Here is a 144,179-nt window from a genome sequence, read left to right on the forward strand (position 1 = left end):
ATAAAAACAAACAAGAGAAACACAGTATGGGTATGAATGTTGTCAAATTCGGTAAAGCATCAGATAGAACTATGCCACAAACTCAACACCCTGAAAAAAATTGAATAGAGGAAAACAGTGCCGACAATTTATCCATGCGTTTGGCCAATGATGCTACTTTTGTGAGAGCTGCTTTCAGTAACCGGCTTTCCATACTTATACAGGACATTGCCGCAGTTATTGTTGCTTTTCTCATTGGTGTTTCGCTGCACTGGAGAATAGCTCTCGTGGCTTTGGCAACACTTCCGATTCTCTGTGTTTCTGCTATTGCCCAGAAATTGTGGCTTACTGGTTTTTCAAGGGGCATACAGGAAATGCACCGAAAAGCATCTTTGGTTCTTGAAGTTGCAGTCCCTAGAACACATACTGTAGTGGAATTCCATAATGAAGAATTTGAGACTAGTTCTGTCACCAAGCTCACCAATTTCACTGCAGTAAAAAAGTAGAGTAATTAGTCAAAGCAGTAAAAATTCAAGAAATATCCCAAATTGGCATGAAGTCAAAACAGAGCAAGAAAGTACGAAGGTTCAGATTACCATTTTCGAACCTAGCATCAAAGAGGTCAATCCAATTTCTGAACATCCAAAGTGCTTTGCAGAGTTACTCTTCTGGAATACCAAAGACACCAATTGAAACCCTAATTTGTAAAGCATAAATAGAAAACGAATCAGTAGAGGGAGAGAGAGAATTAACAACGAGAAAAAAATTGAGCGGCGAAAAAACTTCAAAAAAAAGCGAAAACCCTAATTCCCAAATCAGAGAAACAACCGATTGAAAGGAGTGAAGGAGGGAGGTTCATTACCTGAGCTGTCGTCACCGTCGAAGGTCCGAAGGTGAGCCCCCTGTTTTTGCTTCAGCCACTGATTTTTCGTATGTGAGAGAGGTTTTTGGTGAAGAGGAACTTGAGGTTGAGTGCGAGAACGATTGAGAGAGGTGCTGAGGGTAAGCGACGAGAGCGGTTGAGAGAGATGCTGAGGGTAAGCGACGAGAGCGATTGAGAGAGATTTCTTCGAGTTTGGGAGCGAATTCGTGAGAGGAGAGAGCGAGCTTGCCGAGAGCGTGAGATGGGGAGAGAACGAGTCTGTATCTTTTCCAATTTATTTTTTTTCTTTTCTTTAATTCATTTTAAATAGAATAGGTTTTTGAAAATATTAAAGGTTTTGCTTAGAATTCCTAGGTTTAGTTAATAATTATTTTTATGTTTTCAACTTATCCCCCATTGAAAAACCCAACAGCCAAGCGGCTGGGATTTATTAGGATAGTCCAACAGGTTCTTTTTTTATTAGTTTCTTTATTTTAATTCCTTTTTTAATTTATCTTAGTTTATATATTTAAAGTAACATCAAAATAATAAATAACCATGAGTGGTCTGGTGGAGAAGGGTAGTATCATAGTCTTGAGTGGGGTGGGTTCAATACTCATATGTAGCATTTTCTTTTAGTATTTTATTTCTTTTAACATTTTTTTTTGTTATGTTTATGCTTTACTATTTTCATAGTTTCATTATCATAACCTAGATTTGTTGTCTTTTAATTTCATCATTCATTCAAAACCATTTTTAAACTATAAAAAATCATATTTTTCTCGATTTAATATCGAGCCCATTTTCCACACCTTTGTAAGTCGATTGCTTTTTAAGCATCGCCATCAACCTCACATAGCTTACTCTTGGGCTTTCTTACAATGAGCCGGTTCTCTTGCACTTACACTCATATTTCGCATCATTTGTTGTTTGGGTCTGATCTGATTATTTCATGATTTTTGAATCCCCATTTGACAAAATGTACCCCACTTCCCCAATGTGTATATAATTTTGTATTGTTTTACTTCTCTATTTCGTTTTAGATACTAACACAAGAGTAAAATCCACCATTTCTAGAAAAATACAAAAAAATATGACTCGATCCAACGTCGAGTATTTTCTCAATAAACAAATCAATTCATTTCGCCCTCCTATTCTATTCCTTTTCTTTCAAACTTTCATCAAATGCTTGATTCAACGTCAAGCCATTTTCTCTAATAAAAACTCAAAAAATATTAATTCATAAGTCAAGACTTTTTCAATAAAGATGGAAGTGGAACGTGGTGTATACCACGCACTCCTGAGACTAGGATTCGAGATGTATATCTCGCCAATCCTAGCTCTCGCCATCATCCAATTTACCCACTTTGCTCTATCAAACACTCATTCAAATCTTTCTCAAACGTCCATCAATACTTGATCTAGGTCAAGTCATTTTCACAACAAAAACTCAAAATACCTAATTCTTATTTAACACTTTTTCAATAAAGGTGGAAATGGAACATGGTGTATACCATGCACTCCTGAGGTTAAGATTCGAGACGTATGCCTCGCCAATCTTAACTCTCGCCATCGCCTAAAATTATCAATGCGGTTTCTCCAAACCCTTTCTCAATCAAATTCAAAACACTTAATTCTCTATTAAACACTTTTGCAAATAAAGATGGAAATGGAACATGGTGTATACCATGCACTCCTGAGGCTAGGATTCAAGATGTATATCTCGCCAATCCTGGTTCTCGCCATCACTCAAAGCACATCCAACCAATCAAACTCTTTTTCTCGCCGCTGTGCGACCAATAAAAAACCTTTTAAAATGAAAGATGTATTGTCATAAGAGATACAAAACAATGTTTCAGATACGTTTGTTGAGTAGAGATAGATGACGCTTTTCCGAATGTAGATTTGTAAATCCTAACACCTAAGTACATATTGCATGACAACTCTAGGGCAGAGCTTCCGCATTTCTTTTAGACCTTCCGTGCGTCTCCGATCTTGTGGCATGTAGTCCGTTCTATTGCAAAGAGGTAACTGCCTAAGACTCGATTCAGCGAGCTGCGACACCTGCTGCTAGGACGTGAACACATTGCCCACTCTCCTTTGACACAACTGGTGTCCTCCTTTGTAAGTCCATGTTCAGATGGCAATCCCTATGTAGCCGAACTACGGCTAACTCTGATTCTCATGTTCAGATGAGATACGTAGGCACAAGATGCGATGTCTTGCCGAGTTTGACTAACGACTAACAACTAATCCTTGTTTGCTTTCGCCCTCGTTGCGATCCTTTCTCTCGCCCTCGTTGCGATCGAGACTTTCCTTTTTCTCTTGCCCTAGTTGCAATCGAGACCCTTGTACCCGTAGTTAGCTGAACTACGTTTTGCTCTGATTCTCATTCCCGATGAGATACGTAGGCATAAGACGCGACGTCTTAGCGAGCACACATCTCTTTCACCCATAGGTAGCCGAGCTACGAAGACTCTGATTCTCATTCCAGATGAGATACGTATGCAATGGATGCGACATCCGTGCGAGTCATTTTCTTTGACCCTTTCTTTTAGTAAATAGTACATTAGATAAACACACACCCTTTAGACAAGAACAACAAGAGTGGATCCCGTAGAGTACTACGGATGCGAAGGGGTGCTAATACCTTCCCTTCGCATAATCGACTCCCGAACCCAAGATTTGGTTGCGAACCTTGTCTTTTTTCTTTCCTCTCTTTAGGTTTACTTCGAGCATTTCCTTTCCCTCCTTTGGGATAAATAACGCACGGTGGCGACTCTTCTGTCATTTCTTCTTCGCCGGTTGTTTTTTCGCATCTGTATTTTTCGGGTTAATGCAGACATGTTAATGCAGGAAGTGCATGAAGGATCTTTTGGTACCCATGCTGGTGGTCATGCAATGTCTAAGAAATTGTTGAGAGCCGGTTATTACTGGATGACTATGGAATCCGATTGTTTTAAATACGCTCAGAAGTGCCATAAATGCCAAATCTATGCTGATAAGGTGCATGTACCACCAAGCCCTCTGAATGTCATGAATTCAACTTGGCCGTTTGCCATGTGGGGCATTGATATGATTGGGAAGATCGAGCCTACTGCTTCTAATGGACATCGCTTCATCCTGGTTGCGATTGATTACTTCACCAAGTGGTTGGAAGCAGCTTCCTATGCTAATGTTACCAAACAAGTGGTTGCCCGGTTTATCAAGAAGGAAATCATTTGTCGTTATGGGGTTCCTGAGAGAATCATCACTAACAATGGTTCGAATCTCAATAACAAGATGATGAAAGAGCTTTGCAGAGATTTCAAGATTGAACATCACAATTCTTCTCCTTACAGGCCGAAGATGAATGGTGCTGTAGAGGCATCAAACAAGAATATCAAGAAGATTGTGCAGAAGATGGTCAAGACGTACAAGGATTGGCATGAGATGCTGCCTTTCGCTTTGCATGGGTACCGTACCTCAGTACGTACGTCGACCAGGGCAACCCCTTACTCCCTTGTGTATGGTATGGAAGCTGTCTTGCCTGTTGAAGTGGAGATCCCTTCTCTGAGAGTCTTGCTGGATGTCAAGCTAGACGAAGCTGAGTGGATTCGAACAAGGTTTAACGAGTTGAGCCTTATCGAAGAGAGACGGTTAGCAGTTGTGTGCCATGGGCAGTTGTATCAGAAAAGGATGAAGAGAGCCTTTGATCAGAAAGTGCATCCTCGAAGCTATCAAATCGGTGATCTAGTTTTGAAGAGGATCCTTCCTCCCGATACAGATAACAGGGGCAAATGGACTCCTAATTATGAAGGTCCATATGTTGTGAAGAAGGTCTTCTCCGGTGGAGCCTTGGTGCTTACAACTATGGATGGCGAAGATTTTCCGTCCCCTGTTAACTCAGATGTAGTCAAAAAATACTTCGCATAAATTGACCCGCTGGACCAAAAGAATAAAAGAGTCCAGGCAAAAAAGAGCATCCCGGCGAACCAAAAAAAAAGAGAAAAAAGGTTCGAGCAAAAGTTAGGGATAAAAAATTGAAAAGAATTTGTACACCCGGTAAGTCGAAAACCCGCAAGGGCGGCTTAGGCAAAAATGGGTATCCCGGTGGATTGAAAACCCGAAAGGGCGATCCAGGCAAAAGAGGGATTAAAGCGAAGACTACAGTCTGAGTTATCTGTACTTCATCGCGCTTCGTCGTCTACCATCTCGAAGGATGTGATCGGTCCAATCATTCTTCTTAGAAAGCAAGGAACTTGGGAGGAAAACTGATGATCTGTGAGTTATAACAAAATTGGGAAATAGTGGATGCCGTGTTCACATTGCCATTAGGATAGGTTTTTCCTTTTGTGCGCAATTACCTCTTTCTAGGAATTGCTTCCCGATGTATTCGCCTTTTCAGGCCCATTTTCAATCAATAAAAGTCGTTATTCAGATAAATTGCTCTCTTGTTTTTATTTTTGCTGTTTTGTTTGCAAAAACGTCCGAATTTTTGATAAGCATTGCATATGAAAACATGAAGGTTAAACAATAACGTGCAGGAAGATAAAACATTTGAAAATCATTTTGAATGTTGAGGACACTTGAGCGTATCTTGTCCATGCAAACCCCTGGGGCATGTCTGTCGTGCTGTTTTGCAGGTTGTTACCTTTTGATTCTTGGCCGAAGCAGATAAGCCACGGTTGTTTCCTCAGCAGTGTGAGAGAATGGGGATGTTCCCCAGCAGATGGAGCAAGTTCGAGACTTGTCTCTCCAACATATATTCAAGATTAGGAATTCCTCAGCCGGATTGAGGATGATTCCCCAAGCAAGTCTGAAAGTTATCAGAACTGTTCTTATCCCCTGCAGAGACGTCTGTGGATAGGCTATCCTGTCCCCAGCTAGTCTGGAAGTGAGGAGGTATCCCCAGCTAGTCTGAAAGCTAGCAGTTCCCCACTGAGTCTGAAGATTGTTAATCCCCATCGAGTTGGAGGGTTGTTGTGTCCCCAGCGGAGGTGTCAGTGGAGTACTTTATTCCCTAGCAGTCTGGTTTGAAGCACTGCTATCCCCAGCATGGCCTGGTATATTATTTCCTCAGCAGAGTGGTGTAGGCCTCTCCCCAACAAAGTTATGCATTTCCCCATCCGGGTGTGGAGTGTTTTCCCCTAGTGGATCTCCGTAGCAGAGGGTTCGTGTTGATGGTTTTCCCCAGTAGGTTCCCCGAGTGGGTCAGGTTCGGCAAAAATATTTCCAGCAGAGTTCATTCTACCTGTGGATGGGTCGTCCCCAGTAAAGTTGCATTGGTTGTGTCCCTAGCAGAGTCCCCGAGTGGATTGGGATCCTTTCCCCATCAGCAATGTTATTCTCCAGCATGAGTGAGAAGTTGGTGCTACTCCCCGCAGAGTATTCCTCAGACAGAGTCTCCCCACATAGTTGGAGAAAGTTGCTCCCCAGCAGGAGTTTTCATCATTTTGCATCTTGCATGTAGTGATCATTGCATCCTCAAATCGCGTAGCATTTCCATTCAATATGGAGCATTACGCCATAGAAAAATTCAAACATATGCATTCATGTGTTGGAACCTAATTAGACCTTATCCCCGGCGGAGGCGGATCATTTGTTCAACACCTGTACGGCACGTTTGCTACAGTTGCTCCTGACAGCATTCAGGATTGATATTCCCCAGAGAGGTTTATTTCCTCACCCGTCTGTGAAAGAAAAGATTGATTCTCCCCAGTGAGATCCCCAGCAAGTGTTTAGCCTTGCCCTGACATATGTAGATGTCGTCCCTGTGATACCGGTAGGTGTCATGTTTGCACCCGTGTGTGTCCTTTTTTGGTGTCGGTAAACACCATTCTTTCGGTGTCGGTAAACATCGAGTCCCATTCCAGTCATCGGTAAATATCTGGTCGTCCCTTTATTGATGTCGGTAAACATCATCTTTCGATGTGCGTAACATCTATCCTTTCCCCAGGTCATCCGTTGATGTCTGGTCACCTCTCCGTTGGTGTCGATAAATGTTGAGTTTTTTCCTATTCGTCCGTTGACGCATAGTTGTACCCTTCCCCAGTGGTCACCTCTCCGTTGGTGTCGATAAACGTTGAGTTTTTTCCTATTCGTCCGTTGACGTCTAGTTGTATCTCCCCCACAGGTCATCCGTTGATGTCTATTCACCTCTCCGTTGGTGTCGATAAACGTTGAGTTTTTCCCATTCGTTCGTTGACGTCTGGTTGTATATCTTGTTTCCTAGTCATCGGTAAATGTCTGGTCGTCTTTTTGTTTGATGTCGGTAAACATCATCTTTCGATGTCGGTAAACGTCGAGTATTTTCCCCAGTCATCGGTAAATGTCTGGTTGTTCCCCAGCCCGAAATCCCCAGTAGAGTCGTCGGTAAACGTCCTGTCTGGTTTCCAGTTGCAAATACCCTTTCCCTTCCCCAGTGAAGTGGTCACCTCTCCGTTGGTGTCGATAAATGTCGAGTCTTCCCATTCATTCGTTAATGTCTGGCCACCTCTCCGTTGGTGTCGATAAACGTCGAGCTTCTCCCGTTCGTCCGTTGGCGTCTGGTCGAGTCCCTTCCCATTCATCCGTTGATGTCTGGCCACCTCTCCGTTGGTGTCGATAAACGATGAGTTTTTCCCATTCGTCCGTTGACGTTTGGTTGTACCTTTCCTTTGGTAAAAATCAAAATCCCCAGTAGAGTCGTCGGTAAACGTCTTGTCTGGTCACTGTTGCAAGTATCCTGTATCATATCCCGCGGAGTGCAAATTTCTACGGTTCTTTGGTATTCAATCCCTGTTTACCCTGAAGGTCTGACAGCCGTTGCTCTCATCCGTTCGGGTTCCCAGTTGATTGAATAGGGGCAGCTGTAGCACCTCAAATTTGCACCTCCCATTTGTATATACATTTTCATTTTAGGTCATTAACATTGCATTGTTCATTGCATAGTCCATCAAGTCATCAGGCAAGACTGGTCAGGAGATTCAACTGTGCAAGGCAACAAGTGTATTTTCTATGGAATCAAAGCCCTGGGGTTGGTACAATGAGTTCATGTGACCCAAGGATCATTTTGAAGTGATATGGCCAAGTGTTGAAGGCTCAAGGCTCATCAGTCCATGTGCAAATCATCTGAAACCCTAAAAAGTCAACAAAAGTCAACTATCAGTTCAACTATGGATTTGGAGGTGGGAGATGGTTAGAGATGCCTCATTCATGTGTAAACAAGTCTCATTGGACATTTCAAACATCAACATTGAAGAATTTGAAGTCAGATCAAGACTTTCCCAAAATAGCAGGTGACCTATAATTTGAATTTTCCAAAAATGGAAAGGTTTTGGACCAACTTCAACTCAATATTACATCATCAATAAAGCTTCAAATGAAATTTTGTCCAACATGAAAGTTGAATATCTTTCTCTCCCATTTCCAAAAAGTCCAAGATCATGGATTTCTCATGTGTGGTTGAGGAGATATGGTTCAAACATGGCAAAGTGTGGTTTAGACTTCAAATGAGCATAACTTTCAAACCAAAAGTCCAATTTGAGTGGTTCTTTTTGCACATTGATCCTTGTAACATGTATTTTCCAAGCATACAATCATTTGTCATGAAATCTCATTTGCATGGCATTGGTTCAATCATGAAGATTTTTGTGAAAAATTGCATAAACTCATTTTGGTGTAACATGAGCATACCAAATCATTTCCAAAGTGTGCATGGGAAGTTTTTAAGTGGATTATGGGTCAGAACATGCACTGTTCACGTGCATGAGGGTGCATGGAGCATGAAATTGATTTTTTGCATTCACACCATAAAGTCCCTAATCTCATTTGCATTTGCTTAAACCATTGCCTAAACATGATTAGCATGGACTATATAGCCTAAACCCTAATTGTTTCAGCATTAACAACAACTCATTTTTCAGATCTAGAAAATTTCATCAAATTTTCTCTCAAAAATTTCTTCAAATTTTTTCAAACAATATCCATTTCTCTTGCTTGATTCATCATCCTGAAGTATCATTGAGCAAGATTGGACGTGGAATGGAGTGAAATCGTGCCTGTTTGTTCATAATGGAAGCTTGGAAGCATTAATGGTGAATTCGAATTCTGGTGAAATCAAGAGCAATTGAACCTCAATCTTCCTTCCAATCACCTCAATAATCATTGTAGAGAAGCTGTAAAGCATTGCCAAGGCCTATAGCTCGTGATTTCCAGATCTGCACTTCAAGAGGTACCTAAGTTGCTTTGAGTTCTTTGAACTTTCTTTGCTAGCTTGTGGGTTGCTTAACCTAGGTATAACTCTCTGACTTCATGTAGTCTGGAAGACCTGTCCTGTTATGTGGGCAGGCACCTGTCTAAAGCCCTCCTTAAGAGGCAATGCTTGTGTTTGTTTACTTTTGTGCCAAGCAGGTAAAGACCTCTTTAGAGGCAATTGGCAGATAAAAGAGATGTGCAATCCATCTCCTGCTATTCAGTTGTGTCATTCACCTTGCTCACACACCATGTGTTGATGCATTGTGGATATTAACCCAAGATCTTTGTTGTGTCAGTCATATGTGGAGAAGAGTTCCTACTTTCTGAACTCCCACACTTTCATTTGTCTGAAGCTCTCCCAGGCCAGGGATAAGAGCTGTGAGGTCTTACCCTCACTTCCCATTTCATCTGTTTCACCCTAACTCTCAATGTTAGGGTTAAGAGCTAACTACACCCGATTCCAGTGGGCTTGTGTTTCACAGCCTAACCTTGTATGAGCCCAATTGTTTGCATATAGTGTGTGTGCTTGCTTTTTGTGCTTGTATGTCTTTGCCTGTGCTGTTTAGGATAGCTTGCTTCCTGTGCAAGTTAGATAGCAACCTTAACTTAGGGATCGTATGCATGACAACTTCTAGGCTCGAGTCGTAGTATCCCTAGTAGCTTGTGTCTCCCTTTGTATCTGGTTAGGCTAGTCCTTTTTCCCTGTTAAGGGGAACTACGTCGCCCTGATCCTCATACCAGATGAGGTACGTAGGCAGGAGATGAGCTGATCTCTCCGGGCGCCCTTTTTCTTTTTCAACCCCTTTGGGTGTGTTCGGAGTCTGACGTAAGTCCAGCGATTGGCAGTTGGTTTCCTGTGTCTTGTTTGTGTGTTGAAGTCTGACGTAAGTCCAGCGATTGGCAGTTGGTTTCCAATGTGTGTTTGTCTTGTGCTGGAGTTTGACGTAAGTCCAGCGATTGGCAGTCGGTTTCCTGTGTGGTTTTGTTTGGCGTGCGTTAGCCGAGCTACGAATGCTCTGATTCTTCTCCGGTCAGAGAAGATACGTATGCATAGGATGCGACATCCTAGCGAGCACGTTTCCCCTCGTCCCAAACTACGTCGACTCTGATGTCTGTGCCTGACAGACTACGTAGGCCCAGGATGCGATATCCTGCCGAGTTAGTTTCTGTTGTCTTTCTGTGTCTCCTTCCAGCCTTGTATGGTGTTTGAGCAGTTTTTAGCAACCTTATCCTTTCTTTTGTGCGTGGATCCCGTCGAGTACGACGGATGCGTAGGGGTGCTAATACCTTCCCTTCGCATAACCGACTCCCGATCCCATCTTGTGAGAGAATTCTTTACTTGAATTAATTTTGAATGATAGCAAATTGTGTGATCATCATACAAATGTTGGTTGTGCATTACATCACTTGATACACTTGTGTTTTTATTGTGTTTCTATCCCATTCTATTGTTGCATAACTTTACATAAAAGACCTACATTGACACATCTCTTAAAATAACACATAAAATCCATTTTATGTCAGTATGCATCAACACATAAGCCTTTGCATCGATACATACTGCATGTGGTATATCACAAAACTTCTTTTGTTCAGTATGCATCGATGCATACGAGTCATGCATCAATACATGAAAGGCAAAAGGCTCCATGTATCGATCCATACGATCCCTGCATCGATACATGATCAATTGAAACAGACTGTGTATCAATGCATACGCATTAGGCATCGATACATGACAAATTGAAATAGCCTGTGTATCAATACATACGCATTAGGCATCGATACATGCTAGTGAAAAAGGAGCATGCATCAATACATACGAATTGTGCATCGATACATGATTAATTCATTTCACCAAATACTCACTTATATTACAGTATGCATCGATGCATACTCTTACGTATCAATGCATAAAGCTGTTTTTGTTTTATAACAGTTCCTGTGGTTGCATATATAAGACAGGTTATGACAGCAGCAAAAGGTACGAATTCATTGAGGAAAAACAAATGAACACAAGATCAAAAAGCAGTGTTGGAGCAATTGTTTGAGAGCACATAGAAACCTGAAAGAGACTTCATTTTCTTCATCTTCTCAATCACTTTTCTTCAAGAACATTTACACATAACCATTCTTGTTCTTTGGATAAAAAGAAGCATCGAGATAACGTTCAGTGGTACGATCAAGGATCTAGCTGTGGTTTTCAGTGGAACGATCAAGGATCTAGCTGAGTTGAAGATTGAAGGGGGTTTCTAGGAAAAACCTACTGGTTTGTCCTTCAAGAACTGGAGTGTTCTTGAGGGTTTGGGAGTCACGTTTGCAGAACATATTCAGCCGCAGCGTTGCGTTTGGAGATCGGGGGATTTCGCAAGCAGGTCGTGGAACCGGTAAATTGTTTGCAATTTCGTGCAGGAAAATCTTGATCGTGCTCAGATCAAGTGAAGGTTCATACAAGAAGAGGTTCTTAGAGTTTAGAATTCTGTCTTTGTATCATAACCTTGTATCAACGGATTCGGCAATAATTGATAATCAAAGTTCTCAATTTCATTTGAAATTGAGAGGGAGACGTACCCACACGCGAGGACGACGTGGGGAACTTCCTTACCAAATCTCTGTGTATCGTATTCTTACCTTACTCCTCTTTACGTTTTAAAAACTGTTTTAGCAATTCCAGTTAGTGTGTTGTGATTGTTCCTTTTGCAAGACAGCAGTGGCAAGAAAACTTTTAAGCAAACTTCATTGCTGTCTATCATTGATCACACACACACCAACTGTTTGACAAAACGGTTAACTAGATTTTATTCATTGGAAATAGACTTTAATGAAAAGTGCATTCAATTAGTTAAAATTCTGGTGTGGATTGTCTCTGTCATTCTCATTAAAATCCAGCATTAAACTTGTGTGTCCGGTTTTCTAGTAGCGGTTCAGAATAGACGGAAGTCGATTCGGGACTGATTTTTCCGCCAACTTTGAAAACTCTGATAAAACTTTAAATCCGTTAAATTTAAAAGAGGTGATCTATTCACCCCCCCTCTCGATCACTAGCCACACCGTCTAACAAGTGGTATCAGAGCCTGGTTCGCTGGTGCTCTGTGGCTGCCTGTAACAGTATGGATTCTGAACCAAAGGGGGCGTATAATAGAGCGCCTATTTTCAACGGTGAAAATTACGGCTACTGGAAAGACTGCATGCGAGTTCATATAAATTCTGTGGATAGGCTAGTATGGGCTGCCATTGAAAATGGTCTGTTTCAAATTACTATGACAAATGCGGCTGGCGCCATAGTACCTAAACCAGAAGATGATTGGAATGAGAAAGATGAGAAAAAGTGGTCGTGTGATTGGAGAGCTCGAAACATGTTAATTTCAGCACTTGGTGTTGATGAGTATTATCGAGTGTCCCATTGCACGACAGCTAAAGAAATGTGGGATGCTTTAGAAGTTGCCCATGAGGGTACTACTGAAGTAAAACAGTCCCGCATTAACACACTCAATCAAGAGTTTGAGCTCTTTCGCATGAAACAAGGAGAATCCATCTCCGACATGCAAAAGAGATTCACTCATCTAACTAACCGATTGAATGCTCTTGGAAAACCTATTTCCAATGAAATTGCTACTAATAAAATTCTCAGGTGTCTTAGCAGGGAGTGGCAACCTAAAGTAACAGCAATTAAGGAAGCCAACGATCTTACAAGACTTACGATTACAACTCTGTTTGGAAAGCTGGAAGAACATCAGCAAGCATTGGAAAGTCTTGAAAAATATGAGAATAAAAGTAAGAAGGAAAAGGAAAAGAAAAGAGACAAAGAGGGAGAGAAGAAGCCAATAGCTCTTGTGGCCTCCAGCTCTAAGTCCTCACGAAAAGAGCAAAGCGACAATGATTCAAGTAGTGACAAAGACTCGGATGATGAGGAAATGGGACTGTTTGTAAGGAGATATAATAGATTCATTCGAAAGAATGGAGTCAAGCATTCCGACAAAAATCTCATGAAGTTTCGAAGACAATCTATAAATTCGAAACAAGAAGAGAACAAGAAGAGTAGAGGAAGAGGATCCTGTTTTAACTGTGGTAAATCTGGACATTATAAAACGGACTGCCCTATGAAGTATAAGGATCAAAGAAAAGATTCACCAAAAGGGTACAACAAACAAAGAAGAGCATATATTGCATGGGAAAGTGATAGTGATTCATCAAGCACACAAAGCTCAAGTGATGGTGATGAAGCTGCAAATCTGTGCCTTATGGCTCACACAAAAAATCTGTCCTACCACAAGAAGAAAAACAATGACAAAAAGGTAAAACAAGACTATTATAATAATTTCTCCTCTATGTCTTTTTCGGAACTAAAAATAGCCTTTAAAAAACTGCATAAACCGAAGCTGTAGATGCTTTTAAAAGACTATCTTCCGACAAACATATTTTCTCATTTTTGGAAGGTAAAGTAAACAAAGCTGAAATTGATTTAGAAGCCTTGAAAGCTAGTATTGCAGAAAATTCAAAAACTATTGACATTGATGGATGTAGTAGAGTTAGGTATTGTGACGCTTGTTATATTTGGCAAAAAGAGGTAAACACTCTTAAGGTCAAATTGAAGAAGGCGCTACAACCTAAAGTCATTTATGCCGTTGACTCTAGGTTGTTTAAGAAGTCATTAAATCCTCCATATGCAAAATACTCTTTTATTCTAAAGGATTCAATGAATAAGAAACAACAAACACATCATCATGGTTTATGTCATTATTGTTGTCTTGCTGGCCATACCATTGAGAAATGCAAGTTTAGGAGATTTCTTGTCCCTAAAGGCATTTATCAATGGAAGCCAAAAGGCAACCATGTTAGCACTTACCCACTTGGACCCAATGAAAATTGGGTACCAACTTCTCTCTTTTGATGTTGTAGGATGAGTGCCTTGCCTCCGCAGACAGAAGATGGTTTCTTGACAGCGGCTGCTCGAGGCACATGACCGGTGACATATCGCTCTTTATAGACTTCAAGGCAAAGAAGAAGGGATATGTCACTTATGGAGACAACAACAAAGGAGCTATACTCGGCAAAGGTAGTGTAGGTAATCCCTCCACCACTACTATTTTAAATGTCCATCTAGTAGAGGGACTTAAACACAATTTGTTAAGTATAAGTCAACTATGCGACATGGGCTATAAAGTTTCGTTTACAAAAACTTGCTGCATAATTGAACATGCTGAACAAAACATTGTGTTTAAGGGTGTAAGAGTAAACAATATCTATATGCTTGACCTGTTTGATGTACCTCTAACAAGTACTAAATGTCTAGTCACCTTGAATGATGATTCTTGGCTTTGGCATAGACGTTTAGCGCATGTTAACTTCGATTTGCTAAATAAGGTTGTATCTAAGGATCTAGTAGTCGGTCTACCAAAAATAAAATTTTCAAAAGACCACCTATGTGACGCGTGCCAAATGGGAAAGCAAACGAGGGTGTCTTTTAAATCTAAAAATGTAATTTCAACTTCACGACCCCTTGAGCTTCTCCATATGGACCTCTTTGGACCTTCTAGGACAAAGAGCCTAGGTGGAAATTACTATGGCTTTGTAATAGTTTATGACTACTCTAGATTCACTTGGACTATATTCCTTCATAGCAAAGATGAAACTTTTTCTGCTTTTAAAATTTTTGCAAATCTATCCCAAAACAAAATGAATTCCAAAATAGTTACAATTCGTAGCGATCATGGTGGTGAGTTTCAAAATTATCACTTTGAGAAGTTTTGTGACAAGTATGGTATTGAGCATAACTTTTCAGCCCCTCGCACTCCACAACAAAATGGCGTTGTGGAGCGTAAAAATCGTGTTTTAGAGGAGTTGGCAAGAACAATGCTTAATGAGGGTGGATTACCAAAATACTTTTGGGCTGATGCTGTCAGCACAGCCTGTTATGTTCTAAACAGAATCTTAATTCGCCCTATTTTAAATAAAACTCCTTATGAACTTTTGAAAGGAAGAAAACCAAACTTGTCACATCTTCACGTATTCGGTTGTAAATGTTTTGTTTTGAATAACGGTAAGGAAAACATTGGGAAGTTTGATGCAAAAGCGGATGAAGGTATCTTTCTTGGCTACTCACTGTCAAGTAAAGCATATAGAGTGTATAATAAGCGTTTACTTACTGTTGAAGAATCTGTTCATGTTTCTTTTGATGAGTCTTATCCGAAAAATGTCGAAAAAGGTATTTCTTTTGATGACGCAGGTGTATCTACAGAAGACATACTCAAGGAAGCTGTTGAGGAAACTGATCAGTCCAAAACAGCTGCCCATGAGAAGGAGGAAGATACTAGTCATGAAGAAATTGAGGAAGAAAAGACAGCTGAAGTGAATGATCTTCCAACAGCTTGGAGATCCTCAAAAGACCATCCCATTGACAACATCTTGGGAGACATTTCAAAGGGAGTAATGACTCGTTCTAAGATAAGTAATTTTTGTTCTCACTTCGCGTTTGTTTCACAAGTAGAACCTAAGAACGCCAAAGAGGCCTTGATTGATGAATTTTGGCTAATGGCCATGCAAGAAGAGCTTAATCAATTTAAAAGAAATGACGTTTGGGAACTTGTCCCTCGTCCGCGAGTTCATCATATCATAGGCACTAAGTGGGTTTTTAGAAACAAGCTTGATGAAAACGGAGTGATTACTAGGAACAAGGCATGTTTAGTAGCACAAGGGTATAACCAAGAGGAGGGCATAGACTATGAGGAAACTTATGCTCCAGTTGCTCGCCTTGAAGCTATACGTCTTTTGCTTGCCTATGCGTGTTCTAAGGATTTTAAGCTTTACCAAATGGACGTAAAGAGTGCCTTTCTTAATGGTGTCATAAATGAAGAAGTATATGTTTCACAACCTCCTGGTTTTGAAAATGCTGAAAATCCAGATCATGTTTACAAATTAAAACGAGCTTTGTATGGTCTTAAACAAGCCCCTCGGGTTTGGTATGAAAGGCTTAGCAAATTCCTAATTGATCATGGATATTCAAGAGGTAAAGTGGACAATACTCTCTTTATTAAACACAAAGGGAAGCACATTCTTTTAGTTCAAGTTTATGTCGACGATATCATATTTGGTTCAACTAACATACACTTGGTCGAAGAATTTTCTAAGGTTATGCAGGGTGAATTTGAGATGAGTCTAATGGGGGAGCTGAACTACTTCTTAGGACTGCAAATAAAGCAACTTGATGAGGGTACAGCAGTATGTCAAACAAAATACTGCAGAGAACTACTCAAGCGCTTTGGAATGAATGACTCAAAATCAATCGACACCCCAATGCCTACCAACGGAAATCTAGATAAGGATGAGCACGGTAAGTGTGTAGATGTCAAAAGGTTCAGGGGTATGATTGGATCTCTCTTGTATCTTTCTGCTTCTAGACCTGACATCATGTTTAGTGTTTGTATGTGTGCACGCTATCAATCAAATCCTAAGGAATCGCACCTAAAAGCGGTGAAGCGCATATTTAGATATCTTCACGGAACACCTAAATATGGGCTTTGGTATTCCAAAGGAAGTGATTGTAGCTTAGTAGGGTACTCCGATTCTGATTTTGCTGGCTGCAAATCAGATAGGAAAAGCACAAGTGGTACATGTCACCTATTTTCAAACTCCTTGGTCAGTTGGCATAGCAAAAAGCAAGTTTCTGTGGCTTTGTCAACTGCAGAGGCAGAATACGTTGCAGCCGGTAGTTGTTGCGCTCAGATTTTATGGCTGAAGCAGCAACTACAAGACTTCAACATTCAACTCAAACGTATTCCTATCAAATGTGACAACACTAGTGCCATAAACCTTACTAAAAACCCTGTTTTACACTCACGCACTAAACACATAGAGATTAGACATCATTTCCTTCGTGATCATGTTGAAAAAGAAGACGTTGTCTTTGAGCACGTTGATTCCAAAAATCAGCTTGCTGATATTTTCACTAAACCGTTGGCAACGGAACCTTTCTTCAACATTCGTCGCGAATTAGGGATCTTAGATCTTTCTCAATTGATGTCATAAGCATGTTACCTCTTAATTATATTATGCCTCACCATTGTTGATAAGAGCTGTTTTAGATGTCAATTATCCATCACAAGATTTCTCCAACAGAGGTAATATCAATCCTTTCTACAATTTTCTTATTGCTAAGTGATTGTGTATGTTAGAACAAATGTTCTTACTCTAGTTGATATAAAATTTGATTGCATATATTCCTTGTCTATATTGTGTGCACATTAACAATCTGACTTCTGAATCTTTCTTGAGCATAATCATCATGACATAGTGCATAATGCATATTCATACTGCATCAAAAGTCATCAAAATCTGCTTTGGCATCAGTATGCATCGACACAAAACATGTATGCATCGATACATATATTCAGAATTCAATTTTTTTCAAAAATGGTTCAGGATGCATCGATGCATCCATCGCACGTATCGATACACAGGCCAAATGTGAATAATAGGCATCGATGCATGACCATTTGCATCGACACATACTGATGCTATTTGAATTAAATGCATTTTTTTTCTCTCTCTTGCATCGACACATCAGCCAATCCTATCTCAAGACTTCATATCATCTGTTCTCAAAAACCCCAAAACCAGTGGCTAACCCTAATCTTTCTCATCTTCACTCTCTCTCTAAAACCCTAAATCTCACATCACCATGCCTCCACGCACTATTCCAGCCAGAGCAAAAGGAAAAGGAAAGGGAAAGGAAACAGCCGGTACTTCTCATCAACCACCAGATGTTCCTTCAAATGCCTTAGACCTACTTCATCCTGCTATTGCTGCTGAATTTGAGGAATCCTTCAAGACCAGGTTAGTCATGAAACCCCATATCTTTGATAAAACAGATGCTATTCACCTGCACCTAAATGAGGTGGTTGAACTCCTACATGCACAAAGACTTGGGTCATTTCTGTCCACAAAAGATGACTATCATGAGGATTTCATCCGGGCCTTTTATGTCGGCTTACAAACTGGTAGAGGCTATATGTTCCGGTGTTCTATCGGTGTCAGAACATATACCTTTGAAGCCTCTGATTGGGAAACGGTATTTCAAATTCCGCATCCGTCGATGACTGTCAAGTCCTGGCATGACCTGCATTTTGATCCTGAATTTGACATGAAGGACTTTACTCCATCTATCCTAAAGATAGATAGACCGTTGAGTGAGGATGAACACGTCACGTCAGGTATGATCAAGCAAACTCCGCGTATTCTTCACTGGATTATAACACATATTCTGCGTCCAACCAACAGTGGACATTCTCGGTTGGATAGGCCTAGCATACATCTTCTCCACATTCTGCAAAATAAGGTTCTCTTAAATTGGGCGAACTACTTTGTAAAACGTCTATTTTTTGTGCGAGACAGCTCCAAAAATGTGGCTCTAGGGTAAGCTTCTCAAATTATGAAAATTCTTAAGTTTTGGAAAGTTGCAATTCCTATTGTTCCTCTCCTATCTCCATCTGTTGCTCAAGAGTTTGACTCTTCCACTCTATCGCATATGGGATATCGGTGGGACAAAGACCGCAAATGCTTCTACTTTTTTGAAAGAAAATCCAAAACCAGAATCTACAACTTTGACGTGCATTCGGAACGAATCCATGTTGCTGAAGAACAGCCTGATGAAGAAATGCAGGATGCGCCTGAAACAGATGTGCCTCAAGCTGAGGCCAATGCTGGTTGGGGAGATTGGGTACCACGAAGGTGGTCTCCTACCAACTACGTACCTGAACCTACAGCCCCTCCATTCTCAGGTGGTACTTCATCCTCAATACCTACTGCGGACATCACGCACATGCTTCAACAGATGGAAATTGCTAACAAAGAACGCCATGAAGAAGCACAGTATTGGAATGTACAACAATCTGAGTGGCACAAGGAGCATCGTGACTGGCATGATGAGCATACGCGGATGTATCACAATCAACACGCTTGGCACCAAGACTTGGTTAAATGGCATCAAGTTTTCTACAACGAAATGTCTGGCTTTATGGACGACTGCCGTGAAAATCCTGGTATCATGGACAGCTTTAGAAGCATTGAAGTTCAGAACCGATTTAGGCAATACTCCTTCATGGGCCAAAATCCAGACACAATGCCTCCTCCTTCGCCTCCGCCAAGCTACAGAGATCTCGACAGAGATGAGGAATCGTGTGGTGGCCACAATCCAAATTAACCCACCTGCATTTCATATCACTGCATTTCATTTCATATTGCTCAAGTTTTATTTTGTTGCACAATATATGGTTTAGCTTATGTAACTCTTAAACTCGTTCGTATCTTTAAAATGCTTTTCTATTGCTGTTTATCTCTACTGTTTCTACCCTTATTCGTCATTCTTTGTGAATGATTCTTTACCTTGAAGCTTCCTTCTTTGTGAATGATAGCTTTTTATCAATTTCTTGCCATGACCTGCTTCACCATGCTACCATGATAAACCTGTTTCTCTCTCTTTTTGATGTTGACAAAGGGGGAGAAAATGCAGATATGCACAAACTCAGGGGGAGTATCACACATCCTGCCAAGAATTTGCCATCATCAAAAAGGGGGAGTTTGTGAGAGAATTCTTTACTTGAATTAATTTTGAATGATAGCAAATTGTGTGATCATCATACAAATGGTAGTTGTGCATTACATCACTTGATACACTTGTGTTTTTATTGTGTTTCTATCCCATTCTATTGTTGCATAACTTTACATAAAAGACCTACATTGACACATCTCTTAAAATAACACATAAAATCCATTTTATGTCAGTATGCATCAACACATAAGCCTTTGCGTCGATACATACTGCATGTGGTATATCACAAAACTTCTTTTGTTCAGTATGCATCGATGCATACGAGTCATGCATCAATACATGAAAGGCAAAAGGCTCCATGTATCGATCCATACGATCCCTGCATCGATACATGATCAATTGAAACAGACTGTGTATCAATGCATACGCATTAGGCATCGATACATGACAAATTGAAACAGCCTGTGTATCAATACATACGCATTAGGCATCGATACATGCTAGTGAAAAAGGAGCATGCATCAATACATACGAATTGTGCATCGATACATGATTAATTCATTTCACCAAATACTCACTTATATTACAGTATGCATCGATGCATACTCTTACGTATCAATGCATAAAGCTGTTTTTGTTTTATAACAGTTCCTGTGGTTGCATATATAAGACAGGTTATGACAGCAGCAAAAGGTACGAATTCATTGAGGAAAAACAATTGAACACAAGATCAAAAAGCAGTGTTGGAGCAATTGTTTGAGAGCACATAGAAACCTGAAAGAGACTTCATCTTCTTCATCTTCTCAATCACTTTTCTTCAAGAACATTTACACATAACCATTCTTGTTCTTTGGATAAAAAGAAGCATCGAGATAACGTTCAGTGGTACGATCAAGGATCTAGCTGTGGTTTTCAGTGGAACGATCAAGGATCTAGCTGAGTTGAAGATTGAAGGGGGTTTCTAGGAAAAACCTACTGGTTTGTCCTTCAAGAACTGGAGTGTTCTTGAGGGTTTGGGAGTCACGTTTGCAGAACATATTCAGCCGCAGCGTTGCGTTTGGAGATCGGGGGATTTCGCAAGCAGGTCGTGGAACCGGTAAATTGTTTGCAATTTCGTGCAGGAAAATCTTGATCGTGCTCAGATCAAGTGAAGGTTCATACAAGAAGAGGTTCTTAGAGTTTAGAATTCTGTCTTTGTATCATAACCTTGTATCAACGGATTCGACAATAATTGATAATCAAAGTTCTCAATTTCATTTGAAATTGAGAGGGAGACGTACCCACACGCGAGGACGACGTGGGGAACTTCGTTACCAAAGCTCTGCGTATCGTATTCTTACCTTACTCCTCTTTACGTTTTAAAAACTATTTTAGCAATTCCAGTTAGTGTGTTGTGATTGTTCCTTTTGCAAGACAGCAGTGGCAAGAAAACTTTTAAGCAAACTTCATTGTTGTCTATCATTGATCACACACACACCAACTGTTTGACAAAACGGTTAGCTAGATTTTATTCATTGGAAATAGACTTTAATGAAAAGTGCATTCAATTAGTTAAAATTCTGGTGTGGATTGTCTCTGTCATTCTCATTAAAATCCAGCATTAAACTTGTGTGTCCGGTTTTCTAGTAGCGGTTCAGAATAGACGGAAGTCGATTCGGGACTGATTTTTCCGCCAACTTTGAAAACTCTGATAAAACTTTAAATCCGTTAAATTTAAAAGAGGTGATATATTCACCCCCCCTCTCGATCACTAGCCACACCGTCTAACACATCTCTCTCTGGTCGCGAGACCATGTCTTTTCCAGGTTTACTTCGAGCGTTTCCTTTCCCTCTTTTGGGATGAATAACGCACGGTGGCGACTCTGTTGTTTCATTTTCCCGCCGGTTTTTCGCGTAATGCGACAAATGCGTCTTCCAACTCTTCTACATCTTGGTTAGGGAGAGTTAATGGCTCAACCACAACCATATACATAGGTCTTTCACAAGTATAAGTCATCTTCAACTCCAAAGCTCTCTTCTTCACCCAAAGAGTGTAGGCTTCTAAAGCTACACAATTGCGCAAGCCAAGCTCAGATCTTACTTTCCTATGCACATTTTGCCAAGCGTGCACAATCTTATGCTTCAAATGCTGGGGATCTTTACCCTCTTGATAGAAAATACCTTCTAACAAACTCTTATTAGGTTTGTCTCTCAAGGGGAACCCAAGCTGATGACGAGCCAAAGCAGGGTTGTAGTTAATTCCTCCTTGTGTACCAATGAGAGGCACATTAGAGAATTCACCACTATAATCAATAATATCCAAACTGCTCAAAGAAGGATTATACCAAACTATATCATCATTAGTGAGAGACATAAGTCTCTGAGACCACCGTAGACATTGTTTGTTCTCCAGAAAAGCAGATGTCTGAGGCAAGTGCAAAATAAACCACTTGTACAGAAGAGGAATGCAACAGACAATCATTCCACCACCTTTAGAATTCTTTAGATGCAGAGAGAAATACATATCACCCGACAAAGTAGGCACGAGATTCCCAATCAAGAAAATTCTAATGGCGTTAACATCAACAAAATCGTCAATGTTACGAACAAAGTTAATACATAAATGAGCAACAAAAAGATAGCTTCAAAAGCGTCCACACTACCAGCTTTGAGCAAAAACAGTAGCTTCCTTGATGAGGAAATCAGATGGCAACCCAAATAATCCTCCTTTCTTTACCGAATGAGCCTCTATCTCAAACTTCTTCAAGTGAAGAGCTTCAGCAATAAGATTAGATCGGGGAATCTCCTCCAACCACTAAAAGGCAATCTACTAGAAACAGGTATTCCCAAGAGATGAGAATACTCCTACAATGTAGGCATAAGCTGATAATCTGGGAAAGTGAAACAACGGTAGAGAGGATCATAGAACTGCACGAGTACACTCAAGAGTCCTTCAACCACATCAGCAGACAAAATGGACAAAAGCTTTCCATGACGTTGTTTGAAGTCCAAGGGATCTAATACAAAAGATGCTAGCTTCCTTAACTCTTTCAAGTCGGCACATCTGAAACTGTACTTCTTAGTGTTCCTTCGTCCATAATCCATGGTCTGAAACTATTCGCAAATAATACCTCAGTTCCTTGAAATTTTTGTGTGATGAATGCTATGATGCGCATGAATGCAACAATCATAAATAAGGGATCACACACAAGGCCAGCAAACAAAGGTCAAGGGATAAACCAAGTCATTGTCAAGATCAATCATCTATTTTGGTGGATTATAGTTTACACCTTATCAACACCCAAGTTCCATTGATATTGACAAGACTTGATTGGATCAACCAATATTCAAGGGTTTGTTGTAAGTCACGAGCATGGATTCTGGGTAAGAACCATCCCAAAGGAGTGAACTAAGGATAAAAACCTGTAGATCATGTTCTAAAAAGTTCCCAGAGTCTTAATTCCATCTATCGGATATTACAGGTTAAGATGACTGACTCATCGACCCATAATATTCTAAAGAGAAACTCGTCTGAGTGTAGTATCGCGTAACAACTGTTATCGAGTCTACACTTGACCAGTCTCCGCACTACGTCCTAAATAGGCCAAGAGGGGGTAAATATCCTACGGTCCTCAGCTTCTCGGACCCAAATTAGAGATAGTAATGCCTAACCATAAATACTTGTGTGACATTTCCAAATCCAAAAGAGTCTCCACTGAGCAGATGGATCTCAAGCCAACTTGTTAAGGAATACTCCACACAAGTTTAACATGACTATACCATCCTCCTATCTTAATTGCACTCAAGTTCGGGTTAGAACTTATCTCACCACTCAGAGATTACCAAGCACAACAAGCAGATTATATCACACAAACACATATACATACATCAAATATATAATTATATACACAAAAAAAAGTAGGCTAAACCTACTGGAGACTAATCCCTAGCAGAGTCGCCACTTAATTTCTGTAGCGGTAAATTCATGATCATCAAGCTATAGATAAGCAAGACATCAATAAAACCAGAGTCGCCACCGCGCTTTTATTATTTCCAAGGGAAAAGGTAAAAGTAGGAACAAAACCCAAAAGTAAGAAGCTTTCAAATCAAAACTAATAAAATGTCAGAGATTACAGGTAAGGGGGTTGGTTACACAGAGGGAAGGTGTTAGCACCCAAAGTGTCCTAGGTACTCATAGGGAGCCCTTTTTTGTGTGTATATGTATTTTATACAAAGTGATGTATACAACCAAATAGAGTGGGGGGATGAGAAAAGAATTCATTAATTATATTTTTGTGTTTGACAAGACCTTCAGACTTGTGCCTACGTACCAACATAAAAATGAGGGATCAAAACCTCGTAGTTCATGGTATAAATTTCAAAGTGTATGCATTGCTTTTAACAAAATTTTAAGTTTGAAAGGCACAAAGGCCTAAAATGGTTTGAATGAGTTTGTTATTTTTGGCCTTTTGAAAGTTTAAGTCAAGTATAATTAAGTCTATTTACAAGTTTGATTAAGAAAATAAGTTTATAAATGCAATGACATGAGGCCAAAGTTTCTAGTTTGCAAAATGGTCAAAGTTTAGGACAAGATTAGTTCAAATAAAGAAGATATTTTTAAAAAGGGGGAGAGATTTTGAAATTAAAAAAATGGGGAGGAGATGAAGAGAATAATCCTAAGCACAAAATTAAAAGTTAAGAGTTGAAAAGATCTGACCAATGTGTAGCGAACCAATAAACAAGAATGTCATATAAAAACCCAAATTCCCTTGGACATTTAGAATCAAGCAACGCATAATGCACAATCATACCAATCTTGAGGAGCAAGGCATCAACTAAAGATAGCCACATCCAAGCTTAACCACTCTATGATCTTTTTCAAAATAGCCCATGTAGTAGATGAAATCCACAAGTCACAGGTTCAAAATAACAGCTTCACAAGGATCATGTTGCAGATGAACTCAAAGGGGTCTTCAAAGATGTATCAGATGAAATTTCAAATTGCAAGCACTTGGTTTTCACAAAAGTTGGCATTGGCCAAGTCCTTTAGCATATGGATGTTGCCTAAATTCTAAGTCCAATTGTCCAAGATCAAGTCAACAATCCACACAAAAGTTTTTTAGGGTTTTTGTTGTTATTAAGTACATTAATGGTCAAAGACCACACAAGCAAACAAAATATACACAAGCAAGATATATCACACAATATGGTCCAAATGGACAAAGTGAAAATGGCATTAACATAAACAATTAGAATGATATGAACAATGGCAAATAAATAAACGCAAGAATTAGATGACATTAAAGTAAATGGCTTGAAATTAAATGTTAGTTGTTAATGATTTAGGAGTTAATATTGTTTTGCTTTTTGCTTTTCATTTTAAGTCATTCTTTGGAGAACACTCAACCCACTTATCACAAGCATGGATTCTTGAACCAAGATATCTTCCAAAGGAAGGAAAAAGGGCCAAGTTTCCATACAATACCATGAAAGAGGGGAGACTTACAATCTCACTAACTAGAATGTTATGCCTTTTGTGTTAAAATTTAGCGCTATGTTAAGCAATCGTAATTGGACTTATGTAGAAGTCACAACTATTTAAGGTCGGGCAATAGAATTTTGGTGTTAATGCATGTTAGAGACATAGTATAATGGACTATGCTCATGAAACATACCACAGACAAAAAGGAGATGCAAAAGAGGTGGCCTAATCTCATTCATACTTATATTGATTTTACAATTAACTAGCCTTAGGATTTAGAGACATCATAGGCCAAATGAGATGAATGCATAAAGAAGGGGAAGTAGATGAAGAGGGAGGGGAATGTATCAAAACTCAAATTGGTCAAAGGAGGACTTTTACCAAATTAATATCATTCATTCATTTTGGGAGATGGAATGTACATTCCATCAATCCCCTAAATCCAATGATATTAACTTAACAAAGTCAAATCAACCTTGACCAAGACCCAACAACACAAGTCAAACATACACAAATCATCACAAGAGGTCAACACAATTATTTGGCATTTATTCAAATTAAAAAAAATACTAAAATAAGGCATTTAAATTAAATATGGTTTGTCAAATTCCTAAAACCTCATCAAAACACCAAAGAAATGGCCATGAGATTTATCATAGGTCAAACAAGGTCAAAAGACCTTGGAGAAAAAGTTTCAGAATTTTTAAAGACTTAAAAGTATTTTTAAACAATTATAAATATTCACAAAATCAATTAAATCATGAAAAATATTAACAGTGATCCAAAAAATAATTTTAATTCAAAATATGAAAGAGGAATTTATTTAAAAAACATTGGCGAAACTCTCATATTTTTTGGTTCAATATTAAAATTAATATGAATTAATGAAAATCAAATGAAATAAAACAAAAATCAAAAAAACGTGAGCCACTTGTTCTCCCTCATTAATTGAGGCGGCAGATCAAGTGGCTAAGCGCGCACAATCCACCATGCGCTTGAGTCAACTAATCACACGCGTGGTAATCAGCATGTACACTCAAGATTAAAATGTTTTAAATGGATCTTGTGGCTGGGAGACGTGCCAACACACTGTCGGACCTAGAGCTCCGGTCTTCTTCTCCGGGGGACCTCACCAGACTGGTCCACCCTCAACCATCACCAAAATAAAAAAGGAGGACACGATCTGAAAGAAAAAATGGCGTAGAACACGAATCTGACCTCAATTTTAAGTAATTCCAAATATATAAAAAGATATGAGGAATTGAATTTTGACGTGTGTCAACTGAGTTGCTTCGATTTGACCTCTAAGCAACTCAATCTTCTTGCCTACATTGGGTGGACTTCAGACAACCAAAGATTCAAGAGAATTGAGTAGAATGGAGTGACAATCGAAGAGATGAAGTTTTCTGAAATTTACCTTCAATGCTGTGCAAAAGTTGATATTGCTTGCTTCAAACTTGATCTGATCACACTTGAGAAACTTGCAGGATAGGTTTGGCAATGGTACAAAGCTTTGGATTCTGGAGTTCTTGAATCTCCAAACAGTGAGATTCAAACTCAATTTTCAAGTTGAAAATTATCAGGTTTTCCTTTGAAATGTGAGGGTTTGAATTGGGGGGCAAAGCTGGCGCGCAATGTCTGTTTGAATTGAGCTCCAAGGGCCTGTATTTATAGCAATTGGGACTGATATTTGCACACTTGAAAAATTGCTAATTTTGGACATTTCATGCACAAGCTTGCATGGGCGTGTATAGGCCCATGAAGCAATCCAATTTGGTCCACTTGCATCTGTTCTGAAGTTCAAATCATGCTTGGATGTCAAGACAATGTGAAATGTGATTTTTGGTAATTGATTTCATCCAATCATGCAGCTCTGTTAAAGCCATGCACAAACCTAGCAAACCTTGTCCAAAATGCATGAAATTGGGTAATTTGGAAAGCTTAGATCAAGGGGAACAAGTTTGATGTTGACCACTTTTTCATTTGGGACTTGGATCATGGTGAATTTGGAGGTGGAAGTTTGGAAATTTCAACATGTTGAAATTTTTTCTAAGTGTCAAGTCATATATCTCAATATTCCACCTGGCTTAACTTTTTATGTGAGCTTCAAATGAGAAAAGTGTCTTCATAAAAGTTGTAGATATTTCAAAGACCTTAAAAATGGTCACCAATTTAATGTCATTTGGATTTAGAATGATAGAGTTACGCATTTTTGAAGTTTGGAAAAATCACTTGTTCAATGGTATAGGTAAAAAATGACCTATAATGTATCCTCATATCACATGCTCATAAAAGTTGAATTAGCTCTCACTCCAAACATAAAAATTTAAGTATACATCTTGAATTTGATCGACCAACTTGCAAATCTTTCATATCATAAAAGTTGAGCAAGTTATGGCCTTGGGAAGTTGACTTTCAATTTAGGGTTTAGACAAAATGACCTATAATGTTTCAACATAGAAAATGATTTTCCAAGCAAAACTAGCTCTAGGTATCAACACCAAAGTTGTTTTTAATGTCATTTATAGTAATGTTTCTCTTAGAATCATTTTCATATGGTGAAAATTGTAGGAGATAGGGTCTAGGGAGACCCAGTTTTGATCAGATGAACTCATCTGGCATACCACCACCGACAAACTTGCTAACCTTCAATTATTTTGACTTACGTGGATCATGGTATATCATATATGCATAAGATGATGTATTTTGAAGTTTCCGTTGATAAATTCGATCAATTGTGAGATAGCTTGTTGGAGAAGTTACTCAAGATACCCAGTCAAACTAGGGTTTCCATGGCAAATCACCTCCAAACTCTTGAAGAATACTTGATCAATAAAACATGTTAGAATTATTGGGACTCATATATATAACATGTTTGAATTATTGGGACTCATATATGATGCTTATAATCATTTGTGGATCAATCCATGGTTGTGCTTTTAGCCATGAGGGTCTCAAACCATAGGTATGAACTTGATAGATGAATGGGATCATGCCCTACCTACAAAAGAGTTAGGAAAATGCAAAGACATATTTTTGGTATTTTTCTTAGTGAAATGATAATATACAAGTATGATAGAATCACATGGTGCTTGGTGATCTCTCCCAAAACAAACCCAATGAAAGAGGGGTAAGGAGGATGCCAAGGTATGATCCCAATGCTAATGCATATGATGAAATTGCATGAGGGATCTTAGGGTCAAAATTGGGGTCTTACAGTACACCTTATAATTTTTCAATAAATTAAAATTAAAATGAAATAAATATTTGCAAATGATAAAAAAACAAAAGTAATAAACAAAATGCAAAGTCTTGTAGGCCGTACAAAAGTTTTCTTATTTGATTTGTTACCGATTGTTAAGAATCTATAATTTGAACCACATTTGAAATCAATTAAGATCATCAACAACAACAACAACATTAAATCTTTAGTAAAAAAATATAAGTTATATCAAACATTTACTTACTAGTGTCCTAATATCCTCTCTTGATGATCACAACAAATAACATACACATCATCATCAGAATCATTTTCTTTTGATGAGATATGTACATGTGTTGCAAAAGAGGGGGTATCAAAATTAAAATATTGATTTTCATCACTATCGGGAACATATCTTCCTTGAAGAACAATTTGTAAGAACAAAATTACTAAAACAATAGAATTCCAGGATTTTGATGATAACAAAGGATGAAAGCAAAAATGGCACCCTAACAAAATTTTTCCAAGTGTGCAGGACTCTGAACAGCAACAAAGGACTCTGAGCATTTTATCAGATACAAACATTGATCAGATACAAAGTGCTAGAAGATCAGACGCATCTGAGGAAGAAGTGCGCCCAAGAAGTTCTGAATCTGAGCAAAGCAAGACAGTAAAAAGAACCAGAAGCTCTAAACATCCACTGGTCTTAGTTCTGATGATCTAGAAGACTAGTACTCTGAGAAGCTCTGATGTAACTTCAACATAATCTCCTTCTGACGCATGACTCCAAGATAACAAAAGACTCTGATGAAGATTCACCAAATCCAGAAAGAGTAACGGAAAGAATCTCTCAATATGGAAATGAAGTATTTTAAGAAAGAAGTTATTCAGGGAGACAAAATGGTTATGGCAAGAAACACAGAAGTAATGACATTGAATGCTCATCAAAGACCAATATTCTGTCATCACTCCAACGGTCTTTCTCACTACTATATAAAGGACAACCTACCTCATTGAGAAAAATAACAACAACGCACAGAAAAGTCATTCATATTCTCTCTCAATTTTTCACGAGCTGCTTCTCATACGTGAAAACTCTTGCTCAATTATTCTGCTATAATACTTGCTTACTCTTAGAAGCACCTTCTATTACAAATCTATTTTGCTAAAATTATTTTTGTTCCTCAAGTGACTCTGCGTAGTCTGTATACTTGAGAGGACTAAGAGATCATTCTCTTAGACGTTTGGTTGTATAATCTTTCAAGATTAGTGGATTAAGTCCTTTTTAAAGGCGAAATCACCTTGGCCGGGTGGATTGGAGTAGCTTTGTTTTCTAAGCGAACCAGTATAAAAATTCTCTGTGTTCTTATTTTTGAAAAAGCTTTTATTTTCTAAAACAATTCAAACCCCCCTTTCTTGTTTTTCTCACCTTCAGTTGGTATCAGAGCTTCGGCTCTGTTATTGATTTTCTAATCAAACACTTAACAGTGTAGAGAGATCAAGAACGAGAAAAACCATGGCCAACACCAATGAAAGAGATAGTTACAACGCTAAGCCTCCAGTCTTTGATGGAGAGAAATTCGATTATTGGAAAGATAGAATTTAAAGTTTCTTTCTGGGCTACGACGCTAATCTTTGGGACATTGTCACAGTTGGATACATACCACCTGTAACAGATGCTGGAGTTGCCATTCCCAGAAGCAAAATGACAGATGATCAGAAGCGCGAATTCAAGAATCATCACAAAGCCAGAACGATACTTCTCAATGCCATATCCTACAATGAGTATAAAAAAATCACCAACAGGGAAACAACTAAAGAAATACTCGACTCCCTGAGGATGACTCATGAAGGAAACTCTCAGGTCAAAGAAACAAAGGCTCTGGCTCTAATCTAGAAATATGAAGCCTTCAAAATGGAGGATGATGAAGCTGTAGAGGTAATGTTTTCTAGATTTCAAACTCTAATTGTAGGTCTCAAGGTGCTAGATAAAGGATACACAACTGCGGACCATGTCAAAAAGATAGTCAGAAGCTTACCAAAGAAGTGGAGACCCGTGGTCACAACCTTAAAGCTATCAAAGGATCTGAACAACATCAGCCTTGAAGAACTTGTCAGTTCACTCAGAAGTCATGAGATAGAACTGAAGGAAGATGAGCCTCAGAAGAAGATCAAGTCTGTAGCACTAAAGTCCAGATCTGAAAGGCGCAAGTCTGACAGAAACAAAGCCTTCCAGGCCGAAGAAGAAGACGTTGATGACTCTGAAAAGGAAGATTCTGACGACGAGGAAGAATTATCCCTTCTGACCAGAAGAGTAAAACAACTCTGGAGAAAAAGGAATAATAACTTCAGAAAACCAAGATCCAAAGGAGATCGATCAGAATCAACCTCAAAAGGTAAATCTAACAAAGATGTTACGTGTTATGAATGTAAGGAAATAGGTCATTACAGAAACGAATGTCCCAAGTTGAAGAAAGACAGTTCCAGAAAAGAGAACTTCAAGAAAAATTCCTTCAGAACCAAAAAGGGACTGATGGCTACCTGGGACGACAGTGAATCTGACTCATCAGAATCAGACTCTGATGAACAGGCAAATGTGGCACTCATGGCTACCACATCCAAGAATACTTCAGATGAAGAATCTGAATCTGAAGAGGTATTTTCTGAACTTTCTCGATCTAACCTAGAATCATGCCTATCTGAAACTCTAAACTCATATCAGAAACTCAAACAAAAATTTAAAGCTATAAAAGGTGTGCTTGAAGAAACACTAGAAGAATGTGGCAAACTTGAGATAATAATTTTAGAACTTAAAGATGAAAACAGAACCTTGATATTAGAAAGAGATTCAACAAAGAAAAATTGCTCTAAACTTGAAGAAGCGTTATCTCAAGCTCCACAAACTTCAAACACAATAATTTATGAATATGAAAAATCTTTTCAAAAGTTTCTGAAAAATGGGATAGAGAGGAGTTGAATGGCATCCATGATTTATGGGGTCAGTCAGAACAATAGAAGAGGAATTGGGTATGATCCTAGTGAAGATAAAACTTCTACTAATGACCAACCTAAATCTCCATTTTCCTATCACTATACACATACACAAGCACAACAATTTAATAATGCTAGAAAACCCAAAGTGTTAAGAAACTCTGGGAAAACTAATCACAAAGGACCCAAAAGATTCTGGGTACCAAAGGATAAGATTTTTTATGTTGCAGATATCTTATGCAACAGAGTTAAAACACCAGTCATGGTACCTGGACTCTGGATGCTCACGACACATGACGGGAAGAAAATATATGTTCCAAAACCTGGAACTTAAAGATGCTGGATTCGTAGGCTTCGGAGGAGATCAGATAGGAAGGATCAGAGGCTCCGGAACTATTGGTAATGGTACTCTTCCCTCTATATCTGATGTTCTCTATGTAGAAGGATTAATGCATAATATGTTATCAATAAGTCAATTAAGTGATAACGGGTACGATGTAATCTTTAATCAAAAAACATGTAAAGCCATAAATCAAAACAATGGATCTGTCCTATTCACTGGCAAGAGGAAAGAAATATTTATAAAATAAATCTTTCGGATTTAAAAGAATAAAATGTAAAATGTTTGATGTTTGTTCACGAAGAGCAATAGGTATGGCATAGACGCTTGGGCCACATTAGCATGAGAAAGTTATCTTAGCTAAAAAAACTCGAGTTAGTCAGAGGTCTACCTAAGCTGAAGTTTTCTTCAGATGCTCTATGTGAAGCATGTCAGAAAGGAAAATTTTCAAAATCATCTTTTAAAAATAAAAATATTGTTTCTACCTCTAAGCCTCTAGAACTTCTTCACATTGATTTATTTGGTCCTGTGAAAACAGCATCAGTCAATGGAAAGAAATATGGACTAGTCATTGTTGATGATTTTAGTCGCTGGACATGGGTAAAATTCTTAAAGCACAAGAGTGAGTCTCACTCTGTATTCACTAGCTTCTGTTCCAAAGTGAAAAATGAATTTGACTCTAAAATCATCAGAGTCAGAAGTGATCATGGTGGGGAATTTGAAAATAAATTTTTTGAGAAATTATTTGACTCTAATGGAATATCCCATGATTTCTCCTGCCCTAGAACTCCACAACAAAATGGAGTTGTAGAGAGGGAGAATAGGACACTCCAAGAGATGGCCAGAACCATGATCAATGAAACAAATGTGGCTAAGCACTTTTGGGCTGAAGTTCTAAATACAGTGTGTTATATTCATAATAGAATCTCCATAAGACCTATTCTGGAGAAGACTCCCTATGAACTGTGTAAAGGAAGAAAATCCAACATTTCTTATTTTCATCCTTTTGGATGTTCTTGCTTTATTCTAAATACTAAAGAACATCTAAACAAGTTTGATTCTAAAGCACAAAAAGGTATTATGTTAGGATACTCAGAACGCTCTAAAGACTACAAAGTATACAATACAGAAACCAAAATTGTGGAAGAATCAATTCACGTCAGATTTGATGATAAGCTTGACCCTGAAAAGTCAAAGCTAGTTGAGAAACTTGCAGATCTGGAGATTACTCTTGCAGGTTCTGACGAAAAGATCAAAGCACCTGAAGCAGCTGCCACTCAAACTTCAGAAGGAACTAAATTCCCAACAATCCCAAAGAAAGCTAAAAGTCACCTCAACATATCTGAAGAGCTGATTCTGGGAAACAAGGATGAACCTATCCGAACTAGGTCAACCTTTAAGGCACCTGAAGAAACTCCTCTAGGACTAGTATCTCTGATCGAGCCTACTTCCTGTGATGAGGCACTTCAAGATAGCGATTGGGTTCTAGCCAAGCAAGAAGAGCTAGATCAATTCACAAAGAATGACGTTTGGGATCTTGTTCCTAAACCTAAAGGCACTCACATTATCGGAACCAGATGGGTGTTCAGAAACAAACTGAATGAGAAAGGAGAAGTTGTCAGAAACAAAGCTCGGCTGGTGGCTCAAGGTTACAGTCAACAAGAAGGAATTGACTACAATGAAACCTTTGCCCCAGTCACCAGGTTAGAATCTATTCGCTTACTTGTTTCATTTGCTGTAAATCATTCTATCAAACTATATTAAATGGATGTCAAGAGTGCATTTCTTAATGGGTATATAACAAAAGAAGTGTATGTCAATCAACCTCCAGATTTTGAAAATTCTAATTGTCCAGAACATGTTTTTAAACTTAAAAAAACTTTATATGGACTAAAACAAGCTCCCAGAGCTTGATATGAAAGATTAAGTAATTTTCTTCTGGAACATGATTTTATCAGAGGGAAAGTTGACTCTACACTCTTATGTAAAAACATTAGTAATGATCTCATGATATGCCAGATATACGTTGATGATATCATTTTTGGTTCAGCTAACGCCTTTGTATGTCAAGAATTCTCTGAGCTAATGCAGGCAGAATTCGAAATGAGCTTAATGCAAGAACTAAAGCTCTTTCTGGGAATTCAGATTAATCAAGCTTCAGAAGTCACCTACGTTCATCAAAGTAAATACATAAAAGACATTCTGAAGAAATTTGAAATGGCTGAATGCAAACCTGCTAAGACACCCATGCATCCAACTTGCATTCTTGAAAAAGAAGAAGTTAGTCAAAAGGTTTGTCAGAAGCTCTATCATGGTATGATAGGCTCTCTTCTCTATCTGACTGCTACACGTCCTGATATTCTATTTAGTGTTTGTCTCTGTGCCAGATTCCAATCAGGTCCTAGAGAATCTCATTTAACAGCAGTTAAGAGAATTCTCAGATATCTGAAAGGAACTCCTAACCTGGGCCTGATGTATGAGAAAACATCAGAGTATAGACTATCTGGTTTTTGTGATGCAGATTACGCAGGAGGCAGAATGGAACGAAAAAGTACATCTGGAAATTGTAAGCTCTTGGGAAAGAATCTGATATGCTGGGCCAGCAAAAGACAATCAACCATAGCCTTGTCTACTGCAGATGGTGATCACTGAGAAGTCCATTGCTGCTCTTCTGGGCATGGAGAAAGCTGGAGGAAGAAGAATTACAACATTAATCCTAGGGCAAAGTATCTGTCCCATGAGATTAATCCAACAATCTTCCAACAGAACACTGAAGGCAAACACTCCAAGAACAAGGAACTACATCAGAACCTCCGGGTATGGCTGAAGATCATCTTGGGCACCATATATCATCGCCCAACCTCCAACTCCTTAGATTACATCAACACAGACCAGAAGTGCATCATGTACTGCATCCACAAGGGTCTGAAGCTCTGCCTTCCGGCACTCCTCTTCAAGCATCTCAGAGACTCTGTAAAAGATTCAAGAAACAACATGAAGCCAAGAAACTACATCCCTTTGGGGAGGCAGATCTCTGACGTTTTGATTGAAAGAGGTCTCATGGACCACCTGATAAAGTTCAGACTCATGGAAGACGTGATGATAGATACTAGAAGAGCTCTGAACGCACGCAATCTAAAGAGCATGGGGATTCTGGATCAAGTAAGGGTCAAACCTACTCTGGACACCTCCTGGGAAGCTCTTAAAGATCAGAGAAAGATCCCAAATGGACTCTATCTGTTCTCAAAGATCGACCCTCCAGAGGTAATCTTGTATTACTTAGATGATCTGCGAAAACAAGGAGTAGAGTTCTCAGATTTCAACTTAAGCCAGCTTCCAGACCATCCTCCCAACTTCATGAAGCGACCACGAGGACCATCTGAGAAGGTAAAGCAAGCGAAGAAAGCAAAGCTGGGAGAATCCTCCGGATCAAGACCTCCAGTACCTCTGACTGGATCTTCTGGTAAGTCTGTTTCTCTCGCTCCTTCTCTACAAATTAAGCCTATTGCTTCCTCTATCCCTCAACCAACACCCATATATACCAACTCAGATACTCCTCCCTCAACCACCAGACCATCTAACCAACCTTCTCAAAAATTTAACCTAGCCACCACCTCTCTACCACTTTCGGAAGCAAAAATTCTAAACGAAATAACCTCACCCTCTTCTTCTTCTTCTCCAAAATCACCACCCTACTATAACATTTCCACAAATACTGAACCATCTGATCCTCACTCTCCAACTCTGGCTCAACTCAAAACACATGCTCTGGCCGCACAACAACCAACATAATCCATACCTGAACCAGAAGTCACCTCATCACCCACAGAAGAACCAAACACGACCACATCTAACCCTCCACCATCTGAAACAATTCACGCTGAAACACAACCACCTAACTCTGATATACCCCCACAAAATACATCCGTTGAACCACAAACTCCCACACTCAACCTAAGCCCTCCCACTTCTTCACCCCTAGCCTCTGAACCTGAAAACACCCTTCCAACCCTTGAGGAAGCAATAATGGTGTTTGCAAAAGCTTCAGTTGACAAGGTCAAGTCTCTGACCATCAACTCTGGCATCAGTGATGATCCTTCCGCTGTAAGGACACACTGGAACAGAGCGATTATTTGGATGACCTCTGAAGCCTTTAAGCTGAAGGGCCTCTCTGAACAAGTCCGCAACGACTTCATCAGAGACGCTGAGATCAGACTACAGGAGCGCCTAGCCAGAGAAGTTGAGGAGAGAGCATGCAAAGAAGTAGAAGAGAAAGCCAAGCAAGAAGAACTGCAGAGGATCAAGGAAGCTGAAGCCAAAGCTCTAGCTGATGCTGCTGCTACCACTGAAGCTGAAGCATAAGCCAAAGCTGTCGTTGAAGCAGAAGCACGCCTAGATGAATAGTCTGCCACAGGATGCTCTGACTCAGGGGGAGTCCTCCACTTTTGTCCCCCTGGTTCTAAAGACTCTTGAAGATCTTCAGAAAGAACAAAAGGAAGTCCGAGCCAGATTGGATCAATAGGACACAGTAAATGTCAACATTCAGAATCTACTGACCCAACTTCTCCAGAGGATGCCTCCACCTCCAAACCCTTAGGCACCTAGGACTTGTTTATGTGTTCTTTTGCTTGTTGCTCTGATTTGCTTGTTGCTTTCTGTTTTGCTTGTTTGTTGCCTGTGTTTCTAGCATCTGTACCTGCTATGTGAATATATCTATATATCTTTTTGCTCCTTCATTTCACTAAGTCTTTTTGATTTTGACAAAAAGGGGGAGAACTAAAATCAACTCTGATGAAAACATATCTAACTCCTATCAGAACTCTGCAAACATTGTTTCTAATCTTTTTAACTTAGAAATTTGCAGGAGAGTATCTAGAAACACCATATCATGGAAGGTCCGGTAAGAACTTCTGAACTCCCAGACTTATCTCAGGGGGAGCTCACTTCCATCTGATCTAAAACTCTTATCTAAATAGTTTCATCTCTGAATTAAGACTGTTTTGTCATCATCAAAAAGGGGGAGATTGTAAGAACAAAATTAGTTCTACAATAGAATTTCAGGATTTTGATGATAACAAAGGATGAAACCAAAAATGGCACCCTAACGAAATTTTTCTAAGTGTACAGGACTCTGAACAACAACAAAGGACTCTGAGCATTTTATCAGATACAAACATTGATCAGATACAAAGTGCTAGAAGATCAGGCGCATCTGAGGAAGAAGTGCGCCTAAGAAGTTCTGAATCTGAGCAAAGCAAGACAGTAAAAAGAACCAGAAGTTCTAAACATCCACAGGTCTTAGTTCTGATGATCTAGAAGACTAGTACTCTGAGAAGCTCTGATGTAACTTCAATATAATCTCCTTCTGACGCATGACTCCGAGATAACAAAAGACTTTGCTGAAAATTCACCAAATCCAGAAAGAGTAACGGAAAGAATCTCTCAATATGGAAATGAAGTATTTTAAGAAAGAAGTTATTCAGGGATACAAAATGGTTATGGCAAGAAACAAAGAAGTAATGACATTGAATGCTCATCAAAGACCAATATTTTGTCATCACTCCAACGGTCCTTCTCACTACTATATAAAGGACAACCTACCTCATTGAGAAAAACAACAACAACAACGCGCAGAAAAGTCATTCATATTCTATCTCAATTTTTCATGAGCTGCTGCTCATACGTGAAAACTCTTGCTCAATTATTTTGCTGTAATACTTGCTTACTCTTAGAAGCACCTTCTATTACAAATCTATTTTGCTAAAATTGTTTTTGTTCCTCAAGTGAATCTGCGTAGTCTGTATACTTGAGAGGACTAAGAGACCATTCTCTTAGACGTTTGGTTGTATAATCTTTCAAGATTAGTGGATTAAGTCCTTTTTAAAGGCAAAATCACCTTGGCCGGGTGGACTGGAGTAGCTTTGTTTTCTAAGCGAACCAGTATAAAATTCTGTGTGTTCTTATTTTTGAAAAAGCTTTTATTTTCTAAAACAATTCAAACCACCCCTTTCTTGTTTTTCACACCTTCACAATTGACCATGTTGTGTTAGAAGGATCAACATACAAAACATGTTTTTCCTGGGATTGAATGATGAATGGTTCATTCATATAAGTCTCCTTTCAAAGATTAACCCACGTGAATCCTAATTCATCTATTTATTCACCAATGTTATTGATAATCCACTTGCACTTAAATAAAAGGAATTTAAAAGTAACATTATCAATCTCCATAATATCCTCAATAACCCCGAAGTACGCTCTATATTCCTGTACAGGATTCTTATCTTTCGAACTAGATAAGTACATGGATTCAACTTCAAACATAACCCCACTATTTCGCACGATACTACGATCATCCTTTGCTTTTGTATAGAATGAATATTTAGTAATTTCATATGCACTATAAGTTATTACTTTAAACCTAGGAATATGTGATACCCATTTAATTGTCTCTAATGCACTACTCTCTTTATAAATCATTTCATTAAACAAAGTTATGAAAGATTTATTATGCTCTATCAACAACATTTTGTCACTCATCTGGGAGAATTTTCCTTGATAAGACTTTTATGAATGGTTAAGTAAGGATGAACTTCACTAAGGTTATTTAATATACATAAATGTGCTTGAAGAACTGCATCTTGTTCAAATGTCTTAATATTTAAACCTTGAATATCTCTACCATCATATTTTCCATCTTTATGAGACTCGGGAATTCCCATAGAGTTTTCTTGTAACAAATAGTTTGTAAAAAATTCAATAGCTTTTTTTGTGAAGTACCGTTCAACAACTGAAGCTTCAGGATAGTGATAATTCTTTGTATACCCTTTAAAGATCTTCAGATATCGCTCTACCGGATACATCCACCGTAAATAAACTAGACTGCAAATTCTAAATCTCCCTTAGTAGAGGAATGATTAAGTGAACCATAATATCAAAAGTTGAATGACAGAAAAACATTTCTAATTGACACTATATAATTGAAGCCTCGTGTTCCAACTCATCTAAATTTCTAGGTTCAATGAATTTACTACATATAACATTGAAGAATAAGCACAATCTGGTTATAGTTACCCTTACATTTTTTGGTAGAATGCAACGAATAACCATTAGTAGAAGTCGTTGTATCAAGACATGACAATCATGAGATTTTAAGCCAACTAGTTTGAGATCATTAATTGACACAAGTTTCTTCACATTTGATGAGTACCCTTGGGGAACTTTGATACCCTGCAAACAATCACAAAAACATTTTTTTATTTCTTAGATAGAGTATGACATGCAGGGGGAAAATACGTTATATTTCCTATATCTTTCAGGGCTTACTCTTATCGTATACCCATCAACACCATATCTTCACGGTATTTCTTAGTATCTTTTGTCTTTCCTTTAATATTTAGAAGGCTTTCAATCAAGCTATTATATACTTTTTTCTCCAGATGCATGACATTAAGACAATGTCTTACAATGAGGCTAGACCATTATAGAAGACTATAGAACACCTACCTTTTTTGGTAAATATTTTTCTTCACGAGCCTTTTTATTTATTTCGAAATACAACATTAATGTGTTATTTCCTTTTATAAACATCCTTCCCAGTTAAGGGCTTTGGGGCCATACTATAGCGGTAAATTCATGATCATCAAGCTATGGATAAGCTAAAGATCAAATAACAAGAGTCGTCACTGCGCTTTTACTGTTTCCAAGGGAAAAGGGGAAAAAGTACGAACAAAACCCAAAAGTAAGAAGTTTTCAAATCAAAACTAATAAAATGTCAGAGATTACAGGTAAGGGGGTTGGTTACACAGAGGGAAGGTGTTAGCACCCAACGTGTCCTAGGTACTCATAGGGAGCCCTTTTTGTGTGAATATGTATTTGGTACAAAATAATATTTACAAACAAATAGAATGGGCGGATGAGGAAAGAATTCATTAATTATTTTTGTGTAAGGCAAGAGCTTCGGTCTTGTGCCTACGTACCAACAAAAAATGAGGGATCAAAACCTCGTAGTTCGTGATACAAATTTCAAAGTGGATGCATTGCTTTTAACAAAAATTAAGTTTGAAAGGCACAAAGGCCCAAAAATGGTTTGAATGAGTTAGTTCTTTTTTGGATTTTTGAAAGTTTAAGTCAAGTATAGTTAAGTTTATTTACAACTTTGATTTAAGAAAAGAAGTTTGAAAATGCAATGGCATAAGGCCAAAGTTTCTATCTTTTTGCAGAGTGGTCAAGGTTTGGAACAAAATAAGTTCAATCAAAGAAGATTTTGAAAAAAGGGAGGGAGAGATTTTGAAATTAAAGAAATGGGGAGAAGATGAAGGGACTAATCCTATGCACAAAATTAAAAGTTAAGAGTTGAAAAGATCTGACCAAATGGGTAGCAATTCAATAGACAAGAATGTCAATAGAAAACCCAGAATTCCCTTGGACATTTAGAATAAAGCAACACCCAAATGCATAATTATATTATCTTAAAATGCAAAGGCATCAAATAAAGATAGCCACGTCCAAGCTTTAGCCATTCCATGTTCCTCTTCAGATTATCCCATGTAATAGATGGGTTCAACAAGTCACAGGTTCAAAATAACAGCTTCACAATGATCACATTGTAGATGAACTCAGAGGGATCTTGAATGATGCATCAAATGAAGTTTCAAATTGCAAGCACTTGGTTTCTTAATAAGTTGGCATTGTCCAAGTCCTTTAGCATAGGAATGTTGCCTAAGTTCTAAGTCCATTTGTCCAAGATCAAGCCAACAGTCCACTCAAAAGTTTTTTTTAGGGTTTTTGTTGTTATTATGTACATTAATGGTCAAAGACCATACAAACAAACAAAGTCTACACAAACAAAATATATCACACACTATGGTCCAAGTGGACAAAGGGAAATATGCATTAACATAAACAATTAGAATGATATGAACAATGGAAAATAAATAAACGCAAGAATTAGATGACATTAAAGTAAATGGCTTAAAAATAAAGTTAGTTGTTAATGAGTGTAGCGGGGTTTTCGTTACCTTTAGGTTTATTGACTAAACCAAAAGTAAACATACAATTCGAGTCGCCACCGCACTTTTATTTGTCCAAAGGAAAGGCTAAAAAGCGAACAAAAGCCAAGGTAAGAAGTTTTTCAAATCAAAAACTAATAAAAAAGTCAGAGATCTGGGTAAGGGGGTTGGTTATGAAATGGGAAGGTTTTACGCACCCAAAGCATCCTTAGTACTATAAGGGAACCCTTTTTGCAAATATGTGTTGTAGGTTGGTATTTGTGAAAAGATTTCTGCAAAAGATTGGAGGGATGAGAAAAGAATAGATTATATTTAAAAATTTTGTTGTTTGAATGAATGAACCCATTGCCTACGTACCATCACAAAGGTAGGATCAAAACCTCGTAGTTTGGGGTAAAAATCTCAAAGATTGGTGAATTGATTTGATCAAAAGCCTTAATGTCTTTTGTTACCAAAGGGAGAAAACTCAACCTAAACCACTAATCCACCATGTGAGGAAGGCTTCAACGTACTAGTGAGGGGTTAACCCTATAATAAGTATGGAAGACTTATAATCCAATCACTAAGGATGAGGTGAGATTTACATCAACCACTATATAACTCAAACCTATGACTAATGTTTTTGAAAAGTATTAACAAGGTGGTCATTGGAACCATAAAAACAACTTGAAGTGAGTTATATTTACAAGTTAGATTTATTTACAAAATGAAGTCAAAGTTGGATTAAAATTCATTCACAATGAGTATTTATTAAAATGGTTTTGAAAAGTCAAAGGCCTAAGGCCTAGGTTTCTAATTTGAAATAAAGTTAAAGTTTTGAAAATGATTTTTGGCTTGGTTAGAGTGAGGAGAAGAAGAGAAGGGCTTGTCCTAAAGAATACAAAGATAAGAGGGGAAAGATAAATCCTTGGAGTTCCTTTTCTTGAAGTCATAGAGATGACTCAAGATGCTCCTTTCCATTGGACTTAACACACAAGAAAGCAATCACACAATTGAATTCAAGCTGCTAGGATCTCCATTTGGCTTGTCTCTCTTAATTTGGATACTCATGACAATGGTCCTCTTTTCACTATCTCAAGATGGAATCCCTATCACACAAGAACAAACATCAAAGAGTTCACAACACAATAAGAGGAATGGACCAAGAATGAGTTTAGATGAGAAGTCCTTTAAGATCAACTTTGAGATTTAGCATTCTAAAGGCACGAGGCCTAGTTGCTCTTCAACAAGTTTAGCATTCTAAAGGCATGAGGCCTAGTTTCTCTTGAACTCCTTTAAGCATAAGTATGTCCTAATTTTAAGTTCTTTCTCCTTTTTGCATTAGGTTCACAAAAAACAAAGACAAAGCAAACACAAGACAACAAATATATTTATATACAATAATGGGCTCAAATGAGCAAAATAAAAATGACATAAACATAAAATATGTGCTCAAGTGAGCAAAATGAAAAGCAATGTGAATAAATGAGCAAGAAATAAACTGCATTAAAGTAAAGGACAAGAAATTAAATGCTCAAATTAAAGTCAGTAATTAGTATGGTTATGTTAGTTTGTCATAAGACAATGTAGCGCTATGTTAAGCAATCGTAAGTGGACTCATGTAGTAGTCACACCTATCTGAGGCCGGTCAATAAAACTATAGGCAAATAAACACAAGTTAGAGATCATGACTAGTAAGCCAAGCTCCACAAACTTGCCATGCCAAAACCAAAGAGAAAGGGCCTTGTATGGACTTTAGGTTTTTTGATTGACCAAGAAGCAACCTATCTTGGACACAAAACAACTCACTTGATCTTGGATCAAGTTGAGTTTGGTTTGGATCAAAGAAGGTTAAACCTCTCATTTGTCAAGATCAACTATAAGACATTAACTCATTGGCCAAATGATGAAAAGAATGGGATGAAGATGAAATGGAGGAAAAGAGAATTCAAGTATGAAGTTCAATTGATCAAATGTGAACCAAGTCATCATTAATCAATGCCAAACAGAAAAGAAATGAAGATCACAAGTCAACAAGTCAACCATATCTTTTTGGTAGATATTGGATTAAAAATAAATGCAAAATAAAGTAAACAAAATATGGTCAAACCTCAAATTTAATTCAAATCAACTTCAACAAGTCCAATTAAATTCTCATAGGTCTAACATGGTCAAACAAACTTTGACAAATTTTTTCAACAATTTTAGAAACCAGAAACTATTTTAAAAACAATTAAAAACAAGGGAAAATAACACAATAGGAACTGAAATCTCAAATAAATCTCAAATCAAATAAGAAATTGATGAGACTATTTTTCATTGACTTATCATGATCCATAAGTGTTAGGAAAATATTTTTGGATTTTTGAAAAGTCAAAAAGTATTTTAAAATAAATTAAAACTATTAAAAACCAAATAATTCACAAAAAATATTAAATGAAGTTACAAAAATAATTAAAAATCAAAATATGAAACTAGATTTTTCAAGAATTTTTTTGGAATTGGTCTCATATTTTTGTGACTTCAAATAAAATTTCTACGAATTTTTTAAAATAAATGGAATTAACTGAAATTAAAAGAAAATAGGATAAATAGAAAAAAAAGTACAGCCACCAGATCAAATTCATTAATTGACGTGGCATGGATCAATCACTCAAAGGCGCGGATGCAAGGTTGACCTAAGTCAAGCGCGCAACATAATGCATTAAAACAAGTAATCACATTGGATGGTCAAGATTATAACATTGAGACACGATCCAAAGGCTGGGAAGCAAACACGTGGGGATGATGGTGGAAACCACCATCTTCTCCGGTGAGATACCAGATTCCGGCCACCACGCGCAGGGAAAAAATTTGTAATGAAAATAAAAAATAAGAACATAAAAATGAAGCTCAGGTGATGTACATCACCACTGTATCCATGGATCATCCTTACTCTTCCTATTTAGAGAGAAATGTGAGATGGAAGATCATGGTATGTCAACTGGGAATGCACGAAATGAACAATTAAGACCACCATTGGCCTGCATCAAGTGAGAGGAATTCAGAAAACCACATAAACCAAAGAAAATCACATTGAATTGCAAGATCTAGATCCAAAAAGTTTAAGGTTCTACCTCTGAAATGAAGCTTCTAATGCCACGAATTCTTCAAGATCTTGATCTGCTTTTGCTCTGGAAGTGTGATGGAGATGATAGGTTAAGGAATTGAGCTTTGAAAATCAACTAATGATGTTGAATTTCAAGCTGGAAAAAGAGAGAAAAATCTGAAAATTCCTTTGGTAAGGGTTGGGATTTCAATTCTGCAGCACTTCAGGTCTCCACTTGGTTGTCAAATGAATGAGATTGAGCATCTATTTATAGTTGAAATGTGGCTGATAACAGGTCTTTTCCTCCGTTTGACGATTGGCTCAGCAAGAGAGTGGAGTTCACTCGTCTACCATTTCCTGTGGGTGATCCTTGGTATCCGTTGATTGAGGAATCTCATTCTTCTGTCAGCATGGAAGAGTTCCTAGAGATGAAGAGGGAGAGAGATCAGCTGCATGCAGAGAAGACCGAATTGGATATGAGTGTTGCTAGAATCCAAATGGCTAATCAGGACATCAAAGGGAAAATGGAAGACCAGGATAAGAGACATGCTCTTGTGGTGAAGCGCTTTGAGATAGACACCGCTTATTATGGCAAGGTCAGCCAAGCTTTAGAGTCATCCACGAGGGAGCACGACATCACCAAGGAGAGGTTGGCTAGAGCTTCGAAGGTCATTGAAGATGAGAAGAGGAGACGAAAGAGTCAGAACCCTTATCGCTGAGTGGGAGGCGAAGCTGAAGATTAAGGAAGCAGAGAACGTGAAGATCATTGCTGAGAAAGATCATTATATTGCCAAGAGAGATCATTATCTTGCTGAGAGGGATCATTACTTCCGACAGATGAAGATTCACCAGAAGGAGGTAGGGAGATTGCAGCAGGAGAACATTGGGCTCAGGTTCGCCGCGAAGTTTACCGGGATGGTTGATGATGTAGGGCCTTCTGTGGGACCTTCGTTAGTTTAGACCTTTCTTATTTGTGTTGGATTACCGTCAAACATGTTGACGGAATTCACTTGCTTATATTTCCTTTCTATTTTTGGAGAATTGTAATTTGATTTGTGTCAGACTTGATGTATGACTCTCGCATATATTATGCACTTTTGATATACAGTGGTTATTTTCATTCAGTGATCGATCTTCAAGCTTTATTTGCTTTGTCATGCTTCACTCACACAGCACACACATGGTTGGGTGATATCTTTGCTAAATCATATATCTCTGCTCTGTATGGCAAAATCAAATGATGAATGTCAGAATATTGATGCCGAATTATTATTTGTTTCGATGAAATCAGGATCGAAAGACAGAGTGTTCCTCATATGGATAGACATTGCATTCATGCATAATCATAATAACTTGTCTTCTATTTTGCAGGTGTCAGTTGCTAACGTGCTTGATTGTTTCAGGAATCATTGCTCGCGCACGTAGAATCATTCCTTTGCACGCAGCACGTCCGCACAGATATCCTACTAGACGCAACACATCCAGGCTGATGAATCTACCCAACGCAGATTTTCTCGAGCTGAAGGAGAAAATGAACGAACTGATCAATGTCATGCAAGGGTTCGCCGTGGGGAAAAAAGCACTTGCTGATAAAGTGGAGAAGCTCGAGCGGGCTTCGGATGCCAACAGTGGTATTAATTTAGAGGGTGTCTCCAACCATGGCCTTGGTGGTTCTAGGGATGGAGAAGATCCCAGAAAGAAGACAACTGTTGGCGTGGTGATCAACAATGGGGGTGGTTTTGGTGTTGCCACAGGCGGTAGACCAGGTCCGATGGGCAATAACCTGAAGGACAGTCTGTTTCCTCCTTTCTTCGGGGCCGAGGAGGATAGAGAGGAAGACAGAGAAGCAGATCAATTATCCATGTTGAATGAATAGTTCGGTCAATACGGTGTTCAACCGCCAAATAAAGAGATTCAGGTGCTTGCGGAGAAAATCAGGGCTCTTGAAAGCTATGCTACTCCGGGGGTTGTCAATATGTCGAATATGGGGCTGGTTGAGGGGATTGTGATCCCACAAAAGTTCAAAGCGCCTGCGTTTGACAAATACAATGGGAGTTCTTGCCCGAAAACTCATCTCCAAGCTTTTGTCCGTAAGATTTCTGCTTATACCATGGACCAGAAGCTTTGGATGTACTTCTTCCAAGACAGTCTGTCTGGGGGGTCTTTGGAATGGTACACCAAGTTGAAGTCTTCTGACATCAAGAGCTGGCAGGATCTTGGTGATGCATTCTTTAAACAGTATCAATTTAATGTTGATATGGCTCCTAGCCGTACCCAATTGCAGGGTATGTCTCAGAAGCTTAATGAGGGGTTTAAAGAGTATGCGCAGAGATGGAGGGAGCTGGCTGCCCGAGTCCAACCTCCGTTGGTAGACCGAGAAATGTCAGATCTGTTCATGGGTACCCTTCAGGGGACATTTGCAGAGAGAATGGTTGGATGCCCGGTTACCAACTTCGTTGATATAGTGGTGGCTGGGGAAAGAATTGAGAGTTGGTTAAAGCTGGGAAAGATACAGGGTAACGCTTCGTCATCTGGATCGAAGAAGCCCTTTGGGAATGGTCAGAGGAAGAAGGAGGGTGATACCAGTGCTGTATATGCTCAGAGGGGGCAGAGTAGGGATCGTTACTACCAGCACACTGCTGCTGTAACCATTCCTGCTGATAATCAACAACAGCAACAGCAACAACTGCAACCACAACGATAACCATTTCAACAGAGACCGCAGAGGGCCGGGTATCAAGTGAGAGGGAGAATGGTTGATCGTCAATTTGATAGGCCACCTGTAACCTACTCATTCTTGCTGAAGAAGTTGAAAGACTTGGGGTTGGTCCAGCTGAGGACGTTGGCTCCGTTGAGACCTGACCAGAGGCCGGCCAGTTTTGATGAGAATGCCAAGTGCGAATTCCACTCTGGTGCACCTGGACACAATGTGGAAAATTGTAAAGCTTTTAAGCATGTGGTCCAGGACTTGGTGGATTCTAAAGCTATCAATTTTGCTCCATCACCAAATGTTAATGCTAATCCCATGCCCGCTCATGGTCAAATGGGGGTGAATGCAATTTCTCAGGATGAGGGCCGAATCTGGGTGACGGATGTGAGCCAGTTGAAGACTCCATTGGCTGAGGTCAAAAGACAACTGTTGAAGAATGGGGTCTTTCCGGGCTGCGATGACTGTTGTGCTGCGTGCACTATTGTTCCCAATGGGTGTATATTGTTGAGGGAGGCTGTCCAGAGGCTGATGGATGAGGGAAGCCTCAGATTTGAAAAGATTGATTCGGAGAAGGAGGATGTCTCCACCATAACCATTTACTTCGACCTGGTTGATTTGTCAACGCTGGCAGATGCGGCTCCATATACTATCACGGTACCTGGGCCAATTCCTTATGACAAAGATGACGCCGTGCCGTGGCATTATGATCAGACTGCAGGTGAAACCACCGTTTCAAAGGTGGATAATGCCGGACCCAGTGGTTTCACTCGCAGTGGAAGGTTATTTTCACCTGACGCTTTGAGGAGTGGAGAGGGAGAAAAAGAAAAGAAAGATAAGGCCGAGGCTTTAGCCAGGGCAAGAGGGAAGCATGTGGTAAATGAGGGTACTCCTGTGGTGACACCGGCGCCTGGTGGGTCGGAAAGAGAACTTGATGATGAAGCTGAAGAATTTTTGAGAATCATCAAGAAGTCTGAGTACAAGCTTGTTAACCATCTGCAACAGACTCCATCCAAGATCTCAATCTTGTCCTTATTGCTGAGCTCCGAGGGGCATAGGGAGGCTTTGCTGAAAATCCTGAAGAGAGCTTATGTTCCCCAAGAGATAACAATTAATCAGTTGGAGACGGTGGTGTCAAACGTCAATGCCAGTCATGGGTTGGGGTTCACTGATATGGATCTGACGGTGGATGGGCGTAATCATAATAGGGAATTACACATTGCCATGGAATGTAAAGGAGCCGTGCTCTCGCACGTATTGGTTGATACCGGCTCATCTTTAAATGTGTTGCCAAAGAAAGCCCTGGCAAAGCTGGACTGTGAAGGGTTGATCTTGACGCCCACGGATCTGATAGTTAGAGCTTTTGATGGCTCAAAGCGGGCTGTGTTTGGAGAAGTGGAGCTCCCCGTGAAGATCGGGCCCGAGGTGTTCAAGTCGGTGTTCTATGTCATGGATATTCAACCGGCGTACAGTTGCTTGTTGGGTAGGCCGTGGATTCATGCTGCAGGGGCAGTGACTTCGACTTTGCACCAGAAACTAAAGTACATCTGGGACGGGCAGGTCGTCACCGTTTGTGGGGAGGAAGATATCTTCGTCAGCCACCTATCATCGTTCAAGTATGTTGAAATGGACGGTGAGATATGGGAAACGCCGAGTCAAGCATTCGAAACCGTTAAGGTGGAGAATGCCACTTTTGTCAAAGAAGAGGAGAAGCCGTCCATTTCTTCATACAAGCAGGCTGCTGAGGTGGTGAAGAGTGGAGAAGCTCCAGGTTGGGGGAAGATGATGGACATCGCCGCCAAGAAAGACCGATTTGGGGTTGGTTATCAGCCGGGCCGAGGCTCGTCTGGACAGGGCAGAGGACGTCGTACGTCATTCACGTTCACCAGTGCTGGAATGCTGGATCCAGATCACATCTATATGGTGAGTGAAGAAGTTGGCAGTGACTGTGAGCTGGATCAATGGATAAAGCCGTGCGTACCAGGGATGGAAGTCCAGAACTGGAAGGCCGAAAAGATCATCACTGTCACTCTACGTGAAGAGTAATATTTCCCGTTTTTCAATTTTATTTGCATGGAAGCCATACGTTTTGCCCAAAACGTAATGGTTCATTGTAAGGGCCACCTCATGTTTCATTTTGCAATTTTTGCATCATAAATAAAAGGATGTTTTTCAATTAAAAGCGGTGTTCCCTGTTTTTCATTTATTTTTGCAGTTTAATAAAAACAAAAATAAAAATGGCAATGTTTTCATTCTTCTTTTAATTTGTCTCGCTCCGGTTCTAAAGCAATGCATGAATCAACATTCATGCAGATGCGATCTTTCTCCGGATCTCATTGATAACAATCCTGTTACACCCTCATATGACTTTGACAATCCGATCTATCATGCCGAAGAAGAAGGCGAAGAAGATTGTGAACTGCCGGAGGAATTAGCCAGATTGTTGAAACAAGAGGAGAAGGTGATTCAGCCGCACGAGGAGCAAGTTGAGGTTGTGAATCTGGGCACCGACGAGGTCAGAAAGGAAGTGAAAGTGGGGGCTGCTTTGGAGGCGAGTGTCAAGAGCAGAATGGTGGCCTTGTTGAAAGAATATGTTGATATCTTCGCCTGGTCTTATCAAGATATGCCAGGGTTGGATACCGATATCGTGGTGCACAAGCTACCGTTGAGAGCGGATTATCCTCCAGTGAAGCAGAAATTGCGCAGAACTCGACCTGAGATGGCCATGAAAATTAAAGAAGAGGTGCAGAAGCAGTTGGATGTTGGGTTCCTCGCTGTCACTAATTATTTGCCTTGGGTCGCGAATATTATGCCGGTGCCGAAGAAGGATGGAAAGGTGAGAATGTGTGTGGACTACCGGGATCTGAATAGAGCTAGTCCGAAGGATGATTTCCCATTACCTCACATTGACGTGTTGGTAGACAATACAACTCAATTCTCGGTGTTTTCCTTCATGGATGGTTTTTCTGGCTATAATCAAATCAAAATGTCGCCAGATGATATGGAGAAAACAATGTTCATTACACTGTGGGGCACTTTTTGTTATAAGGTGATGCCATTTGGTCTCAAGAACGCCGGTGCTACTTATCAGAGGGCCATGGTGACTTTGTTTCATGATATGATTCATCATGAAATCGAATGCTATGTTGATGACATGATAGCAAAGTCCCAAACAGAAGAGGGGCATTTGGTGGATCTGGCCAAGTTGTTTGACCGGTTGAGACAGTTCAGACTGAGGTTGAATCCGAATAAGTGCACTTTCGGAGTGTGGTCCGGTAAGTTGCTGGGGTTCATTGTAAGTGAAAGAGGAATCGAGGTTGATCCTGCTAAAGTAAAAGCAATACAAGAAATGCCTGAACCGAGAACAGAGAAAGAAGTTCGTGGTTTCTTAGGTAGATTGAACTACATTTCACGGCTCATATCTCATCTAACAACCACGTGTGAACCTATATTCAAGTTGTTAAGAAAAGATCAAACGGTCAGGTGGAATAATGATTGCCAAGCGGCATTTGAAAAGATAAAAGAGTATTTGCAGGAGCCTCCGATTCTGATGCCTCCTGTGGAGGGACGACCGTTAATCCTGTACTTGACAGTCCTCGAGGGGTCTATGGGGTGTGTATTGGGGCAGCATGACGAGTCTGGTCGAAAAGAGCATGCCATATACTACCTTAGCAAAAAGTTTACCGACTGTGAAACAAGATATTCACTGCTCGAGAAAACTTGTTGTGCTTTGGTCTGGGCTGCTCACCGACTGAGACAGTATATGCTGGTTCATACCACTTTGTTGATTTCCAAGATGGATCCAATCAAGTATATTTTTTAGAAGCCAGCATTGACCGGACGGGTTGCGAGGTGGCAGATGATTTTGACTGAATATGATATCCAATATACCTCTCAAAAGGCGATCAAGGGGAGCGTATTGTCTGATTACCTCGCCCAGCAACCCATTGAGGATTATCAACCAATGAAGTTTGAATTCCCTGATGAGGACATCATGTTTCTCAAATCGAAAGATTGTGAGGAACCAATCCCGGAGGAGGGGCCTGACCCTAAATCCGAATGGATTCTGATGTTTGATGGGGCCGTTAACGTGAATGGTAGCGGTGTTGGTGCTGTTTTGGTTACGCCGAAAGGATCCCACATTCCTTTTGCTGCCGGCTAACATTTGAGTGCACCAACAACGTGGCTGAATACGAAGCTTGTATCTTGGGGATTGAAGAGGCGATTGATTTGAGGATCAAGAACCTTGTCATATATGGAGATTCAACTTTGGTTGTGAACCAGGTTAACGAAAAATGGTATACGCACCAATCTCATTTAATTCCATACCGGGATTATACGAGAAGATTGTTGACGTTTTTCACCAAGGTGAAAATGCATCATGTGCCTAGAGAAAAGAATCCTTTAGCAGATGCTTTGGCTACTCTGGCCGCCTTGATTAAGGTGAAGTGGTGGATTCAGTTCCCAAGTGTTGAGGTGGGACGTCTGGATAGACCAGCTTATGTGTTTGCTGTTGACACAGCACCTGATAATGAGAAGCCGTGGTATCACGATATCAAGCGCTATCTGGAAACCCAAGAATATCCTGAGGGAGCATCCGAGAAGGACCGAAAGACAATGAGGAGGTTGGCCATGGTGTTCTATTTGAACAAGGATGGGGTTTTGTACAAGAGGAATTTTGATTGGGTTTTGCTCAGATGCGTTGATGATAGAGAAGCAAGCCAGTTGATGAAAGAAGTGCACGAGGGATCGTTCGGTACCCATGCCAGTGGGAATGCAATGGTGAAGAAGCTGTTGAGGGCAGGTTATTATTGGATGACGATGGAGGCCCAATGTTTCAATTTCGTGCGGAAGTGTCATAAATGCCAGATTTATGCTGACAAGGTGCACGTGCCTCCAAATCCATTGAGTTTAATGTCGTCTCCATGGCCGTTTGCTATGTGGGGCATTGATATGATCGGGAAGATTGAGCCTACGGCTTCGAATGGGCATCGGTTCATATTGGTGGCTATTGATTACTTCACCAAGTGGGTGGAAGCAACCTCTTATGCAAACGTGACAAAGCAGGTCGTCACCAGATTCCTGAAGAGAGACATCATTTGCAATGGGGTTCCCGAGAGAATCATTACTGATAATGGTTCTAATCTGAATAATAAGATGATGGCAGAACTGTGCCGGGAATTCAAGATAGAGCATCACAATTCTTCTCCTTATCGTCCGAAGATGAATGGGGCGGTCGAGGCAGCCAATAAGAATATCAAGAAGATTGTGCAGAAAATGGTCGTGACCTATAAAGATTGGCACGAGATGTTGCCGTTTTCATTGCATGGGTACCGAACCTCGGTGCGCACGTCTACTGGGGCCACGCCTTTCTCGCTTGTGTATGGAATGGAAGCCGTGCTACCAGTTGAGGTCCAGATTTCGTCGTTGAGAGTCCTGATGGACGTGAAATTGCAAGAGGCTGAATGGGTAAGGACTCGGTACGAAGAGTTGAGCCTGATTGAGGAAAAGAGGCTGGCGGCCATTTGTCATGGGCAGTTGTACCAGCAGCGGATGAAGCGTGCTTTTGACCGGAAGGTGTTGAAAAGGATCCTTCCTCCTCAAAACGATCGAAGGGGCAAATGGACACCCAATTACGAAGGTCCGTTCGTGGTCAAGAAGGTTTTCTCTGGTGGAGCCTTGTTGTTGACGACCATGGATGGCGAGGACTTTCCATCCCTTGTGAATGCGGACGCAGTTAAAAAATACTTCGTATAAGAGACCCGATGGACGAAAAGAATAAAATAGTCCCGGCAAAAATGGGCATCCCGGCGAACCAAGAGAAAAAATGAAAAGGTTCGGGCAAAAATTAGGGATAAAAAGAAAAAAAACTGTACACCCAGCAAGTCGAAAACCCCACAAGGGCGGCTTGGGCAAGAAAGGGTATCCCGGTGGACTGAAAACCCGAAAGGGCGGTCCAGGCAAAAGAGGGATTGAAACGAACAACTGCGTCTAGCATGATCGTTTACCTTGGTTAAGACACCATGGATAATCCCCGGTAGGGATCAGTCGGAAGCGTCTTGGTCAGAAGGCAAAAAGCACGGAGAGTCTTGAGGACATATGGGGTGTAACCGAGTTGGAACTCGATGAGATCGCGGTTTTACATTGCCATTAGGATAGATTTTCCTTTTGTGCGCGATTACCTCTTTTCAGGAATTGCTTCCTTTGTATTGCTCAGTTTGAGCCACACTTTTTCAATCAATAAAATGCATATTCAGTCAAATAATTTTGTTTTTGTTTTCATTACCGCTTTGATTGCAAAAACATCCAATTGTTTGTGATAAAGAATCTTTGCATTTTAAGACATACAAGTCCCTTCCTATGCATGCTTATAAGATTGAAAACTTGAAATCTTATTCGGAAGGTTGAGTGACCTAGGTGTTGAAACTTTGACACGCCTAGGGCACGTTTTTGTCTAACGATCTCTTTTGCAGGTGTTGTTAGATATTTTCACTCACTTGCAGGTTGTGATGAGAAGCTTTTGACAAAAGATTCTCGTGGAGTCCAATCAGGGACGAAGAATTGAACGGAGAATGGTGAAGAGACGACGAGAGAACGTACGACGATCCTTGAGTGTTAATCAAGAAGACTCTTCAAAGTCTGAGGACTGGAAAGTTTGTATGAATCCAGGGAGTGCGATCTCTGTGGAGTACGGAGAAGTCGAGAATACTAGGTGATGAATCAGAAAAGTCCAGACGAGTCTGGGAGCTCTCAAAAGTGGAAAGCTGACAATGTGGTTAGATAGTGAATACCAGGGATCAACGAGTCGACGGGCGTCCTGTGCCAGACTTTCTTTGTTTCCCCAAGCAGAGTTGGGATTGTTACCTCCCTAGAAGATTCAAGGTCCGTGTCTTCCCTAGCGGAGTCGGGATTTTTACATCCCCAGCAGCAGTTTCGAGATTGATATTTCCTCAGCAACCAGGCCGGAAGGTTGCTATTTCCCCTAGAAGGGTTGGAGATTACTATTTCCCCAGCGGAGGTGTCCGTTGCTAGTTTTTCCCCCCAGCAAGTCAAAGGTTTCCGTTTTCCCCGCAGAGCGCGTTGGTGGTTTTTTCCCCAGCGAAGTCCCCAAGTGGATCGGGTGCAGAGGAGGTTATCCCTAGTGAGAGTTGCATATTCCCCAGCGGCAATGCTATTCCTCAGTAGGGTGGAGATTGGAGTCTTGTCGAGCTCTTCAGCAGAGTGCCTCGAGCTCCCCAGAAGAGTCCCTTGAGGGGGATACTTTTTATGCATTCATCATTTAGACAAGCATAGCATATTACATAGCTAATTGCGTAGCATTTCCATGATTATGGAGCATTACGCTAAAAATCATCATGCATAAGCATTGCAAGCATAAGCTAGTCTCAAGCCGTGGCTACTGTTTGAGAGGTGGTTTCGCCAGAAGGTGAAGGTGTTACTCTGAGGAGTTCGGCGTCGTGATTTTGAATCAATAGTACTCCCCAGTAGTGCGATGTTGGAGGAAGAGTTTTTGTCGAGCGGAGATGGAAATAATAAAAAAATCAAGAGAAGTTTCGGGGTCCAAAAAGTAAAGTAAAGAGAGAATAATCCCCAGCTAAGCGCAAATTGTTCGGTTGCTAGGGTTGGATAGAGGATGGTATGCTCATGGCTTGTTATCCCCAGCATGGGTCGTTGGCACGCGTGCCGCCTCATTTATCACTGTCCCTTATTTCTGCCGATGCTGACAGGCATGACAAGTTTTTCGGGCATTCAGGCCAGGTTTCCGGTGTTTAGGCCGAGGTGGGTATTCAGACCAGTTTCCGATTTTCAGATCGAAGAAGCTTCCGAAGTTCAGATCGATGCAGCTTGCGGCATTCAGGCCAAGTTTCCGGTGTTCAGGCCGAGGTGGGTATTCAGACCAGTTTCCGATTTTCAGATCGAAGAAGCTTCTGAAGTTCAGATCGATGCAGCTTGCGGCATTCAGGCCAAGTTTCCGGTGTTCAGGCCGAGGTGGGTATTCAGACCAGTTTCCGATTTCCAGATCGAAGAAGTTTCCGACGATCAGGTCGACGCACTTGTGGCACTCATGCCAGTTTCCGATTTTCAGATCGAAGAAGCTTCCGAAGTTCAGATCGATGCAGCTTGCGGCATTCAGGCCAGTTTTCCGGTATTCAGACCGAAGCGGTATTCAGACCGAAGTGGCGTTCAGGCCAGTTTTTCGGGCATGCAGGCCAATCTCTCGGTGTTCAGACCGACATTAATACTCTCATATTCCGATATTCAGTATTTAGACTGACGAGCGGCGTTCAGGCCATGGTAGTTCCTGTGTTACCATTTATTTTGGTATCCAGGTCAACATTCTTTTCGGTATTCAGGCCAACTTTCTCCGTACCCGACGAATTTTTCTTTAAAGATCACTTCTTTGCCGATTCTGACAGGCATTGTTAATTATTTCCCATCAGAGCGTAAATTGTTCATCTGTTCTTGGTATTCAATCACTCTTCACCCTGATCAATCTGAAAGCTGAGGCTATTCATATCGACAGATTCACAGTGGATTGAATAGGGGCAGCTGTAACACCTCAAAATTTGCCCTCCTCTCTTGGGACTAGCTTAGCATATTGCATTTTATTTTTTAGGGCATTAGGCATTTGCATATTTCATATCATGTGAGAATAAACAAGTCATCCTCTAAAGGTCTTTCTCAGAAGATAGAGAGGTTAAGAGATGCAAGCCTGAGGGTCTCATAAATTGATCATTAGCCATCTGAGGGTGTGTGCTTCAATTAGGGTTTTATTGGTTCTTCAAGAAGTTTGAGCATTATCTTATTGGAAATGGTACATCATCATCATCATGGTTATGTCATCCTTAAGGGCTCATTGTTTATGCTCAGATTCTTTGGGATTAGGGTTTTGACCTCTGGTCAACCCTAATCAGTTGCATTCTGCCAGTCAGGGATTTTCAAGGAGATGAGGTCTTTCTTGAGAAGGAGATCATCATATTGATTTTATTGAGCTTGTATAAGCTAGGGTTTCATTTTGGAGCCATTTCATCAAGTGGTTGAGGCTCAAAGTCATCTGAGCATGTTCAAGTCATCTGCTAACCAGAAAGTCAACAGAAAGTCAACTGAGGGCTAAGAGGTGGAGAAATGAGTTTCAACATCTCATTCATGTTCAAAAGAGGCTTATTAATCATGTCAAATGCCTATCTCGAAGAATTTGAGGCCAGATCAAAAGTTTCCAAAAATAGAAAGTGACCTATAATTGAAAGTTTCCAAAAATGGGAAGTTTTTTGTTCAAATTCAACTTGATCTTGCATCATCAAAGAAGCTTCAAATGAAATTTTGTCCAACATGAAAGTTGAATATCTCTCTCTCCCATTTCCAAAAAGTCCAAGATCATGAGCATCTGATGAATGGTTGAGGAGATATGGTCAAATCATTGCCAAGTGAACATGGAAATTCAAAAGGGCATAACTTTTGATTCATAACTCCAAATTTGGTGGTTCTTTTTGCATTATGCTTGTCGTGACATGAAGTTTCCAAAACATCCATCACATTGCATGAATTTCCATCATATGATCATTTGTGCATTCAAGTCAATTTTGGAGGGAAAATTCAAAATTCAAAATTGGTGCATTGTATGGACAAAATACCATTGCCAATGTGTTTAAAAAATGATTTTGAGTGACTTTGATCAAGCACATGACACTGTTCACGTGGGTTTACTACATGCAGCATGCAAAATTTCAATTTTTGTCACCACACCTTATCTTGCTTAACTTCAACTAAACCTTGATTAATTTTAATTAAAATAGGATTAACACATGGTATATATACTAAATCATAACAGAATTTCAAGAGGTTAATCACAATTCACCATTTCTAGATCTAGTTTTCATTTCCCTCCAAAATTTTCTCCCAATCTTAATTCAAATTTTTCTCACATAAGCCTTGAATCTTCTTCCATATTCTGGTTCTCTAGTGTTGATTTAGCATAGATCAAGCCTTGGATCATGAAGTTTGGACCAAAATTGTGCATGTGAAGCTCAAGAACTCAAAAATGGCAAATGCGAATTGAGCTAGATCTACTTGTTTCCAAGCCTCAATTTCATCATCAAACTTCATAACAAGTGATTTGGAGTGGATTTGCATGCTTGCCTGGCCTGAAATCTGCAGAATTCAAGAACTGATCTTCAAGAGGTCACATTTTTGATCACCTTAATTCTCTGTTTTATGTGTATAATATTGTAGAACATTTGATGCTGATCAATCTGATATAAATTTCATTCGATTTGGATAAGAATTGAGAGAGATATGCTTGATTGAAGTTTTGAATGTCAAACTTTATTTGCTTCGATTTGCATGAATCATGTTGAATTAGGATGAATTGATGCTTGATCTATAATCTCCATTGCATGAGCTTCGTTTTGGTATATTTTTTTGTAAAATCTGAGAAATTCTGGAAAATTCTTGATGAACTTCATACTGTTCATCATCATCTTCGTGAAGAAGATGAAGATCTTCATCGTAGCGTCCGCTTTGCGTCGGTTGATTTCCGTCGCTAGTAGGTGCGCTAGGGTTTTTGCCAAAACGGCAGCGTATTGGCCTGGTGCGCGCTTCTTTCAAATTCGGACCAAGCTCGATTCCTGGCGAAAGCAATATTTCAAATGCTTTCTCATTTTAGCCTTTTCCCTCCAATTTCCATGTTATGTTCATTTTCATTTCAAATTTTTTATGCTAACTTCTAAAAATCATAACAAATTGAAAAATGATCCAAAAAATGCCTGGTTTTTTGCTACTTGATCCTTAGGATGTCTAGAATTTAATGATATTAAGTTTTGAAGTTGTGCATGGCTGGATTTTAAATTGTGTTATAATATGTGATCTTATGTGCATTTGTGACCTTGCTCCATTCATCTTACTGTGAAATGCTTGATTTTAATCCAATGGACATGAAATTTTACATGATGATTCTAGACACATTGCTGGATGTTTTAGGCTTGGTTTGGTATTTTTCCCATTTACCATTTCTGTTTTATGCACATGTTTGCATTGGTGTGACAATTTGTGTCACACATTGAATGATCAACTTGTGCAATTTTATTTCTATATCAAATGACTTCTGTTGATTCTGATTTTTTGTATGGTGATCATGTTGGATGTGTTGAATGCTCATGAATATTTCCAGAATTGTTTGAATCATTTCTGTTTTGATTTGGATTTTTCATTCTCAGTGTCCATTTGAATGCTTTGAAATTGTCTTTGACTTCCCTTGCACATGATTTTGCTTGATGATTTTGATGTGGCACTTTTTGTAACATGTTCATGATTGATTGAGGTTGCATTGTGTTGAATATTAGACCCTGTTTTGAATTTTTTTCTTCACCTTTGACCCTAGGCTTTTACCTAGGGGTTTGGACTTACATGTGAGATTTGAATTTCAGGACCAAGCACCTAATCTCCATGGTTGATATTGCTTCATCATTTGAATGTTGATGTTTGCTCTTGATTGCTAACATTTGGTTGTTTTGTAGGTTGATGATAATTCACTTGAGTTTTCCTTATGGCTTATGTGTTGTACATTGGGATTGCCTGTTTGTTGTTGACTATTGTCTGTTTGTCTGAATACTATACTGACTTGTTTAGTTGTTTACACAGGTACCTAAGTTGCTTTAAGTTCATTTGAACTTTGCTTTGCTTTGCTTGTGGTTGGCATACCACTTAGGTATAATTCCTTGAACTTCATGTAGTCTGGAAGACCTGTCATGTTATATTGGCAGGCACCTGTCTGAAGCCCTCCTTAAGAGGCAATGTTTGTGGTTGTTTATCTTTGTGCCTTGTACATTCAAAGACCTCCTAAGTGAAGAGGCATTGGCAGATAAAAGGGATGTGCAATCCATCCCCTGCTATTCAGTTGTGTCATTCATCCTGCTCACACCATGTGTTGATGCACTTTGAATAAGAACCCAAGATCTTGTTGTGTCAGTCATGTGGAGTAGAGTTCCTGATTCTGAACTCCCACACTTTCATTGATTGAAGCTCTCCCAGGCCAGGGATAAGAGCTATGAGGTCTTACCCTCACTTCCCATTTCATCTGCTTCACCCTAACTCTCAATGTTAGGATTAAGAGCTCAAAACACCCCTTTCCAGTTGGCTTGTTTGTCGAGGTTGATTTGACCCCTTGACTAAAGCCCAGACATGTTGTGTGAGCCTTCTTGTTTGCATATAGTGCGTGATACCTGTTCACCCGTTTACTTACTTGCTGTGTTGTTGACTTGCTGCCTGTGCGAGTTAGGATCTGTTAGAAACCTCAACCTATGACTACTGTGGATTGCATGACAACTATTAGGCTCGAGTCAGTCTCCCTTTTAGTTTGTTATTTCCCGGTCTCTGGTTAGGATAAAGTTTCTCCCCTGTTAAGGGGAACTACGTTGCCCTGATCCTCATACCAGATGAGGTACGTAGGCAGGAGATCGTGCGAGATCTCTCCAGGCACCCTTTTCCTTTTTTGTGTGTGTTTGCTTGACAGTTATTAGGCTCGAGTTCCAGACTCCCTTTTAGCTTGTCTGTTTGTTAATCTCTTGTGTGTGGGTGTGGAGTCTGACGTAAGTCCTACGATTGGCAGTCGGTTTCCTGTGGGTGTTTGTGTGCTTGGAGTCTGATGTAAGTCCAGCGATTGGCATTTGGTTTCCTTGTTTGTGTTTGTGTGCTTGGAGTCTGATGTAAGTCCAACGATTGGCATTCGGTTTCCTTGTTTGTGTTTGTGTGGGTTTGGAGTCCGATGTAAGTCCAGCGATCGGCATTCGGTTTCCTTGTTTGTGTTTCTTTTGTTTGGAGTCGGACGTAAGACCAGCCATTGGTAGTCTGTTTCCATTTGTGTGTTTGTTTTGACGTCTCAACGTCTGTGCGTGTGTTTTGTTTCGGCGTGCGTGAGCCGAACTACGGTAGCTCTGATTCTCATTCCAGATGAGATACGTAGGCATAGGATGCGATATCCTAGCGAGCCCGTTTCCCGTTTTCCCCGAACTACGTTGACTCTGATGTTTGTTTCTGACAAACTACGTAGGCCCAGGATGCGATATCCTACCGAGTCCTCTTCCTCCATCCTCCTCCGCCTGTTTATTCCAGTGTGTGTGCATTCTTTGAGCAGTTTCCTTCAGCAACCTTATTCTTTTCTTCTGAGTGTGGATCCCGTCGAGTACGACGGACGTGAGGGGTGCTAATACCTTCCCCTTGCGTAACCGGCTCCCGATCCTTGTAATCTCCGGTCGTAAGACCATTTCCTTTCCAGGTTTACTTCGAGCGTTTCCTTTCCCTCTTTTGGGATAAATAACGCACGGTGGCGGCTCTGTTTGTTTGTTTTTCCCACCGGTTGTTTTTCGTGGATGCGACAATACCGTTTACTGGGCATATAATAGGTGACCAACCAGGCGTGAATTGAGAACATATCCAAGACACTCATCACCCGAAAGGAGGGCTAAAAAAAGCAAACTCGGCTTATAGGATGGACATTCGATTCCCTAAGGAAATACGAATCTCACTCAACTGGGGAAGAAAAAGACTTCGACTTAAGAGCGCATGAGATATATTATCTATTACTGTCATAACGTAGATAACATACTCACATGGAAGATTATCCACAACCGGTTACTGGGTAAATGAAGGATAACTCAACCGAAAAGAAATGACATCAGGATACCGGTTACTGAGTATAAAATGATGACCAATCAGAAGGAGAAACAATCATTACCAAACAAGCGTAAATGAAAGATGTCTCGCAAGGGATAAATTGCTTGGAAAAAACAATTATCCAAGATATGTCACCGGTTACTGGGTGATATATCCAAAAACGAAGGAATATCAATACCGGTTACTGGGTAAAGATAACCAACCAAAGAGGGGTTACATCTACCGATTACTGGGTAGAAATCACAGAAATAGGACTTATAACTATCGGCTAGTGGGTAGAAGGCCACGAGATCCACTGGGGAAAAGGATGAACAATTACTGGTTATTGAGCAATTGGACAACTGAACCATAGGGAACTGCAAGGGATAACAAAAAGGAAAGTCAATCCAGGAACAAACTAGAAAGACACAATCAAACAAGACTCAACCCAATGAGGATATAACTCAGGGGAGTAATTCCATCCCGATACGCAACTGGGAAGGGAACTGAAACAATAATCATCCACGAGGACATAACTCAGTGGGGAATAAAAAGGAAAGATAGACACTTTCTACCTATGGGGGCCGACTCTATATGGAGAGATCAGACACGAGCATCCGCTTGGGGGAGGAAAATCTCACCAATAACAGGAAGTAACAAACAAAGATATATGGCAAAGAATGCTATCATGAATATCTGAATGCTATGATTATGCATGTATATGCGTGGTTTGTGTATGATTAATGCTGACAAACAGACATATCTAACACAAACAGGTTCAAGAGTCACGAACGGACATCTGGCGCAACATCTCAAAAAGAAGGGCGAGGCCTACAGGAGAAATCAACTCTGGTGAGGATGCATCAAATATGGGAAGACATTGATCACCGTTGGGGATAGGCAAGGTCACAACTTCCAACTGCCAATACTTCTCATCGATTCTCGGTAACGGGTGGCTGAATATTAATAAGATCCGTCGTGGAAGAAACTCTACTGGGGAACTTATCAAGGAATGATGTGAAGTTCCGCGGGTGGAACAACACCAAACAGGTACCCATCAATCAAAACACTCCCTTCCAATTGCTGGAGAGACATCTCTGCTAAGGGGAGAAAGAACAATTTTCTCCGCTGGGGAAGGAAACAACACACCTTCCTCATCATTTCTCAATACTTAGCAAAAATCTTCAGTCATGGAGAGGATACAAATTGTCAAACCCGGGTCAGGCAACCTTGTTGGGGATAAACTGTAGGCAATTCTCAAAGGAAACCGTCTTGGCCGAGGGAATCGGAAATGAATGCTTTGTCAACACGTGACATTATGAGGATGGAAAGAGAAACAGAACCTCCATCGACTGCTCTATACCACTTCCTGCTGAGGAGACAACATGAAAGCTGATGAAAAGGATATAAACATGCCATATGAACAAATGACTTCCCTTTCGGAAATCGTACTATCCTTGGGAAAGCACTGAGGACATTCCATCTATCCTTTTAGTCATTGTGAATGTTCATTCTGTTTAAAACAATTTATAAAACTTTATTTGTTTAAAACAATGATATTTATCAATTAAAACATGCAAACATCTGTTAACAGAAACAAGTAAGAGTGCCAAGAATTGGATAAAGGCTCAAATTTATTTAATGGGATGGTAGCCCACAAATGGCGAGACTCCATGGATCTTTACAAGTTTGAAATTGGTGATATACATGGAAAAGGGCTACATTGAACATAATGACCGTTTCTCCACCAACCCTGAATTCACTGTATTTGACGCTTCGGTTGATGACGATTGAGCGAGAATCCCTAACAAATGACAGTTGTAGAGCAAAGTCTTGTCAGGATGCAGTTACTTGCCAAATCCCTAATTTTTGCCTAGATTGCCCCAGGGTGAGGTACTCAATCTAACGGGACATATATATTCATTTTTTTTCATGTATCTAACTTTTGCTTGGCCACCCTTTCGGATTTTCAATGCACCGAGACGCTCATTTTTGCCTAACCTGCCCTTTCGGGTTTTCAACTTAGCGAGTTATTCTATTTTTATTTTTAGGCGAAGTATTTCTTGACTGTATCTGAATTCACAGGACGAGTGAAATCCTCCCCATCCATAGTTGTAAGCAACAAAGCACCACCTGAAAAGACCCTCTTAACAACGTATGAACCTTCATAGTTTGGAGTCCACTTGACCCTAGAATCGGGCAGGAAAGACAACACTTTCTTGAGCACGGGGTCACCTTCTCGGAATACACGAGGCTTGACCTTCTTATCAAAGTCTTTCTTCATCCTTTGCTGATACAACTGACCATGGAACATGGCAGTTAATCTCTTTTCTTCACTAAAATTCAGTTGGTCATAGCGATTCTGAACCCATTCAGCCTTAGTCAACTTGGCTTCCATCAAGACTCTCATTGATGGGATCTCGACCTCTACGGGGAGCACAACCTTCATGCCATATACAAGAGAGAAAGGGGTTGCCCTTGTTGAAGTGCAGACGGATGTACGATAACCATGCAAAGCAAATGGCAGCATCTCATGCCAATCCTTGTATGTAACAACCATCTTCTAAATAATCTTCTTGATGTTCTTGTTAGCAGCTTCAACGGCCCCATTCATCTTGGGTCTATAGGGAGAAGAATTATGATGTGCAATCTTGAACTCGCTACACAGCTCCTTCATCATCTTGTTGTTCAAGTTAGATCCATTATCAATAATGATCTTGTCTGGCACACCATATCGGCATATGAGTTGATTCTTGATAAACTTCACAACCACCTGCCTGGTCACATTTACATACGACGCCGCTTCAACCCACTTGGTAAAGTAATCAATAGCTACGAGAATAAAACAGTGATCGTTCGACGCCTTAGGTTCAATCATGCCAATCATGTCAATTCCCCACATGGAAAAAGGCCATGGTGAGGAAATAACATTCAGAAGTGTCATGGGAATATGAATCTTATCCGTATAAATCTGACACTTGTGGCATTTCTTCACATATTTGCAGCAGTCACACTCCATTGTCAGCCAATAGTAATATGCTCTTAACATCTTCTTATCCATAGCATGTCCATTAGAATGAGTACCAAACAAACCCTCATGGATTTCAGTCATTAACAGGTCTGCTTCGTGTCTATCCACGCATCTGAGCAGAACCATGTCAAAATTCCTTTTATAAAGCACATCACCATTAAGGTAGAAACTGCCAGATAGTCTCCTCAAAGTCTTCTTATCTTTAACAGATGCCTCAAGAGGGTAAATCTGACTTTGGAGAAAGCACTTGATATCATAATACCATGGCTTATCATCTTTTACATCCTCAACTACAAACACATGAGCCGGTCTATCCAAGCGCATCATAGTAATATTGGGGACTTCATTACAATACTTCACTACAATCATTGAAGCAAGTGTAGCAAGAGCATCCATCTTTCGATTCTCATTTCACGGAATATGATGGAAGTTAATCTTAGTAAAGAAAGTTGAAATCCTCCTCGCATAATCTCTGTATGGGATGAGGCCAGGCTGATTCGTCTCCCATTTACCCTTAATCTGATTAACAACAAGGGCCGAATCACCATAAACATCAAGATGTTTGATCCTAAGATCAATACACTCTTCCAAACCCATAATACAGGCCTCATACTATGCCATATTATTCGTGCATTTGAAAGTTAGTGTTGCTATAAAAGGAAAATGTGTTCCTTGAGGAGTAATATTCACTGCCCCAATACCATTGATTAACAGCGCCATCGAACACCACACCCCATCGGGAACCAGGCTTTGGTCCTTCATCGAGCGTAGGTTCATCAAAATATTTCATCTTCAAATACAAAATCTCCTCATCAGGGAAATCGTACTGCACAGACTGATAATCTTCAATTGGTTGATGCGCCAGATGGTCAGCCAAGATACTATCTTTAATAGCTTTCTGAGCTCGATACTCAATATCATACTCAGACAACAACATCTGCCAACGGGAAATTCTCCCAGTTAAAGCTGGTTTCTCAAAGATATACTTGATTGGGTCCATTTTGGATATCAACCAAGTCGTATGATTCAACATATACTGGCGTAAACGCTTAGCAGCCCAAGCCAAAGCACATCATATCTTCTCAAGCATTAAGTACCGAGACTCACAATCAGTAAACTTCTTACTCAAGTAGTATATTGCATATTCTTTCTTTCCTGATTCATCTTGCTGACCAAGGACACAACCCATGCAATCATCAAGCACGGTCAAGTACATAATCAACGGTCTCCCTTCAACAGGCGGAGACAAAATCGAAGGCTTAGACAGATACTCTTTGATACTGTCAAAGGCTTTTTGGCAGCCCTCGGTCCAATCATGACACTGATCTTTCTGGAGGAGCTTGAATATAGGCGCACATGTGGCAGTCATGTGGGATATAAACCTCGAAATGTAATTCAAGCGGCCAAGAAAACCTCGGACTTGCTTCTCAGTTTTGGGAGCAGGCATCTCTTGTATTGCTTTGACCTTGGCAGGATCAACTTCAATACCTCTCTCGCTGACAATAAAGCCCAATAACTTGCCGGAATGGACTCCAAATGTACACTTGTTCGGATTCAGGCGGAGCTTATACTTCCTCAAACGCTGGAAAAGCTTCAACAAGTGTTCTACATGTTCAACTTCCGTTTTCGACTTTGCAATCATATCATCAACATACACCTCAATCTCTTAGTGCATCATGTCATGAAACAAAGTAGTCATAGCTCGTTGATACGTGGCTCAGACGTTCTTCAAATCGAAGGGCATCACTCGATAACAAAATGTTCCCCAAGGTGGGATGAATGTTGTCTTCTCCATATCCTCGGGTGTCATTTTAATCTGATTATAACCGAAAAATACGTCCATAAATGAAAAGACGTTGAATTTAGCTGTATTGTCTACCAACATATCAATGTGTGGTAGAGGAAAATCATCTTTCGGACTAGCTTTATTCAAGTCATGGTAATCCACACACATTCAGACCTTTCCATATTTCTTAGGCACAAGCACAATATTGGCCACCCATTGAGGATATGTAGAAGTCACTAGAAACCCCTCATCAATTTGCTTCTGAAATTTTTCTTTAATCTTCATTGCCATATCAGGATGAGTTCTTCCGAGCTTTTGCTTCAAAGGCACACACTCAGGTTTTAATGGCAAGAAATGTTGCACGATATCAGTATCTTGACCAGGCATGTCTTCATATGATCAGGCAAAGACGTCGACATATTCTCGTAGTAATTCGATCAACCCCTTCTTAACAGATTCTTCAAGGAGTGCCCCAATCTTCACTTCACGAATGCAGTCTTCAGACTCCAAGTTGACTGTTTCCAGATTCTCAAGATGTGGCTGAATGATCTTCTCTTCGTGCTCAAGTAGACGGGTAATCTCATCAGGAATCTCTTCAACATCCTCTTCTTCTGCCTCAAATACAGGGAACTCAAAGTTGGGAGATAGTGTTGGATCATTATGTTCAATGGGTTTGATTAACCTACATAATGATTTCGAGTATAAAAGAGATTTCAGAATTCAAACAAGGCAAATCATTATGTAGATGAAAAGACTGATTTTATTTTCTTTTTAGGGTTTTATGGTGATCACCAGTTTCATGCAAAAAGCAAAAAGGAAAAATAATTTTGGAAAACAAACATTTAACATGTGATTATTGAATGAATATCATTGTATTAATCAATTATGCCAACAATGTCTTCACTTCTCCTTTTGGCATATGAGAAGGGTTTTTTGAACAAAATGAACATATTACGTTGACTTATGGATAACTGTTGGAACATCAACAACGACCCAATTATTGCAGATTCCTCCAGGTATAACAAAGTTGCCAAGGTCTTCCTCTTCATCTTCTTCGACAACGGCAACAGTTTCCTGATCTTCAACGGTGTGGATAAAACCTCCACTCCGGAACAACCCACTATCATTGGAAACACCAGAAGAATACCCTATGCCAGCTCGGGACTTGTTATCCTCCAACTTGATCATTTTCCCCAAACCAATAGTTGCACCATGCTAAATGGCCAACTTTGCATCATTATAGGAGACAAATGAAGAAAGTCCTTTCCTTGAAGGCTCAGTAATAGATAAGGCTTGGAACAGGGTCCCAACCTCGTCCTCAGCATCAATATAGGAGAAGGAAGATAAATGACTGACCAAGAGAGCCTTCTCTCCCCTTATCACCACCAACTTCTTGTTCTTCACGAACTTCAACTTTTGGTGTAGGGTGGATGTCACGGCGCCTGCCTCGTGAATCCATGGTCTGCCGAGTAAACAACTATAAGACGGATGAATGTCCATGACCTGGAAAGTGATATGAAAATCACTAGGTCCAATCTTGATCGGGAGTTCCAATTCGCCGATCACAGTTTTACGTGAGCCATCAAACGCCTTCACAACCACTCCACTCTGCCTCATGGGAGGCCTCTGATATGAAAGTTTAGCAAGAGTGGACTTTGGCAACACATTAAGGGATGACCCTGTGTCCACCAACACATTGGACAAGGCATCGTCTTTACAGTTCATAGATATTTGTAAAGCCAAATTGTGGTCTTTTCCCTCCTCGGGAAGATCAGCATCACAGATGCTCAAGTTGTTGCAAGCGGTTATATTCGCAACAATGCTATCAAACTGCTCAATTGTGACATTGTGGTCCACGTATGCCACGTCTAACACCCTCTGCAAAGCTTCACGGTGTGGCTTGGAATTCATCAACAACGATAAGACAGATATCTTTGATGGAGTTTGAAGCAGTTGATCAAGAACATTACATTCACTCCTTTTGATGAGCCTCAGCATCTCATCACTATCCTCTTTCAAAATGCTAGACTGGCCAACCAGAATAGGAGTATTATTATTCATAAAAGCAATAGGGTCAACACCCTTAACAACAGGAACAAAATTATTTGGAGAAGAAGTCCCCATGGGACCGACATGATTAACAACAGTTCTCTTCATGACATCTTCATGGGATTTCGGTTGAGCCGAGAAAACACGACCACTACGGGTCACACCACCGACATCTGAAATGCTCACCACAGAAGTTGAGGGCAACATAACCTCCTTTCCATCCTCCAGCATGGTAGTGTTATATCGGTAGGGAACAAATTTGTCTGATTAATTCGGGACAGAGCCCGCTGGCTTTATCACAAGAGCTGACGATACCTTCTTCTTGCTGCCATCATACTTGATAAAAACAAGCTCAGGAATTTTAAACACGGGGGTGATAACATCGACTTCATCCTCATTACGATTTTGAAGTATCTCAATCATCCCTTGATCTGTCATCTCTTGGATGTCCCTTCTTACCTGACGACATCCTCTCTCATTGATAGTGCACACTTGGCACCTATCATGGTTATTCTCGTAGTGGTTGTGTTCACACAATAACTTATGCATCTCAACCAAGGACTGCCTTATGTCATTCACATACAGGACTTTGTATTTGCCAGGGCATCCCTGGACCATGTTAACAGCTGCTTTCCCATGCTCGGGGAATGGGTTCTTCTTTACATTTGGACCTACGTCCTTAAAAAACAATATCCCACTTCTCACAAGGTCTTGCACCTTGGTCTTCAATGGGTAACAGTTCTCCACGTCATGTCTGAGAGCACCGGAATGATATACACAATGAAGTTCGGGCTTATACCACCACTGAGGATTGGTCGGTACAGCGGGAGGATCTCGTGGAGTTATCAGCTTCCTATCAATCAAGGAAGGATAAAGCTCCGCATATGTCATCGGAATCGGGTCAAAAGTTACCCTCTTCCTCTCGTAGTTGTTGGTGCTGGTGCTATTATTGTTGTGAGGCTGGTAGACCCGTTGTTGACGATGTTGTTGTTGTTGTTGTTGATGAACTTCTCGGAAAGCAGGTGCTATATGAGCCACCTGGTGTTGGTTGATGGCTGGACGGACATCCTTCCTCCTTACAGAGGGCCTTCTTTTAACATCGGAGGATATAACATGAGTCTCTCCCTCCTTCTTCCTAGCAAAGCCTCCATACTTCTTTGCCGAGGAACCGTCATCTCGAGATAAACGCCCTTCACGGACCCCCTCTTCTAATCTCATCCCCATATTCACCATTTCGGTGAAGTCTGAGGGAGCACTAGCGATCATTTTCTCATAATAGAAAGAGCTCAAAGTCTTCAGGAAGATCTTTGTCATCTTCTTCTCTTCCAGGGATGGTACTATCTGAGCTTCCAGTTCTCGCAATCTCTGGGCGTATTCCTTGAAGTTCTCCTTATCCTTCTGGGACATTTCCCTCAATTGGTCCCTGTCTGGAGCCATATCCACATTATATTTGTACTGCTTAACAAATGCCTCGCCTAGATCGTTGAAAGTGTGGATGCTTGCACTTACCATCCCCATATACCACCGGAGCGCAACACCTATCAAGCTATCCTGAAAGTAGTGAATCAGCAGTTGGTCGTTGTCAGTCTGTGTTGACATCTTGCGAGCATACATCACAAGATGGCTGAGCGGGCATGTGTTTCCTTTGTATTTCTCAAAGTCGGGCACTTTGAATTTAATAGGGATCTTAACTTTGGGTACTAGGCACAACTCAGCAGCACTTTTCCCAAAGAGGTTCTTACCCCTCAAAGTTTTCAGTTCCTTGCGTAGCTCAAGGAATTGATCTTTCATTTCATCCATTTTTTCATATACATCCGGGTCCTCCGATGGCTCGGAATGATAAATGGTGTCTTCAACACGGGGAAGGGTGTGCACAACGGGAGGTGGCACGGACAGGACCAGGCTAGATGCCGGCATAGAAGTGAGAGTAGGAGCAAAACCTTCTGGTATGAAATTAGGAGGCATTCCCCAAGGGAAACCGGCTGGCATAGTCGAAGCAAAGTGGATTGTTGCAGCAGACACATTTGAAGTTGCTATCTCAGATATGACCGTCCTCGCGGGAGGAGTTGCAGGAGTTGGTGAAGCTTGGCTTTATGCGGCCGGGACTGACTCCATCATGGAAGTCAGTCTAGCAATCTCTTCCTTCAATTCCCTGTTCTCTTGCTCGAGATGTTCCATTATCTTCGGATGATTGGCTCTAGTACTATACCGACGCGTCAGCTTGTCTTCAAAATAAATGAAGAGCAAAGAGTTAGACCACTGATCAAGAGCTTGGAACAAAACCTGCTTATGCATATGATGCATGCAATGTTTGTGCATATGGTTTGTTTCTTATTAGAGGAACTTTATAGAGATCTATTTGCAAATATTTGAAAATATTTAACTTTTTTAAGACATATATGGAATACTCATAATGATAATATTTGGAAACTTTTTACACCAAAGAAGTAATACAATTTTGGTAACCAAATAAAATACAAGAGAAAAGGAGAATGGACATCCTATAGAGCCCTAGAAACAATCGTCCAAAGCCTTCGAGATTGGAAGATAAGCTACACGAAGCCTCTTCACCTCTCTCTCATAAGCTGCCTCCGTATCGGCCTTCCCTTGGCAAGCTGATCATACTTCCTCTTCTAAAACCTAGATGAATGAGGAAGAAGAGAAGTAACTACATCATCAAGCTCATCAATAACCTAATGCTCTAGAAATTCTATCACTGCATCCTTATCTTTGAGCTGTTGAAGAAGTTCTTCACGCTCACGAACCCATGCACGCGAACAATCTTCATCTCTCAACTCCTCTACTCCTTGGTTATGGAGGGTTGAAGGCCCAACCATAACCATAGGGATAGGTCTTGGATATTCTTATGGCATGCGTTACTCAAGAGCTTTCTTCCTCGCCCAAGCGGTGTAAGGTTCCAAAGCAATACAATTCTTCGGACCAAGCTCATTCCTCCCTTTCCTATGAACTTTGCGCCAGGCGTGGACCATCCTATCCTTCAAGTTTTGGGGATCTTTACCCTCTTGAAAGAACAAGCCTTCCAACAAAATGTTGTTAGGTTTATCCTTTACGGGGAACCCAAGCTGACGACGAGCCAAAGCGGGATTGTAGTTAATTCCACCATATGTACCAAGAAGAGGCCCATTGGAGAACTCACCACAAGAATCAATAATCTGAACGCCATCAAAGACACGATTATACCAAGAGATATCATCATTAGTGAGAGACATAAGTCACGTGGACCACCGTAGACATCCCTTGTTCTCCTTGAAGACAATCGTCTGAGGCAAGTGAGAAATAAACCACTTGTACAACAGAGGCAGACAACATACAATGGAACCACCACCCTTTGCATTCCTCATATGCAAAGAGAAATAAGTGTCACCCAACAGAGTCGGAACGGGATTAAGAGAAGAGAAAATCCTAATAGAGTTCACATCCACAAAGTTGTCGATGTTGGGGAATAACACTAGCCCATAGATGAGGAGTACAAATATGGCTTCAAAAGCTTCCTTACTCATGGCCTTCCTGTAGCGGGGTATTCGTTACCATTAGAGATATTGACTAAATCCAAGGTAAATCATACAAATCGAGTCGCCACCGCACTTCTATTTATCCAAAGGAATGGTTAGAAAGCGAACAAAAACCTAATAGTTTTAACAAAAACTAGTAAAAGAAACAGAGATCTGGGTAAGGGGGTTGGTTATGCAATGGGAAGGTGTTAGGCACCCAAAACATCCTAGGTACTCCTAGGGAGCCCTTTTCATACTTGTTGGGAAGGTTGTTTGTTTTGTGAAAAAATTTGTTTGTGCAAACATGATTGAAGAGATGAGAAGAGAATATACAAGTTATTTACATTTTGTATTTGGATGGATAAACCCGTTGCCTACATACCATCTTATAAAAGATTAGGATCAAAACCTCGTAGTTGGGGGTAAAAATTTCAAAAGAATAGGTGAATTGATTGGTCCCAAAAGCCTTAAGGTCTTTTGTTATCAAAGGGAGAAAACTCAACCAAACCACAAATCCACCATGTGAGGATAGCTTCAACATGCTAATGAAGGGTTAACCCTATAATAAGCATGGAAGACTCATTGTCCATCACTAAGGATATAAGTGAGTATTACATCTACCACCAAGATAACTCAAACCTGATAGCTAAAGGTTATGAAAAGATTTTTGATTAAGAAGTGGCCATTGGAACTGATGGGAAAATAGAAAGTGTATTATTTTTCTCACTGTAGTAATAAAAGGGAAATTCCCCGTTTGTCGATCTCAAGGACTGCTTGACGATACAGAGTTTATAGATTGTTTCAATTAGACAAAAAGCCTTTGGTTTTTGTGTTGTGAGTAATTATACTATCAATTGCAAATAAATAAAACAAATAAAATGGTTGAACGGGAGACAAATTAGAGTAGATTGCTAGGGTTCGGTGAATGAAACTTTCTGTAACAGATATAATTTATGAAGGCTTGGACAATAATCTTGTCCAATTGATTCCGGTCCTCAAGGGTATCTATTCCTAATTCCTTAGTGAAAAGACATTTGATTATGTAACCTAATTACTATGTCCATAAATAATTAAGTTCATACTCAAGCATTCGAATATCAAGAATTACCGGTCAGATAGAATATCCCTAGTCCTAGGTGATTTTTACTATCCAAAGTTCTTATACAGATCAATAAATAATTGTTGTCCAGCTTAAACTATTCATATTAATCATCATTCGTTGGTCCGACGAATAAAGCATAAAGAATGGTAATATGAATAAATCAATTGAGAGGAAGAAATAGTCAATGCATTCATAAACATAAAATCTGTCACATTCAGAATCAGGGTCACCCCCCTAGCAATGGGGGGTTTAGCTACTCATAATAGAAATAAAAACAAAGATAGAAATTGTTGTCATTACAGAATTTCTTGAGAAATCAATCTTCAATAGTCAAAAAACTCTTGAACATATGAATCCTCCGATAATCCTTGAGTCTCCAGCTCTCAAAACGCTTCTTTTTTTCTCCCAAAATTGTCCAACCCTCGTAAAATCGCGTTCTCCCGTACAAATAGCTATGCAGCTGGGCTTTTCCGGATTCTGGGCTTCATACGCGTATTGCGCTGTCCCATACGCGTATTGCACGTAAGACAACATTTGTTATGCGTATTGCGTTGTTTCATACGCGTATTGCACGTAAGATAGCATCTGTTACGCTTATTGCTAACTCCCGTATGCGTATCACCAGAAGCTTGTCATTTTGCTTCCTCTGGTCCTTTGCGTATGCTACGCGTAATGGTAAGGTCCATACGCGTATCATGTAAGGCAGTACGCGTATGGACAGCAGGTTCTCCAAGAATTGATTTTTTCTTCCGTTTTCTTGCTCTGGCTCAATTTCGCATCTGACGTTTGATTCCTTGAGCTTCCAAACTAGTTTTTGACCTGCTAACATACCCAAAAGTGTAAAATATCCTCAAGAAACTCATAAGTAACAACACACTCTATATTATAGAATTGAGCTTATATCTAACTAAAAATGCTTAAGTTTACGCAGTTTACCTGATTTATTTACGGTTAAATAGTGAAATACCTAGCATAAATGGCGACTGATCACAACCCCAAACTTAGCTTGTTGCTTGTCCTCAAGTAACATTCTATCACCATCATAGATCATGTCACCCCAAACTTACTGAAAAACAGTTCTTGCCACAATACTGCTGAAATCTTTCGCACTGGACCTCTTGATGTTTTCTCAGGTTTTCTGATTTTTGCACATAACCAACGAGCCAGAAACTCTTTCCCTCAGAGATATCACTTTACCTGTCAGCTCATATCACACTCTCACCAAGTCTCTCTGGGTTAAAGTGTTATCATGCTCAAATCACAGTATGCAATATCAAATCAGAAGTTTGAATAAATTCTCTCATCCTATCAACATGTACAATCACACACACTTTTTGAGGTCTTTTGGGTTGTAACGGGGCTTTGGATTAGGTAGGGTATGAAATTTGAACAAAGGTTTTTGGTTCAGAGTACATGAAATTATTCTCTCACTACGTTTCTTTCCTATTATTCCTGTTGGGTTTTGCATTCCTCTTTTTCTTTTATCTATAGTGAATGTAGCATTTTTCAAAAGCTGCTCTTTTATTGTTTTTCGCTTTTCTCTTCTTTTTTTTTCGGATCACAAGCTTTTGCTTCCTTTTTTTTATTTTTTATTTTTTTTATTTTTTTATTATTTTTTTACTACATTCACTTACTGCAAAGCTACCCCAAACTTAAAGGTTGTTATTCCAACAGCAACCCCAAATTTAGATAGAAACGTAGAGCAGAAATTAATCCTCACATACTCTGAACAGGGTAGGATAGTTACAAGGTCATGGATTGAGAAGAACGGGTATATCAGAAACAAATGAATAACAGGCTCAACAGGGTTAAACAATGGATAATAATAATAGATGGGATGGCTAGAAAGGCTCTAGGTGATAAACAAAAACATGCCTCAGTGTGTGTATTCATACAGCTAATAATAAAAAGAACATACGCAAACCATGATTGATAAAGACATACCTGATATCTCTCATATGATGATAAGTGTTTGGCTTTTTCTGACCTCACCATGACGGGTTAAGCTGACTTGTTCTATCATACCTCTGAGTTCAAAGCTCATGTGCTCTTGGTTCTGATGTTAATCTTAACCAGTGCGTCTAATCATAAACAACAGCATCTACAGTCAAGGGGACTGAATGAGAGGACAACCAAGTATTTGGTGTAAGTAATCAGGACAACCACTAGCCATACGCAGTCACATATCTAACGAAATAAACAGGAAAATGTATGTAAACAAAATCAAATTCATTAGATTAAGACAACCCATAATAGGTGATTACATCAAGGCAAAAGAAAATAAAAAACTGAATAAACCAAAAAGAAAAATACACAAAGAAAAACCAAAAGTACAAAAACATAACATAATCAAAGTCAATCACCCAGTCCACCGTCCTGCATATGAGTATCAAAGTCAATCTCCTCTGCAGGATCCAACTGAGTGTGCCCCCGTGCGAAGGCAGAGATAGGCGTCAATATCTTCGTGTGGCCTGAAGGAGTATGTTGCTGCTGAGGTGGTGTCTGGTGTGGTGGCTGCTGCGGCTGCTGCGGAATCTCTCCCCCTATCTGAACTGGCTGGTTCCACCAAGGAAAGGTGAACTGTCCAAAGTGAGGTGCTGGAGGAGGTCCAGAGAATCTCTCTCTAAAGCGCTGTGCCTCCTCCCAAAGATCTGTCTGATGGGTAAGAACTCTCCCTGACAGTCCATACTGAAAACAGAACTCCTGCATAACACAAAATTGTGACATCTGCATCCGGTACTCCCTAGAGTTCTCATCAATCGGAGGAGGCTGAGGGGGCTGTGTCTCTGTAACAGCCGGCTGAGCATCCTGGCGCGGAGCACTGGTGCTGGCCTCCCTGTCATGTGGTCGCCGCAGAGGTCGGGGCGGATCATCTGTGGTCGTCCTCTCCTTCATCCAATGGGAGTTCAGCGGTGCAGCAGGTCGCAACATATCTGAATCTTGAAAATCCGGAACACCAACTTTTTTGCACAGCAAATAAATCACAGTCGCATGGCCTAATGATTTTTTTGGCGACTGGGCAATCTCATCCATATCAGCAGCAATTATCCGTCCAATATTCACCTATTTCTTCTGCAGGATCTGATAAAGAAGTAGGGCACGCTCCGATATCAATTCAGAACCGCCCCGATTAGTGCTTAAATTGGGATGAATAAAGTATGCCATGGCCTTAGGGATCGGAGCTAAATCAACAACCATAATCTTTGCCGGAGAGATTTTCGAAGTAGGTGCCCAATCACGACCCGGCCTAACCAGTGAATCTTTTATTTCATTGTATGGCCAGATGCTTTTGTCAGAATGTTTTGCTTCAACAAAAGGACAAACAGAATCATAGAATTTACACTTCAACACACTGTTAATAGTTTTCCAATCATATTTTATAACCTTGCCTCTTACCCATGAAACGAATGCTTCATTCTCTGTTGGGTCTTCTTCATCAGAGGTAACCCGTTGTGCATTAGCATAGAATTCCCATATCAGATCCAGCGAAACAATTTGGATTTTGTCATTGAAATGGATTAACTTCTGCTTTTTAAGAAGATTAATAACCTCTGGAAACGTTTCATTCTGATACACCCAGTGTTTCTCTTCGACCATATTTCGAGTTTTGATTTGGTAATATCTGGCTTCATGGTATGTGGTGCGGAATATTCTGACCTCTTCTTGAGATTGAGACATTGTACGGACCTGTAAACTGAGTGAAAGAGAAGAAACAAAGAGAAATCACAGCAATACGCAAAAACACGTAACGAGAGCAATGATAGAATGAAGCCCGTACGGAAAAAATTATATAAACAGACCCACAAACTGATACGCGTACGTTACACAGGCCATACGCGTATCTTGCTCCCTTACGCGTATCATACGCGTATTTAGCTCCCTTACGCGTATCATACGCTGCTTAAACCAGTGAAAAGTTTGATTCGCGTAACAGATCACGTATCGGAGCCTGATACGCGTATTACATGGAGCCTTACGCGTATCATACGCGTTTCACCAGAGGAGTGCTATTTTGCAATCCAATACGCGTATCATGAAGTCCATACGCGTATTGGCAATCCAGTGTGATTTTTTTTTCTTTCAAATCCACCTTTTAGCGAATGACTAACCACGATGATACCTGACTCAAATGACATGAACAAATGCTAAATAAAACTAAAATTCAAACCTCTGACCATTAACCTTGAAGGTGTCGCCATTCTTCTCATTTTTAAGCTCTATTGCTCCATGAGGAAGTACTTTGTTAATGACGAACGGTCCGGACCATCTTGACCTCAATTTACCTTGGAACAGCTTCAACCTGGAATTAAACAACAGTACGAGCTGTCCCTCCCAAAATTCCCTCTTCTGGATCTTTTGATCATGCCATTTTTTTGTTTGTTCCTTGTAAATTTTGGCATTTTCATAAGCTTGATTCCTGAACTCTTCCAACTCATGAAGTTGAAGAATTCGGGACTCACCAGCTTTGAAAAGATCACAGTTAAGGAATTTGGAGGCCCAAAAGGCTTTGTGCTCGAGTTCGAGTGGTAAATAACAAGCCTTACCGTAAACTAGTTGATAGGGGGACATACCTATAGGTGTTTTAAATGCAGTCTTGTATGCCCACAATGCATCATACAACTTTACAACCTCTTTCCTTACCACTTCTTTCATCGCTGGATTTAACCTCCTTTGTGGTTGTACTACTGGTTTCTGATTATCCTCCATCAGTATCTTATGCATGCATACTGTGGGGTTAATCCCTTTTAATTCCTCAATAGTCCAACCAATAACACTTTTATGTTTCTTCAGTACCTTTTCATCTTCTAATTCTGGTGAAGCTCTCAGATCCTCCCACCTGCGTGGTTTGGATTTCATCCAAGGGGGTTGTGTATCCAGCATAGCAAGCACTTCTTTTTCTTTTTCATCATCATTCTCCTCAATCTCTCTGACCGACAGACTAAGAACTCTTTCCAACGGTAATTCAGGAACCTTTCTTTGAATTGTGCTAGTTACAATTTGATCAATTACTTCCACAGAGTGGTTTGTACACATATCCTCTTTATGTTTCATAGTATCTCGGACATCAATTCTGAGCTCTTCATCATATACCTTTAGGCTCATGGTACCTCCCTCCATGTCTATCATGCATCTACCTGTTTCTAAGAAAGGTCTGCCCAGAATCAGAGGCATCTCTTCATCTTCTGGCATTTCCAAAATTACAAAATCAACAGGAAAAACAAATTTATCAACTTTGACCAGAACATCCTCAACTACCCCAAAAGGTCTCTTCACTGAGTGGTCAGCAAATTGAAGTGTCATTCTGGTATCTTGAACATTTCCAATTCCTAGCTTCCTGTAAATAGACAAAGGCATAAGGCTAACACTAGCCCCTAAATCAATTAGCGCCCTTTTAAAGGACCTATCTCCAATGGTACACGGGATGGTCACAGAACCTCTATCTGGCTTCTTCACTGGAATTTTCATACCCTGCAAAATAGCACTACAAGTTTCAGTTAGTATAACTGGGTCAGTGTCAGTGGTGCGCTTCTTGGAGATGATGTCTTTCATGAATTTTGCATAGATAGGCATCTGCTCGAGTGCCTCAGAGAATGGAATATTGATTTCTAATTTCTTGAACAACTCCATGAATTTCTGAAAAATTTTCTCATCTTGCTTCTTCTTTTTGTTTCTTTGTGGGAATGGAAGCTTAATGATGGGTTTTGGTTCAATGAGCTTTTCTCGTACCACCAGCGGTATTACAATTTCTTCCTCAGGTGGTGTCTTGTTTTCTAAGATTTCCAGGTCCACTTCTAGAAATTGATCTTCTTCTTCATCCTTATTCTTAAGATCTTCAACAGATCTTCCACTTCTTGTTGTTACCGCACTCACATTATTGTGCTCCCTCGGATTTGTCACTGTTGCACTAGGTAATGCGCCCGGTGTTTGAGAATTTGTTATCTGTTGTGCTATCTGACCCAATTGAATCTCTAGTTTTTTAATGGATGCATTGGTGCTCTTCTGATTATTCCTGGTTTCTTCCTGAAATTGCATATTCTGAGTCGCCATCTTCTCTATAGCAATCTCCCAATCTGCTTTCTTTGGTACTTGTTGCTGATAAGGTTGCTGTTGCGACTGATATTGTGGTTGGTAAGGTGGTTGTTGTTGTGGAGGTCCTTGCTTCTGAATATTACCTTGCTGATCTTTCCAAGAGAAATTAGGATGATTTTTCCACCCCGGATTATACGTATTTGAGTAGGGATTATTCTGCCTCAGGTAATTTATAGCTTGCACTTGTTCTGCGGTTGCAACACAATGCATGGCAAAGTGTGGTCCACTACAAATCTCACAAATCATAGTCTGAACCAGTTGAACTTGAGCAACAATCTGGGTACCTAAATCCATCGCTTTCAGTCTTCTTTCAACCTCAGCTGCAATCTGTCTTCCATTTTCACTACCTGATTTGCTAGTTTCAAGTCAGATTTTCCCTCCGGCTGACTCACAGTACGGTCATATAATTCCAAATGTTCATTCGCTGCAATAGCTTCGATGATCTTTTTGATACCGGTAGCTGTTGAAAAATTAGACGAGCCACCAGCAGCAGTATCAATGAGTTGCTTCGTTCTCATCTTCAGCCCGTTTACAAAATTATGCATTTGTTCAGTTGCATCCAGATTATGTGTAGGACATGCAACTAAACATCTCTTCAATTTTTTGTATGCATCTCCAAGTGTCTCTCCGTCTTTCTGTTTAAAATTCACAATGTCATACCTCTTACGGATATACACAGAAGCAGGAAAATACTCGTTCAAGAATGTTGTTTCCATTTGTTGCCACGTAGTAATGCTTCCTGCGGGTAAGGAATAGAACCATTCCTCAGCATCCTCAGATAACGTGAATGGGAACATGACCAATCTCTTTGCGTCTTCAGAATGCCCATCAATTTTTAATGATGTAGTCATAGTCAGAAACCTCTACAGATGCTTGTTTGCATCCTCATTGATCTTTCCTGAAAAATGTTTGCTTTCTAACTGACGGATAGTTGAGGGATGTAACTGGAAGTGAGCAACATTAACAGGTTGGTTAACAATGGTCAACCGCACGGCTGGATTGTTCTCTCTGCCATCGTCACCTAAAAGTCTTTCCGCTGGAGGCGGGTCTGCAGCCATGTCAACAGTGTCTGGATGTGAATCTGTGTCTGACTCAGATTTTTCGAAGTGAACAGAGACTGGTTCTTCGATGTCAGAGTTTGCCAGTTTTTTTCTTCTAGCTTCTCTGAGCTTTGCGTGCAATGTTCTCTCTGGTTCTGCGTCAAAATGAAAATCAACTGAGGCCTTACCTCGCATACACAGCTTAGACAGAAATTAGTTACAATAACAATGAAAATAAAATTAAACAGTAAATAAAATTTTGGATACAGAGCAACAAAATTCTAATTGAAAATAAATTAATAACTCTATTATCTTTGGCAGTCCCCGGCAACGGCGCCAAAAACTTGATGGGAAAATAGCAAGTGTACTATTTTTCTCACTGTAGTAATAAAAGGGAAATTCCCCGTTTGTCGATCTCAAGGACTGCTTGACGATACAGAGTTTATAGATTGTTTCAATTAGACAAAAAGCCTTTGGTTTTTGTGTTGTGAGTAATTATACTATCAATTGCAAATAAATAAAACAAATAAAATGGTTGAACGGAGACAAATTAGAGTAGATTGCTAGGGTTCGGTGAATGAAACTTTCTGTAACAAATATAATTTATGAAGGCTTGGACAATAATCTTGTCCAATTGATTCCGGTCCTCAAGGGTATCTATTCCTAATTCCTTAGTGAAAAGACATTTGATTATGTAACCTAATTACTATGTCCATAAATAATTAAGTTCATACTCAAGCATTCAAATATCAAGAATTACCGGTCAGATAGAATATCCCTAGCCCTAGGTGATTTTTACTATCCAAAGTTCTTATACAGATCAATAAATAATTGCTGTCCAGCTTAAACTATTCATATTAATCATCATTCGTTGGTCCGACGAATAAAGCATAAAGAACGGTAATATGAACAAATCAATTGAGAGGAAGAAATAATCAATGCATTCATAAACATAAAATCTGTCACATTCAGAATCAGGGTCACCCCCCTAGCAATGGGGGGTTTAACTACTCATAATAGAAATAAAAACAAAGATAGAAATTGTTATCATTACAGAATTTCTTGAGAAATCAATCTTCAATAGTCAAAAAACTCTTGAACATATGAATCCTCCGATAATCCTTGAGTCTCCAGCTCTCAAAACGCTTCTTTTTTTCTCCCAAAATTGTCCAACCCTCGTAAAATCGCGTTCTCCCGTACAAATAGCTATGCAGCTGGGCTTTTCCGGATTCTGGGCTTCATACGCGTATTGCGCTGTCCCATACGCGTATTGCACGTAAGACAACATTTGTTATGCGTATTGCATTGTTTCATACGCGTATTGCACGTAAGATAGCATCTGTTACGCTTATTGCTAACTCCCGTACGCGTATCACCAGAAGCTTGTCATTTTGCTTCCTCTGGTAATTTGCGTATGCTACGCGTAATGGTAAGGTCCATACGCGTATCATGTAAGGCAGTACGCGTATGGACAGCAGGTTCTCCAAGAATTGATTTTTTCTTCCGTTTTCTTGCTCTAGCTCAATTTCGCATCTGACGTTTGATTCCCTGAGCTTCCAAACTAGTTTTTGACCTGCTAACATACCCAAAAGTGTAAAATATCCTCAAGAAACTCATAAGTAACAACACACTCTATATTATAGAATTGAGCTTATATCTAACTAAAAATGCTTAAGTTTATGCAGTTTACCTGACTTATTTACGGTTAAATAGTGAAATACCTAGCATAAATGGCGACTGATCAGGAACCACAAAAAGAAATTTGAATGGGTTATATTTACCAATTGGAAGTATATATAAAAGTGGTCAAGGTTGACTTAAAGATTCAATTCAAAATAAGTGTTATGAAAAGAAAGTTTGAAAATCAAAAGCATAAGGCTTAGGTTTTTTAATGTTTGAAAACAATAGTTAAATGTTTGCACAAAAGGGTTTTGGCTTGGGTTAGATTGGAGAGATGAAGAAGAAGGGGCTAAGTCCTACGTAAAGCAAAAAGAGAAGGGATGAAGAATCAAAACCACACAAGGAGTTCCTCTCTTGAGATCATATGGATGATCCAAGTAGCTCCCATCCTTTGGAATAAGCAACCACAAAGCATAAGCAATCAAACAAGTCTCATAAGAGATCCTAAATGTATCTTGTATCTTCCACTTGGATGAACATGGCAATGGTCCTCCAATTAAGCTCATAGAGTCCCTAATCACAAAAGCACACACATCAAAAGTTCCATGAAGTAAAACAAGAATGGACAAGAGTGAGTTTAGAGATTTGGTCCTTTCTAATCCATCTTCATCATTAAGATCCTTTTACTCCAATTTTGCATAAGGAAGGTCCTAGAATCTAAGTCCAATTCTCCATTTCTTTGCATAGGGAAAGTCCTAGAAACTAAGTCCATTTCTTTGCATTTGGTCCACAACAATCAAAACAAAAAAACACAAGCACAATAATATATACATAATTATGTGCTCAAGTGAGCAAAAGGCAAATGGCATTAACATAAACATGTGCTCAAGTGAGCAAAGGGAAAAACAAATGGATAATATGTGCAAGAATAGTAAATGGCATAAAGTAAATTGCATAAAATAAATGTTAATAGTCAATAGTTAGTGTTAGTAGTTAGTGAGCCATAAGGCAAATTTAGCACTATGTTAAGCAATCGTAATTGGACTTATGTAGAAGTCACAACTATCTGAGGCCGGTCAATAATAATGTAGGCAACAAACACAAGTTAAGAGTCTTGATTAGTGAACCAAGTCCCAACAACTTGCCATGCCAAAAAAAGAAAATGAGAAATGATCTTGTATTGGTTTAAGTCTTTTGCATGATTTAGAAGACAACCTATCCTTAATGCAAAGCCATTCACTTGATCAATTGATCAAGATGAATTAGATTTGAATCAAGGAAGGTTAAGTCTCCTTAATCAATGCCAACTTATCAACCTTCAACTCATTGATCAAAAATAAAAGAAGTAGAAAAAGAAGAAGGAGAAGATGAATAAGAGAAATGGAGATGGCAAAATTAAAGTACATTAAATGAAATACAATGTACCAATCCTCATATGTTGACCAATAACATTGGAAGTCAAGGTCAAACAATCAAAAACAGAAGTGAGATGAAGATTGGAAGTCAAGAAAAGAATAAAATATTTTTGGCATTTTTAATATTAAAAATAAACTTGAATTAAAGTATTAAAGAAAGGTCAAACTTCAAAATCACTTCAAATCAACCTTGAAAGGTCCAAGTGATTTATCCTAAGTTCAACAAGGTCAAACAAAGTTTGACAAAAAATTTCAGCATTTTTAAAAGTCAGAAACTATTTTTAATCAATTAAAAATGAATAAAAATAACCTAATTGAACTAAAATCTCAAATAAATCTCAAATCAATTCAAAAATTAATGAGAATATTTTTCATAGATCCATCATCATTCAAATAGGTTAGGAAAATATTTTTGTATTTTTTGAATATCAAAAAACTATTTAAAATGAATTAAAAATAACCAGAAAAGAGAAAATTCACAAAAAATATCAAATGACAAAATAAAAGATATTAAAAATCAGAAATAGAAACTAGAAATTATTTGGGAAATAATGCAATTGGTCCCATAATTTTTGGATAAAAAATGAAAGAGATATTGATTTTTGAAATAAAAGGAATTTAAGAAAATAAAAACAGAAATTATAAAATGCAAAAAAATGAGGAGCGTTGAATCTGAGCTCATTAATTGAACTGGCAGATCACACGCTCCTAAGGCGCGCACATATGGTGATCCACAGTCAATGCGTGCACATGTGAAACAATAGAAAGTCATAACAAGCAATGGCTAAGATTCAATCTGGGAAATAGATCCAATGGTCAGGATTCAAACTGGAGATGATGAAGCCACCGGAGCCACCGTCTTCTCCGGTGAGCTTCAGGATTCCGGCCCAAATGCAGAAACTCGAAAGGCAACCAAAACGTGCAATCTATACATCATTAGAAAGCTGGGATGATGTACATCATCCCTATACCATCCACTTTCCTTCTAGATCTCTATAGTGTGAGAAATCAGAGATGGAAAAATATGGTGTTCATCAAGAACTCAATGAATTTCAAAAATTAAAAGCATAAACATGATGCCTCCAATGAGAGGACTTCAGCCAACACAAAATCTAAGCCAATAGGTCAATGGATTAAAAGAATCGAAGAAAATACCAGTTGGAATGTAAGCTTGAGTTCTGGTGATTTCAACATGATACCTTGCTTGCTTTATCAAAACAGAAGTTCAATGAAGTGTATAATGAAGGTCTATAAGAATTAGATCTAAGAATACAACCAGATGAAGCTGAATTCGAGATCTGAAAATTTTTGAGAAAAATGCAATTGCTTCTTTAGTGATGGTTAGGGAGAGAATTCTGCAGCATTTCAGGTTGAATTAGGCATGTGAAATGGAGGGAATGAGGCCTCTATTTATAGAGAAAGTGGCAAGGAGAGTGTGAGCAATCCGTGTGCATGGCATGTGAAGCTTCATTGCTGGGCTTGCATGATCATGCACAAGGCCCAAAAACAATGCCAAATGAACTCTGAGCATCAGCCAAATGGAATTGGGCGTGTGAATTGCAAGGCAATTGCTTATGCACCAAGATTTCAAGTGAATCCCTTCTTTGTACCTAAAAATTCATCTCTTCGAAAGTACCACATAAAAAATCCAAATATGCTCATGTGAGTAATGGTTGGAAAGGTCTTTGTATAAGGAACAAATGTTATGTTGGACAAAAACTCATTTGAAGTGTGGAAGTTTATGAAATTTGAGTTTAAAGTGTGATGTGCAAAACATGTCAAGGCAAGGTTTCTAAAATTGGCCAACTTTCAAGCCCTTCTGTTTTGATGATGCAAGCTTCAAATGGAAACACCTCCAACATCAAAGTTGTAGATCGTTTCAATACAATAAAAATGGACTCAAATTTTGCATCATTTGGATTTTTGATGAAAGAGTCATGGGCACTTGAATTTGGACTTTTTTGACTTTTAATGCATTTGTCCCAAAAGGACCTATGATGTCTTGCATTATCACATGTATTTCCTTTGAGATTTTGAACTTTTGTTCAACATAACATTTTAAGTAGACATCTTAATCTTTCCAATGCATTTGATACCACCTCAAAATCATAAAAAATGAATGAGTTATGCCCTTGGGAAGTTGACCCACAATTAGGGTTTCAGTCAAAATGACCTATAATGTATTGGAATGGCATATGGTCTTCCAAGCTTCAAATCAAATTTTAATGAACATGAAAGTTGTTCATATTGTCCTTAAGAACATTTTTTATTTTGGGACCATCTCCATTTGACCAACATATAAAGAGTTAGGTCTCAGTGCATTTCAAAATAGTCAGATGAATTGACTGATCAACTTCTCAAGTCCATGACTCATTCCTTGATGAATTGATGATTGAGGATACTCAAACAAGTTCAAATATGCATGAAATGAAGAGTTAAAGAACTTCCTTTGATGGGTTTTAACCATGGGCTGAGATTGCTTCATGAGCAAGGCATTGTGATGCACAGATGAATTAGGGTTTCTCTGAAGAACAAGCCTCAAATCCCTTGACTTGCTTTGATAAAAAATGATGAATTGAGATACTAGGGAAGCATATTTGATGGATGAGAACTTCGGGAACCATTACCATGCTTGCTATCATCTTCTCTTGACCATGTCTTTGTACATAGGATCTCCTATAAGCTTTAGATCTTGTGATTGCTCAAACTACAAACAAAAGATGTTAGTGACATATTTTTGTGCTTTTGGTTAGTAAACAAAATGGGAAAAGCAATAATATACAATTCAAGCATGCTTGGTGATCTCAAACCACTAACAAGGGATCCCACCCTAAGGCAAAGGAAACCAAGATGCTCATGATCCTTGAGGCTTTGCAAATGCAATGTTATGATGCCATGAGGGATCTTAGGGACAAAATTGGGGTCTTACAGATGCCCCTATTTAAGGTCATTCTAGCCGGAGAAGTGAAGGTCAAAATCTTTGTCTCGACGGGGTAGAATGGGCTTAAATACTAGCAAAGAGACGAATTTTGGTCCCTAAGAGACCTCATGATGCAGATGTATGCATGCAAATGGTAATACTCTGTGGGGATATGCGTTCACAAAAGAAAGAGAAATCCGGAGAAACTAACAATCCACATGAGTAAGTCATTCTATGGGACAGAGACTCTGAGACTCTCATGGGGATAAGAAAAAGAATAAAAATGCATGAGCAGGTCACGACTTGAAACTTGGGGGGGACAGAATTCCAAAGGGAGTAAATCCAATGGAAAGACATCGAGCTGACTCGAAGGTGCATGTGTTGGGGAATATGCCAACACAGCAAAAATTATCCACTATGGATACTTCGGATAAAAATCCGGACTCAGGTTAGGATAATCCGCTAAGGGACCTCACTGGGGATATCCAAAAAGGACTCTCCTGGGGAAGCAACGGGATGAGGTATTACCAGTTACTGGGTAATAAGCTCAATGAGACATGTGATCTGAACACCGGTATAAGGGCGAGAGATACAACATGCTCATGAAGAATGAATATCTAAGACCGGTATAAGAGTGAGAGATATCAATCAACCAAATCATCTGAGGAAGACCTAAAAAGGTATATTTCGACTCAGGAAAATCTGACTCCGCAGGGGACAAAAGTCATAATAGGGAGCAGAAGGGGAGGAACACCAGGGATACTGGTTTTTGGGCATATAATAGGTGACCAACCAAGACGTGAATTGGGGAACACTCCCAAAACACTCATCATCCAAAAAGAGGGCAAAAAGCAAACTCGATTAAGGGATGGACATTCGATTCCAAAACAGGGAGACGAATCTTACTCAACTAGGGAAGAACAAAAGGCTTCGACCAAAGAGTGCATGAGATATATTATCTATTACCATCAAAACATAGATAATACACTCGCATGGAAGATTATCCACAACCGGTTACTGGGTTAATAAAGGATAAATCGACCGACCAAGAGAAAGGCATTGGGATACCAACACTAGGTACATAATGATGACCGATCAAAGAGAGCAACCAACATTACCGACAACCGGTACGAAAGATGATTTACTGGGGGATAAATTGTCTAATCATAGCAATTATCCAAAAGAAGAAGGGAATATCAATACCGAATATTGGATAATGATAACCATCAAGGAGGGGATTACATCTACCGGATACCGGGTAGAAAACCACAGAAAAGTAACCGTCATCAACTAGGATGAGCAACAAGGTTAACTCTGCAAAGGGGAGAAAATAGGGTTTACAACTACCGGTACAAGGGTAGAAAACCACAGACTCCGCTGGGGATAAGATGAATGATCACTAATTTATGAGCAATTATTCATTTATACCACAGGGAAGCACAAGAAACAGTCATAAGAGGCCAATTTAGGATCAAACCAAAGAGGCGAACTGAATCAAGACTCGTCCTAATGAGGATATAACTCAATAGGGGAATCCATCCCAATATATGTGTTGGGAGGAAGCGAAAACAAACCGCCGTCCACGAGGATATAACTCAGTGGGGATTGTGGAAAGAAAGATGAACACTTTCTGCTTAAGGGGCTGACTCTATATATTGAGGGATCAGACGCCGACATCTTGATTGGGGAAATATATTACTAACTAGCAAGGAGATAACAAGCAAAACATATATGGAAAATAATGCAATATGAGTATCCGCATGTTTGGAAATATGCACATATGCATGGTTAATGTATGATGAATGCTGACAGACAGACATTTCTAACACAAACAGGCTTCACAGGAATACAAACATCCGGTACTACATCTCAAGAGAGAGCCAAATCACCAGAGAGTGTCCAATATGCCGGGAATCAGAAATACCAGGAAACAACAAAATCTCTGCAGGGGATGAATCATCAGTCACAGCTGGGGAAAAGAATTCATTGCACAGGTAGAACCTGCCACATAAACAACTCTACTAGAGAATCTATCCGAGGAGGTAAAGGGATCTTGGGGAACAAACACCCGGTACCGTACTCACCAAAGAGATCACATCTGCTGAGGAGAAAACAGTTGCTACTCTACTGAAGGGGAGAGTGGTGAATATCCCAATAAGCATACCACTCAGGGCTCCGGAGGAAGAAAAATACAGTCATGTCAGAAATATGAACAAATGTCTTACCCTGTTGGAGATCGTACCGTCCTTGGGAGGGCACAGAGGATCTCCTAAGTATCTTTTTGTCATGGTGAACATTCACTTTGTTTAAAAATGAGTTATGAAAATTTCGTTTATTCAAAACAATGATATTTTCTCAATTAAAAACATGCAAAACATTTGTTGAATAGAAACAAATAAGAGTGCCAATAATTGGATAACAGGCTCGAATTTATTTGATGGAATGGTAGTCTGCAAATGGCGAGACTCCATAGATCTTTACAAGTTTGAAATTGGTGATATATATTGGAAAAGGCTACATTGAACATAATGACCATTTCTCCACCAATTCTGAATTCGATGTATTTGAAGCTTCGGTTGATGATGAATGAACAAGAATCTCTGACGAACGACAATTGTAGAACAAAGTCTTGTCAGGATGCAGTTACTTGCCAAATCCCTAATTTTTGCCTAGATTGCCCCAGGATGAGGTGCTCAATCTAGCGGGATACAGATATTCATTTTTTATGTCTCTAACTTTTGCCTGGATCGCCCTTTCGGGTTTTCAATCCACCGAGACGCTCATTTTTGCCTAAGTCGCCCTTTCGGGTTTTCAACTTAGCGAGTTATTCTGTTTTTATTTTAGGCGAAGTATTTCTTGACTGCATCTGAATTCACAGGACGAGTGAAATCCTCCCCATCCATAGTTGTAAGTATCAAGGCACCGCCTGAAAAGGCTTTCTTAACAACATATGGACCTTCGTAGTTTGGAGTCCACTTGCCCCTGGAATCGAACGCGAAAGACAAGACTTTCTTGAGCACAAGGTCACCTTCTCGGAACACACGAGGCTTGACCTTCTTATCAAAAGCTTTCTTCATTCTCTGCTGATATAATTGACCATGGCACATGGCGGTCAATCTCTTCTCTTCTATAAAATTTAGTTGGTCATAACGACTTTGAACCCATTCATCCTCAGTCAACTTGGTCTCCATCAAGACTCTCATTGATGGGATCTCCACCTCTACTGGGAGTACAACCTTCATGCCATAAACAAGAGAGAAAGGGGTTGCCCCTATTGAAGTGCGGACAGATATACGATATCCATGTAAAGCAAATGGCAGCATCTCATGCCAATCTTTATATGTAACAACCATCTTCTGAATAATCTTCTTGATGTTCTTGTTAGCGGCTTCAACAGCCCCATTCATCTTGGGTCTATAAGGAGAGGAATTATGGTGTGCAATCTTAAACTCACTACACAACTCTTTCATCATTTTGTTGTTTAAGTTAGATCCATTATCAGTAATAATCTTATCTGGCACACCATAGTGGCATATGAGTTGATTCTTGATAAACTTCACGACCACCTGCCTGGTCACATTTGCATATGATGTCGCTTCAACCCATTTGGTGAAGTAATCAATTGCTACGAGAATAAATCTGTGTCCGTTGGACGCTTTCGGCTCTATCATGCCAATCATGTCAATTCCCCACATAGAGAAAGGCCAAGGTGATGAGATCACATTCAAAATTGTCGGGGGAATATGGATCTTATCCGCGTAAATCTGACACTTATGGCATCTCTTCACATATTTGCAGCAGTCAGACTCCATTGTCAGCCAATAGTAGCCTGCTCTCAACATCTTTATAGCCATGGCATGTCCATTGGAATGAGTACCAAATGAACCCTCATGGACTTCAGTCATTAATAGGTTTGCTTCGTGTCTATCCACGCATCTGAGCAGGACCATGTCAAAATTTCTCTTATAAAGCACTTCGCCATTGAGGTAGAAACTGCCTGACAATCTCCTCAAAGTCTTCCTATCTTTCACAGATGCCCCAGGCGGGTAAACCTGGCTCTGAAGGAAACACTTGATGTCATAATACCATGGCTTATCATCTTTCACCTCTTCTACTACAAATACATGAGCTGGTCTGTCCAAGCGCATCACGGTGATATTGGGAACTTCATTCCAATACTTGACCACAATCATTGAAGCAAGTGTAGTAAGAGCATCTGCCATCCGATTCTCATCTTGAGGAATATGATGGAAGTCAACCTCAGTAAAGAACGTTGAAATCCTCCTCGCATAATCTCTATATGGAATGAGACCAGGCTGATTGGTTTCCCATTCACCCTTAATCTGATTAACAACAAGGGCCGAATCACCATAAACATCAAGATGCTTGATCCTTAGATCAATACATTCCTCCAATCCCATAATACAGGCCTCATACTCAGCCATATTATTCGTGCATTTGAAAGTTAGCCTTGCTGTAAAAGGAATATGTGTGCCCTGAGGAGTAATAATCACTGCCCCAATACCATTGCCATACTGATTTACAGCACCATCAAATATCATACTCCATCTGGAACCAGGTTCTGGCCCTTCATTGAGTGTAGGCTCATCGCAATCTTTCATTTTCAAATACAGAATTTCCTCATCCGGGAAGTCATACTGAACTGACTGATAATCTTCAATAGGCTGATGTGCCAAATGGTCAGCCAAGATACTACCTTTAATAGCCTTCTGAGCTCGATACTCAATATCATGCTTAGATAACAACATCTGCCAACGGGCAATCCTCCCTGTTAAAGCAGGCTTCTCGAAGATGTACTTGATTGGGTCCATTCTGGATATCAACCAAGTTGTATGATTTATCATATACTGGCGTAAGCGCTTAGCAGCCCAAGCCAAAGCACAACATGTCTTCTCAAGCATTGAGTATCGAGACTCACAATCAGTGAACTTCTTGCTCAGGTAGTAAATAGCATATTCTTTCTTCTCTGATTCGTCTTGCTGACCAAGGACACAACCCATTGAGTCTTCAAGAACAGTCAGATATATGATCAAAGGTCTTCCTTCCACGGGCGGAGACAGGATCGGAGGTTCGGACAGATATTCTTTAATGCTATCGAAAGCTTTCTGGCAATCCTCGGTCCAATCATGAGACTGATCTTTCCGGAGGAGTTTGAATATTGGCGCACATGTGGCAGTCATGTGGGATATGAATCTAGAAATATAATTCAAGCGGCCAAGAAAACCTCGGACTTGCTTCTCAGTTTTGGGCGTAGGCATCTCTTGTATTGCTTTGACCTTTGCAGGATCAACCTCAATACCTCTTTCACTAACAATGAAGCCCAATAACTTGCCGGAACGGACTCCAAATGTACACTTGTTGGGATTCAGACAAAGCTTATATTTTCTCAAACGCTGGAAAAGCTTCAACAAGTACTCTACATGTTCAACTTCCGTTCTTGACTTAGCAATCATATCATCAACATATACCTCAATCTCCTTGTGCATCATATCATGAAACAAGGTGGTCATAGCTTGTTGATACGTGGCTCCGGCGTTCTTCAAACCGAAGGGCATCACTCGATAACAGAATGTTCCCCAAGGTGTGATAAATGTTGTCTTCTCCATATCCTCGGGTGCCATCTTAATCTGATTATATCCGGAAAATCCATCCATAAATGAGAAGACATTGAATTTAGCTGTATGGTCTACCAACATATCAATATGTGGTAGAGGAAAATCATATTTCGGACTAGCTTTATTCAAGTCTCTATAGTCCACACACATCCAGACTTTTCCATCTTTCTTAGGCACGGGCACAATATTGGCCACCCATTGAGGATATGTAGAAGTCACCAGAAACCCCGCATCAATTTGCTTCTGAACTACCTCTTTGATCTTCACTGCCATATCAGGATGAGTTCTTCCGAGCTTCTGCTTCACAGGCACGCACTCAGGCTTCAAGGGTAGGAAATGTTGCACAATATCAGTATCTAGGTCTGGCATGTCTTCATATGACCATGCAAAGACATCGACATATTCTCGTAGCAATTCGATCAACCCCTTCTTAATAGATTCTTCCAGGAGTGCCCCGATCTTCACTTCTCGCACACAATCTTAAGACCCCAAGTTGACTGTTTCCAGATTCTCAAGATGCGGCTGAATGATCTTCTCTTCATGCTCAAGTAGACAGGTGATCTCATCAGGAATCTCTTCAACATCATCTTCCTCTGCCTCAAATACAGGGAATTCAAAATTGGGAGATGGCGTGGGATCATTATGTTCAATGGGTTTGATCAACCTGCATAATGATTTTGGATATGGAAAGCTTTAGAATTCAAACAAGGCAAATCATTATGCATATGGAAAGATTGATTTTATTCTATTTTTTTTAGGGTTTTATGTGATCACCAATTTCATGCAAAAAGCAAAAAGGGAAAATAATTGAAAAACAAACATTTAACATGAATTTATTGAATGAAAATATCATTGTGTTTATGTTGCCAACAATGTCATCACTTCTCCTTTTGGCATGGGAGAAGGGTTTTTAAACAAAGTGATCATTACGTTGACTTGTGGATAACTGTAGGAACATCTACAGCGACCCAATTGTTGCAAACCCCACCAGGGATAATGAAATTGCCAAAATCCTCTATATCTTCTTCCAAGACAGCAGCAGCTTCTTCATCCTGACCTGCGTGGATGAAACCTCCACTCTTGAATAGTCCTTTCTCGTTGAAAACCCCAGAAGAAAAGCCTATGCCAGCCCGAGACTTATTGTCTTCTAGCTCAATCATTTTTCCTAAGCCAGCAGTTGCACCACACTCAATGGCCAACTTCGCATCTCTATAGGAAGTAAATGAAGGAGTTCTCTTCTCAATAGGCTCAGCTATGGATAAAGCTTGGAAAGGAGTTCCAACTTCATCCTCAACATCTATATATGAGAAGGAAGATAAGTGGCTAACTAGGAGAGCCCTTTCTCCCCCTATCACCACCAGCTTCTTATTCTTCACAAACTTCAGTTTCTGGGGTAGGGTGGATGTCACGGCGCCCGCCTCATGAATCCACGGTCTTCCTAAGAGACAACTGTACGATGGGTGAATGTCCATAACCTGAAAGGTAATTTGGAAATCACTTGGTCCAATCTTGATTGGGAGATCAATTTCCCCAATCACAGTCTTTCGCGACACATCGAAAGCTTTCACAACAACTCCACTCTGCCTCATGGGAGGCCCTTGATATGATAGTCTTGAAAGAGTGGACTTTGGCAATACATTCAGGGATGACCCAGTGTCCACCAGCACATTGGACATGTCGTCGTCTATGCAATTCATAGATATGTGTAAAGCCAAGTTGTGGTCTCTTCCCTCCTCAGGGAGATCAGAGTCACAGAAACTCAAATTGTTACAAGCAGTAATATTTGCAACAATGCTATCGAACTGTTCTATTGTGACATCATGATCTACATATTCCACATCCAAAACCTTCTGTAGTGCCTCTCTATGTGGTTCTGAATTCAAAAGTAATGATAACACTGATATTTTGGATGGCGTTTATAGAAGCTGGTATACAACATTGTACTCACTTTTCTTGATGAGCCTCAACATCTCATTACAATCTTCTTTCACATTGCCTCTTGGGCCAATAGAAGTAGGAGTTATCAATGTAGAGGAGGGCTTAGCAACAGGTGCCAGATTCGGAGTGATCACATCATTCTCAATCGGGCATTCAACAAAATCAGCCTTAGCCTGGGGCTTGGGAGGTGCCGAAAACACACGACCTCTGCGGGTCAAACCACTTACATCTGCGATATTAACAACAGGGGAGGATGGTAAAGACACTTCCTTCCCATCTTCTACAGCAACAACATTGTAACGAAAGGGGATTGCTTTTTCAGAAGAATATGGTACTGGACCGACAGGCTTAATGATAAGAACAGGAGAGGTCTTTTGCTTGCTACCATCATACTTGATGACAACAGGCTCGGGCATCCAGAATACTGGGGAAATTACGTTGACCTCTGGCTCATCTTCGTCAACATTCCTATTCTGAAGAATCTCAATGACTCCTTCATCCAGCATTTCCTGAAGATCCTTGCGCACCTGGCGACAACCCAATCGGTTAACAGGGCATATTCGGCATCTATCATGGTCGTGTTCATAATGACTGTACTCACATAGCAAACGATGCATCTCAACCAAAGATTGTCGAATATGACTAACATATTTGACCTTGTATTTGCCAGGGCAGCCTGTCGCAACGCGAAAAACAACTGCCGGGAAAACAAACAAACAGAGCCGCCACCGTGCGTTATTTATCCCAAAAGAGGGAAAGAAAACGCTCGAAGTAAATCTGGAAAGGAAATGGTCTTACGACCGGAGATTACAAGGATCGGGAGTCGGTTACGCAAGGGGAAGGTATTAGCACCCCTCACGTCCATCGTACTCGACGGGATCCACGCTCAAAAGAATAGAATAAGGTTGCTGAATAACTGCTCAAAAAGAATGCACACACACCGGACTAATAAGACACAGATGGAAAGAGAGGGAGGCAGACTCGGCAGGATGTCGCATCCTGGGCCTACGTAGTTTGTCAGAAACAAACATAAGAGTCGACGTAGTTCGGGGAAATGGGAACGGGCTCGCTAGGATATCGCATCCCATGCCTACGTATCTCATCTGGAATGAGAATCAGAGCTACCGTAGTTCGGCTAACGCATTCCGAAATAAAACACAACACAAAGATGCTGAGACATCAAAAGAAACAGACAAAAGGAAACGGAATGCCAATCAATGGGCTTACATCCAACTCCAGACAAACAAACCCGAACAGGAAACCCAAATTCCAATCGCTGGACTTACATCAGACTCCAAACACAACACAAATAGGAAAGGGAATGCCAATCGCTGGGCTTACATCAGACTCCAAGCACACCACAAATAGGAAACGGAATGCTAATCGCTGGTCTTACACCCAACTCCTAACACACACAAAAAGGTTATCAAACAGACAAGCTAATAGGGAGTCTGAAACTCGAGCCTAATAGCTGTCAAGCAAACACACACAAAAAAGAAAAGGTTGAAAAAGAAAAAAGGGTGCCCGGAGAGATCTCGCACGATCTCCTGCCTACGTACCTCATCTGGTATGAGGATCAGGGCGACGTAGTTCCCCTTAACAGGGGAGAAACTCTCTCCTAACCAGAGACCGGGGAATAACAAACTAAAAGGGAGACTGACTCGAGCCTAATAGTTGTCATGCAATCCACAATAGCCCTAGGTTGAGGTATCTAAACAGAACCTAACTCGCACAAGAAGCAAGTCAATTCAAACAGCAAATAAACATGTCCAAAGCAATCATCACACTCTATATACAAGCAAGAGGCTCAGACAAATGGTTGGGCTTTAGTCAAGGGGTCATATCAACCTCGACAAACAAGCCAAAACTGTAGGGGTATGCTGAAGCTCTTAACCACTAACATTGAGAGTTAGGGTGAAGCTGATGAAAGATGGAAATAAGGATTAGACCTCATGCTCTTAACCCTGGCCAGGGTGAGCTCAAATCAAAGAAGGCGTGGGGATCCAGAAAGAGGGACCCTATTCCACTTGACCGACTCTATACAGAGATCTTGGGTTATGTTCAAGAGCATCAGCACGTAGTGCGAGCATAATGAACGACTCAACGACTAACAGGGGATTGACTGCTAATCCCTTCTATCTGTCAATTGCCTCTTCACTTAGGAGGACTTAACAAGTAACATGCCTTATTTAGAGGTCTTTAGCATAAATATAAACAATCACAATCATTGCCTCTTAAGGAGGACTTCAGCCAAATGCCTGCCAAAAAATGACAAGGCTTCCAGACTACATGGAGTGAGAAGGCTAAACAACCTCAGTGGTGTATCAACCACACTCCAAAGCAAAGCAAAAGCTAGCTAGCAAGCGGCTAATGTACTTGTACAAAAGCCAAACAATCAGTATTGTATTCAGAAAACCAAACAGACAACAGTGGAATCATCCAACAATCATACACAATGCAAGTCTCAAATGCAAGCACTCAAGTGAGTTCATCACATCAATGGACCTACAACACAACAATAGTTAGTAATCAAAGCAAATGACGTCTCAAATGATGAGGCCACACCAATCATTAGTGCTAAATACCTGAAACACAAACACAATTGGTGAGTACAAATCACTAGCACAAAGACTAGGGTTAAAGGTAGAGAAAAAAGTCAAAACAGCAACCAATATTCAACATGAAGCAACTACATTCAATCAAGAACATGTCCTAAAAAGGACCAAATCAAAATCATCAAGCAAAGTTATCATTCAACCAAGAGAAGGCAAGGCAAGCGAAAGGTGCATACAATTGGTCATCAAGAATGGAAATTCCATATTAAAATAGAAATGACTCAAACAATTCTGGAAATTTTTATGTGCATACAACATGTCAAATATAATCATAATGCCAAAAATCATAATCAGAGGAGTTCAATTGGCAGGGCAATGAAAATGAATAAGATCAACATCAAATTGTGTGACACACATTGTCACACCATACAAACACATGCATAAAACAAATATGAAAAATGCTAAAAATGCCAAACCAAAGCTCAAACATCCTACAACATGTTAGGAATCATCATATAAAACTTTATGGCAATTGGACAAGTATTTAGCATTTCACATCAATTTGAATGAGGCATGGTCCATAATTGTGTACATGTTCAAACAATTCAACACCATTAAAAATCCAGAAATGATAAAAATCAGAAAATCACATCATGAAATAATAGACACTCCAAGGAGCATGTGAGAAAAAATTGCATTCAATTTGGACTTGTTTTCAATTAGTTATGATATTTTAAATTAGCATGAAATAAAATGGAATTAAATATGAAAACATGAAAATATTATGAAAAAAAAATGTAATTTGGGAAATGCCATGGCTGAGGATCGAATGGAGGTTCAAAGCGCGTCCAAAACGACGTCGTTTTGGCTATAAGGAATTAAAATGAAAAAAATGCAGAAGCGCGCGGGGTGGGAATCGAACTCGGTCCTGGTACGTTCATGAGCGCTCAGTTGCAGAAGCCCTAACCGGCTGCGCTACAGTGCCAATGTGGTGGTTTCCACCGTCTTCTTCATGAAGACGGTGGTTGCTACTGTTCATGCATTTTTTTTCCAGAATTTTAAATGGCATACATCATTGGAATCGTCTCGACAAGTAGATCACAAATATCACAAAACCTAAGCCTAATTCTCACTATATTTCACGAATCGAAGGAAATAAGAATGGATCTACAAACTTTAAATCCACATAACTTCTTCGTTTTTCATCCAAATTTCGTGAAATTTATATCAGAATAACCAGCATGCAAGGATCTACAAGTCTATGTACATAAAATCAAGATTTATGAGATTCGAATTTCCAACCTCTTGAAGATCAATCAATGGCAGCAGCGTGTTCAAGGCCTTGCAAGCTCCAGAGTTACTCGTATATTGATGTTATGAAGTCTGAAGTTGAAATTGAAGCTTGAAACGAACTAGATCTTGATTAATTTGTCATTTCCATCTTCATGTTCATGTATGGAGTATGCACAATTCTTCACCAATTTCCACAAAAAATGACTGATTCATGCTCCAAATTCCATGCAGATGATGGATCTATCAAGAAAATGTGTGGTTGTGTGGAGAAAATTTGAATTCCAATGAGAGAAAAATTTGGAGGGAAGAGAAAATTCTAGATCTAGAAAATGTGTAAACTGAAAATTCTGTTATGATTTACTATTTATAGGCCATGTTAATTACCATGATAATCCTAATTTGTAATGGTTAATTAGGATTAGTGATAATTGGAATGGAATGCAAAAAATAGAAAATGATGTATCATGGTCATGCACCACGTGAATAGTAGCATGCAAATGCTCACATTCACTTAAAACCATCTCATAAACATAATGCAAGTGGAATTTTACTCATGTGATACACCAAATTTGAATTTCTCAATTTCCCTCTAAAATGCACTTGAATTAGCACATGATCACATGATGAAATTTCATGCAATTCCATGAATGATTTGGAAAATATATGTCATGAGGAGCAAAGTGCAAAAAGAGGCACTCAATTTGGAGTTATGAGTCAAAAGTTATGGCACTATGAAGTTCCAAGCATACTTGATGATCATTTGGCCATATATCCTCAACCATTCATCATAAATTCATGATCTTGGACTTTTTGGAAATGGGAGAGATAGATCTACAACTTTCATGTTGGACAAAATTTAATTTGAATCGTCTTTGTTGATGTAAGATAAAGTTGAATTTGGACCAAAATCTTTCCATTTTTGGAAACTTGAAATTACAGGTCACTTTCCATTTTGAGAAACTTTTGCCATGACCTCAAATTCTTCAAGACATATATTTGTAATGACCAATGAACCCCCTTTGAACATAAATGAGATGTTGAAACTCATTTTTCCACCTCACAACCCTCAGTTGACTTTCTGTTGACTTTTTGGTTGACAGATGACTTAGAAGTGCTCTGATCAGCTTGAGCCTCAACCACTTGAGGAATTGGCTTCAAAATGAACCTTGGCTCATATAAACTCAATAGGATGATCATGTGATCCCACTCTCCATAGAATACCTCATCTCCTTTAAAATCACTAATTGGAAGAATGCAACTGATTAGGGTTGACCAGATGTCAAAACCCTAATCCTAAGGAACCTGAGCATGAACAATGAACCCCTTACAGATGACAATAACCATGATGATGATGATGTACCCTTGCAATCAAGATAATACTCAACCTCCTTGAGGAACCAATAAAACCCTAATTGAAGAGCAACCCTCAGATGATTGATCATCAATTCAATAAGACCCTCAGGCATGAATCTCTTAACCTCTCTATCTTCTGAGAAAGAATTAGGAGGATGACTTTCTTATTATCACATGATATGCAATATGCAAATGCCTAATGTCCTACAAAATGAAATGCAATATGATAAATTAGTCCCAAGAAGAGGAGGGCAAATTTTGAGGTGTTACAGCTGCCCCTATTCAATCCACTGTGAACCTGTCGATATGAATAGCCTCGGCTTTCAGATGATCAGGGTGAAGAGTGATTGAATACCAAGAACAGACGAACAATTTGCGATCCGCTGGGGATTATTATATATTTTGCTTTTCTTGAACCCCGAAACTTTTTTCTCTTTTTCCTTTTCTTGAACCCCAAACTTCTTTGATCTTTTTCCTTTTCTTGAACCCCAAACTTCTATGATTGATTTTTTTTTTTGTTTTTCTTGAACCTCAGAATTTTTGATTTGCGCGGATGATCCCCGATCACCGCATCTGAACCCCGACTGTCACTCTCGTTTGCCAAACAATGAACCCCGTTCTCCATTTGAACCCCAGTCGCTTGACAATAACTCGCGATCGTCATTGTGAACCCCATTCTCCAGAAAACACCCCGTGTCTCCCTTTCTCCATTTGAACCCCGCTCTCCAGAAAATGCCCAGCACTTCCTTCTCTCCATTTGAACCCCGTTCTCCATTTTCTTGTGATAATTCCGCTGGCCATGCCGGAAATAACACCAAAACACCACTCTGATGGCGACATATCAGAGGGTACGCCTTCACGAAAGGAAGGTAATCATGTGCATTTCTTCCTCCGAAGATACCCATAACGACTTCTGTTGGCCTCGCCAAAGTCTAAGGTGACACATGATCAGAAGACAATCCTGAGGACCTCATCCCGGATATAATCTTCAACTCCAATCTCCATTTGAACCCCATTCTCCAGAAAATGCCGCAACACTTCCTTTTCTCCATTCTTCGATTTTCGCGCCAATCGCGTAACGTTCTTTGATTTTATTTCCATCTCCGCTCGACGGAAAATTCTCCTCCAATATCGCACTACTGGGGAACATTGTTGCTCCAACGTCATGATGCTAAACTCCTCAGAGTAACATCTTCACCGTCCGGCGAAACCAATTCTCAAGCGGTAACCACAGATCAAGACTAAATGATGCTCGCAATGCTAATGATGATCTTCCAACCAGCGAAACCACTTCTCAAACGGTAAACATGGCTTGAGTAGCATCTTCACCAACCGGCGAAACCAAATCTCAAACGGTAACCACAACTTGAGACTAGCTTATGCTTGCAATGATGATGCATGACTTTTTTCAGCGTAATGCTCCATAACCATGGAAATGCTACGCAATCAAGTATGCAATATGCTATGCTTCTCTAAATGATGAATGCATAAAAAATATCCCCCTCAGGGACTCTACTGGGGAGCTCGAGGCACTCTGCTGAGGAACTCGCTAACGCTCCAATCTTCACCCTGCTGGGGAATATCACTGCTGTTGGGGAAAGGATCACCCTCACCAGGGATGACCTCCGTTGAACCCGATCCGTTTGGGGACTTCGCTGGGGAGGAAACCACCAACCCACTCTGCTGGGAAAACAACAATCCTCGACTTTCTGGGGAAATAACAATCTCCACCCTGCTAGGGGAAACAACAACCTTCAGGCTCGGCTGCTGAGGGCACACCGATCTCGAACCCGCTGGGGAGATAGCAACCTTCGGCCCTGGCTGCTGAGGAAACATCAATCTCGAACCTGCTGGGGAGACAACAATCCCGACTCTGCTTGGGGAAATAAGGAAAGTCTGACACAGAACACCCGTCGACTCGTCGAACCCTGGTATTCAACATCTAAATCCAGTGTCAGCTTTCCACTTTTGAGAGCTCCCAGGCTCGTCTGGACTTTTCTGATTCATCACCTTGTATTCTCGACTTCTCCGTACTCCACGGAGATCGAACTCCCTGGATTCATACAAACTTTACAGTCCTCAGACTTTGAAGAGTCTTCTTGATCAATTTTCAAGGATCGCCGCACGTCTTTCGCCATTTTTCACCATTCTTCGATCCCTTGTCCCTGACTGGACTCCACGGGGATCTTTTGTCAAAAGCTTCACATCACAACCTGCAAGTGAGTGAAAACATCTAACAACACCTACAAAAGAGATCGTTAGATAAAAATGTGCCCCAGGCGTACCAAAGTTTCAACACCTGAGTCACTCAACCTTCCGAATAAGATTTCAAGTTTTCAATCTTATGAACATGCATTGGAAGGGATCTCCATGTCTCAAAATGCAAAGATTCTTATCAAAATAAACGGATATTTTTTGCAATCAAAGCAGTTATGAAAACAAAAACAAAATTATTTGACTGAATATGCATTTTATTGATTGAAAAAGGTGAGGCTCATAACTGAGCAATACAAAGGAAGCAATCCCTGAAAAGAGGTGATTGCGCACAACAGGAAAAATCTATCCTAATGGCAATGTGAAACCGTGATCTCATCGAGTTCCAACTCGGTTACACCCCACATGTCCTCAAGACTCTCCGTGCTTTCCGCGTTCTGAACAAGACGATTCCGACCGATCCCTGCTGGAGATTATCCATATGTCTTAACCAAAGCAAACGATCATGCTGGACGCAGTTGTTCATTTCAATCCCTCTTTTGCCTGGACCGCCCTTTCGGGTTTTCAGTCCACCGGGATACCCTTTTTTTCCCAAGCCACCCTTGTGGGGTTTTCGACTTGCCGGGTGTACAGTATTTTCTTTTTTATCCCTAATTTTCGCCCGAAGCTTTTTATTTCTTTTTTTTTTGGTTCGCCGGGATGCCCATTTTTGCCTGGACTATTTTACTCTTTTCGTCCAGCGGGTCTCTTATACGAAGTATTTTTTAACTGCATCCGCATTCACAGGGGATGGAAAATCCTCGCCATCCATGGTCGTCAACAACAAGGCTCCGCCAGAGAAAACCTTCTTGACCACGAATGGACCTTCATAATTGGGTGTCCACTTGCCCCTACGATCGTTTTGAGGAGGAAGGATCCTTTTCAGCACCATATCTCCCACGTGATATACACGAGGTCGCACCTTTCGGTCAAAAGCACGCTTCATTCACTGCTGGTACAACTGCCCATGACAAATGGCCGCTAGCCTCTTTTCCTCAATCAGACTCAACTCTTCGTACCGAGTCCTTACCCATTCAGCCTCTTGCAATTTCACATCCATCAGGACTCTCAACTACGGAATCTGAACCTCAACCGGTAGCACGACTTCCATTCCATATACCAACGAGAAAGGCGTTGCCCCAGTAGACGTACGCACCGAGGTTCGATACCCATGCAATGCAAACGGCAACATCTCGTGCCAATCTTTATAGGTCACGACCATCTTCTGCACAATCTTCTTAATATTCTTATTAGTTGCCTCGACCGCCCCATTCATCTTCGGACGATAAGGAGAAGAATTGTGATGCTCAATCTTGAAATCCCGACACAGTTCTGCCATCATCTTATTGTTGAGATTAGAACCATTATCAGTAATGATTCTTTCGGGAACCCCATATCTGCAAATGATGTCTCTTTTCAGAAATTTGGCCACGACCTACTTCGTCACGTTCGCATAAGAGGCTGCTTCCACCCACTTGGTGAAGTAATAAATAGCCACTAATATGAACCGGTGCCCATTCGAAGCCGTAGGCTCAATCTTCCCAATCATATCAATGCCCCACATGGCAAACGGCCATGGAGACGACATTAAACTCAACGGGTTTGGAGGCACGTGCACCTTATCAACATAAATATGGCATTTATGACATTTCCGCACGAAGTTGAAACACTGGGCTTCCATTATCATCCAGTAATATCCGGCCCTCAACAACTTCTTCACCATCGCATTTCCACTGGCATGGGTACCGAACGACCCTTCATGAACCTCTTTCATCAATTGGCTTGCTTCTTTGTCATCGACACATCTGAGCAACACCCAATCGAAATTACGCTTGTACAAAACCCCCTCCTTATTCAAATAGAACACCATGGCCAACCTCCTCAGAGTCTTTCGGTCCTTCTTGGATGCTCCCTCAGGATACTCCTAGGTCTCCAAATACCGCTTAATGTCATAGTACCACGGCTTCTCATCATCAGGCGCTGTTTCAACAACAAACACATAAGCCGGTCTATCCAGACATCCCACCTCAACACTTGGGAACTGATTCCACCACTGCACCTTAATCCAGGCGGCCAAAGTAGCCAAAGCATTTGCCAAAGGATTCTCTTCTCTCGGCACATGGTGTAATTCCACGTTGGTGAAAAACGTCAACAATCTCCTTGTATAATCCCGGTATGGAATTAAATGAGATTGATGCGTATACCACTTTCCGTTAACCTGGTTCATAACCAAATTTGAATCCCCATAAATGACAAGGTTCTTGATCCTCAAATCAATCGCCTCTTCGATCCCCAAGATACAAGCTTCGTATTCAGCCACGTTGTTGGTGCACTCAAATGTTAGCCGGGCAGCAAAAGGAATGTGGGATCCCTTCGGCGTAACCAAAACAGCACCAACACCGCTACCATTCACGTTAACGACCCCATCAAACATCAGAATCCATTCGGATTCAGGGTCAGGCCCCTCCTCCGGGATTGGTTCCTCACAATCTTTCGATTTGAGAAACATGATGTCCTCATCAGGGAACTCAAACTTCATCGGTTGATAATCCTCAATGGGTAGCTGGGCGAGGTAATCAGACAATACACTCCCCGTTATTGCTTTCTGAGAGGTATACTGTATATCATATTCGGTCAAAATCATTTGCCATCTCGCAACCCGTCCGGTCAATGCTGGCTTCTCAAAAATGTACTTGATTGGATCCATCTTGGAAATCAACAAAGTGGTATGAACCAACATATATTGTCTCAGTTGGCGAGCAGCCCATACAAAAGCACATCAAGTTTTCTCGAGCAGTGAATATCTTGTTTCACAGTCGGTAAACCTTTTGCTAAGGTAGTATATGGCATGCTCTTTTCGACCGGATTCGTCATGCTTCCCCAATACACACTCCATAGACCCCTCAAGGACCGTCAAGTACAGAATTAACGGTCGTCCCTCCACAGGAGGCATCAGAATCGGAGGCTCCTGCAAATATTCTTTTATCTTTTCAAATGCCGCTTGGCAATCGTTATTCCACCTGACCGTTTGATCTTTTCTCAACAACTTGAATATGGGTTCACACGTGGCTGTTAGATGAGATATGAACCGTGAAATGTAGTTCAATCTACCTAAGAAACCACGAACCTCTTTTTCTGTTCTCGGTTCAGGCATTTCTTGGATTGCTTTTACCTTAGCAGGATCAACCTCGATTCCTCTTTCACTCACAATAAACCCCAGCAATTTACCGGACCGCACTCCGAAAGTGCATTTATTCGGATTCAACCTCAGTCTGAATTGTCTCAACCGGTCAAACAGCTTGGCCAGATCTACCAAATGCCCCTCTTCTGTTTGGGACTTCGCTATCATGTCATCAACATAGCATTCGATTTCATGATGAATCATATCATGAAACAAAGTCACCAAGGCTCTCTGGTAAGTAGCACCGGCGTTCTTGAGACCGAATGGCATCACCTTATAGCAAAAAGTACCCCATGGTGTGATGAACGTTGTTTTCTCCATATCATCTGGCGACATTTTGATTTGATTATAGCCAGAAAAGCCATCCATGAAGGAAAACATTGAGAACTGAGTTGTATTATCTACCAACACATCAATGTGAGGTAATGGGAAATCATCCTTCGGGCTAGCTCTATTCAAATCCCGGTAGTCCACACACATTCTCACCTTTCCATCCTTCTTCGGCACCGGCACAATGTTTGCGACCCAAGGCGGATAATTGGTAACAGCGAGGAAACTAGCATCTAACTACTTCTGCACTTCCTCTTTATTTTCATGGCCATCTCAGGTCGAGTTCTGCGTAACTTCTGCTTCACTGGAGGACAATCTGCTCTCAATGGTAGCTTGTGCACAACAATATCGGTATCCAACCCTGGCATATCCTGATAAGACCAGGCGAAGATATCGACATACTCTTTCAACAAGGCTACCATTCTTCTCTTGACATTTGCCTCCAAAGCGGCCCCAACTTTCACTTCCTTTCTGACCTCGTCGGTACCCAGATTCACAATCTCAACTTGCTCCTCGTGCGGTTGAATCACCTTCTCCTCTTGTTTCAACAACCTGGCTAATTCCTCCGGCAGTTCACAATCTTCTTCGCCTTCTTCTTCGGCATGATAGATCGGATTATCGAAGTCATATGAGGGTGTTACAGGATTGTTATCAATGAGATCCGGAGAATGATCGCATCTGCATGAATGTTGATTCATGCATTGCTTTAGAACCGGAACGAAACAAACGAAAAAGGAAAATGAAAACATTGCCATTTTTATTTTTATTTTTATTAAACTACAAAAATAAATGAAAGACAGGGAACACCGCTTTTAATGAAAAACATCCTTTTATTTATGATGCAAATATTGCAAAATGAAACACATGAGGTGGCCCTTACAATGAACCATTACGTTTCGGGCAAAACGTATGGCTTTCATGCAGACAGAATTGAAAAACAGGAAATATTACTCTTCACGTAAAGTGACAGTGATGATCTTTTCGGCCTTCCAGTTCTGGATCTTCATCCCGGGTACGCACGGTTTTATCCACTGATCAAGCTCACAGTCACTGTCGACCTCTTCACCCACCACACAGATGTGATATGGATCCAGCATTCCAGCACTGGTGAACGTGAATGGCTGACGGCGTCCTCTGCTCTGCCCAGACGAGCCTCGGCCCGGCTGATAACCAACCCCAAACCTGTCTTCTTTGGCGGCGATATCAATCATCTTTCCCCAACCTGGGGCCTCTCCATTCTTCACCACCTCAGCAGCCTGTTTGTACGAAGAAATGGACGGCTTCTCCTCTTTAGCAAAAATAGCATTCTCCACCTTGACGGTTTCGAATGCCTGACTTGGCGTTTCAACAATTTCACCGTCCATTTCAACATATTTGAACGATGATAGGTTGCTGACGAAGATGTCTTCCTCTCTGCAAACTGTGACGACCTTCCCGTCTCAGATATACTTCAGCTTCTGGTGCAAAGTCGAAGTCACTGCCCCAGCAGCATGTATCCACGGCCTACCCAACAAGCAATTGTATGCCGGCTGAATATCCATGACATAGAATACGGACTTGAACACCTCGGGCCCAATCTTCACGGGGAGCTCCACTTCCCCGAACACAGCCCGCTTAGAACCATCAAAGGCTCTAACAACCAAATCAGTAGGCCTCAGCATTACTCCTTCACAATCCAGCTTCGCCAGGGCCTTCTTTGGCAACACATTGAGCGACGAGCCGGTATCCATCAACACGTGCGAAAGCACTGCCCCTTTACACTCCATTGCAATGTGTAATGCCCTATTATGATTACGCCCATCCATCGTCAAATCCAGATCAGTGAAACCCAGCCCATGGCTGGCATTGACGTTGGACACCACCGTCTCTAGCTGATTAATCATTATCTCCTGAGGAACATATGCTCTCTTCAGTATTTTCAACAAAGCCTCTTTATGCCCCTCTGAGCTCAGTAACAGAGATAAGATTGAGATTTTGGACGGCGTCTGCTGCAGATGGTCAACAAGCTTATACTCAAACTTCTTGATGATCGTCAGAAATTCCTCAGCTTCTTCATCAAGTTCTTTTTCCGACCCACCAGGCGCCGGTGTCGCCACAGGAGTACCCTCGTTTACCAGCTGTTTCCCTCTTGCCCTGACTAAAGCCTCGGCCTTATCTTTCTTTTCTCTCTCTCCATCCCCACTCCTCAAAGCATCAGGTGCAAACAACCTTCCACTGCGAGTGAAACCACTGGGTCCGGCAATATCCACCTTTGAAACGGTGGTTTCACCTGCAGCCTGATCTTCCTGCTTCTCCCCGTTACAATAAACCTCTCCACCATAATCCCATGGCATAGCATCGTCATTGTCATAAGGAATTGGCCCAGGTACCGTGATGGTAACCAGAGCCGCATCTGCCAGCGCTGACAAATCGACCGGATCAAAGTAGATGGTTATGGTGGAGACATTCTCCCTCTCCAAACCAACCTTCTCAAATCTGAGGCTTCCCTCGTCCATCATCTTCTGGACAGCCTCCCTCAATAAAGCACACCCATTAGGAGCCACGGTGCATGCAACACAACAATCAACACAACCCGGGAAGACCCCATTCTTCAACAGTTGTCTCTTGACCTCAGCCAAAGGAGTCTTCAACTGATCTATGTTCATCACCCAGATTCGGCCCTTATCCTCAAAAATTGCATTCACCCCCATCTGACCATGCGCGGGCATGGGATTAGCATTCACATTCGGAGATGGTGTAAAGTTGATTTCCTTAGAATCCACCAGGTCTTGGACAACATGCTTAAAAGCTTTTCAATTCTCCACATTGTGTCCAGGGGCACCAAAGTGGAATTCACATTTGGCGTTCTCATCATAGCTGGCCGGCCTCTGATCCGGTCTCAACGGAGCCAACGTCCTCAGCTGGACCAACCCCAAATGCTTCAACTTCTTCAGCAAGAATGAGTAGGTCACAGGTGGTCTATCAAATTGACGATCATTCATTCGCCCTCTCACCTGATACCCGGCCCTCTGCGGTCTCTGTTGAAATGGCTGTCGTTGCTGTTGCGGTTGTTGTTGTTGCTGTTGTTGATGATTATCAGCAGGAATTGTTACTGCAACAGTGTGCTGGTAGTAACGATCCCTACTCTGTCCCCTCTGGGCATACACAGCGCTGGTGTCACCCTCCTTATTTCTCTGACCATTCCCAAAGGGCTTCTTCGATCCAGACGACGAAGCACTACCCTGTATCTTTCCCATCTTTAATCAGCTTTCTATTCTTTCTCCGGCCACCACTATATCAGCAAAGTTGGTAACCGGGCATCCCACCATCCTCTCTGCAAACGTCCCCTGAAGGGTACCCATGAACAGATCAGACATTTCTCTATCCACCAGCGGAGGTTGGACTCGGGCAGCCAACTCCCTCCATCTCTGCGCGTATTCTTTAAACCCCTCATTAGGCTTCTGAGACATACCCTGCAATTGGGTACGGCTAGGAGCCATGTCAGCATTAAATTGGTATTGTTTAAAGAACGCATCACCAAGATCCTGCCAGCTCTTGATATCCGAAGATTTCAATTTGGTGTACCATTCTAGAGACCCACCAGACAGACTGTCCTGGAAGAAATACATCCAAAGCTTCTGGTCCATTGTATAAGCAGAAATCTTTCGGACAAAAGCCTGGAGATGAGTTTCCGGGCAAGAACTCCCATTGTATTTGTCAAACGCAGGCGCTTTAAACTTTTGCGGGATCACAATCCCCTCAACCAGCCCCATGTTCGACATGTTAACAACCCCCGGAGTAGCATAACTCTCTAGAGCCCTAATTTTCTCCGCCAGCACCTGAATCTCTTTATTTGGTGGTTGGACACCATATTGACCAAACTGTTCATTCAACATGGAGAACTGGTCTTCTTCTCTATCCTCCTCGGCCCCAAAGAAAGGAGGAAATAGGTTATCCTTCAGGTTGTTGCCCACCGGACCTGGTCCACCGCCTGTAGTAGCACAAAAACCACCACCATTATTGATCACCACCCCAACAATAGTCTGCTTTCTGAGATCTCCTCCATCCCTAGAACCACCCAGATCACCGTTGGACACACCCTCCTGATTATTACCATTGTTGGCAGCCGAAGCCCGCTCGAGCTTTTCCACCTTATCAGCAAGTGCTTTCTGTCCCAAGGTAAGCCCTTGCATGACGTTTATCAGCTCACCCATTTTCTCCTTCAATTCGAGAATATCTGTGTTGGGTAGATCCATCAGCTTGGATTTGTTGCGCCTGGTAGGGTATCTGTGTGGACGGGCTACGTGCAAAGGAATGATTCTACGTGCGCGAGCAATGATTCCTGAAACAATCAAGCACGTTAGAAACTGACACCTGCAAAATAGAAGACAAGTTATTATGATTCATGCATGAATGCAATGTCTATCCATATGAGGAACACTCTGTCTTTCGATCCTGGTTTCATCGAGATAGATAATAATTCGACAGCCACATTCTAACATCAATCATTTGGTTTCACCATACGGATCGGAGAGTTATGATTTAGCAAAGATATCACCCAACCATGTGTGTGCTATGTGAGTGCGCAGAAAAAGCAAATAAAGCTTGAAGATCAACCAATGAATGATAATAACCACTGTATATCAAAAGTGCACTACACGTGCAAGAGTCATACATCAAGCTGATACCAATCGAATTACAATTCTCCAGAATCAGAAAGAAAATACAAGCAAGTGAATTCCGTCAACAGGCCTGACGATAATCCACACATAACAACAAAAGTCTACACTGAAGAAGGTCCCACACACGGCCCTGCATCATCAACCATCCTGGTAAACTTCAGGGCGAACCTGAGCTCAGTGTTCTCCTACTGCAGTCTCCCCACCTCCTTCTGGTGAATCTTCATCTGTCGGAAATAATGATCCCTCTCAGCAAGATAGTGATCTCTCTCAGCAATAACCTTCGCGTTCTCTTCTTCCTTAACCTTCAGCTTTGCTTCCCACTCGGCGATAAGGACTTTGACTCTGGCTTCCCTCTGAGTCTTCACAAGGACCTGTCTCCTCTTCTCATCTTCAATAACCCTCAAAGCTCTAGCCAACTTCTCCTTGGTGATGTCGTGCTCCTTCGTAGATGACTCTAATACTTGGCTGACCTTGCGGTAATAGGCAGTGTCTATCTCAAAGCGCTTCACCTCCAAGGCATGTCTCTTATCCTGGTCTTCTATTTTCCCTTTGATTTCCTGATTAGCCATTTGAATCCTAGCAACACTCATCTCCAACTCAGTCTTCTCTACTTGCAGCTGATCTCTGGCTTTCTTCATCTCAAGGAACTCTTCCACGCTGACAGAAGAACGTGGCCCCTCAATCAAAGGACACCAAGGATCACCCCCAGGAAATGGTAGATGTGTGAGCTCAATCCTCTTCCTAAGCCAATCATCAAACGGAGGAAAAGACCTGCTATTAACCTTACCAAAAGGAACCTTGCCCTTCCTCTGAATGTTACGCCATGCCCCGAACACCTGCCTCAACTATGACGGATTACCCTCAGCAGGGAAGTAGAAAGACTCCTGAATCTCACACTCGAGAGGAGGAACCTCCATAGCAAACCCCATTTGTCTCCTAAGAAACGTCGGGTTGTAATTAATGCAACCTTGAACTCCTATGAGAGGCACATTGGGAAGACTCCCACAACTGCAAATAAAGTCTCGTCCAACCATACCATTGTGAGTCCAAGCTATGTCTTTGGCTCGCAAACCCATCAACCTGACTGACCACTTGACAGTAGGGTCAAGAAAGGCAAAGGCACCTCTGGAAGGCAAATACCCAATGAACCATTTGTACAACAGTTGAGCACAACATCTGATCAATCCCCCACGCCGCTTCTCGTTCCGATTATGGACCGAGTAATAAACATCCCCAACCAGGGTAGGAATGGGATTCCTCTGCATAAACAACCTGATGGCATTGATGTCTACAAAGTTCTGCTGATTAGGAAACAGGATGGTCCCATAGATGCTCACAGCAATCAAAGCACAAACGGCCCTCCAATCACCCACAACAGCATGCTCCTTGGCCTTAGCCTCCAAGAAACTGAGATAAAAACCGGGTAACTTTCCCTTCTCCTTCAAACCTCCCTTAGTCACTTCCGGGCTCAAATAAAGAGCACGAGAAATCTCAGCAACATCAAGCTCATCCTTAGTGACATAGAAAGGAATCTGGTTCCTGACCTGAATACCCAGGATGCTGGCATAGTCCTCCATCAAGGGTCCCAACAGGTAATCCGGGAAGACAAAACATCTCAAACCAGGATCATAGAACTGGAGAAGAGTATGGATGGCACTCCTATCTGTATCGGTAAGCCTGAAAACCACCTTCAGAATACCACCATAAGTCTCGCGGAACATCCCCACACGGTCAGGTGTAATCAATGTTATCATATCCTTTAACACATCAATCTCTGGATTGAAGAAACTGTAGACGACGTCATCTTTCAAGTCGGGCCTCATGTCTGGAGCACAAGTGTGTCTCTCGACCAGGATCTCAATCAAGAATGTCCCCTGCATATGGATAAACATGAGTTAGATGCAGATAAATGCAAAATGTGAATGATGTTGATGTATGAATGCAATGCACTGTGCCATCCTCTAAGTCATCTGAACATCCACTGCACTGAGTTACGGTCTCTGAACTGATCACAACCATCTGAAGGAATATGTAACCACAAATCCAACTCAGGGTTCCGAAATAAACGGAACCGAAGGATATATCACCATCATCACTAGAAAACCATTGATCTGATATCAACACAATCATCTGTACCAACCCAGGGAATCCTGAAATAAACGGATCCCCACTGATAAATACCACGGACAGAACTCCGGCGTCTCAGAAATAAATCTATAAATCCGACTTATAAATAAAACTCTGATCAATAACTGAACCATTAGTCACCATCAAAGTCACCAACAGAACATGCATCTGTAGGAATCAGCCCTCCCCTCACAGGTGAATTCTAATCAGGTCATCCTAAGGCGGATAATGGTCTCGACAATCAGACAAGATACTCAACGGGTTTGCCCTTTCGGGTGTGCCGCTGCAGCTCTCATAAGATCATCTAAACCAAAGATCCGGGAAAGAACGGTCACCGAAGTCAACAGCTCTAAAGAGATAACCTAACCAAAGTGGAATACTCCACCCGGAAGAGCTCACTCAGAAGAACCTCGTCCGGCTTGTGGTATGTCACGTCGCAACAACATGTTGATCCAACATGTGAGGAAACGTGAGACCACACTAATCGTAGGTGTATACTCGGGCCTGGGTTTTAGCCCCACTCAGAACACCCACCCCAAATCAGAGGAACCACCTGTACAGAAGACAACACAATGATAGTATGATGCATGCAAACATCTATGCAAATGTATACAATCACAACATAATTATCAATGCAATAAATAGAGCAGTAAAGCAACCACAACTATCCTACAGAGCGCTAGGAATGACTCGCTTAGGGAAGATGGACCAGCAATAGGTCAACTTCTTAGTCCCCAGCAGAGTCGCCAGCTGTCGCAACGCGAAAAACAACCGGCGGGAAAACAAACAAACAGAGCCGCCACCGTGCGTTATTTATCCCAAAAGAGGGAAAGGAAACGCTCGAAGTAAACCTGGAAAGGAAATGGTCTTACGACCGGAGATTACAAGGATCGGGAGTCGGTTACGCAAGGGGAAGGTATTAGCACCCCTCACGTCCGTCGTACTCGACGGGATCCACGCTCAAAAGAATAGAATAAGGTTGCTGAATAACTACTCAAAAATAATGCACACACATCGGACTAATAAGACACAGATGGAAAGAGAGGGAGGCAGACTCGGCAGGATGTCGCATCCTGGGCCTACGTAGTTTGTCAGAAACAAACATCAGAGTTGATGTAGTTCGGGGAAATGGGAACGGGCTCGCTAGGATATCGCATCCCATGCCTATGTATCTCATCTGGAATGAGAATCAGAGCTACCGTAGTTCGGCTAACGCACGCCAAAATAAAACACAACACAAATACGCTGAGACGTCAAAAGAAACACACAAAAGGAAATGGAATGCCAATCAATGGGCTTACATCCAACTCCAGACAAACAAACCCGAATAGGAAACCAAATGCCAATTGCTGGACTTACATCAGACTCCAAATAAAACAATCAAACGCACACAGGAAATCGAATGCCAATCGCTGGACTTACATCAGACTCCAAACACACCACAAATAGGAAACCGAATGCCAATTGCTGGGCTTACATCAGACTCAAAGCACACCACAAATAGGAAACGGAATGCCAATTGCTGGGCTTACATCAGACTCAAAGCACACCACAAATAGGAAACGGAATGCCAATCGCTGGTCTTACATCCAACTCCTAACACACACAAAAAGGTTATCAAACAGACAAGCTAATAGTGAGTCTGAAACTCGAGCCTAATAGCTGTCAAGCAAACACACACAAAAAAGAAAAGGTTGAAAAAGAAAAAAGGGTGCCCGGAGAGATCTCGCACGATCTCCTGCCTACGTACCTCATCTGGTATGAGGATCAGGGCGACGTAGTTCCCCTTAACAGGGGAGAAACTCTCTCCTAACCAGAGACCGGGGAATAACAAACTAAAAGGGAGACTGACTCGAGCCTAATAGTTGTCATGCAATCCACAATAGCCCTAGGTTGAGGTATCTAAACAAAACCTAACTCGCACAGGAAGCAAGTCAATTCAAACAACAAATAAACATGTCCAAAGCAATCATCACACTCTATATACAAGCAAGAGGCTCAGACAAATGGTTGGGCTTTAGTCAAGGGGTCATATCAACCTCGACAAACAAGCCAAAACTGTAGGGGTATGCTGAAGCTCTTAACCACTAACATTGAGAGTTAGGGTGAAGCTGATGAAAGATGGAAATGAGGATTAGACCTCATGCTCTTAACCCTGGCCAGGGTGAGCTCAAATCAAAGAAGGCGTGGGGATCCAGAAAGAGGGACCCTATTCCACTTGACCGACTCTATACAAAGATCTTGGGTTATGTTCAAGAGCATCGGCACGTAGTGCGAGCATAATGAACGACTCAATGACTAACAGGGGATTGACTGCTAATCCCTTCTATCTGTCAATTGCCTCTTCACTTAGGAGGACTTAACAAGTAACATGCCTCATTTAGAGGTCTTTAGCACAAATATAAACAATCACAATCATTGCCTCTTAAGGAGGACTTCAGCCAAATGCCTGCCAAAAAAGTGGCAGGGCTTCCAGGCTACATGGAGTGAGAAGGCTAAACAACCTCAGTGGTGTATCAACCACACTCCAAAGCAAAGCAAAAGCTAGCTAGCAAGCGGCTAATGTACCTGTACAAAAGCCGAACAATCAGTATTGTATTTAGAAAACCAAACAGACAACAGTGGAATCATCCAACAATTATACACAATGCAAGTCTCAAATGCAAGCACTCAAGTGAGTTCATCACATCAATGGACCTACAACACAACAATAGTTAGTAATCAAAGCAAATGACATCTCAAATGATGAGGCCACACCAATCATTACTGCTAAATACCTGAAACACAAACACAATTGGTGAGTACAAACCACTAGCACAAAGACTAGGGTCAAAGGTAGAGAAAAAAGTCAAAACAGCAACCAATATTCAACATGAAGCAACTACATTCAATCAAGAACATGTCCTAAAAAGGACCAAATCAAAATCATCAAGCAAAGTCATCATTCAACCAAGAGAAGGCAAGGCAAGCAAAAGGTGCATACAATTGGTCATCAAGAATGAAAATTCCATATCAAAACAGAAATGACTCAAACAATTCTGGAAATTTTTATGTGCATACAACATGTCAAATATAATCATCATGCCAAAAATCATAATCAGAGGAGTTCAATTGGCAGGGCAATGAAAATGAATAAGATCAACATCAAATTGTGTGACACACATTGTCACACCATACAAACACATGCATAAAACAGAGATGAAAAATGCTAAAAATGCCAAACCAAAGCTCAAACATCCTACAACATGTTAGGAATCATCATATAAACTTTCATGCCAATTGGACAAGTATTGAGCATTTCAAATCAATTTGAATGAGGCATGGTCCATAATTGTGTACATGTTCAAACAATTCAACACCATTAAAAATCCAGAAATGATAAAAATCAGAAAATGACATCATAAAATAATAGACACTCCAAGGAGCATGTGAGAAAAAATTGCATTCAATTTGGACTTGTTTTCAATTAGTTATGATTTTTTGAATTAGCATGAAATAAAATGGAATTAAATGTGAAAACATGAAAATATTATGAAAAAAATGTAATTTGGGAAATGCCATGGCTGAGGATCGAATGGAGGTTCAAAGCGCGTCCAAAACGACGTCGTTTTGGCTATAAGGAATTAAAATGAAAAAAATGCAGAAGCGCGCGTGGTGGGAATCGAACTCGGTCCTGGTACGTTTATGAGCGCTCAGTTGCAGAAGCCCTAACCGGCTGCGCTACAGTGCCAATGTGGTGGTTTCCACCGTCTTCTTCATGAAGACGGTGGTTGCTACTGTTCATGCATTTTTTTTCCAGAATTTTAAATGGCATACATCATTGGAATCGTCTCGACGAGTAGATCACAAATATCACAAAACCTAAGCCTAATTCTCACTATATTTCACGAATCGAAGGAAATAAGAATGGATCTACAAACTTTAAATCCACATAACTTCTTCGTTTTTCATCCAAATTTCGTGAAATTTATATCAGAATAACCAGCATGCAAGGATCTACAAGTCTATGTACATAAAATCAAGATTTATGAGATTCGAATTTCCAACCTCTTGAAGAGCAATCAATGGCAGCAGCGTGTTCAAGCCCTTGCAAGCTCCAGAATTACTCCTATATTGATGTTATGAAGTCTAAAGTTGAAATTGAAGCTTGAAACGAACTAGATCTTGATTAATTTGCCATTTCCATCTTCATGTTCATGTATGGAGTATGCACAATTCTTCACCAATTTCCACAAAAAATGACTGATTCATGCTCCAAATTCCATGCAGATGATGGATCTATCAAGAAAATGTGTGGTTGTGTGGAGAAAATTTGAATTCCAATGAGAGAAAAATTTGGAGGGAAGAGAAAATTCTAGATCTAGAAAATGTGTAAACTGAAAATTCTGTTATGATTTACTATTTATAGGCCATGTTAATTACCATGCTAATACTAATTTGTAATGGTTAATTAGGATTAGTGATAATTGGAATGGAATGCAAAAAATGGAAAATGATGTATCATGGCCATGCACCACGTGAATAGTAGCATGCAAATGCTCACATTCACTTAAAACCATCTCATAAACATAATGCAAGTGGAATTTTACTCATGTGATGCACCAAATTTGAATTTCTCAATTTCCCTCCAAAATGCACTTGAATTAGCACATGATCACATGAGGAAATTTCATGCAATGCCATGAATGATTTGGAAAATATATGTCATGAGGAGCAAAGTGCAAAAAGAGGCACTCAATTTGGAGTTATGAGTCAAAAGTTATGGCACTTTGAAGTTCCAAGCATACTTGATGATCATTTGGCCATATCTCCTCAACTATTCATCATAAATTCATGATCTTGGACTTTTTGGAAATGGGAGAGAGATATCTAAAACTTTCATGTTGGACAAAATTTCATTTGAATCTTCTTTGATGATGTAAGATCAAGTTGAATTTGGACCAAAATCTTTCCATTTTTGGAAACTTGAAATTACAGGTCACTTTCCATTTTGGGAAACTTTTGCCATGACCTCAAATTCTTCAAGACATATATCTGTAATGACCAATGAACCCCCTTTGAACATAAATGAGATGTTGAAACTCATTTTTCCACCTCACAACCCTCAGTTGACTTTCTGTTGACTTTCTGGTTGACAAATGACTTAGAAGTGCTCTGATCAGCTTGAGCCTCAACCACTTGAGGAATTGGCTTCAAAATGAACCTTGGCTCATATAAACTCAATAGGATGATCATGTGATCCCACTCTTCATAGAATACCTCATCTCCTTGAAAATCACTGATTGGAAGAATGCAACTGATTAGGGTTGACCAGAGGTCAAAACCCTAATCCTAAGGAACCTGAGCATGAACAATGAACCCCTTACAGATGACAATAACCATGATGATGATGATGTACCCTTGCAATCAAGATAATACTCAACCTCCTTGAGGAACCAATAAAACCCTAATTGAAGAGCAACCCTCAGATGATTGATCATTAATTCAATAAGACCCTCAGGCATGAATCTCTTAACCTCTCTATCTTCTGAGAAAGACTTAGGAGGATGACTTTCTTATTATCACATGATATGCAATATGCAAATGCCTAATGTCCTAAAAAATGAAATGCAATATGCTAAACTAGTCCCAAGAAGAGGAGGGCAAATTTTGAGGTGTTACACAGCCCTGGACCATGTTGACAGATTTCCCATGCTCGGGCAATGGGTTCTTCTTCACATTGGGACCTACGTCCTCAAAACACAGAATGCCACACCTCACAAGGTCTTGAACCTTGGTCTTCAAAGGGTAACAATTCTCCACGTCGTGGCCGGGAGCACCAGAATGATAGACACAATGGAATTCGGGCTTATACCACCACTGGGGGTTAGCAGGTATAGCTGGTGGGTCTCTCGGAGTAATCAACTTCCTCTCTATCAAAGAGGGATATAATTCTGCTTACGTCATTGGAATAGGATCAAAAGTGACCTTTTTCCTCTCGTAACTCGTGCTGGTTTGATTACTGTTTCGAGGCTGGTAGGCCTGCTGTTGCGGACAGTGCTGTTGTTGTTGATATTGTTGATGTGGTTGCTGATTATTGTTATGTTGCTGATACTATTGATTGTCTCTGAAAACAGGTGCTATATGAGCCACCTGATGCTGGTTACCGGCGGGACACACGGTCTTCCTCCTCACAGAGGGTCTTCTAGATTTCACATGGGAGGTCACAACATGTGCCTCTCCATCTTTCTTCTTCGCAAACCCCCCATAACGTTTGGTAGAAGAGCCTTCTTCTCTGGTCAGACGCCCTTCTCTAACCCCTTCTTCTAGACGCATCCTCATATTCACCATCTCGGTGAAGTCAGAAGGAGCACTAGCAACCATCCGCTCATAATAGAATGAACTCAAGGTCTTCAGAAAGATCTTGGTCATTTCCTTCTCTTCTAGCGGAGGCACGATCTGTGCTGCCAACTCTCGCCACCTCTGGGCGTATTCTTTAAATGTTTCTTTATCTTTCTGGGACATGGCCCTCAATTGATCCCTATCGGGAGCCATATCCACATTATACTTGTATTTCTTGACGAAGGCCTCGCCAAGGTCGTTGAAAGAACAGATGTTTGCACTGTCCAGACCCATATACCAACGCAGAGCGGCACCAGACAGACTGTCCTGAAAGTAGTGGATGAGTAACTGGTCATTATCGGTCTGAGTAGACATCTTCCTGGCATACATGACCAGGTGGCTGAGAGGACAAGTATTTCCCTTGTATTTTTCAAAGTCAGGGACCTTGAATTTTACAGGGATCTTCACATTGGGAACCAAGCAGAGTTCGGCAGCAGACTTGCCGAAAAGATCCTTTCCTCTGAGATTTTTCAATTCCTTGTGAAGCTCAAGAAATTGGTCATTCATAGCGTCCATCTTCTCATAGACGTCTGGGCCCTCAGATGGCTCAGAATGATAGATGGTATCGTCTACCCTGGGAAGAGGATGCACGATAGGAGGAGGAACAGCAAGGACCGGGCTAGATGCCGGCATAGAGGCAAAAGTTGGAGCAGGACCCTCAGGCATAAAATTGGGAGGCATCCCCCACGGGAATCCGGCTGGCGTGGTCGTTGGAACAAAGTGTGCACTGGCTGCAAGCACAGTTGAGGAAACAATCTCATAAATGACTGTCCTCTGGGGAGGAGTTGAAGGCGTTGGAGAAGACTGGCTCTGGGCAGCCAGGAATGATTCCATCAAAGTACTCAGTCTAGCCACTTCTTGTTTCAGCTCACGGTTCTCTTGCTCTAGATGACCCATCAGTCTTGAAGTGTTGGCTCTAGTGTAGTACCGGTGAGTCAGCTTGTCTTCAAAATAAATGAAGAACCCAGAGTCAGATCATAGGATAAGAAAGCCGGGAACAAAACCTGCTTATGCACATGATGCATGCAATGCTTGTGCATATGATTTGTTTTTATTATTTATTTTTCAAAGGAACTTTAGGGTTTTATTTGGAAATTTTGGAAATATTAAACATTCATCACATATGGAAATATCTCATAAAATAATATCAGGGAAAAGAGGTACATCATTGTCAATCATATACAAAGGAAAATAATCATCCTATGGATCCCTTTAAACAATCATCCAAAGCTCGGGTCACGGGAAGATAAGATGCACGAAGCCTCTTCACCTCCCTCTCATAGGCGGCCTCCATATCTGCCTTCTCTTTGGCGAGTTGATCATACTTCCTCTTCCAAAACTTGGAAGACTGAGGAAGTAGAGAAGTCCATGCATCATCAGGGTCATCAATAACTTGATGCTCGAGGAACTCTATCAAAGCATCCTTCTCCTTAATCTGCTGAAACAACTCCTCTCGTTCACGGATCCAAGCACGTGAATGGTCTTCGTCTCTCAACTCCTCTACTCCTTGATTAGGGAGGGTTGAAGGCCCAGCCGTAACCAAAGGTGTAGGTCTCGGATACTCGTAAGGCATGAGATACTCAGACGCTCTCTTCCTCACCCAAGCAGTATAAGGCTCCATAGCAACACAATTCTTAGGACCCAACTCTTTCCTTCCTTTCCTATGAATCTTGCGCCAAGCGCGGACCATTCTGCCCTTCAAGCCTTGGGGATCTTTACCCTCCTGGAAGAACACACCCTATAACATAATGTTATTAGGTTTATCCTTTAGAGGGAACCTAAGATGACGACGTGCCAAAACAGAGTTGTAGTTAATCCCACCACATGTACCAAGAAGAGGTACATTGGAGAATTCACCACAAGAGTCAATAATCTGCACACCATCGTACACACGGTTGTACCAAGAGATATCATCATTAGTGAGAGACATAAGTCTCGTAGACCACCGTAGACGTCTTTTGTTCTCCTTATAGGCGACCGTCTGGGGTAAGTGCGAAATAAACCACTTATACAACAAAGGCAAACAGCATACAATGGCACCACCACCCTTTGCATTCCTCATATGCAAAGAGAAATAAGCATCACCCAACAGAGTCGGAACGGGATTGAGAGTAGAGAAGATCCTAATGGCGTTCACATCCACAAACTTGTCGATGTTGGGGAACAATACCAATCCATAGATGAGAAGTACAAATATGGCTTCAAAGGCATCCTCACTCATGGCCTTCCCATATACAGTAGCTTGAGCAATGAGGAACTCAGAAGGGAGACCTTGAATTCCACCTTTGGTAGTCATATGAGCACAAACCAGAGATTCATCTATGTGCAACATGTCAGCTATCTCTTGGGAAGTAGGAATACTCTCCAAGCCACTGAACGACAACTGGTCTAGAATAGGTACACCTACAAGGTAGGCATACTCCTCAAGGGTAGGCAAAAGCTGAAAATCCGGAAACGTGAAGCAACGGTACAAAGGATCATAAAACTGCACCAATACAGTCATCAACCCTTCATCCACCTGAGTAGTCAGAAGAGGAAGAAGCTTCCCAAAACGAGCTTTGAAACCCAAAGGATCTAGTACATAGGATGTCAGATTCCTTAACTCTTTCAAATCTGGTTGCTTGATGCTGTACTTCTTGGTATTCCTTCTTTCCCTTTCCATGTCTGAAATTTTCGCAAATAAACCCCTTAAGTTCCTTGAAAATTTTCTTCATTATTGATGATATGGATGCAAATGAGTGCATGAATGCATGAATGCAACAATCACACTCAAGGATCAAGCAAAGCACATCAAACAAAGGTTATGGGATGGATCATATCATCCTTAATATCAATCATCCATTTTGGTGGATTATGGTTTACACCTTATCAACACCCAAGTTCCATTAATATTAAGGATACATGAACGGATCAACCATGAATCAAGGGTTTGTTGCAAGTCACGAGCATGGAGTCTCGGTTAAGAACCACCCAAAGGGAATGTACTAAGGTTTAAACCTGCCAAACATGTTCTACAAGAGGTTCCCATAGTCATCATCCCATCTTTCGGATATTATCGGATAAACGACTACTCGTATCCCAAAAATATTCTCAAGAGAGACTCTTATGAGTGTAGTATCGCGTAACAATCGTATCAAATCTTAAACTTGAACGACTTTCGCACTACATCCTAAGAATAGGCCAAGATGGGCTTGGTAAACTAAGGTCCTTGGCTTCTAAGGTCTATATTGGAAGGAATAATGTCTAACCATAACTTACTTGTGTGACATTATTGATCCCAACATGACCTCCACCAAGTGAATGGACTTTCAAGTCAACTTGCTAAGGAATAACTCCACACAAGTCAACAAGACTACACCATTCTCCTATCCTAAGTGCACTCGAGTCCGGTTATAAAACTCATCTCACAAAGATCACCAAGCCTACAAGGAATTAATATCAAGCAATTCAATCATTACATACAATACAGTAATCCCAAATTGCACAAAAATATGTCACAAGACAATACAATACAACAAGCATGAAAAGTTGGCAAAACTCACTAGGCATTAATATCCCCAGCAGAGTCGCCACTTTTCTGTAATGGGGTATTCGTTACCATTAGAGATATTGACTAAATCCAAGGTAAATCATACAAGTCGAGTCGCCACCGCACTTCTATTTATCCAAAGGAATGGTTAGAAAGCGAACAAAAACCTAATAGTTTTAACAAAAACTAGTAAAAGAAACAGAGATCTGGGTAAGGGGGTTGGTTATGCAATGGGAAGGTGTTAGGCACCCAAAACATCCTAGGTACTCCTAGGGAGCCCTTTTCATACTTGTTGGGAAGGTTATTTGTTTTGTGAAAAAATTTGTTTGTGCAAACATGATTGAAGAGATGAGAAGAGAATATACAAGTTATTTACATTTTGTGTTTGGATGGATAAACCCATTGCCTACGTACCATCTTATAAAAGATTAGGATCAAAACCTCGTAGTTCGGGGTAAAAATTTCAAAAGAATAGGTGAATTGATTGGTCCCAAAAGCCTTAAGGTCTTTTCTTATCAAAGGGAGAAAACTCAACCAAACCACAAATCCACCATGTGAGGATAGCTTCAACATGCTAATGAGGGGTTAACCCTATAATAAGCATGGAAGACTCATTGTCCATCACTAAGGGTATAAGTGAGTATTACATCTACCACCAAGATAACTCAAACCTGATAGCTAAAGGTTATGAAAAGATTTTTGATTAAGAAGTGGCCATTGGAACCACAAAAAGAAATTTGAATGGGTTATATTTACCAATTGGAAGTATATACAAAAGTGGTCAAAGTTGACTTAAAGATTGAATTCAAAATAATTGTTATGAAAAGAAAGTTTGAAAATCAAAAGCATAAGGCTTAGGTTTCTAATGTTTGAAAACAATAGTTAAATGTTTGCACAAAAGGGTTTTGGCTTGGGTTAGAGTGGAGAGATGAAGAAGAAGGGGCTAAGTCCTAAGTAAAGCAAAAAGAGAAGGGATGAAGAATCAAAACCACACAAGGAGTTCCTCTCTTGAGATCATATGGATGATCCAAGTAGCTCCCATCATTTGGAATAAGCAACCACAAAGCATAAGCAATCAAACAAGTCTCATAAGAGATCCTCAATGTATCTTGTATCTTCCACTTGGATGAACATGGCAATGGTCCTCCAATTAAGCTCATAGAGTCCCTAATCACAAAAGTACACACATCAAAAGTTCCATGAAGTAAAACAAGAATGGACAAGAGTGAGTTTAGAGATTTGGTCCTTTCTAATCCATCTTCATCATTAAGATCCTTTTACTCCAATTTTGCATAAGGAAGGTCCTAGAATCTAAGTCCAATTCTCCATTTCTTTGCATAGGGAAAGTCCTAGAAACTAAGTCCATTTCTTTGCATTTGGTCCACAACAATCAAAACAAAAAAACACAAGCACAATAATATATACACAATTATGTGCTCAAGTGAGCAAAAGGAAAATGGCATTAACATAAACATGTGCTCAAGTGAGCAAAGGGAAAAACAAATGGATAATATGAGCAAGAATAGTAAATGGCATAAAGTAAATTGCATAAAATAAATGTTAATAGTCAATAGTTAGTGTTAGTAGTTAGTGAGCCATAAGGCAAATTTAGCACTATGTTAAGCAATCGTAATTGGACTTATGTAGAAGTCACAACTATCTGAGGTCGGTCAATAATAATGTAGGCAACAAACACAAGTTAGGAGTCTTGATTAGTGAACCAAGTCCCAACAACTTGCCATGCCAAAAAAAGAAAATGAGAAATGATCTTGTATTGGTTTAAGTCTTTTGCATGATTTAGAAGACAACCTATCCTTAATGCAAAGCCATTCACTTGATCAATTGATCAAGATGAACTAGATTTGAATCAAGGAAGGTTAAGTCTCGCTAATCAATGCCAACTTATCAACCTTCAACTCATTGATCAAAAAGAAAAGAAGTAGAAGAAGAAGAAGAAGATGGATAAGAGAAATGGAGATGGCAAAATTAAAGTACATTAAATGAAATACAATGTACCAATCCTCATATGTTGACCAATAACATTGGAAGTCAAGGTCAAACAATCAAAAACAGAAGTGAGATGAAGATTGGAAGTCAAGAAAAGAATAAAATATTTTTGGCATTTTTTAATATTAAAAATAAACTTGAATTAAAATATTAAAGAAAGGTCAAACTTCAAAATCACTTCAAATCAACCTTGAAAGGTCCAAGTGATTTATCCTAAGTTCAACAAGGTCAAACAAAGTTTGACAAAAAAATTTCAGCATTTTTAAAAGTCAGAAACTATTTTTAATCAATTAAAAAATGAATAAAAATAACCTAATTGAACTAAAATCTCAAATAAATCTCAAATCAATTCAAAAATTGATGAGAATATTTTTCATAGATCCATCATCATTCAAATAGGTTAGGAAAATATTTTTGTATTTTTTGAATATCAAAAAACTATTTAAAATGAATTAAAAATAACCAGAAAAGAGAAAATTCACAAAAAATATCAAATGACAAAATAAAAAATATTAAAAATCAGAAATAGAAACTAGAAATTATTTGGGAAATAATGCAATTGGTCCCATAATTTTTGGATAAAAAATGAAAGAGATATTGATTTTTGAAATAAAAGGAACTTAAGAAAATAAAAACAGAAATTATAAAATGCAAAAAAAGGGGCAGCGTTGGATCTGAGCTCACTAATTGAGCTGGCAGATCACACGCTCCTAAGGCGCGCGCCTATGGTGATCCACGATCAATGCGTGCACATGTGAAACAATAGAAAGTCATAACAAGCAATGGCTAAGATTCAATCTGGGAAATAGATCCAATGGCCAGGATTCAAACTGGAGATGATGAAGCCACCGGAGCCACCGTCTTCTCCGGTGAGCTTCAGGATTCCGGCCAAAATGCATAAACTCGAAAGGCAACCAAAACGTGCGATCTATACATCATTAGAAAGCTGGGATGATGTACATCATCCCTATACCATCCATTTTCCTTCTAGATCTCTATAGTGTGAGAAATCAGAGATGGAAAAATCTAGTGTTCATCTAGAACTCAATGAATTTCAAAAATTAAAAGCATAAACATGATGCCTCCATTGAGAGGACTTCAGCCAACACAAAATCTAAGCCAATAGGTCAATGGATTAAGAGAATCGAAGAAAATACCAGTTGGAATGTAAGCTTGAGTTCTGGTGATTTCAACACGATGCCTTGCTTGCTTTATCAAAACAGAAGTTCAATGAAGTGTATAATGAAGGTCTAGAAGCATTAGATCTAAGAATACAACCAGATGAAGCTGAATTCGAGATCTGAATTTTTTTTAGAAAAACGCAATTGCTTCTTTAGTGATGGTTAGGGAGAGAATTCTGCAGCATTTCAGGTTGAATTAGGCGTGTGAAATGGAGGGAATGAGGCCTCTATTTATAGAGAAAGTGGCAAGGAGAGTGTGAGCAATCCGTGTGCATGGCATGTGAAGCTTCATTGCATGGGCTTGCATGATCATGCACAAGGCCCAAAAACAATGCCAAATAAACTTTGAGCATCAGCCAAATGGAATTGGGCGTGTGAATTGCAAGGCAATTGCTTATGCACCAAGATTTCAAGTGAATTCCTTCTTTGTACCTAAAAATTCATCTCTTCAAAAGTACCACTTAAAAAATCCAAATATGATCATGCGAGTAATGGTTGGAAAGGTCTTTGTATAAGGAACAAATGTTATGTTGGACAAAAACTCATTTGAAGTGTGGAAGTTTATGAAATTTGAGTTTAAAGTGTGATGTGCAAAACATGTCAAGGCAAGGTTTCTAAAATTGGCCAACTTTCAAGCCCTTCTGTTTTGATGATGCAAGCTTCAAATGGAAAAACCTACAACATAAAAGTTGTAGATCTTTTCAAGACAATCAAAATGGACTTCAATTTTACATCATTTGGATTTTTGATGAAAGAGTTATAGGTACTTGAAGTTGGACTTTTTTGACTTTTAATGCATTTGTCCCAAAAGGACCTATAATGTCTTGCATTATCACATGTATTTCCTTTGGGATTTTGAAATTTTGTTCAACATAACATTTTAAGTATACATCTTAAGCTTTCCAATTCATTTGATCCCACCTCAAAATCATAAAAAATGAATGAGTTATTCCCTTGGGAAGTTGACCAACAATTAGGGTTTCAGTCAAAATGACCTATAATGTATTGGAATGGCAGATGGTCTTCAAAGCTTCAAATAAAATTTTGATGAACATTAAAGTTCTTCATATTGTCCTTAAGAACATTTTTTCTTTTGGGACCATCTCCATTTGACCAACATATAAAGAGTTAGGTCTCAGTGAATTTCAAAATAGTCAAATGAATTGATTGATCAACTTCTCAAGTCCATGAATCATACCTTGATGAATTGATGATTGAGGATACTCAAACAAGTTCAAATATGCATGAAATTAAGAGTTAAAGAACTTCCCTTGATGGTTTTTGACCATGGGATGAGATTGCTTCATGAGCAAGGCATTGTGATGCACAGATGAATTAGGGTTTCTCTGAAGAACAAGCCTCAAATCCCTTGACTTGCTTTGATAAAAAATGATGAATTGAGATACTAGGGAAGCATATTTGATGGATGATAACTTTGGGAACCATTACCATGCTTGCTATCATCTTCTCTTGACTATGTCTTTGTACATAGGATCTCCTAGAAGGTTTAGATCTTGTGATTGCTCAAACTACAAACAAAAGATGTTAGTGACATATTTTTGTGCTTTTGGTTAGTAAACAAAATGGGAAAAGCAATAATATACAATTCAAGCATGCTTGGTGATCTCAAACCACTCACAAGGGATCCCACCCTAAGGCAAAGGAAACCAAGATGCTCATGATCCTTGAGGCTTTGCAAATGCAATGTTATGATGCCATGAGGGATCTTAGGGACAAAATTGGGGTCTTACACTTCCCAAAAAAAGTAGCTTTAGCAATCAGAAAATCAGACGGGAGACCTCGAATTCCATCTTTGTAGAAAGAATAGACAGAAGCTTCCCATGGCGAGCTTTGAACTCCAAAGGCTCTAATACATAAGATGTCAAACTCCTTAACTCTTTTAAGTGGGGTTGTCAGAAACTGTACTTCTTCGTATTCCTTCTTTGCTTATCCATGTTTGAAAATTTGAAAATAGACCTCTTAAGTTCCTTAAAAACTTTTATTATTGATGATATGGATGCGTATGAATGCATGAATGCATGGATGCAACAATCACACTCAAGGATCAAGCAAGTCACACCACACACAGATCACGGGATGGCTCAGGTCATCATCAATATCAATCATCCATTGATATTGAGGATGTACGAGAACGGATCAACCGCGAATCAAGGGTTTGTTGTAAGTCACGAGCATGGAGTCTCAGTTAAGAACCACCCAATGGGAGTGTACTATGGTTAAACCTGACAATCATGTTCTAAAAAGGGTCCCCATAGTTATCATCTCATCTTTTGGATATTATCAGATAAAACGACTAGGCGTATTCCAAAAATATTCTCAAGAGGGACTCTTATGAGTGTAGTATCGCGTAACAATCGTATCAAATCTTACACTTGAACGACCTTCGCACTACATACTAGAATAGGCCAATATAGGCTAGGTATCTAAGGTCCTTGGATTCTAAGGTTTATATTGGAAAGAATAATGCCTAACAATGACTACTCGTGTGACATTATTGATCCCAATAAGACCTGCACCAAGTGAATGGGCTTGCAAGTTAACTTGCTAAGGAATAACTCCACACAAGTCAACAAGACTATGCCATTCTCCTATCATAAGTGCACTCGAGTTCGGGTATAGAACTCATCTCACAAGAAACCCCCAAGCATACAAGCAATTAATATATCAGGCAATTCAAACATTACAAACAATACAGTCATCCCAAATTTGCACAAAAATATGTCACCAATAAGTATAACCATACAACACACACATAAGCAAAAAGTAGGCTAAACCCACTAGAGAGATGTGCTCCCCAGCAGAGTCGCCACTTTTCTATAGCGGGGTTTTCGTTACCTTTAGGTTTATTGACTAAACCAAAAGTAAACATACAATTCGAGTCGCCACCGCACTTTTATTTGTCCAAAGGAAAGGCTAAAAAGCGAACAAAAGTCAAGGTAAGAAGTTTTTCAAATAAAAAACTAATAAAAAAGTCAGAGATCTGGGTAAGAGGGTTGGTTATGAAATGGGAAGGTTTTACGCACCCAAAACATCCTTAGTACTCTAAGGGAACCCTTTTTGCAAATATGTGTTGTAGGTTGGTATTTGTGAAAAGATTTGTGCAAAAGATTGGAGGGATGAGAAGAGAATAGATTATATTTACAAATTTTGTTGTTTGAATGGATGAACCCATTGCCTACGTACCATCACAAAGGTAGGATCAAAACCTCGTAGTTCGGGGTAAAAATCTCAAAGATTGGTGAATTGATTTGATCAAAAGCCTTAAGGTCTTTTGTTACCAAAGGGAGAAAACTCAACCTAAACCACTAATCCACCATGTGAGGAAGGCTTCAACATACTAGTTAGGGGTTAACCCTGTAATAAGTATGGAAGACTTATAATCCAATCACTAAGGATGAGGTGAGATTTACATCAACCACTATGATAACTCAAACCTATGACTAATGTTTTTGAAAAGTATTAACAAGGTGGTCATTGGAACCACAAAAACAACTTGAAGCGAGTTATATTTACAAGTTAGATTTATTTACAAAATGAAGTCAAAGTTGGATTAAAATTCATTCACAATGAGTATTTATGAAAATGGTTTTGAAAAGTCAAAGGCCTAAGGCCTAGGTTTCTAATTTGAAATAAAGTCAAAGTTTTGAAAATGATTTTTGGCTTGGTTAGAGTGAGGAGAAGAAGAGAAGGGCTAGTCCTAAAGCATACAAACATAAGAGTGGAAGGATAAACCCTTGGAGTTCCTTTTCTTGAAGTCATAGAGATGACTCAAGATGCTCCTTTCCTTTGGACTTAACACACAAGCAAGCAATCACACAATTGAATTCAAGTTTCTAGGATCTCCATTTGGCTTGTCTCTCTTAATTTGGCTACTCATGACAATGATCCTCTTTTCACTATCTCAAGATGGAATCCCTATCACACAAGAACAAACATCAAAAAGTTCACAACACAATAAGAGGAATGGACCAAGAATGAGTTTAGATGAGAAGTCCTTAAAGATCAACTTTGAGATTTAGCATTCTAAAGGCATGAGGCCTAGTTGCTCTTCAACAAGTTTAGCATTCTAAAGGCATGAGGCCTAGTTGCTCTTGAACTCCTTTAAGCATGGGTATGTCCTAATTCTAAGTCCTTTCTCCTTTTTGCATTAGGTTCACAAAAAACAAAGACAAAGCAAACACAAGACAACAAATATATTTATATACAATAATGGGCTCAAATGAGCAAAAGAAAAATGACATAAACATAAAATATGTGCTCAAGTGAGCAAAATGAAAAGCAATATGAATAAATGAGCAAGAAATAAATGGCATTAAAGTAAAAGACAAGAAATTAAATGCTCAAATTAAACTTAGTAATTAGTATGGTTATGTTAGTTTGTCATAAGACAATGTAGCGCTATGTTAAGCAATCGTAAGTGGAGTATGTAGTAGTCACACCTATCTGAGTCCGGTCAATAAAACTATAGGCAAATAAAAACAAGTTAGAGATCATGACTAGTAAGCCAAGCTCCACAAACTTTCCATGTCAAAACAAAAGAGGAAGGGCCTTGTATGGATTTTAGGTTTTCTGCTTGACCAAGAAGCAACCTATCTTGGACACAAAACAACTCACTTGATCTTGGATCAAGTTGAGTTTGGTTTGGATCAAAGAAGGTTAAACCTCTCATTTGTCAAGACCAACTATAAAACATTAACTCATTGGCCAAATGATGAAAATAATGGGATGAAGATGAAATGGAGGGAAAGAGAATTCAAGTATCAAGTTCAATTGATCAAATGTGAACCAAGTCATCATCAATCAATGCCAAACAGAAAAGAAATGAATATCACAAATCAACAAGTCAACCATATCTTTTTGGTAATTTTTGGATTAAAAATAAATGCAATATAAAATAAACAAAATATGGTCAAACCTCAAATTTAATTCAAATCAACTTCAACAAGTCCAATTAAATTCTCATAGGTCTAACATGGTCAAACAAACTTTGACAATTTTTTTCAACAATTTTAGAAACCAAAAACTATTTAAAAAACAAGGGAAAATAACACAACATGAACTAAAATCTCAAATAAATCTCAAATCAAATAAGAAATTGATGAGACTATTTTTCATTGACTTATCATGATCCATAAGTGTTAGAAAAATATTTTTGGATTTTTCAAAAGTCAGAAAGTATTTTAAAATGAATTAAAACTATTAAAAACCAAATAATTCACAAAAAATATTAAATGAAGTCAAAAAAATAATTGAAAATCAAAATATGAAACTAGATTTTTCAAGAAATTTTTTGGAATTGGTGTCATATTTTTGTGACTTCAAATAAAATTTCTATGAATTTTTGAAATTAAATGGAATTAACTGAAATTAAAAGAAAATAGAATAAATAGAAAAAAAGCGCAGCCACCAGATCAAATTCATTAATTGACGTGGCATGGATTAATGGCTCAGAGGCGCGGATGCAAGGTAGACCTAAGTCAAGCCCGCAACATAATGCATTAAAACAAGTAATCACATTTGATGGTCAAGATTATAACATTGAGACACGATCCAAAGGCTGGGAAGCAAACACGTGGGGATGGTGGTGGAAACCACCATCTTCTCCGGTGAGATACCAGATTCCGGCCACCACGCGCAAGGAAATGTTTTGTAATGAAAATAAAAAATAAGGACATCAAAATGAAGCTCAGGTGATGTACATCACCACTGTATCCATGGATCATCCTCACTCTTAATATTTAGAGAGAAATGTGAGATGGGAGATCATGGTATGTCAACTGGAAATGCACGAAATGAACAACTAAGACCACCATTGGCCTGCCTCAAGTGAGAGGACTTCAGAAAACCACATAAACCAAAGAAAATCACATTGAATTGCAAGATCTAGATCCAAAAAGTTTAAGGTTCTACCTCTGAGATGAAGTTTCTAATGCCACGAATTCTTCAAGATCTTGATCTGCTTTTGCTCTGGAAGTGTGATGGAGATGATAGGTTAAGGAATTGAGCTTTGAAAATCAACAAATGGATTTGAATTTCAAGCTTGAAAAAGAGAGAAAAATCTGAAAATTCCTTTGGTAAGGGTTGGGATTTCAATTCTGCAGCACTTCAGGTCTCCACTTGGTTGTGAAATGAATGAGATTGAGCATCTATTTATAGCTGAAATGTGGCTGAGATCATGCTTCCCTCGTGTGCATGGGATTTGAATCTTCCTTGCATGGGCCTGTACAGGCGCATGTAAGGCCCAATGATGGGTGCAAAACCAAGCTGAACTCAAATGAAATGGAATTGAACGTGTAATTGAAGTGGAATTGGCTTGCACATGAAGTTTCAACATGAAATGCAAAAATGAACATAAAGAGAAAGCTCTTCGAAACTCACACATGGAAAGTCCAAAAAAGTAATGTGAGTAATGCTTGGAAAGCCCCTTGAAATAAGGAACAAAAGTCATGTTGGGCAAAAATTCATTTGGCATTTGGAAATTAGTGAAAATTGGCTGTGAAAGTTTGGGCACAAAACATGTTTAAGTCACCCTTTGAAAATTTTCACCAAAAGCAAGCCTCTTCAAGCCCTTCTGTTTCAATGATACAAGCTTCAAATGGAAAAACCTCCAACATCAAAGTTGTAGATCTTTTCAATATGATCAATTTAGACTCAAATTTTGCATGATTTGTATTTTTGCATGAAAAAGTTATGGGCATTTGAAGTTGGGCACTTTTTCAAATTCAATGACTTAGGTCCAAGGTGACCTATAATGTTTTGTATTATCACATGTATTCCTTTTAGGATTATGAAATTTTGTCCAACATAACATTTAAAATACACATCTCAATATTTCCAATTCATTTGATCTCACCTCAAAATCATAAAAAATAAGGAAGTTAGGTCCTTGGGAAGTTGACCCAAAATTAGGGTTTTAGTCAAAATGACCTATAATGTTTTTAAATGAATGATGACCTTACAATTTTCAAATGGATTTTTGATGAACATGCAAGTTGTTCATATGGTTCTTAATAACATTTTTACTCTTGGGGTCATCTTCATTTGACAAACACATCAAAAGTTGTATCTCAATGATCTTCAGTTTAGTCAGATGACTTGACTGGTCAACTTCTCAAGGCCAAACTTCCAATCTTGATGAATAAATGATTGAGGGGCCTCACATAGGTTCACATACACATAAAATAATGAATGAAAGAAACTTCCCTTGATTAAATTTGATCATAGGTTGAGGTTGCTACATGAGCAAGGCACAGTTAAGGCCTAGTTGAATTAGGGTTTCCTTGGGAAATAATCCTCAAGCCCTTTGGGTTATCTTGATCAAATTGGAAAATTGAGATACTTGGGAGACATATATGATGATTAGGAGATTTGTGTACCATTTTCATGCTTTTTCTCATCTTCAACTAGTCATTTCATTGAGCTTAGGAACCTCCTAGGAGCATTGGAGCACATGATCACTTGAGCTTCAAAACAAAAAAGAGTTAGTGACATATTTTTGTGCTTTTGGTTAGTAATCAAAATAAGAAAAACAATAATATACAATACAAGCATGCTTGGTGGTCTCAAACCACTCACACAAGTCCCAACCCTAGGGTTAAGGAGCCAAACATGCTATGATCCTTGAGGCAATGCAATTGTGCAAATGATATGATGCCATGAGGGATCTTAGGGTCAAAATTAGGGTCTTACAATGAGTTAGAAGTTAGTATTGTTTTGCTTTTGCTTTTCATTTTAAGACATTCTTTGGAGAACATTCAACTCACTTATCACAAGCATGGATCCTTGAGTCAAGACATCTTCCAAAGGAAGGAAAATAGGCCAAGTTTCCACACAATATCATGAAAGAGGGGAGACTTACAATCTCACTAACTAGAATGCTATGCCTTTTGTGTCACAAATTTAGCGCTATGTTAAGCAATCATAATTGGACTTATGTAGAAGTCACAATTATCTGAGGTTGGGCAATAGAATTTTGGTGTTAATGCATGTTAGAGACATAGTATAATGGACTATGCTCATGAAACATACCACACACAAAAAGAATATGCAAAAGAGGTGGCCTAATCTCATCCATACTCATCTTAATTTTTCAATCAACTAGCTTTAGGACTTTGAGATATCATAGGCCAAATGAGATGAATGCATAAAGAAGGGGAATGAGATAAAGAGGGAGGGGAGTGGATCAAAACTCAAATTGATCAAAGGAGGACTTTTACCAAATTAATATCATCCATTCATTTTGGGAGATGGAATGTATGTTCCATCAATCCCCTAAATCCAATGATATTAACTTTACAAAGTCAAATCAACCTTGACCAAGGCCCAACAACAAGAGTCAAACTCAAACAAGTCATCATAATTGGTCAACAAAATTCTTTGGCATTTATTCAAATTAAAAATACTAAAATAAGGCATTTAAATTAAATATGGTTTGTCAAATTCCTAAAATCTCATCAAAACACCAAATAAATGGCCATGAGATTTATCCTATGTCAAAGGACCTTGGAGAAAAAATTTCAGAATTTTTAAAGACTTAAAAGTATTTTTAAACAATTAAAACCAAATGAAAAATCAATTAAATCATGAAAAATATTAATAATGATCCAATTTTTTTTTTTTAATTCAGAATATGAAAGAGGAAATTATTTGAAATTTTTTAGTGAAACTCTCGTATTTTTTGGATCAATATTAAAATTAATATGAATTAATGAAAATAAAAGGAATAAAAGAAAATCAGAAAAATAACAAAAAACGTTGACCACTTGATCTCCTCATTAATTGAGGTGGCAGATCAAGTGGCCAAAAGCGCGCGTTCCATGGTGCACTGCAATCAACGTGATATAGGCTTGGTATTTAAAAGGAAAGCATGAGATTAAAACAATTTGAACCAGATCAATGGCTCTAAACACTTCCAGCGCATCGCCGGCGTCCAAAGGCCGATCATCTTCTTCGGAGACCCTGGCCGGACTGGGTCACTCATCACCATCAAGAAAATGAAAAAGGAGGACATGATCTGAAAGAAAAAATGGCGTAGAGCACGAATCTGACCTCAATTTCAACTCACTCCAAATATATAAAAATATATGAGGAGTTGAATTTTGAGGTGTGTCAACTGAGTTACTTCGATTTGACCTTTAAGAAACTCAGTCTTCTTGCCTACATTGGTAGGACTTCAGACAACCAAAGATCCAAGAGAATTGAGTGGAATTGAGAGAGAATCGAAGATGTGAAATTTTCTGGAAAATACCTTCAATGCAGGTCTGGATTCACTTGTTCTTGCTTTGGCTGTGCTTGATCTTGCTCAGTATGCTTGCATAAGTATATTAGAATGCACAAAAGGTCTTGGATCCCTGGAGTTTTGAATCTCAAAACAGTGAGTTTCCAACTCAATTTCCAAAGGAGATTCTCAGGATTATACTCTCAAATGGAAGGGTTTGGTGTTTGGGATCAAAGCTGGCGCGAATGGGTTTCCAATTCTGAGCATATGGAGCTCTATTTATAGCTGAATCACATGATATTCGCACCTTTCAAATGAGTTTACAAAATTGGCAATGAGTGATGCATGTGTGCATGGGCGTGTACAGGCCCATGAGATTATTCCATTTGATCCATAATTGAGTGTGAACAAGTCTGAATTCAAATTGGAGTGCTAGGCAATTGTACATGGAAGCTTGAAGTTTGATTTTTACCAAATGATGATGCAATATTCAAGCCATGTGCAGCCCATTCAAACCTAGTCCAAAATGGATGAACTTGGACTTTTTGGAAAGGTTAGATCAAGAGGAACAACTTTCATGTTCAACACTTTTCCATTTGAAGCTTGTATCATGGTGAATATTGAGGTGGAAGTTTGGGAATTTTAACATATCAAATTTTTTCTAAGTGTCAAGCCATATATCTCAATATTCCACCTTGCTTAACTTTTTATGTGAGATTCAAATGAGAAACGTTTCTTCATCAAACCTGCATCTTTTTCAAAGACCTTCAAAATGGTCACCAATTTCATGTCATTTGGATTTGGGATGATAGGGTTATGCATTTATGAAGTTTGGAAAAATCATTTGTTCAATGGTATAGGTCAAAAGTGACCTATAATGTAACTTCATATCACATGCTCATAAAAGTTGAGTTAGCTCTCACTCTAAACATAAAAGTTGTAGTAGACATCCTGAATTTGATTGTGCAACTTGGAAATATTTCATATCATAAACATTGAGCAAGTTATGGCCTTGGGAAGTTAACTTTCAAATTAGGGTTTAGACAAAATGACCTATAATGTTTCAACATATAAATTGATTTTCCAAGCAAAACTAGCTCTAGGTCTCAACATGAAAGTTTTTTGGAATGGCATTTAGAGTAACTTTGCTTTTAGAATAATTTTCATACGGTGAAAATTGTAGGAGATAGGGTCTAGGGAGACCCAGTTTTGATTAGATGAAATCATCTTGCCAACCACCATCAACCAACTTGCTAGCCTTCAATTCTCTTGACTTTCTTGGCTCGTGATAGATCATATATGCATAAGATGATGAATTTTGAAGTGTACCTTGAGAAATTTGATCAAATGGCAAGATAGCTTGTTGGAGAAGCTACTCAAGATACCTAGTCAAACTAGGGTTTCCAAGACAAATCACCCTCAAACTCTTGAATAATGCTTGATCAATATAACATGTAGGAATAAATGGAACTCATATATGATGCTCTTAACCATTATTGAATCAATTCATGGTTGTTCTATTTGTCATGAGGGTCCTAAACCCTAGATATGAACTTGATAGATCAATGGTGATCATGCCTTACCTACAAAAGAGTTAGGCAAATGCAAAGACATATTTTTTGGTTTTTTGGTTAGTAAAATGATAATATACAAGTATGATACAATCACATGGTGCTTGGTGATCTCTCCCAAATTAAACCAAATGAAGGAGGGGTAAGGAGGATGCCAAGGTATGATCCCAATGCTAATGCTTATGATGAAATTGCATGAGGGATATTAGGGTCAAAATTGGGGTATTACAGCTGCCCCTATTTAAGGATATTCTAACTGAGGAGGCAAAGGTTAAAATCTTCATGTCGACTCAGTAGAATGGGCTTAAATAACAACACAGAAACAAAATTTGGTCCCTAAGAGACCTCATGATGCAAATGATATGAATGCAAAAGTTAATGCTCTGTGGGGAAATATGGCCACAAAGGAAAAGTAATCAGAGAGACCGAAAGTCCACAGGAGTATAATGCATTCCATAAGGAAAACTCACTGGGGAGATAGAGACTCTTGGGGATAAAGGAGTTATGCGCAGGCCAGGCTACGGCTTAAAAATACTAGGGGACTCGAGGAATTCCATACAAACATGGAAAGACTCATCCCGGGAAACAACAACATCTGCAGGGGATACGAGTAAGTCAGGATAAAACTGAAGTACTTGAATCATGCAGGAAAAACAATTTCACTAAGGAAATGTGCACTCAACTCAACTGGGGAAGCAATAAACTTCAACACAGGAGGAGCATAAATCTATTATCTACTACCTGTTACTGGGTGAGGAGATAATAAAGATCTTACAAAGAGAACATCCGTCATCGTTTAGGATGAACATATCAAGGATGACTCGCTGGGAACCAACAGAAGGGAATATTCATTACCGGTTATTGGGTAAGAATAGCCTTGCTGGGGAAAACTACAGAAAAATAGGATTTATAACTACTAGTTACTGGGTAGAAAACCAAGGGTGGGAGTATCCGTCATTGGTTAGGATGAACATATCAAGGATAAACTCGTCAGGAATGAAAATCAGTCATCGGTTAAGATGAACATATCAAGGATAGACTTTCCTGGGAAATGTCAAGGAGGATATCCGTCATCGATTAAGATGAACACATCAAGGATAAACCAACTGAACAAAAGGTAGTAATTACATCTATCGAATGCTGGATAGAAGACCATCAAAGAGAAAATTCGTCACCGGTTAAGATGAACATATCAAGGATTGACTCTGAGAGGGGGAGAAAGTATGAATTACATCTATCAGTTACTGGATAGAACACCATGAGAGAGAATCCGTCACTAGTTAAAGTGAATATATCAAGAATAAACTTTACAGAGGGGACAAAAGCAGGATTTACAACTACCGGTTACTGGGTAGAAGACCGCCAAGAGAAGGAAACCCGTCATCGGTTAGGATGAACATATCAAGGATTAACTCTCTAGGAAACAAGAATATGGATTACAACTACCTTTTTACTAGGTAGAATACCAAAGGTGAGAACATCCATCATTGGTTAGGATGAACATATCAAGGATAAAACTCAGGCAGGGGAGAGAAAGATATTTGTCACCGGTTAGGGTGAACATATCAAGGATATACTTCCTGGGGAATAGATCCACTGGGGACTCTACTGAGAAGAAAGACAAGGGTACTTTCACCGGGTATTGGGCAAGAAGTAACAAACTGCAAACTTAGAAGAATATTACCAGTTACTGGGAAATAGACTCTTAGGAGACTCAAAGCATCTATCTAGGTAAGAGCTAGAAAGAAGCAGTCAATTAAGACTCAACCCAATGAGGATATAACTCAAGGGGAGTGATTCCATCCAGATAAACAACTGGAAAGGAAACTGAAGTAATAATCATCCACGAGGAAAAACTCAGTGGGGAAGAGGAAAGAGGTTAAAGTCTTTCTGCCTAAGGGGCTGACGCTCTACAATTGAGGGAGGACAGACACCGAAATTTGCATCGGGATAAAGTACCGCCATACAGAGGATGAGAATCTCAAATAGACAAATCAAACAAATATGGTGGTGCCAATATGCAATTATGAAATTATATGAATGTATATGTATATGATGATTATGCTGACAAAACAATCACAAAGGATACAAAGGTGTCGCAAAGAATTTGAATCATCGGTACAATCCCCGGTCAATCCATAAAAAGAGGGAGACAACAGCTGGAAAGCAGAGAAATCACAAACCAAAAGCTCAAATCTAGTCGAAGGAGGAGATATACTGAGGAGAGGAGAAGTTATCGAGTCTGCAAGGAATTTTAGGTCAACACCATATCAAATGGGAGACAACCATGCAGAAGATAAACACAAATAGCTGCTCAGAAACCAGGAAGAAACTCTGACTGGGAGCGAGTCGGATGGCGACTGGTGGGGAAACCAATGCGTTCTACTGGGGAAAAGATCTTACTCTGCTGAAGATCAACCCCTTTGGGGAATATAGAAACACTACCAATGAAATAACACGCCGCAAGGTACTGAATCAACCAACTTAGCTGGAAAAAGGGATCAGAACTCCGCTTGGGAACTAACACTCCGCATGGGGACCGGAACAACATAAACAACCAGGGATAACCGAGGGGTTAACTGCTTGGGGAACCTCTAATGTTTCGCACTTGAGGACTCGTTGCTCTTGAAGTGCTGTTGATACTTCCTTTTTAATTGCTTTGAAAAATTCTTGCTTTCATATGTTTTTTTGAGAAAAAAAATGATTTTGATTTAGAAATTTAAATTTTCAAAATGATCATAATAAAATTTAAACTATTGCCTGAAGTAAATAAGAGTAGAAACAATTGGATAAAATCTCAACTTTATTTAAGGGGATGGTAGTCTGTAAATGACAAGACTCCATGGATTTTTACAAAATTGAAAATGGTAATTTACATGGAAAAGGGTTACATTGAATACAAATGACCACTAATCCTTCTACCAATCCTTTGATATCCACTGTGCTCTTGACCGCTGTTGGGATGATGAATTGACGTCAACCCTTGTGCTCAAAGTTCTCCAAAATTTTGAAGATCAACAGAATGAAGTTACTTGGCATAATCCATAATTTTTGCATAAGTTTCCCCAAGGTGGGGCACTCAACTTTTCGGGAAATTCTTCTGTTTTTATGTCTCTAATTCTTTCCTGGATTACCCTTTCAGGTTTTCAATCCACCGAGACGCTCATTTTTGCCTAAGTCGCCCTTTCGAGTTTTCAACTTAGCGAGCTGTTCTTTTCTTTTTTAGGCGAAGTATTTCTTGACTGCATCTGTGTTCACAGGACGGGTGAACTCTTCACCATCCATAGTTGTAAGAATCAAAGCACCGCCTGAAAAGGCTCTCTTGACAACATATGGGCCTTCATAATTGGGAGTCCATTTTCCCCTAGAATCTGGTTTGAACGATAAAATCTTAATGAGCACAAGGTCACCTTCTCTGAACATACAAGGTTTGAAAATCAATGGAATTAACTGAAAATAAAAGAAAATGAAATAAATGGAAAAAACCACAGCCGCGTGATGCAACTCATTAATTGACGTGGCATTAATGGACTGTCCAGATCTGATGGCGCATGGTGTGCTTGAGTCAAATGCGCAGTAACATGTATTAAAATAAGTCAGCACGATGGATGCACACGATTAGAACATGGATACAAGATCAAAAGGCCATGAAGGTGTACACGTGGTGATGGTGGTGGAAACCACCATCTTTACCGGTGAAACAACAACCTCCGGCCACCAGTTGCAGAAAATGAAAACTTAATAAAAATTAAAACCAAAGCCATGGAAATGAAGCTCGTGTGATGGAGATCACCCCTGTATCCATGGATCTTCCTCACTCTTCCTATATTGAGAGAAATGTGAAGAAGAAGATCATGGTGTTCAAACTGAAAGTTCAAGAAATGGAAAATTGAAAGCATCATAAGCTTGCCTCAAGTGTGAGGACTTTAGAAAACCACACAAACACAAGAATGCTACATTGAAATGAGAGTTATAGATCAAAAAGTTTGAATATATACCTCTGAATTGAAGCACTTATAGCCACGAAACCTCCAAGTTCTTTGCTCCTCTTTGATCTATGGATGTAATGGAAGTGAAAGGCTAAGGAATTAGGCTTTGAAGATCAGCTAATGATGCTGAATTTCAAGCTCGAAAGTGAGAAAAATTTCTGAAAAATTCCTTTGGTATGGTTATGGTTTCAATGCTGCAGCAATTCAGATCTCTAAAAGGTTACCAAATGAGTGAGAGGGAACCTTTATTTATAGCTAAATGTGGTTGATCACACACTTCTCTCGTGTGCATGAAATTTGAGCTTTGATGTGCATGGGCCTGTACAGGCATGTGGAAGGACCAATGATGGATGCAAAAGCTTGCTGAGTTCACCTGGAAAGGATTTGGACGTGCATTCTGGAGGAAACTAGCTTGCATACCAAATTATAACATGAAATGCCAAAATGCACATAAATGGAAAGGTCTTCGAAACTCCCAAATGGTAAGTCCAAAAGAGTATTGTGAGTAATGGTTGGAAATCTCTTGAAATAAGGTACAAAAGTCATGTTGGGAAAAAATTAATTTGGCATTTGGAAATTGATGAAAACTGGCTGTGAAAATCCAAGTACAAAACATATTCAAAACACTTTGAAAAGTTTCACCAAAAACAAGCTTAATCAAACCCCTCGGGTTTCATGATGCACGCTTCAAATGGAAAATCCTCCAACATAAAAGTTATATATATTTTCAAAATGATCAATTTAGACTCAGAGTTTGCATCATTTGGGTTTTCTATGACAAAGTTATGGGCATTTGAAGTTGGGTACTTTTTCAAATTCAATGAATTAGGTCCAAGATGACCTATAATGTTTTGTATTATCACATGTATTTATTTTATGATTATAAAACTTTTTCCAACATAACATTTGAAGTAGACATCTCAAGATTTCCAATGCATTTGGTCTCACCTCAAAATCATAAAAATTAAGGAAGTTATGCCCTTGGTAAGTAGACCTAAAATTAGGGTTTCAGTCAAAATTACCTATAATGTTTTGAAATTAATGATGACCTTACAAGTTTCAAATGGATTTTTGATGAACATTAAAGTTGTTCATATGGTTCTTAGGAACATGTTTGTGCTTGGGGTCATCTTCATTTGACAAACACATCAAAAGTTATATCTTAGTGATCCTCAGTTTAGTCAGATGACTTGACTGGTCAACTTTTCAAGGCCAAACTTCCAATCTTGATGAATAAATGATTGAGGATTCTCAAATAGGCTCAGATATGCATAAAATGATGAATGAAAGAGCTCCCCTTGATTAAATTTGATCAGAGGTTGAGATTGCTTAATGGGCAAGGCACAGTCAAAGCATAGTGAAATTAGGGTTTCCTTGGGAAACAATCTTCAAGCCCTTTGGGTTATCTTGATCAAATTGGAAAATTGAGATACTTGGGAGACAAATATGATGATTAGGAGCTTTGTGGACCATTGTCATGCTTTTTTCTCATCTCCATCTAGCCATTTCATTGGGCTTAGGAGCCTCCTAGGAGCATTGGAACACATGATCACTTAAGCTTCAAAACAAAAAGAGTTAGTGACATATTTTTGTGCTTTTGGTTAGTAATCAAATAAGAAAAGCAATAATATACAATACAAGCATTCTTGGTGGTCTCGGACCACTCACACAAGTCCCAACCCTAGGGTTAAGGAGCCAAACATGCTATGATCCTTGAGGCAATGCACTTGTGCAATAACATGATGCCATGAGGGATCTTAGGATCAAAATTAGGGTCTTACAAGCATAAATTTGACACTTGTGGCATTTCTTCACAAATTTGCAACAGTCAGATTCCATTATCAGCCAATAGTAACCATCTCGCAACATCTTCTTCGCCATTGCATGTCCATTGGAATGAGTACCAAAGGAACCTTCATGCACTTCAGTCATCAACAAGTATGCTTCGTGTCTATCCACGCATCTGAGCAAAACCATGTCGAAGTTTATCTTGTACAGTATATCACCATTCAAGTAGAAATTACTGGCTAATCTTCTCAAAGTCTTCTTATCTTTCAAAGATGCCCCTGGCGGGTAAATCTGACTTTGGAGGAAACATTTGACGTCGTAATACCATGGCTTCTCGTCTTTGATCTCTTCAACAGCAAACACATGAGCTGGCCTATCAAGACGCATCACAAACAAATTGGGAACTTCATTCCAATACTTTACCACAATCATTGATATCAATGTTGTAAGAGCATCTGCCATCCGGTTTTCATCTCGAGGGATATGATGAAACTCAACCTTTGTAAAGAAAGTTGAAATCCTCTTCGCATAATCTCTATGTGGTATTAAACCGGGTTGATCTGTATCTCATTCACCTTTGATCTGATTCACAACCAAACCTGAATCTCCAAAGACATCCAAATATTTGATTCTGAGATTCATCGCCTCTTCAAGCCCCATAATGCAAGCCTCATATTCTGCCATGTTGTTTGTACATTTGAAAGTCAATCTAGTTATAAATGGTAGATGTGTGCCTTGAGGAGTAATGATCATTGCCCCAATGCCATTTCCATACTGATTAACAGCTCCATCAAATACCATGCCCCAATGGAACCAGGTTCTGGCCATTCTTCAAGCAATGGTACGTCACAATCTTTCATTTTCAAGTACAAAATCTCTTCGTCAGGAAAATCATACTGCACTGACTGGTAATCTTCAATTGGTTGGTGAGCCAAATGGTCAGCCAAGATACTACCTTTGATCGCTTTCTAAGATTGATATTCGATCTCATACTCTGATAACAACATCTGCCAACGGGCAATCCTCCAAGTTAAAATAGGCTTCTCAAATATATACTTGATCGGATCCATTTTGGATATCAACCAAGTGGTATGATTCAACATATACTGGCGCAGACGCTTAGCAGCCCAAGCCAATACGTAACAAGTCTTCTCAAGCATAGAACACCGAGTCTCATAGTCGGTGAACTTCTTGCTAAGGTAGTAGATTTCAAATTCTTTCTTTCCAGTCTCATCTTGCTGACCAAGAACACAACCCATACTGTCTTCAAGCACAGTCAAATACATGATCAACGGTCTTCCTTCAACAGGTGAAGACAAAATTAGAGGTTCAAGAAAATATTCCTTAATACTGTCAAAAGCTTTCTGGCAGTCTTCGGTCCAATCACAAGACTGATCTTTCCGAAGAAGCTTGAATATAGGCGCACATGTGGCAGTCATGTGGGAAATGAATCTGGAAATATAATTCAAGCGGCCGAGAAAACCTCTGACTCGCTTCTCAGTTTTGGGCGCATGCAACTCTTGTATTGCTTTGACCTTGGCAGGATCGACCTCAATACCCTTCTTGCTAACAATAAAGCCCAACAACTTACCAGAACGAACACCAAAAGTACACTTATTGGGATTCAAGCGGAGTTTATACTTCCTCAAGTGCTGGAATAGCTTCAACAAATGCTCAACATGTTCCTCTTCATCAATTGATTTAGCAATCATGTCATCGACATAAACTTTAATCTCTTTATGCATCATATCATGAAAAAGAGTAGTCATTGCTCTTTGGTAAGTTGCACCAGCATTCTTTAGACCGAAAGGCATCACTCTATAACAGAATGTTCCCCAAGGTGTAATGAATATGGTCTTCTCCATATCTTCGGGTGCCATCTTGATCTGATTATATCCGGAAAATTCGTCCATGAACGAAAAGACGTTGAATTTAGCAGTATTGTCTACCAACATATCAATGTGTGGTAGAGGGAAATCATCTTTCAGACTGGCTTTATTCAAATCTCTATAATCAACACACATGCAGACTTTTCCATCTTTCTTCGGCACATGCACAATATTGGCCACCCATTGAGGATACTCAACGGTCACAAGGAAACCAACATCAATATGTTTCTACACATCCTCTTTGATCTTTATATCCATATCAGGATGCGTTCTTCTCAACTTCTGCTTGACTGGCGGGCATTATGGCTTCAACGGAAATATATGCTTCAAAATCTCAGAATCCAAACCAGGCATGTCTTGATAGGACCAAGCAAACACATATGAATACTCTCGAAGAAGATCAATCAACCCCTTCTTGACATCTGGACACAGTCGAGAGCCAATCTTGACTTCCTTCACATCATCCTCGACCTAAAATATAAGGAATTCAAAATTTGGAAAAGGAGAAGGATCATTGTATTCAATAGGGTTAGGAACCAACCTGCATAATGATTTGATATTTTGATTTTAGAGAAGTGAATTTGTGACCAAATATTATGCAGATGGACAATTATATTGTTTATTTATGTTTTTTGTGATTACCATTTTCAGAATAAAGCAAAAAGTAAAAACAAAACATCATAGATGTGGATGAATAAAATTAATTTTATTAATGATCAATTTGGAAATGCCCAAACAATGTTCACTTCTCCCTTAGGCATAGGAGAAGGATTTTTTAAAAACGTATAAAAGCAATTACTTAGATCTATGCAAAATAAAAGGAATATCAACAGCAATCCAATTGTTGCAAGCCTTTCCAGGCGTCACAAAATTGGTGCAGTCTTCCCTTTCGTCATCCTCTAGCACATCATCTAAGTGTTGTTCATTGCCATGAATGAACCCTCCGCTACGGGAGCTAAGTTGCATATCTTCAGTCCTTACAGTTGATGAACCTTTCCAGAACCCCAGACCGGCCTATCTTTGTTGTCGGAGACCTCTACCATGCGCCCCCACTGATCAACATTGCCTTCTTCCACAATCTTCTTAGCATCTTTCAATGAGGGCATATGTGCTCCAACTCTCTTTTTAACAGCAATAGATAAGGCTTAGAACTGAGTTCCAACCTCATCCTCGGCTTCAACGTAAGAGAAAGATGACAAATGGCTAACCAACAACGCCTTCTCTCCACCGACAATCATAATATTCCCATTCTTCACAAATTTGAGCTTCTTGTGCAAAGTGGAGGTAACAGCTCCTGTCTCATGGATCCATGGCCTTCCCAACAAGCAACTGTAGGTAGGGTGGATATCCATTACTTGAAAAGTAATTTGAAAATCACTCGGAACTATCTTAACTGGAAGGTCCACTTCACCAATAACTGTCTTGTGCGAACCATCAAAAGCTTTGACGATTACACCGCTATACCTCATAGGCGCTCCTTGGTATGATAACTTTGACAGAGTTGACTTCGGAAGCACATTCAGTGACGACCCTGTGTCAACAAGCACATTTGACAAAGCATCCTCTTTGCAATTCATAGAAATGTGCAAAGCCAAATTATGGTTTCTTCCTTCCTCAGGGAGTTCCTCATCACAGAAGCTAAGATTATTGCAAGAAGTGATGTTAGCCATGATATGATCGAATTGATCCACTGTAACATCATGTTCTACAAAAGCTTGTTCCAGAACTCTCTACAGTGCTTCTTTGTGCGCTTCAGAATTCATGAGCAGAGACAACACTGAGATTTTTGAGGGGGTTTGGAGCAGCTGCTCCACCACATTGAACTCACTCCTTTTAATTAACCGAAGTACCTCATCATCATCATTGGCCTTCGTATCGCTGGACTCACCAGACTTACCTTTTGAAGCACCAACTACATCTACAATAGGAACTTCCACCTTTTTACTTACAACTAATTCCTCCTTATCCTTTGGGAACACCGGCAAAAAATACACGACCACTGCGGGTCACCTTGGTAACATCAACAATGCTCACCACTGAACTAGTCGTAGGTAACAGGACCTCTTGACCACCTTCTATCATTGTAGCATTATACTGATACGGTACAACTTTATCAGATGAATACAGGATTGGGCCCGCTAACCGTATTACCAACGGCGATACTGATCTTTTGCTGACACTATTACTGTTGTTGTTGTCGTACTGGATTACCAAGCTCTCTGGCTGCTTGAAAACGGGCACTATGACATTTACATCATCATCTACATGACGGGATTGAACAATCTGAATCATGCCTTCATCCATCAGTCGCTGGATGTCCCTTTTCACAACTTCACAACCCCTCAGGTTAACACTACAAACAGCACAACCATCATGGTCGTGCTCACAATCACTTACCAACCAAACATCTTTATGCATCTGCACCAAGGACCTCCTGATAAAACGTACATCAAAAACCTTAAACTCGCCAGGACAACCATCCACCATATTCACAGAAGAGTTCCCATGAGCGGGCAATAGATTTGCTTTAACATTCGGCCCACGGTCCTCGAAGGACACCATTCCACTCTTCATCAGCTTCTGAACCTCATACTTGAGCGGATAACAGTTCTCAATATCATGTCTGGGTTCTCCTTGATGAAAAGCACAACGGAGCTCAGGCTTGTACCACCATGGAAGTGGTT

The sequence above is a fragment of the Lathyrus oleraceus genome, chromosome 4 (assembly GCF_024323335.1).
Source record: "Lathyrus oleraceus cultivar Zhongwan6 chromosome 4, CAAS_Psat_ZW6_1.0, whole genome shotgun sequence".
Taxonomy (NCBI): domain Eukaryota; kingdom Viridiplantae; phylum Streptophyta; class Magnoliopsida; order Fabales; family Fabaceae; genus Lathyrus; species Lathyrus oleraceus.